Here is a 144,179-nt window from a genome sequence, read left to right as displayed (position 1 = left end):
GCGTGCTCCACTCTTGCCACCTGTTATGCGTGTTATGCACTGAGATGATAAAAGTCATGCGATAGCGATCTGGACGAATACAGCTCGCAGTAGTGTTACGTACACACAGTAGAAGAGGGCACTGCATTAGTGGAGCTGACATTTGTACTCAGGCGGTTAATGTGAAAAGGTTTGCGACGTATTTGTGGTCGCACGAAGGGAGTTAATAGATTTTGAACGCGGAATGGTAGCTAGAGCTAGACGCTTGGGACAATCCATTTCGAAATCGTTGGTGAATACAATAACAGTGTCAAGAGCGTGCGGAGAATACAAAATTTAAGGCATTACCTCTCACCATGGACAACGCAGTGGCCGATGGCCTTCACTTAACGACCGAGAGCAGCGGGTTTGCGTAGAGTTGTCAGTGCTGACAGACAAGCAACATTATGTGAAACAATCGCAGAAATCAATGCTGGATTCACTACGAACGTATCCGGTACGACAGTGCGGCGAAATGGGCGTTAATGGGCTATAGCAGCTGACAATGACGCGATTGCCTTATACCAGCAGCACGCAATCAACTGCAGAGCCTCTTCTGGGTTTGTGACCATATCGGTTGGACCCTAAACGACTGTGGCCGTGCGGAGCTAGGCACTTCAGTCAGGAATTGCGTGACCGATACGGTCGCAGATTCGAATCCTGCCTCGGGCATGAATGTGTGTGATGTCCTTAGGTTAGTAAGGTTTAATTAGTTCTAAGTTCTAGGCGACTGATGACCTCAGAATTTAAGTCGCATAGTGCTCAGAGCCATTAGAGCCTAAACGACTGTAAACTGCGGGCTGCTCAAATAAATCCAGATTTCAGCCGGTAACAGCTGACGGTAGGATTGGATTGTGGAGCAGACCCCACGAAGCCATGGATCCAAGTTATCAACAAGGCACTGTGCTAGATTGTTTTAGCTCCATAATAGTGTGACCTGTGTTTACGTTGTCCAACTAAACCGATCATTGACTGTGAATAATTATGTTCGATTACTTGGCGACCATTTGTAGCCATTCAAGGACTTCATGTTCAAAAACAATGACGCAATTTTTATGGATGACACTGCGCCATGCCACCGGTCACAAATCGCGTTTAGTTTGAAGAACACTTTGGACAATTCGAGTCAATGATTTGGCCGTTAATAGAATATTTACGGGGGATTATCGAGAGGTCAATTAGTGCACAAAACCCAGCACTTGCAACACTTTCGCAGTTATGGATGACTGTAGATGATAATTATGAAGATGTTTGGTTTGTGGGGCGCTCAACTGCGGGGTCGTCAGCGCCCGTACTAAGTCCAAATTTTTACACAGTCCAATTTTTTACACAATCCAGTCTAGCCACTGTCACGTATGATGACGACGATAACGCAAACACCGAGTCCCTGGGCAGAGAAAATCCCCAACCCGGTCGGAAATCGAAAGCGGGACCACGTGATCCAGAGGCTAGCTACGAGCTACGGACGATGGTTGTAGAGGCACTACGTCTCAATATTTCTGCAGTGGACCTCCAACGGCGTTTGAGTCCGTGTCACGTCGAGTTGCTGCAGTACGCAGGGCAATAGAAGAACCGACACGATATTAGGTGGTCCCAATTAATTCTGACAACTCATTGTTTGAGACAGCTTATCAATATTTCTACTTTGGTGTCTATTGTGCCCAGAAAAATCAGACATGATAATCAGTTCAATATTCATTTTGTTGGTATTGTGGAGAAGTGTATTTGTATTTATGACTAAAGCATTGGTTTATACAGAAACAGAAACGATTACCAACGAAATGAACATTCTACAGATCCTCTTCTCGTAGATAATCTCTAATTAAAAATACTCTTTTCATTAGTTTATTGTCTATGACGATATGGCCTCACTGTGTACTCTGTGAGAGGAATAGCTTCATCGGCAGCGAAACATTAATGTAATTTGCTGCCTCCTTTCGGAAAATTTGTAGGTCCCCTAAGTGAGAGCTCACTTCCATACAATGATTTACCGAAAGGACTTCATGTTAATACTCTCATATCCATGATGCGGCCATATACACAATCAAAAATAGTTCAAATGGCTCTGAGCACTATGGGACCTAACTTCTGAAGTCATCAGTCCCCTAGAACTTAGAACTACTTAAACCTGACTAACCTAAGGACATGACACACATCCATGCTCGAGGCAGGATTCTAACCTGCGACCGTAGCGGTCGCGAGGTTCCAGACTGACCGCTCGGCCACCCCGGCCGGCCACACACAATCGTCAGCTGATAAAAGTAATTCACTTGCATCTGAAACAGCTAACAAAACTATGTAACAAAACCTTTGTAATTATAAAATTTAGACTCAGATTTAGCAGGAGCTTCAACTTAAATGTGCTTTCCGTCTATGTTACCAATGCAGTTCGGTAGAATGACGTAGTTCTCTGATAACTATCTGCAGCTTTCCTCCAGGTTTCTTGAGGTGATATTGGTAAACGTTCTGGCTGAAGATATTCTGGTATTGCCTTTGACACTTCAACCAGAATCATTCTAATTGTACCATATCCTCGGGGGAAAAAGAAAGAGGAAAGCACCTCGAACGAGCATGAAGTTGGGAAATATCTCACATAAGTCGTAAAGTGCCATTAATAGCAGGATCGGTAACTGTAAATTTCGTTTTTTTCTATTTTTCTATTTTTTGTAATGCAATATTGTCTAAACCGGTGGAAGAGTGCAGCTACAGTAGAAATTTGGGGAGCGACACTGGTTATCTGAGCTCAACATCCGGCCCATCTCGCTCTGCAGTTAGAGTCAGAAAACCGTATTTTTTAAAAGCTTGTAACCTCCCCACAAAATTCATTCACATTTAGTGTAACCTCAAAACAGAAAAATATATAATTCAAGTGTAACCTCCCCACAAAATTCTTTCTCATTTAATGTAAGCTCAAAACAGAAAAATTCCTGAACCTCTCAACAGTACAAAATACAACTATGTCGTTCACATTCAGTGAAACGTCCCAACCAAATAATTTCCGTAACCTGGAAATAATATAATGTAACTAACCTCTCAATTAAATTATCGCTCACTTATAACTTTTCAATATTTCAATGTGAATTACCCTGGTTAATTCTGGACGTCAGCAGTGCTGCGTCATGGCCTTGAAAGATCATTCTGAATAAAAAAGAGAAAAATTCTTACATCAATGAAGTCGCCGGATAACGCATATATATCTGCTCTTCTAATAAATTTTTCTGGCACTGCCCTGTGTCAACACCACATTCTTGTAGAATCCATACTCTTTCACCAACGTAGAATTAGTGCAAAATCCAAATATAGTGCTCCATGATCATGAGGATGGACATGACAAACGGATATGCTAGTCTTATGCTAGTCATCATTGAGAATTACACTAGTCTACCAACCAATTTGAGTAATTGTTGGCACTCATTGACTAGTTACTAAACATTTGTGTATTATGTATGGAGTATTACAGAACATTATTCATAAGTCATCTGATTACAGTAAATATTGGCACTCATTGGCCAGTTACAAACCATTTTTTATGCATTATTCAGAAGTGATCATTCAAAGCAAGAGTTAATTAATGGCATAGCATTTACATAATTCATCTAATTATAGTAATCACTGGCATTCGTTGGCCTGTTACTAAACATTTAGCAAGTATTGAATATTACAAAACACTATTCATAACTCATCTGATTGCGGTAATTATTGGCACTCATTGGCCAGTTACAAAGTATTCATATCGTTCTATAAAACATAATTCAGTATTATTCAGAAGTCATCATTCAAAATGAGAGTTAATTATTGGCATAGCATTTATAGAGTATAACAAAAATATTATTTACAGAAATTATTGGCATAGCATTTATGCATTATTACAAAACATCATTCAGTATTACTCAGAACTCATCATTCAAGTGGCATAGGAGATATTTAAAAATGTAACACACTGCAACTATTACTCAATAATCATGGATTCAATACATCTGAGAAATTTGCACTATATTTAGAACTAGAAATATCTCTTAAACTGGTAGCATTATTTGGGACTGGTAATAGATTTTTTGTGCTAGCAATGCATTGCGTTGAGTTCGATAATTAATTGCTGGGGCATGAAAATATTTGCTTTTGACTTATTGCTGGAAATAAGGATTAATAACGTCATTCGTCATGGGTGAGCTGTAGCAAGGTTATGAACAAGTAGAGTATATGTGGTCACATTCATGAATGACACACACAAATCGGTAAAAAAAATGCAAGTACTTGAACAGGTTTAATGATTAACTGCTTATAGCACATTAATTTCATGAATAGCTTCTCCTGGAAAAAATACAAAATGGATTATTGAGCTGAAAGAAGAAACGCATATTATGCTGAAAAGTAGTGAACTTGGAATTAACAGGTAATGAAACGTGTACTCAATATTTATGTACTCTAGCTGACCTCTCCAAAACACTCAGTCATTATACCATGCGACTTCAGACATACTGTCAAAACGAACTGCAACAAATACTCAAATAACTACATAGCATTTCTTAACTAACAGTAAATATATAAACTTCATCATTATTTTCTTCTGCAAAGAATAACTTCATTATTCATATTACCATAACTTCATTACTGTCATCACCTGCAAAGAAAAACTTCATTGTTCATATCAGCATATTTTTCATATAACTATTCATCATCATTCATTATCATCTGCAAAAAAGACACTTCATTATTCATTATTCATATTACCATTTACTTCATACAACTATTCGTAGTATAGAATTTCTTATTTCTAGCATATTTCATCACTAAAACTAAGATGTGTAGTTCTGTCTAACAGCCTGCATCAATCGCCTCGTATTCTGAAAGAAAAATAATTAGTTAAGACTGCTCTAATACGATGTGTATAGTATATTCTTGTTAATGCTTGTTAATTTTGATCCATTTACTATTCATGACAAGATATTGCATTTTCTTTCGTTCATTCCGAAGGTGAAATTCCCATTTCATAGTATTCCACTCTGGTTTGCTTAAGTTATTTCTTTTACACGTTATTGCTTTCTGAAAATTATGAATAAGGATTAATATCTCGCATTTAAATCATATACTCAATACATAAAAACTTGTTTGTAGTGATATAATTAGGCATACAGCATAGCATGACAGAAAACGTATTACGTCAAAAACATAGACAGTTTTCAAGTGCAAAAAAGATGTACACAGAGTATCATAATGTAGTAGCAAAAAAAAAAAAAAAAAATATCTTAAAGAATTTGTAGTGCATACAAACAAAACAGGAAAACAATCATACATACACGAAAAATGAAAAATGTGCACGGTCTGAAATATAACGACAAGAAAAGCGACCTCCTAACCTTACCTTGCCGGACACTTGCCAAAAAAAAAAAAAAATGGTAATCATCAGTAAGTAATCACATAGATAGAATTGCATAATTGGTCCTAAAATATGTAAGTTAATCTGGAAAAATGTGCACGGTCTGATGTGTAACGACAAGAAAAGCGACCCGCTAACCTTACCTTGCGGGGCACTTGCCAAGAAAAATTATGATAATCATCAGTAAGTGTTCATACAAATATAATTGCGTAAGTGGTCATATAAAAATCAGGACCTGGAATTACAGAGTGATAAATCATAAAGTATGTTCATTCAATAAAGGGTTTAATATTGGAGACATGGTGATTGCCCTTGCTTTCTCTGGTTCTCAAAGTTTCGACGGATAGTAGATTCATTTGGTATCGAGTTAATTACATCCTGTAATGACAGCATGTGTGTATCCCAATCAATATGTCTTTTGTGGCAGTATATTCTACACAGTTTACCAATTTCTTTCATTAGTCGTTCACAAGGGTTCGAAGAAGCGTGATACTTGGATATATATAAATCGGAGAAATGTTTCTTGCTCGTAACATTCGTGTCCATATCGCAGATCGAAACTGTGGTCCATTGTCGGAAATTACTTTCAGTACATGCCCTACATGAAATAGAAAATGTTTTACAAATGCTTTCGACACAATTTTAGCAGTAGCTTTGCGTAACGGAGTGAAGGTAACAAATTTCGAAGTGAGTTCAACAGCGACAAAGATGTAACAAAAACCTCTATTAGATCTGGGAATCGGACCAAAAATGTCTACAGCTGCCATGTGTCTCAATTTAACAGGTACAATGGGATGTAATGGAGGAATATATGAAGTCGTGTCTGACTTAGCTTTCTGGCAGATTTTACATGACGCTAAAACTCGTCGTATACGTTTCTCCATGTTGGCAAAATAACAGTTCTGTCTCAGTATAAGAAAACATTTTCTGGCTCCGTAATGTGCGTAACTTAAATGAGTATACCAAATTAATTTGTTAAGAAGTTCGTCAGGAATGCATAGTAACCTGTTGTTGCTGTCAGGGTGAAAGCGGTGAAACAGAATGTTACTGCGTACAGTGTAATGGTTTCTGATGGTAACATTATTCCTATCTTGCCAAAGGTGTTTAATTTCTTAGCATACGTTGTCTTTACTCTGCTCTTGTGCTATATCTCGTAATGACGCCCAAATAAAATTTTCGAGTGCAACATGTTGAATATACATGTCGCTAGGATTTACTTGGCAGAAATTGATTGCGATGTCTTGCTGATTGTTGCTGAGAGAACGGGATAGTGCGTCTACTACAATATTTTGTGTACCGGGAATATGAACAATTGTAAAATTAAATTCCTGAAAATAAAGTTTCCATCTGCTTAACCTGTCATGTGTAAATTTTGCTGAAAGTAAAAACTGGATAGCTCTATGATCTGTGTAAACGGTCGCATGTCTTCCATAAAGAAAATGCTGAAATCTTGTAAAAGCCCATACAACACATAATGTTTCAAGTTCTGTAACAGAATAATTGCGTTCAGCAGATGACAGAATGCGACTCGCAAACGTGATGTTTTTAATTACTGTAGAACCATCTTCTTCAATTTCCTGAAAAATGTGTACACCTAAAGCCGTGTTAGAACTGTCGGTGGCAATTGAAAAATTTCTAGTTAGATCTGGGTGTGATAAAAGTGGTGCGTTCAACAAAGCTTGTTTCAGATTGACAAATTCAGACTTCGCTTGGCTATCCCAGGACCAAATAGTGATTTCACCTGTCAATTGACATAATATAGGGGTGTCTAAAGCAGAGTAATGCATAAATTTACGAAAAAAGTTAATTAAACCCAAAAAGCTGCGTAGTTGTTTCTTCGTCGTAGGTACAGTATTGTCACATAAAGTTTGAAGTTTTTACGGGTCAGGCGCAATGCCTTCTGCTGAAATTACATGTCCAAGAAATTTTGCGGAAGTTTTATCAAAGTGCGATATGCTAAGATTAACTGTGAGTCCTTGTGCACGAAAAGTTTGTAACAGTTGTTCAAGAATCAGATTGTGTTCAGACCAGTTAGCTTATGCGATAACGATGTTGTCTACATACGTTGTGATTCTGTCTTTCATGCAAAAATGTGTATCGGATGTCGTCAAAACTAATAACATATTCGTGAAAAAGATTCTGTGTGTCAAAAGTATTGCTTGCGTTGCTGGAAGATGCAACCTGTACTGTATCTAGTCAAATTCTATCTGACGTGCTATTATTTGCGGTAGGATGCTGTGGCATTTCAACCATTTGTACTGTTCTGTCATTTCGTCCTGACGTATTGCGTTCGGGATGATATCTACTGTCTGGGTCTTTCATGATAATCTGTTGTTGCGGATGATTCTGTTGTTGGTAAGACCGACGGTTACGCTGAAAATTGTACTCATTACTTTTACATCTGTCATAATAATCATTGCTATACGGCGCATTGCGATAGGAGTTGAAATGATGTGTTTTCTGTACGTACTGATTTCCTTGTTGCTATGCGTTACTATTTGGCGGAGCCGATGCTATACGTGTAGGCGGCAAAACATTAAAGGTTGGTTGACCTTGCACATTACATTGTTGGTTAGGTATGCTAACCGGCTGGTTTTGTTGCTGTTGTGGTGAAAACCCTCTATTGTTGCCAAAACATGTTTGCTGTTGCCGATAATTTTGACGATACAGATAATTAAAATTTTATCTCATATTAAAGTTATGCTGGTAGTTCTTGCCATTTCAGGAGTGTAATAAGAACTGTCACTTTCGGTAAAACTTGTCATATCAGGCTTTTATTATTCATTCCTAATTCTAGATAGATCGATAGTTGAAGAGCTGTTTTGATAGATATAACGGATAGTAAAAGAGAAGGCAGCAGTGCAGAAAACTAAAGATGAAATAGCACTACTACGGCTCGGGGCCCTGTGCACGCTACGGCACATATTCATTGAAGTGCAATGAATCCCCAGAGGTCTATTACGCACTGCAAATAAATTTTGTGTTCTGTCTTACAGGCAATGCCGGTGAAAATTCAAAAGCAAATTGTTGTATCCAATCCAATTCTAGTTTCTGCATTACAGGCCAAGCTGGAGAAAATACAAAAGCAAATTGTCGTATCCAGTCCAAAGGGTGAATCTGTGTTCTGTCATTATTAAATACCTTAAATTTTCTCATGGATAGGAAGTGCTTGTAATCAAAATTATCGTCTCTGAATGTGTGAACAGGTTCAGGATTGGATGAAAATCTATTTGTCTGTGTCTGTTCGGATTCTAAGTCACGTAGTCTCTGTAACTTACCTAAGTTACACTGGCTGTGTGAGTGTGACAAATGTTCGGAATGTGGCGTATGCTGTGACGTGTTAGTGACTGAAACATTTATCATTTCTGTCACTTCAAAACGTTCGTCAATTTGGCTGTTCTGTTGTTCAAATCTCTTATCGACTTCCGCATCCAGCGTGTGTTAAAGTTCTGCTGATATTAATTTAAACTCGTCGTGTAACTGTGTTGCTTTTTCAGAACATTGTTCGGTGACTCCATTAATTTCATCTCTAAGTAATTTCGTTGTGGCTACATGTGTATTACTTAATTCTTGTGCAACAGATCTAATTTCTTCACTACTGTTCCTAGCACAAGCCTTACTTTCCTCACGTAATTGTTCTTTAGTATCATGACGTTGCACGGCAACGGCTGTAGTCTGTTCACCAAGTTGTTTGTTCTGTTCATTAAATTGTGTATAACTGTTGTCTTGTTTTTCATTAAGTTGTTTGAAACTGTTGTTTAGTTTTTCATTCCATTGTGTGAGATTTTCATTACGTTGTTTGTACAATTCATTAAATTTGTCGTATTTTTCATTCAATTGTTTAGGATTTTGATTAAGTTGTTTGAAGTTGTTGTATTGTCTTTCATTCTGTTATAGCAATACTGCCATAACTTGATCCAAGCCAAAATTAGCGACTCTATCTTCTATGCTGTGTAATGGTGTATGTGCATTTGTCACGTTTTGTGTAATCATTAGGTCATTTTCTGATTCTTGAAAAGCTTCGCCAATTGGATGTGCACTGTTAGTCAGTACCTCGGAATCAAATAAATCTGACGCAATTTAAGTACATTGTTCATCTTTCTTAGAAACAATTATCTGTTCGCTACGTAAATTTTGCAAATTAGGCGTGTCAAACTGGACAGCGTCCATTATAACGGAACGTGCCACGTCAGCAATTATTACATTTACTCTGGACATAATTGGACTTGTTTGCTCATCATTAGGATCAAAATCAATACTAGTGACCGGCACGCATTGATGATCTGTAATTAGGGTATTATCGCTATCACACTGAGTGTCGCTAGTATTATCTGTCAAATTATTCGAGTCGGCTATTTCACTCATTGCACATCGCCATGTACTATTAACAGTATTTCGCGGCATTTTTCACGAATCAAAATTAAGCACAAAATGAAATAAAGACGAAGCAAAAGTGGAACAAATACAATTACAACAAAGGGCAATAAATTGCCGATGACCTGTGAAAGAAAGAGTGACAAGTTAGTAAATGCGTTGCACCAGATGCAAACTACATTTAAGTAAATAAGTAAATAAGAGCAGATATATTACTAAATACTTCTCAGAAATTCACAAAAATACGATCCTGGCCGGTTGTCGCCAAGTGTAACCTCCCCACAAAATTTATTTCACATTAACCTGCACACAAAATTCATTCATATTTAGTGTAACCTCAAAACAGAAAATATTAACATTAATAATATTCAGGTTTGGTGTAACCTCAACGGAGAAAAATATATAATTCAAGTGAAACCTCCCTACAAAATTCTTTCTCATTTAATGTAAGCTCAAAACAGAAAAATTCCTGAACCTCTCAACAGTAAAAAATACAATTATGTCGTTCACATTCAGTGTAACGTCCCAACCAAATAATTTCCGTAACCTGGTAATGATACAATGTAACTAACCTCTCAATTAAATTGTCGCTCGCTTATAACTTTTCAATTATTCACTGTAAATTTAACCTGGCAAATTTTGGACGTCAGCAGTGCTGCGTCATGGCCCTGAAAGATCATTCTGAATAAAAAAGAGAAAAATTCTTACATCAATGAAGTCGCCGGATAACGCATATATATCTGCTCTCACAATAAATTTTTCTGGCACAGCCGTGTGCAATGCTGGCCGATATATTTGTCATTTATGAAAGGGAAACAACTGATTTTTCTTTTGCAATAATCGGGATGATCATGGATTGAAGAAATTAGTAAATTCTTTAAATTGAAATGAATGGTTGTTAAAAGTTACTTTTTATGAGAAAGATTATAATTACGAGATTTTTAAAACATTTACATGGGACTTGAGATAACATTACTACATATGCGCGAGGCTGCTTTTTACCTTATACAATAATACTCAGGCTCCGGCATCGCTGCACCGCGACCGGCCAGCCAACACGATACACCAGACCAGACCAGAGCAGACAGCACACTAGCAACAACTTACTGCTACAGCTACACAGTTCCTACTGCAGTCAACACTGCTCTCTGGTCACAGATTCTCATATACCTTGCATATCGCAGGCAGCGCATGAGCAATACATCGAAATTACAACTGCTCGGACCTCTTACAAGCTCTTCGAAGTCTTGTGTAATGAAGGGTGGAGGGGCTTTTTTTATTTATTTATTAAGCGTGGGGAGCATTTCGCCAGAGCATACACAATTCGAATACGTTGTGCACGAGAACGTCGAAAGTTGTGGTGAACGTGGCATTATGAGCGAGTACGATCACGACGTTCGGTTGAAAAATACGTCACTGTCATGACGGCTATGATTTATCTACATTCCGAACAAAACATTTACAGGAAAACCAGCAAAGCAGATACAGTAACACATGCAGATGTCAGTGTTCGATTATTTTCAGTCGAAGAACTAATCTGTGAGGACTGCACATACTGAGGGCTAGGAAACTGATGATACCGAATGGGATTTTTCTCTAATTGTCCTTTTTCATGCGAAAGAAATAACTGGAGATCAAAAAAGCGTTTCAATACTTTGCTCGTCACCACCCACCACAGGCTCCGGCGTTGCATTCTATTAGAATTTCAAGTTCACTGCGTGTGTTTGGATACGCAAAAATTTAAAGTCAACGTAAGGCAGCTCCACCCATACGGAATAACGGAAGGCCATGTGAAATATTGACTTTACAAACCGAAATTAGGACCATCTTACAATTTGCACACGATAATGGACTGATTAAATATCGTGTATCTCCACAAATAGTTTGTAATGTTCGAGAAAGACTCATTACTGTAACTCTATAAGGGCTCATAAATTTGCGTTTCTTCGATGTTATCAGTTCTTAGGTATACTTAAAAGGAGTGCTAATTATTACATTATATAGCGTATTTTAAAATAGAAATGATGTCGGGAATTGTATTTTGATAACCTTATGTGTTCTTGTACTTGAGATTCTGCTCAAATAGTGTAACACCAAACTAACATTAATACAGATGAACGGGAGAATGCCGGTAGTCAATAAAAATAATAAACAGTTCACTGGAGACTAAGGAATCTGGTATTTAAACTGAACGAGAAGTATCAATCACTTCAGCATTCCTAGAGGCCATAAGATTAGGCACCTTGTGAGATTCTGCAAATGCAGTGGATGCGAGTGAATTACAATGCACGGATTGACATTGCGAACGTCCGTTAAATTCCAATCACATTGTTCTCTTACTGTTACTACCACTAGGATATGGAACGTAGTACACAACCACATACGTAGTGTCTGTTCGAAAATTACGTAATGAAATTACACTACTGGCCATTAAAATAGCTACAACACGAAGATGACGTGCTACAGACGCGAAATTTAACCGACAGGAAGAAGATGTTGTGATATGCAAATGATTAGCTTTACAGAGCATTCACACAAGTTTGGCGCCGGTGGCGACACCTACAACGTGCTGACATGAGGAAAGTTTCCAACCGATTTCTCGTACACAAACAGCAATTGCATGGCGTTGTCTAGTGAAACATTGTTGTGATGCCTCTTGAAAGGAGGAGAAATGCGTACCATCACGTTTCCGACTTTGATAAAGGTCGGATTGTAGGCTATCGCGATTGCTGTTTATCATATCGCGACATTGCTGCTCGCGATGGTCGCGAGCCATTAACTGTTAGCAGAATATGGAATCGGTGGGTTCAGGAGGGCAATACGGAACACCGTGCTGGATCCCAACGGCGTCGTATCACTAGCAGTCGAGATGACAGGTATCTTATCCACATGGCTGTAACGGATCGTGCAGCCACGTCTCGATCCCTGAGATGCGGAAGTTTGCAAGACACCAACCATCTGCACGAGAGGTTCGACGACGTTTGCAGCACCATGGACTATCAGCTCGGAGAACATGGCTGCGGTTACCCTTGACGCTGCAGCACTGACAGGAGCGCCTGCGATTATGTACTCAACGACGAACCTGGGTTCACGAATGGCAAAACTTCATTTTTTCGGATGAATCCAGGTTCTGTTTAATGGATCATGGTCTTCGCATCCGTGTTTGGCAACATCGCGGTGAATGCACATTGGAAGCATGTATTCGTCATCGCCATACTGGCGTATCACCCGGCGTGATGGTATAGGGTGCCATTGGTTACACGTCTCGGTCACCTCTTGTTCGCATTGACGGTACTCTGAACAGTGGACGTTACATTTCAGATGTGTTACGACCTGTGGCTCTACCCTTCATTCGATCCCTACGAAACCCTACATTTCCGCAGGATTATGCACGACCGCATGTTGCAGGTCCAGTACGGCCTTTCTGGATACTGAAAATGGTCGACTGCTGCCCTGGCCAGCACATTCTCCAGATCTCTCACCAATTGAAAACGTCTGGTCAATGGTGGCCGAGCAACTGGCTCGTCACAATCCGCCAGTCGCTACTCTATATGAACTGTGGTATCGTGTAGAAGCTGCATGGGCGTCTGGACCTGTACACGCCATCCAAGCTCTGTTTGACTCAATGCCCAGGCGTATCAAGGCCGTTATTACGGTCAGAGGTGGTTGTTCTGGGTACTGATTTCTCAGGATCTACGCAACCATATTGCGTGAAAATGTAATCACGTAAGTTCCAGTATAATATATTTGTCCAATGAATACCCATTTATCATATGCATTTCTTATTGGTGTAGCAATTTTAAAGGCCAGTAGTGTATGAAATGGTTGAAATGGCTCTGAGCACTATGGGACGTAACTTCTGCGGTTATCAGCCCCCTAGAACTTAGAACTACTTAAACTTAACTAACCCAAGGACATCACACATATCCTTGCCGAGGCAGAATTCTAACCTGCGACCGTAGTGGTCGCGTGGTTCCACACTGTAGCGCCTAGAACCGCTCGGCCACTCCGGCCCACAGTAGTGAATATTTCATTGTTAAAGTGAACATTGATGTCAAAATTAAGATAAGTACTGGAGTGACTACGACGTTACTACCACTTATGAACTAAATATTGCATAATTATCTGGGAGAAGAATGCATTTTACTCAACAAAAATTTTAATTTTAACTGACGCCTAATGTAGCCTTGAAAAGTTTCGTTAAATCTTGCTTACCTTCAAGTTATTAACAGCTGCTTCTCTGTATTCACTGAGACTATGAAATTCGTATCTCGTTTAGAAACTGATGGTCTCATCATTCTACACAACAAATCAATCGTCTCCCTACTCACTCTGTAAAATGACTGCAATCTATGTGCATAGATATACAACTGTTAATTCCTTAAGTGACCACATTATTGCACATTATGATTCTCGTAAGGATACACGAACCCATGGCTTGAGTATTCAGTTGATTAACACAAATGAAATTGACTAAATCCAGAATATGACCTTCATCCGGAGAAGACACGATGCGACATAACTAACGCGGAATCACCTCTGTTAACGTTTCGTGAGCATATGGCTATAATTGCACTGAATCCTGCGCATCACAAAAAATAAACCACATGCTCACCTTGGAACATTAAGTTATTAAAGAGAGTGATACGTACATCAACATAAAACGAATCAATTTCAGTAAGCACCATTCTAAAACGTATTGCTGGATTGCGTGGCGAAGAGCCTGCAGTAGCACACTAGTTTGCTGTGTTATATTTCAGAAGAGTTTACAGGTAAAGCTACAGAAACTAAAAATCGTAGCAGAACAATGAAACTAAGAAAAATATACTTGTGAAGAGAAATGCACATAACTGGTTGTATTTTGCCTTATGTAACGCCTCACACTTTTCGGTCTTGTTAAGGTGATGTACTACTCTCTCGTACGAAATAATTAGTCTTTGCATCTCTGCTTCTTACTGATGACACACTTCATCTTCTTTCATCCACGTTTGTGGCAGACTCTGATCATTCCATTGTAAATGTATCTTGTAGTAAGTGAATATCTCTCTCATGTACATAATTCTGTAGAAGACAGTATGCTTTAATTATATCATTAGCAAAACTACTTTCAGAATCATTACTCACATAAACACAAGCCATTTGGTCGACAATATGTCAAAAAGACGGATAATGAATGTTTTCTGAGTGACACTGTTAGTATATAAGAAAAATTATTCATGCAGTATATAGTTGAACCTGCCACTGATCTAACATTAAAATGAAAATGACTAATAATGCACTGTTAACTTTTTGCGTGACTGTAACTGACTTCGTAAAATAATCTGAAAGACCATACACCATGCATTCATACAACTGATCTGCCTAGACGGACAAAGGATCCAACTTCTTCAGCCCGGATTGCACGCGGCGCGGGGTGGCCGCGCTGTCTGCAGCGCCTTGCCACAGTTCGCGCGGCTCCCCGCATCGGAGGTTCGAGGCCCCCATCGGATGTTCGAGTCCTCCCTCGGTCATGGTCTTGTGCGTCGTCCTTAGCGTAAGTTAGTTTAAGTTGGATTAAGTAGTGCGTAAGACTAGGGATCGATGACCTCAGCAGTTTGGTCCCTTAGGAGCTTGCCATAAATTTCCAGTGCAGGTGCACAGATACGTCCGACCTCCGGTGGGAATCTCGGAGTAGCGAGCATGGAGGGAATGGACAGGGATTGCGGACAAGTGGCGGTCAGTGTGAGTGTGAGTCGGCCGTGAGGTGTGCTGAGATAAGTCTGCGAAGCTGCAGTGAGCACTGTGTCCAAGATGGCGCAGTGGTTAAGGGGGATAGGAAGTCAAACGGACCGACTTGGAGCAGGAGAGGCACCACAGGACATTGTAACTTCCACTGTCTATACTTTTACAAATAAATAAATAAATTCATAAAACTTTGTCAGCATGACCTGGAAGGATTCAGAATTCACACTCATAGCAGTGGAAGTTCGAAGACATAACGAAGTAATTTTCTTACGTGTGAAATTTCATAATTTTCTTCACTTACTAATGGCAGCATTTGTTGCTATAGGTACACTTTTCTTCATAAGTAAGAGAGATGGTTCGATGAATTTTGCACAGCATACAAACCACACTTAAAGGTGTATGAAACTCTAGAATTTTCCAAATCTATTAAAAATTGTGGTAAAAATTGAGTTAATTAAGTACAAAATTTGTGTTTTTTTCTAAACATGAAGTTTAAAATACAACAGATCATTCGTTTTTTCATAAATTAAATAAATTCTAGAGTTTCATACACCTGTAAGTATGGTATGTATGCTGTGCAAAATTCATCAAAGAATCTCTCTAACTTATGAAGAAAAGTGTACCTATAGCAACGAATGCAGCCATTAGTAAGTGAAAAAAATGATGAAAGTGCACACGTAAAAAGAAATTATTTTGTTATGTTTTCGAACTTCGACTGCAATGAGTGCGAATTCTTAATCCTTCCTGGTGATGCTGACAAAGTTTTATGAATTTATTTGTAAGAGTATAGACACTGGAAATTAAAATGTCCTGTGATGTCTCTCCTGCTCCAAGTCGGCCTCTTTGACACCCTACGCCCCTTAACCCACATGCCTTGTGAGTAAAAGATCCCGGCTCGGCACAAATTTTCACTTGTCGCCGCTGATTCCGAGTAATGCCCTGATACTGCTGAAATCAATCATCCATTTCCTTAACCCGTTCCCCCTTCAATTTACGTACAATTTTATCAAATAGTTTCCTCAAATTGGAATGAGAAAGAATGCTTAGTGGAGAATGCATGCAATCGTAAAGTAAAATTTCTTAACTTTTTATCTGAAATGTAGTAATTTTAACGAGAAACTAACTATGGAGATGAATGTAGCTAAAATTAGAACACTTTCATCATGTGAAGAACACATTCTGCCGCGTCACTCAGCGAATCGCCTCTATTGGTGACAAGTATATTTGTCATGCAACGTCTCATGAGACATATCATACCAGGGTGCTGGGCACACTGCCTAAGGCATCAGAAACCGATAGTTCTGCAGGAAAACGTTACCGACACTGTGTTCATACCTTCTCCAACGTCAGTTTTTGAAACAGGGATCAAGCTGTTATTTCTACAGATAGATTTTCACCTTTCCTCTTTCATCTGAGTGTATGACATTCCAGACCTGACACCAAGCTCTAATACTCTCCAGTACTGAGAAACAATCTGAGAAGGTCTCTTTGGCAGATCCGCTGTATATTCTGCCACTATTTTACTTTTAGGAACTTAATCCACAGGAATGACACTCAGAAAAACTTCTGAGGGTAATTAACTATACATAGTGTCGCTCAAATACATCGTTGCTGAGACTTCCAAAATATAAACGTTTCTTGGTGCCACGTCTTGTTGAAGGATCCTTTCTCCCTGTATTATTTTATTACAAACTAACGACCTGCTCGGGCTTTGGACTGGCAACACTACGTTTCTACACCTAGACGACTTGTATACGACCTGTAATGATATACACACACCTTCCATAGATGTGAGTCTGTCTCTTAATGAAAACTGTATCAAATCCCTACAGCAGTTCCTGTGGTTAGATTTTACTTATGCACAGAATTTATAATAAGCACAGATTCTAGTGAAGCTTCGCTGCTCTCTGGAGTTACTTCGACTGTTTAGTTTACTGCTTTAGCGCCCGATGTCGCCTCCCATGTAGCTGACCAGCTCGTAGCTCCCATCATTGACACCAGATGTCACTGCAAACGCCAAGACAGCAATACATATATCAGATATATCGTTGCTGTAAACGATAAATTATACATCCAAACCTTCTTCGTGAATCAGTCCACCTTTTAGTGAAAATTATAAAACATTCCCTGCGATTGTTCCTGACATTAATATATTAATATTAAAAAGGAAGACGCAAGACAGCAAAAAGCATTTTCCAAGTAATGTTAGGTCCGCAGCTCGTGGTCGTGCGGTAGCATGCTCGCTTCCCGCGCCCGAGTTCCCGGGTTCGATTCCCGGCGGGGTCAGGGATTTTCTCTGCCTCGTGATGACTGTGTGTTGTGTGCTGGCCTTAGGCTAGTTAGGTTTAAGTAGTTCGGTGTTCTAGGGGACTGATGACCATAGATGTTAAGTCCCATAGTGCTCAGAGCCATTTGGACCAAGTAATGTTATAATATGCTCTGTCAAGCACCGACAGAAAATTCAACCTATTAATGTGGCATATAACATATACTAGTTGACAAACCCGGCATTGCCTGGATATTCAATTGCCAGTTCTCTATTGAGAACGGAAACAAAAAATGAACTGCTGTTTTCGCCTATAGCCGCTTTCGCTTCGCAGTTGAAAGCTGTCAAAAGAACTCGCAGGTGTCTCAGATTTCCTTAAGTTTACTGGAATGTAAGAACTGTATTAGTAGAAATATATAAATATATTAAAAGTACTTGTATGACGCAGGTTTTTTTCACGGATCTCAGACTTTATAACGTCACATCTCCTGAACCATGTGTCATATAATGATAATTTTGTTGACGCATTCAGTTGCATGTGTGTATACCGTCCACAAAATATGTCGCAAACATAGTTAGTAGAAAAGAAGTAATAAATTTAAACGTCATGTACAAAACGGCAGCTTTTCACGCATCTTTTTTTTATGGTGTCACATCTACTGAACTAAGATAGGTACGTGGTACTTAACTCGGCAGCGATTGTTACCTGATAGTAAAGGATATTTGTCTCAATTCTATTGAAATCGGTCCTGTCGTTTAGGAGGAGATGTAGAACAAACCCACACACACACACACACACACACACACACACACGTTCATCCATACATTTGTATAATATGTATGGTTTGGCAACACATAGTTTGATGATTAATTACAAAAAGCAGATGCAATATACTTGGAGATACTTGGAGGCTAGAGCGGTGTATTCTGAGACTCCTATAAGAGAATGATTGTGAAACAGAAAGGTGATAAAATGGACTAGTCTGTTAGCGTGGGCTTCTTATTTTGGTAGATGACATAAGATTCACAAACCTTTTCTAATCACATAGTATAGTAATAACACTTTCAGCCAATCGAAATCTTCTATATCTTTTGTTTACGATCTGATTATTATCTGAATATGAAAGTATTGTATTATATTGAACTGGGGTCCTGGAAACGACGGAGAATCTTCGTCCCATCCGTAGCCCTCAGTGGTTCAGAACCCCACAACAGGCCACGGCAGCGCACCCACCCCACCACCTCCAAACACCTAACACATGGCACATGGTTATTGTGCGGTTCGGGCTCCAGTACCCCCCCCCCTGCCCCCCCTCCCCCCCCCCCCCCCCCCGAGAACGTCCACACCAGACGGGTATAACCCCAATATTTGCGTGTCAGAGTACTTATGGTGTACGCGTACGTGGAGAAAGTGTTTGCGCAGCAATCGCCAACATAGTGTAACTGAGGCGGCATAAGGGGAACCAGCCCGCATTCGCCAAGGCAGGTGTAAAACCGCCTTAAATACCATCCACAGACTGACCGGCTCACCGAACCTTGACACTATTCCGCCGGGCGGATTCGTGCCGGGGACAGTCACACCTTCCCGCCCGGAAAGCAGTGCGTTAGACCACAAGGCTAACCGGACGGGCTTGAATTTGAAAGTACTTGTAAATAAAACATTTATTTATGTACGACTGTTTATACAGGAGCTGTTGGTGTTCCAGGATGTGATTTCTAAATTAACTGAGAGCTCTACAGCACGACCTGCCAAAGATATTTCTAATCATACAGGTGGTCGAGCTTCGATATCTAAACGGGCAGCAAATAATGTAATGAATTTCATTTTTTACAACCAAATGGTACATTTACGGACGTGAGTTCCTTGTCGAAAATTCGCTTACTAGCCGCTGCACAACCCCTAGAGGCCACTAATGAGGAAGAAGAAGAAGAAGAAGAAGAAGAAAATAGTGGGGACACTGCACAACTTCTACCCTAGGCAACTCTATGTACATGGTTACCTAAAAAATATCGGTGTCTAGGCAGGCAAATTTAAGATTCTTGTTACCTATTTACCGTTAAGCTTCTGCAGATACTTCTGACTAGTCATCTGGGGATGACCTTAGTGTTGTAACACATAGTAACAAATAACCGCAATTTAAATCCATATTAGCTCTTGTTCGACCATGACTGTTAAAACGAATGACCAGGTCTTTTAGCCATTACTACCTGTGACAAGATTGCATTAACTTCATTAAATGATTTTAATAATGCAACGTGTTTCGAGGTGCGACCTCCTCGCCATACTAATATGACAAAACAACAACATTTAATACCAATAAACACAGATCTAATCGTCATAGTTTTCTGTTTTGTCGTGTGTTGTCGATTACTCTGTTTATCAATGTATACAGTCCTGTTGATAGTAATAAATAGCGTGTTGTAAGCGTACATCACGAGTTTACAATCATTACACAAGAAACATCCAGAGAGAGCGATGATGGAAGAAAAACAAGCGAGAAGAGGAATGCCATTTATGGTGAACACAACAGTCCACAATGCGTGGCAAGACTGAAAACTGTTACATTAAGAGCAGCATATATTCGTGTCAAATATATTGTTTTGCCATTTCTGACTACTGATGAGGTCAATAGCACATCGCAGTATCAGTATACGGTAAGAGAGTTACAAAAACTTCTGTGACTTGTATTGGTGACTAATTAACTCGATAATAAAAGGACACTTACTGAGATACTGCTGTGCGTTGTGTGTGTGTAACGATAATTAGTACAATTATTTTTATGTTAGTTTCGCAATTTTTTGTTCCATAATCCTCTGAATATTGTAAACGCTACAACGAGTGTAGATATTACAAGTAAGCAAGGGCAGCTGGCAATTTATACATATGAGAGGAGTTGAATGACTCATGCACAGTCCCAGAAAAGAAGAAAAGGTCGGTGGATAATGAATACAGAGGGAGGATTTGAAATATAGATAAAGAGTTCCTTAAAACAGCTGCTTCAGTGCCGGCAAACCACGAACACAGAGAGCGGTTGCGAAACTGCAGAGGGGCGCCCTAAAATGTTACTCGCTGGGGTGGTCCCTCGCCGACTGTGTAACCTTGTACAGCTGCGGTAATGAAATTTACCCTCTCCCCGGCTCCCTCGGTGCTGGACCGACTACGCCTCGTTGAGCAAACCAGACGGACAAGGCACGCTCAGCAGTATATTTGTTTAAAGCGGCACCCTTCCTTCCTTCCTTTCTTTCGACAAAGAAGGGGATACAGGGCCCAGGAAGGATAAGTATGTATAGAGCGGTCTACCGCGAGGTCATCAGCGCCCACACTCAATTGACGGGTAACGAATGTGGTTTCGTTTTGTCAAAAGTGTACAACCGATCTTAAAATGTAATCCTTAGCGACCCTGGAACAGACAGACCCTCAATCACATGCACGCTTGCACACAGAACACCAAGGCAGTTCGTGATTAAAGCACACCGAATAGAACTACACAGCGTCTAAAATAGTGAAACAGATAACTGAGTCCAGTTAACCAATTGGAAAACAAAAGACAGTGAAACTCACTTGAAAACACATTAGAATCTCATACCTAAGATACCTCGAAGAGGACCAGACATCACACAGAATCTTGAAACACGCATTATTCATCCAATTACCTGTCTATAGTATAGGTTGCCAAAGTTTTCATAAAGTAAGCAGAACTAGGCTAGCGCTGCTGTTACGCAGCTCCATCTGAGTAACACTTTTACTAAACCATCGTCACTTACTGTTTCTGTAACAATTACCGTGTCTAAATCGCGGATATTTTCGATACTGTCAATACTGCCAATGGTTTCTCACGGATACACATACCTCAGCAAGATCAAAGACTAGATTATTCTAACTTATTTGAATTTATTCAGTAGATTTTATTGGATTAAACAGTTTCACGCTGACTTATAGTCATCACCGACTTCGGTGTTGCCGTGATAGGACCTGATGACAGCCGTGAAAGTTCAGGACCAATGTCAAGGTTCGGTGTTTAGCCCTATCGTCGTTGATAGGGAACATATGTCGCACATGAGCAATACGTAGTTTTGAGTGTTAGGATATCTACGTTCCATATCTGTCTAGCGCTACTCTCTAGGGTGAAGCTATCGGATGTCGACGATAAATACAATGGACCACAAACAGAGGACTGTTAGGTATCAAGTGGAAGACATCTCTTCCACGATAATCGAATCAAGTCACCGTCTTCTCCGTTCCAGCAGAGTCTGAAGTGAATAATCATGCATCTGAATATATCACAGACACTATTAGAATCATTACTACACTACTCAGTAATTCTATTGTTTTGTAAAAATTTTTAGTTTTTAGTTAAGATACATCAAAAGCTTCATGAAATTAATTGTTGAAAAGTGTTATGTGAAATTTCATGTTTTTCGTTGTCATGCAAAAAAACGTCTTTTAGTGTTGATAGAATCTTTCTTGTCATGTGTAATCCTGACTTGTCATCCCGAAAAATTCTTCTACAGACACAAATTTAATTTTCGAAATACTAGGGTGAAATGGAAACCTGCATCAGCATTTTCCCGATTTTCCAAATCAGTCAACTCATAAATATTTTATACATAAAAACCTTGTCATTACCGATTACATTTTTTAAGTAAAATCAGTTTCAGCAACGAAAGGGTGAAAGTTTCCTACAATTTACAATAAGTTATTACAAATCTTAGTACGGTGACTTATAAACATTACATAGAAGAAACTGCGTAGAATGTTACCAAATTCATACATTCACTATATTTCGCTCAACTACATAATGTTATTGAATCATTACACAAAGCATCTGATTCATTGAGAGATGCTTCGGTAATGTTGAATTTATTTTTGAATAGTTCCAGTAGCTCTCCTAGAAAACTAATTTTATTAGACAATGTAACCAAACGGAATTTGCTCTATTATTATGAAAACTGATAAAAAGTCAGCAAATAACTAACAGAACATTTTAAACCATTTAGATTAAAGAAGTGGTTCAAATGGCTCTGAGCACTATGGGACTTAACATCTGAGGTCATCAGTCCCCTAGAACTTAGAACTACTTAAACCTAACTTACCTAAGGACACCACACACATCCATGCCCGAGGCAGGATTCGAACCTGCGACCATAGCAGTAGCGCAGTTCCGGACTAAAGTGCCTAGATCCGCTCGGCCACCGCGGACGGCAATTTGGATTACCGCCCTTGCCAATATCATTGAAGTTTTGGTTTCTCTGTATGTATGAACTAAGAGAAATGAGTTCAAAGAACAACAAAGAAACAGAAATAGCCTCTATTTTGGAGCTGTATGGCAGTATCCACAATAATTCGTTGATAATGGTACAACATGCATACTAAGTCATAGCTGCAAAGAAAAAATGTTGAACCAACTAACATCATCCAAACAGGCCTTGAAGGCCCGATGATACCGATTAGCTTAGGTGTCATCCTCAGCCCGTATGCATCACCGGATGCGGATACAGAGGGGAATGTGGTCAGCACACCGCTCTCCCGGCTGTTGTCATTTTTTGTGACCAGTGAAGTTACTTCGCTGTCAAGTAGCTCCGTAACTAGACTCAGAATGGCTGAGTGCACCCATCTTACCAAGAGCACTCGGCAGGCCCGGGCGGTGACCCATCTGAACGCTAGCCAAGCGCGACAGCACCTAACTTCGGTGATCTGATGAGATCCAGTGTCACCAATGAGTCAACGCCCGTTGGCAGAAAATAAAAGTAGAGAATACTAACTAAAATTACACTTTCATATTCTGTCGACAACGTTGTCGTTAGAGACGGGATATGTACACATACGTCACACTCCGCAAGCCACCTGACGATGCATGGTGGAGGGTACTTTTGGTACCACTAACAGATAATTCCTTCCCAGTTTCATTTGCAGATGTCATGTGGGAGAAATAACTGTCGATAATCCCTGTTCGAATGGGGAAAGGATGAGGAAGGAACCATTCATAGGAACCATTCCAGCATTTTCCATATGCAATTTAAGGAAATGATCGAAAACTTAAAATGTGAATGGCTGGGTGGAGATTTGAACGACGGAACCTCTGAATACCGGTCCACTGTCTTTCTACTCCTCACTCGGCAGCAATTAAAGTGACAGAAATCGCTCATCTGAGATCACGGACAGGACTGGTACGAAAATCAGTACTTTGTAAGGAAAGGCAAATTATAGGCATGAAACTGGGAGGTAACATTTCGCAGGAAATAATTTGACTAAAGGCGCAGCTACGAATACATTATCTGATCAAACTTATCCACGTTCCCATTTCTTGTGGTATTCAGTCCGAAGACTGTTTTGATGCCCCTCCCCATGATATTCTACGATGCACAAGTCTCTTCATCCACAAATAACTACAGCAACCTATCCCGTTTGAATATGCTTACTGTATTCACTTCTTGGTCTTCCTCTACTGTTTGTAACCCCCCCCCCCCTCCCCACCCCCTCACACACACATCCCTCCATTACTAAACTGGTGACGCCTCGATCTCTCATAATCCATCGTATCAACCGATCCCTTCTTTTCATCAAGCTTTACCGCAAATTTACTATCTCCCAAATACTATTCAGTACCTCCTTATTAATTGCGCGATCTACCCATCTTAACCTTCAGCATTCTTCCGTAACACCACATTTCAAAAGCTTCTGTTATCTTGTCTAAACTGCTTATCGTCCACGCTTCACTTCCACACATGGCTACATTACAGACAAATACGTTCGGAAAATACTTTCTAACACTTAAAAGGATATTCGATATTAACTAATTTATCTTGTTCAGATACGATTTTCTTGCCATAGCCAGCCTACATTTTATGCCCTCCCAACTTCCTTCATCAGCTATTTTGCTGCTCAATTACCAAAAATCGTCTCCAGCTTTTAATGTCTGTATTTGCGCTCTAATTCGTGCACCATCATCCAATCTGATTAGGACAGGATTCATTAACAACGTCAAATTTTATTGGTACATGTGACTTGGCAGCTCCACAATTTCAGTTTCTAACAGTATTGTTCCGCCTCTAAGATGGATAGTGTCTTGGTAAGAGGTTATAAGATGAATGTCAATAGAACTCAATCTAGTTCCGGGGGATACGTCCTATCTTCCCGGGTAATAAGCTGATCATCATCATCATCATCATCATTTAAGACTGATTATGCCTTTCAGCGTTCAGTCTGGAGCATAGCCCCCCTTATACAGTTCCCCCATGATCTCCTATTCAGTGCTAACATTGGTGCCTCTTCTGATGTTAAACCTATTACTTCAAAATCATTCTTAACCGAATCCAGGTACCTTCTCCTCGGTCTGCCCCGACTCCTCTTACCCTCTACTGTTGAATCCATGAGTCTCTTGGGTAACCTTGCTTCTCCCATGCGTGTAACGAGACCCCACCAACTAAGCCCGTTCGCCCTGACTGCTACATCTATAGAGTTCATTCCCAGTTTTTCTTTGATTTCCTCATTGTGGACACCCTCCTGCCATTGTTCCCATCTACTAGTACCTGCAATCATCCTAGCTACTTTCATATCCGTAATCTCAACCTTGTTGATAAGGTAACCTGAATCCACCCAGCTTTCGCTCCCATACAACAAAGTTGGTCGAAAGATTGAACGGTGCACAGATAACTTAGTCTTGGTACTGACTTCCTTCTTGCAGAAGAGAGTAGATCGTAGCTGAGCGCTCACTGCATTAGCTTTGCTACACCTCGCTTCCGGTTCCTTCACTATGTTGCCATCCTGTGAGAATATGCATCCTAAGTACTTGAAACCGTCCACCTGTTCTAACTTTGTTCCTCCTATTTGGCACTCAATTCGTTTATATTTCTTTCCCACTGACATTACTTTCGTTTTGGAGATGCTAATCTTCATACCATAGTCCTTACATTTCTGATCTAGCTCTGAAATATTACTTTGCAAACTTTCAATCGAATCTGCCATCACAACTAAGTCATGCGCATAGGCAAGACTGCTTATTTTGTGTTCACATATCTTAATCTCACCCAGCCAGTCTATTGTTTTCAACATATGATCCATAAATAATATGAACAACAGTGGAGACAGGTTGCAGCCTTGTCTTACCCCTGAAACTACTCTGAACCATGAACTCAATTTACCATCAACTCTAACTGCTGCCTGACTATCCATGTAAAGGCCTTTAATTGCTTGCAAAAGTTTGCCTCCTATTCCATAATCTTGTAGAACAGACAATAACTTCCTCCTAGGAACCCGGTCATATGCCTTTTCTAGATCTATAAAGCATAGATATAATTCCCTGTTCCACTCATAACACTTCTCCATTATTTGCCGTAAGCTAAAGATCTGGTCCTGACAGCCTCTAAGAGGCCTAAACCCAAACTGATTTTCATCCAATTGGTCCTCAACTAATACTCGCACTTTCCTTTCAACAATACCTGAGAAGATTTTACCCACAACGCTGATTAAAGAAGTACCTCTGTAGTTGTTACAATCTTTTCTGTTTCCATGTTTAAAGATTGGTGTGATTACTGCTTTTGTCCAGTCTGATGGAACCTGTCCCGACTCCCAGGCCATTTCAATTATCCTGTGTAGCCATTTAAGGCCTGACATTCCACTGTATTTGATGAGTTCCGACTTAATTTCATCCACCCCAGCCGCTTTATCGCACTGCAATCTATTGACCATTTTTTCCACTTCCTCAAATCCGATCCTATTTCCATCATCATTCCTATCCCATTCTACCTCGAAATCTGAAACATTACTGATCCCATTTTCACCTACATTGAGCAACTCTTCAAAATATTCCCTCCATCTGCCCAAGGCATCCACAGGATTCACCAGCAGTTTTCTTGACCTGTTCAAAATACTTGTCATTTCCTTCTTACCTCCCTTTCGAAGACTGCTAATTACACTCCAGAATGGTTTTCCAGCAGCTTGACCCATAGTCTCCAACCTGTTTCCAAAGTCTTCCCACGATTTCTTCTTGGATGCTCCAATTATCTGTTTGGCTTTGTCTCTTTCTTCAACATAACTTTCTCTGTCTACCTGGATTCTGGTATGTAGCCATTTTTGATGCGCCATCTTTTTCCGTTTACAGGCTGCCTTGACTGTATCATTCCACCAAGGTGTTTGCTTCATCCTACTTTTACACACTACTGTTCCAAGACATTCTTTAACCACTTCTAGTACTGCGTCCCTGTACCTTGTCCATTCCTTTTCCAATGACTGTAATTGACTACACTCAACTAACTGGTACCTTTCTGAGATCGCTGTTATTTACTTGTGCCTGATTTCCTTATCCTGAAGTTTCTCCACTCTTATCCTCCTACATATGGACCTGACCTCCTGCACTTTCGGCCTCACAATCCCAATTTCACTGCAGATTAAATAATGATCAGTCTCCTCAAAGAATCCCCTGAATACACGTGTGTCCCTCGCAGCCTTCCTGAATTCCTGATCTGTTATTATATAGTCAATGACAGATCTGGTTCCCCTGCCTTCCCAAGTATACCGGTGAATGTTCTTATGTTTAAAAAAGGAGTTTGTGATCACTAAGCCCATACTGGCACAGAAATCCAAGAGTTGTTTCCCGTTCCTGTTGGCCTCCATATCCTCACCAAATTTACCCGTAACCTTTTCATACCCTTCTGTTCGATTTCCAATCCTGGCGTTAAAATCACCCATGAGCAGAACACTGTCCTTGTCCTTTACTCTAACAACTACATCACTGAGTGCCTCACAAAAACTATCCATCTTATCTTGATCTGTCCCTTCACAATGCGAATATACTGACACAATCCTAATTTTCTTGCTAGACACGGTCAAATCTATCCACATCAGTCGTTCGTATACATACCTTATTGCAACTACGCTGGGTTCCATTTCTTTCCTGATGTAAAGCCCTACACCGCATTGTGCTATTCCTGCTTTGACTCCTGACAGGTAGACCTTGTATCCTCCCACTACCTCTTCTTTCTCACCCCTTACCCGAATGTCACTAACACCTAAAACGTCCAGCCCCATCTTACTTGCAGTCTCTGCCAGCTCTACCTTCTTCCCAGAGTAGCCCCCATTGATATTAATAGCTCCCCATCTCATTACCATTTGTTTGCCAAGTCGTATCTTAGGAGTCCCTGGTTTGTCAGTTAGAGGTGGGACTCCGTCACCTCCAAACGTCCGAGGCATTTTGCTCTGATTGTTGCCAGCATCATATTTAAAGTACCAGGGAAGCAGGTTGCTAGCCTTACTTGCCCCGAGTCCCATTGGATTTTACCCCTAACGGCTGAGGGACTAACCGGTGGATTTGGTAGTCTTTGCCATATGAGCACAAAGGTGACCACGACTCAGAATATGTCCGAGATGCCCAGCCTTATTCCAAAGTAACTGGTATCCCGACTATCGGGACCACTGACTTGGCCACTCATACGTTGCCCGTGGTTCATGAACTAGGACATGACTACAGGAACCCACACCATGAACCACAAGCTGATATACGACATAAATGCAGGGCATGTTCTTTCACAGTACTGGAATGCTGTACATGTAGTACACAGTGCTTTGCAGTATCTAACTCTCAGCATAACCATATTGCTCAGAGAGTGCATTCACATTTTCTAACTAACTGATAAGATTCTCTGTGACAGAGAGCTTCCGTGTTCGGTGAAGTAGGGCCCCAAATAAACAGGTTCTGTTTGCTGGATCGTGATACCAGTGAGCGCTCTGGAACAAGTGTGTGCGTGCATTTTTTCTGTAACCGCTATGGCCTTATGTAACGTCCGGCTCCAGGACCACCAGAAAATGGTAACTGATCGTATAGTTCGATTTCGTAACGTCAGTTTGAAGCTTGGTTGATTGTAGTTAAAGTGTGTAAGGAACCCGTTAAACTCATCTTTTACTTGAGGCACTACTATGAAGTTTTCGTAGACGTACCGAAAAATAGCCGAGTTTTAGGAAGATTCAGGTGCTTCATCTTCAGTACGCTCCACGTACCAGCTGGCCGCCGACAGTGAGAGTGTACTGCCGATCACGGCCTCCTCCGTCCACACAAAGTATGATCCCCCTAAGAAGAAATATATCGAGCTTAGAATATGCCTGAAAACGGTGATGAAGTCCACGTCAAACTTCTGATCAAGCAATTCATGACAGTCCAAAATGAAATCCTAGTGACGACAGAGACGTCATCAGAGCTTCCGATGGTATGCGAGGACTTTCAATAAGCTTGCTGATCATGGTGTCGTAATAGGGGGGATTTCGTTTTGTCCGCTACAGAAAGGCAGAGTATGTGCCGGACCCAGGGATTGATCTGAAAGTCTTGTTCCTAGTTACAAAATAACCCCAGTTTTCCGGTCACTTCGTGCAGATTCCTATGATCGATTCCTATGAGTGTTACAAAGTATGTTACGAAAGGTATGAAAATATATTTTCTTAGCAAGAGAAATGAAACGAAATGACCGTATGACATTGTTGGCTGGGACGCCTCGTACGGGGAAGTTTGGCAGCCTGCTGCAAGTATTATTTAGGGTGATCCAAATTGGGCGACTTGCGCGTGGGTGATGATTAGATGATGGTGATGACAACACGAGACTCAGTCCACGGACGGAGAAAATCTCCATCCCGGCCGGGAATTGAAGCCGCACCGACTGCATGGTAGGCAAGCACTTTACCACTCTGCTAAGCAGGCGGACTTAGCAAGAGACATATGGTCGACACTACAGAGTTTCCAAGTACACATTACCAAATACGCCCTGAGGACCAATGTGAGGATCAGAAGTGGATACAATTCAAACCACTGCACAATACTCCTTGACCTAGGTTTCGAGGCATGAGAAACACCCATCGCGTTTCAATTGCCGCGTTAGACGGGTGATACGAAAGTAATGCGAGAGCTACATCACTGATTTAAGCTAAGTCAAAGCCTAGCTGACAAGCAAAAGCTGAAAGAAGAGAAAATTTACGTAGAGAGAGCAATGCGAAAAGTATTGAATGAATCGAAAATTAAAATTCTGCCAAACGATCTGTTTAAGAGCCTCAACAAGTTTTGGTGGCACAGAAAGTCAGTAAGCAGGTTGAAATGATATATTCAGTCACTCAGAGGTCATAGTGGCACCGAAAAGGACGATCATAGGGGGAAGGCTGAAGTACTGAATTCAGTCTTCCAAAACTATTTCATCGTCGAAGTTCGTAATACGGTTCCCCCTTTCAGTGTATCACTGGCACAGACAGGTTAAAATACACAACTGGTAAACCTCCTCATGAGAAAGTTGACAAGAAAGTCTTAAACAGTTGCCCTCTAATTTCCAAAGTACTGGATAAAGTAATGTAGTCAAGAGTACTCTCACTTTTAAGCAAAAACAATTTGCTTAGTTACCACAGTTTGGATTCCAGAAGAGCCACTCGACTTATAATGCTATTTATGCATTTACTCATCTCATAGCACAAGCCATAAGTTTTCGCCCGTTATTATTTTTATTATCATTCCTAAGCGTCTGATTGTGTTTAATTTAGAATTTTTTTTTTTTTTTTTTTTTTTTTTTTTTTTTTTTTTTTTTTTTTGTACTTGATGGCTTTACATCATTCAGATGGTTTGAATCATACTTAACAAACAGAATGTATGTAGTTGTGCTGAGTAACTCAAACAATGTTGGAAGAGAGGAAACCGGAAAGGTTCCACAGGGAATATTTTGGGGTCCTCATATACAGGGTGTTCATTTTAACTGAAGACACTGAAATATCTCGGAAACTATACATCGAATCAAAAAAAAAAAAAAATTATAGTTCCAATTCGTTTGTCTCGAAGGAGGGAGGGGTGGGGGGAGGGAGAGGACACATCCAATGACACGATAGTCGATCCTCCAAACCACCCCGTGCGTGGGTGGCTGGGACAAATTTGAGATCTTCAATGGGAACCCCAGTTTATATCGGAAATCACGATTCTACTGCAAAAACTACATAAACTTTGTTTGAAGCATTTGCTTCGTTTCACCACAGATGGCGCTTTAATGGAGGAATAAAAATGCGTACATAGTCGCAATTTACAACACGCTACTCAATGGCCCTTGAGTATCCAATAGCACGTGGGACCCCTCCTTCACGCTGCGAGGGTAGGACATTTCAGTATTTCATAACTTGTACTTGGAAACCCCATTCGCAACGTTGTTTTCCTCCGACGTATCAAACAGGGGACTAGTCACCAGCGGCCGTAGTTGTCTAGCGAACTACGACGTATCATAAAAGATACACTGTGACTGGAGCTCACTTATCGTGCAGTCGTAGAACAGATAACGGCTGTAAACATTACAATACTTGTGAAGTGTTCATTGCCTGTACACCTCCCTATCATTTGGAGAACAGACGCGCAGTGAACAATGAGTGTTGCAACCACAGGAGAAAAAATTGAAATGATTCTGATTTACGAAAAATGTTTGAGGCATGTTGTACGCCGAGGGTTTTCCAGAGAAACCTGGCTCTCGTTCGTTCTTTTAAAATGTTGTGAACAAATTTCTTGGCACCATACAGACCGGCAAAAGGAAACGAAACAAACGTGCTACAGGAGAAGCTAATGAAATTGTTCCACTAGCGACAGTGCACCACAACCCACGGATAAGCTACCGGCAATTACAACGCGATTCGCGTTTGTCCGTAGGTAATAATGTCGCAATGGCGCATCGTCTTAAGTATCATACATACCATGTGTCACTGCATTAAGAACTTCAAGGCGCCGATTTCCTTAAACAGGTGGTGTTTACTGAGTGGTCACCTCAACCAAAGCAGACGATCCCCACGTTCTTTGCCGAGGTACTAGTTTCCGATGAGTCTACATTCACAAACCATGGGAGCGTTAACCGGCTTAAGAGGCATTATTGGAATGTAGACAATCCTCACTGGTTACGGCATGTAACCATCAATGACCACGGTCGGTTAACGTATGATGTGGCATGATGGTGAACAAATTCATTCGTCCGTATTTTATCGACAGCACGTTGAATGGACGCAAATATTAAACGTTTCTGGAACAGGAACTAACGGTACTACTGTAGCGTGTTGGCCTGGACGTTCTTCAGCGTAAGTAGTTTCAATATGATGTTTCCCCAGCGCATTACGAAACTGAAGCCCGGGGGTATTAGACCGTGGATCGGCAGAGGTGGCGCTATTAATTAGCCCGCTAGGTCACCGGATTTGGAGTCGCCGTATTTCTTTCTGCCGGTATATTTAAAAAAGAAGGTGTACCAGCAAGTGGCAACAGGCCATGAAGACATGGTCGACGGTATGAAATACGCCTGTGTGCTAACATTCCTGCAGATATGCTTCTGTCCTTTGGACGGTCATTTGAAAAGCGGATCGCTAAGTCTATTGAACTTAGCGGAACTACGTTTCAACATATACTCTAATTAGAGAACCAAAGTAGCGTTGGCCTCGAGCCATTTGCTAAGAAAAAGCTGGGATTTTCATGGAATATTTCGAATTTCCTCGCCCCTTCCCCCCCCCCCCCCCCACAAGAGATTCTAAACTAAATTAAGTTATCCAAAAAATTATTAAATGTCTCTGAGAAACTGAAGTCTCCCTAAATTATGAAAAAAAGACCTCACTTTACATTATTCTGTACAACAAATAAAGTCATACGGACAATGATGTGATGTAACACTTGAGCAGGAGTTAGTAACTAGCGTGGAATGCTCCCAAGTTTTGGGTAGCACATACTGATGAAAACTTGATTTGGAAGAAGCGTATTACCGGGATTCTCAAATAATTAAACTCAGCTGCTTTTGGTCTTCGTATAATTGCTAATCTTGAAAACAACGAATTGAGCACCTAATACATTAGCATGTTCCCACTCACAGATGTGTTGTGGAATGATTTTCTATTGTAACTCACCACTTAGAAAGAAAGTATTGATTGCACAAAAGCGAGGAATAAGAATAATATCTGGTGTTCACCGACGGGTATCATGCAGGAATCCCTTCAAGATGCTAGGCATTTTAACTCTGTCCTCACAATACATATATTTAGTAATGAAATTAACCATAAATAATCTACACAATTTGAAAAGAACAACACAACAGGAACCATTACTGTTATTGTAAGTGGCTCAGGAAGGAGTAGAAAATATAGCAACAAAAACCTTTGAAATAAAGGTTGTTTTTAAGTGTAGCTGCATGAGTAGGACTAAAATATAATGTATTCATTAATGTTACCAGTAATCTTGTGTACATATCCTATAAACTGAGTCGTTCTACGTCACTTCGATAGAAGAATCATTAAAATGATGGAGGCAACCTGTAACTAACTAACTAGTTAAATAACAGACGGTCAAATCGTACGATATGGACAGCAGCATTCTTACTTTTTACAGTACCTTTCATGCAATAGTATTGTGGTGCCATTTTTCAACAGGACATTGCTTGCCCTCACACACGGTACATGTCTCTATGAACTGCCTGCGTGATCTTGAAGTTCTCCCATGGCCAGGAACACCCCCAGATCTGTCCCCAATACGCCATGTGTGGGACCAACTCGGGTATTAACCCTGTCCCATCGCCAGTATCCAAGACACAGTGTACCAGTTACAACAGTTGTGGACCATCTTGACTCAAGGGAGGATACAACGGCCTTATGGCACTCTTCCCAACCAAATCAGTGTAGGCACCAGGCCAGTAGGATCCAACGTCATACTGATAAGCGGGCTTATACTGCCAGTTTCTCTGTAAAATTGACTCGAGTTTGTAACCACTAAGCCGGTCGCGGTGGCCGAGCGGTTCTAGGTGCTCCAGTCTGGAACCGCTAGTCCGCTACGGTCGCAGTTTCGAATCCTGCTTCGGGCATGGATGTGTGTGATGTCCTTAGGTTAGTTAGGTTTAAGTAGTTCTAAGTTCTAGGGGATTGATGACCTTAGAAGTTAAGTCCCATAGTGCTCAGAGCCATTTGAACCAATAAACTTCCTTCATATTCCCATCACAAAGAAAAATGACCAAAAGTAATTCTGCATTTACAGGGAAAACACCACAACAGACACAATATTACATCAGTCATCAAACCACCGAAAGGCCCAAAAAGAATCTACCCTCAGTTGTATGATCCTATACCAAACACACTATAATTTGACAAATATAACCATAATAAGGAGCTAAGCATAATTGTTCAGAGAGCGAAAACTAATGGATACCGAGAATCCCTAGTAAGAAAATTCACATTACGTGAAAAAAAAAAAAAAAAAACACCGCAGAAACCCAGAGACCGACAACTCGCACCACATACACACACATACACACCAACATCACTAACACTGTACAGCAAGGGAACAACACAGAAGCTCAATAGACCAGCTGGTACACACACACACACACACACACACACACACACACACACACACACCCCAACTGCAAAACATAACACTCACAGAGCGATAACAGACTCTCCCACCACTAGCAAAACGAAGAGAGGACGAACGTACCCATGGTGAGATGACATTGGTTTCTCACCACAGAAACGTGGATATATTCACTGCAGTGAAAGTACTGTGTGTTGAAAATCCCAACGTATACACGTGGAAGAACAGAAAGAATGAAGTAAACAACGAGAAATCGTTACCATAACAGTTAATAATGTCTATAGTAGTAAGTGAAGCATGTGAACTATTAATGATCGTAGCAAACAAAATTTTAAGAGAAAAAAAACCATTTTTATAGGTATCACTGAAGATGCTGTATTATAAAGCGATACTTGTGTGATCTAACAGCTGCAAAAGACGCTAATTAATCTATCCACAACTTTTATTGGTGTAATTGGTGGAGGAAGAGGAGACTTAGTACTTTTAGAGTAAGTAGTCTTATGTAAATTGTAGTTGTGGAAGAAAGACCTTTCCATCCAAACACTGTAGAGCTGCAAGAATTGCACCATCTTACTTCAAGAATGCTCTCAAACGGTAACCAATACGGGGTGTTTGGTGTATCTATAGCGGTGTATCTATACCGCATGAGACGTGAAGATAGTGTGGAAGTAATTTGCAGCATGTTCTCTGCTGCATATCATCTGACAAGGCAAGCTAATGAAGATTTATTTCGAAAATATCAATATAACAGGAATGTCAGACTGTGGTAAATGTACTTTCGGATTAAGACTGTAATAGCAATTGTCAAATGCGTTAACTTCTTATATCAAGTACCTTACGTTTACTCTGCGTAAATCCTATTTAAGACTGTTAACTGCTCCGTGAAAAAGTAATTTCACTTAATGCTGTGTTTGTGTGGTTCTTTTACAAAAGAAATTGGAAACACGCAGCTTTTGTGAGTCGCAGTGTAACAGTATTTGATTAAGTCTGTTTCCTTAGTATCTCAAGATTAAAGTGAAGTTTATCGGGAAAGAGTAACTAACTTATCTTTTATCCGAAAAGTTTCTTTAGCTGATTGTTTAAAAAATAGTCATTAAAGTTGTTGAGACTTTCATTAGGGTATTAATAACTAAAAGTACATTTACTCAAAGATAAAATCATTAACTGATAAAATTTTCTCGGGTTTCCACCCGCGTGACTGCGTTCAAATTTCGTGACATTTCGATGAGTATCATTATCATCATGCTCTGGCCAGAAGATAATGTGTATGACACTCATCGAAATGTCACGAAATTGCCCAGATCATGATGAGGATGACACTCATCGAAACGTCGCGAAACTGGAACGCAGCCACATAGGTGGAAACCCGAGAAGATTTCCTCGACAGTAGAATCCGGGAATATTTACATTCAGATATAAATGATTGACTGTTTCAAATTTAATAAACATAGTTATTTTCAAAATTCGTCCAATCTGGACTGCCGCCAGGTATTACGGCAGAAGGTAGGATTGTTTACATTCAGAAGAGAAAAAAAAAATGGTTCGAATGGCTCTGAGCACTATGGGACTTGTCTTCTGAGGTCATCAGTCCCCTGGAACTTAGAACTACTTCAACCTAACTAACCTAAGGACATCACACACATCCATGCCCGAGGCAGGATTCGAACCTGCGACCGTAGCGGTCGCGTGGTTCCAGACTGTGCGGCGGCGCGGTTGTCTCCGTCCCTTTACGACGGACCTGCACCTGCCTGTGAACATTGTCTCAGCAGATAATCAGTAGGAAAGTCGAGTGAAACCTGCTGTACTTCGACGTGAACCAGGCTGCGATTTAAGTCACTAATCTACGTTTCGCGAGGAAGTTTTCACACAAATAAAAGGCTGGAAATTTTGTCCTCAATTAATATATTCTGAAACTTAGGTGAACAAGAATTACTGCCCAACCCGTGGTAGTCACTCACAATCCCTTTCACTCACGTTAGCAAGTTTATGGTGTTGGATTTCCGGAAACGTTATAGCTACAAAAATACTGATTGTTTTTGATTGATAATGCTCGCCAAATATTAAGTCTGTCGGTACCAAATGCAGTCACAGTTTTTAGCCACCGACCTGCTCAATACGCCTCGCGGAATGTATGTCTTTTCTCGTCACAAAATTCACTTAAAAATTTGTACACGCCCATCGGAATAATTATGCCGTCACTTTACCACACTTTTGATGTATGAAACACTGCTAGATCCGGCAACTTATCGTTTCCGTCGGAAGTACTACTACACACGTCAGATCTGTTTCATGGCTAGGCTCCCACACTTCTCTAGAATACTCTAAGTCTTCTCTACCAGCAGAGAAAGGCGCGCGAATAATATAGCTTTATCATTGGCCAGTTTACTCAACAGCCAATAGCAAAACAACATTCTTCCGCGTCAATCCGCGCGTTTCATCAATAACCAATCGCAAAAGAGTAAACCTAACGACTGCACTTTTTACCGACGTAATTTTCTAATATGCTGAAGTTTTGCTTATAGATAAAGTTATTTAGTATTGTTATTTATACCTGAATTAACTTTCCCTTTACCATAAAATTACTTTACAAAACTATTCTACAAAAATCCCCTTTGTACATATCCATACCTCTTCGAAATGTTTCCACACTAAATCCTACTACATAACTGGTTAAACAATTATCTGCATATTAACCTGCATATTAACTCACGCATCATTCATACTGCTAATACACATTTATAACATTTTACATACACAAAATGACATAACAACACTTTTTGAAAATACTAGAACAGTATATGAAAAACGTTCTATTACTTTAGTGCACTCTAGTGGGCACAATCGAAACTAAAATCACAGTCCACCTATCCAATATTGTCCTCTATCGGCTGATACATAAACTACGTGCGCGTCCAGTCTCGCGTCACCATCTGTCACTATCCAGCTTTGAGACACATCTCCCACTTAACCGCGTCCAAGGCAGGATAGTTTTACGGCGCTACGCCTCAATTGTAGTGCCTAGAGCCGCTCGGCCACCCCGGCCGGCCTAGAAGAGAAACTGTGAAGGTAATTTGGTAGAGGACGCCTGGGTCAGTGATAAATACTGGCACTGTATTTTGGTGGGAAACATTAGTTACAAAATGGCAATTAAAAGTAATCAGCGAAGTGAAATGTCAAATTTGTTTCTGGTAGAACGGCGCCCTAGTTTTTCACTAAATGCTCTGGAATAAGTGCTATGGACTGACACTTGCTTTATACGGGATTAACAACTGTAAGACCCTTCAGTTTCAGTATAGACAGCTCTTTCGTTTTCTTCTTTCTTTTGCTACTGCCTTTATCCCGCAACGAGCGCAGGGTCGGCAGGTTTAAGTACGGAACTGACATGGTTAATTTTAAGGGGTGGCCGGATGCCCTTCCTGCGCCACCCCATACCCCCCGGGACGGAATTAGTGTACCCCAGCTGGCTGCGTCTCGTGTAAATCGTGAAATAGTGGAAATGTGTGTCAAATGTCTGCCAGTCGTGTAACAGAGGCGGGACGTGGGGACCCGCCCGGTATTCACATAGCAGAATGTAGAAAACCGCCTAAAAGCCACATCCAGGCTGGCCAGCACACCGGTGTCTTTCAATATAGACAGTTCTCAAATCTAAATTTTTATCGCTCTTTGCGAGTCTACAATCAGGCGCTAAGAAAGCCCTAAACGTTGTAGAAGGCTCTCGCTGTTTCGAGACGCTACAGTCCACTCCTAATAAAATGAAAGTACTATACAGGGAGAACGTTAGTAAACGGTAAACTGCAGGACTGGTTTACTGACTGGAAACTGAAGGGAAAAGGTCCTATGTAAAAACATCGTTGCCACGATAGAGGGCGCTGACGAATGAGAGTTCATCTGGCCACGTGCTGCGGGTTCCGTGTGCTGCAGGCTGTATGGTCTGGTATTAATGTTTGGAAGAAGCATAGATGGTGTTCGTGTACGGCCAAGCATATGGAAACGGTCCACTGGCAGCACGGCTAAACCAAAACAAGTTTTCTCACAGATATCAATCACAAGACACAACGTTTCAGGCCGTTTTTGGACGTTTGTGTGATCATGGGTTCTTTCAGACAGACGAACGTGCAGAGAGGAGGCGTATTGTGCGTGCAGCAGAGTTGGAGAACTGGGTTCTGCAGGATATTGAAACAAACCCTAATAAAAACTTCAGGCAAGTAGCTCGCCAAGGTGTAAACCAAAATACGATTATGTGTATCCTGCACGACAACCGCTATTATCCCTACACTCACAACGAGTGCACAGATTATCAGCAGCGGATTTCACTCTACGGGAAGGATTTTGAGTACGGTTTTTACATCAGACCATCAGAATTATGAGATATCTGTGATCAGTCCTCCTTACCAAAGAACCGTTATGCAGCTTACAGTAAGCTGCGTCACTCACACAGCCGGCAACAAACAAGGAACACACGGCACGTGGCCAGAGGAATTTTCATTCGTCAGTACCATCTACTGCGGCTACGATGCCTTTTCCGGACACGTGTTCATAGGACCTTTCTTCCTCCATTTCCAGTCAGGAACCCTTAACTGCAGTTTGTTGATTTTATAAATGTCCAACTTGTGAATTTGAAGATAGAGTAGAGGCTTGTAGGATCGTTGCAAACTGGCTTACAAAAGATTGATTTCACCGATTCATTAGCGCTGTTCGTGAGTTTGCGGACCATTTTCCAAGTCGGATTAAATGAAGAGACATATGGCAGAAGGCGGCATGATATAGGGGCACATGTAGGACGTCTGGTTACAGGACCGTGACGCATGATGTCTGGTTTCCATTTTGAGTGATTAAAATTTTCACTTGTTTTCCTGAATAAATGAGTCAGCATTCCATCGTAATATGTTAGATGTTTAACTCAGAAAACGGACAGGACATATGAACAATCCATTGGAAAGTGTTGGCATAACGTGTTTAAGACTAATAAAAATATTTGAAAAACATTACATTTAGAAAGTATGTTGTGAACTGGCAGAGGTGTTTTGTTATTAATTATTTCTTCTGTATTATTCACCAATCTCCTGCTCTGTTATCTAAGTAACCCATCAAGTAGTAGTAGTAGTAGTAGAGGGGTTTTTAGGCGCACGACTGCAAGGTCTTCAGCGCCCGTTCAGTAACAGGGAGACGGGTGTGAAGAAAAATCCCAGAACAGGAATATAAAACGGAACATAAAACACGGGTAACAATCGTTGAAAAATATGTGCTCATCCACACCGAAGCGTGGGATGAAGCAGGTTGTCAACGGTAAAACATGGACAAGACAGGAAGAAAATGGTAGAGGGAGCTAAAACAATGTAGCAGATGTAAGTGGCTGGCTGACCACAAGGAAAAAGGGGAGGAGTCAGCCACCCTGCAATACACTAAAACCTCCAGCCTAAAAGTTTAGGCCAGAGTCCAGACACGTCACAAAACTTAAAAACCCTAGACACACACGTCTCATCATCAGCTAAAACAGAAGGCAGATCCCCATCAACTTGTGCTTCTGCCCGTGCATCACGGTATAAAATGCAGCCTGTTAAAATGTGCCGGACAGAGATGTGCACACTACAAGCATCACAAAACGGAGGATCCTCCCGCCGTAATAAAAAGCTATGTGTGAGAGGACAGTGCCCGATCCGAAGACGTGTGAGGGCTACCTCTTCCCGCCTGAGCAACCGGCAGGAGGAACGCCACGGCCGAGTGGTTGACTTTACCAACCGCAGTTTATTGGCCGTCACCGCCAGCCATTCGTCCTCCCACAACTCCATGCACTTCCTGTGGAGTGCAGCAATGACCGACTGCAAGGGGATAGGACACTGGACGACATCCTGTTCCCTGCAGGCCTCCTTGGCAGCCCGATCGGCCTGTTCATTGCCCCATATGCCGACATGACCAGGCACCCAGCAGAAGGATACCTCTTTACCCCGCCGTTGGAGCAAGTACAGTGGGTCATATATCAGCTGGACCATCTCCTTAGGCGGGTATAGGTTCTGCAGTGATTGTAAGGCACTAAGAGAATCGGAGCAGAGAAGAAAGCGATCGCCCCGAACACGATGCATCAGCTCCAGCGCCTTCAGGGTCGCGTGGAGCTCTGCTGCGAAAACGGTATATTCAGCAGGGAGGCGACTCCGGGTAACATGATCAGGGAACACCACAGAACAGCCAAGGAAATTCTCCTGTTTGGAGCCATCAGTGTAAACGACAGTGAAACCGTGATGCACATCTAAAATGTTAAAAAAGAGTGACTGGAATGTAAAATCTGGCGTGCCATCCTTCTTAAAACGAGTCAAATCTAAAATACAAGTTTGGGTCTCCGGAGGAGCCTAGGTGGAGATCTGCTCCAACCGCGACGTAAAACACGAAGACCAGCCATAGACATCGCAGCGAGGCAATCCTGTGCGCGAATCCCATAGGGCTGCGTCGCACGTTGCCGGTTATGAAATAACCGTGCCAGAGGAGGCTGAGCAACGGTATGGTATGCAGTTGTGTATGGTGTGGGCAAGGTTTTATACGTCTGGCGTACCGTAAGTAGCCGTCGCCGCATATGAAGTGGCGGTTCACCTGCCTCTGCACAGAGGCTTGGTATGGGGCTAGTTCGGAATGCCCCAGTGGCCAAACGAAGCCCTTCATGGTCGACAACGTCCAAAATCTTTAAGTAAGAAGGCCTCGCAGACCCATACACCGTGCCCCCATAATCGAGCCGAGATCGCACAAACGCCCTGTAAAACTGGAGCAGACAAGTCCTGTCAGCTCCCCATGTACTGTGGCTAAGACAGTTTAAAATACTTAAAGCCTGAAGCGACCGCCGCTTCAGGTCTTTGAGATGAGGTAACCACGTGAGCCTCGAGTCAAAAATGAGCCCCAGAAATCTCACCGTGTCTTTAAAAGTAAGAATAGTGTCCCTCAACCGCAACTCAGGAAACGTTAAAATCGAACGAGAACGGTTGAAAAGGACACATACAGACTCCTCGGTGAAAAACTTAAAACCACTCTTCTGCGCCCAGTCATCCAAACGCTTAATCGTAAGTTGCAACTGACGAGTTGTCGTTGCAAGGCTCGAAGAAGAGCAGAACAAAGAGAAATCATCCACAAACAAATAACACTGGACAGGACTTTTCACTATGGACGTAATGCTATTAATAGCGATGGCAAAGAGAGTCACACTTAAAACGCTACCCTGAGGGACACCATTCTCCTGCTCAAAGCGATCAGACAGGACGTCATCAATTCGGTATCTAAAATATCGTGGCGAAAGGAAAGACTGAATAAAAAGAGGAAGACAACCACGAAATCCCCATTCGTGAAGCTGCCCCAGGATGAGACGCCTCCTAGTGGTATCGTAGGCCTTCTCGATGTCGAAAAATACACCTAGAAGGTGATGACGGCGGAGGAAAGCTTGTTGTATAGCCGCCTCCAGGAGGGCAAGGTTATCCAAGGTGGAACGAAACCTCCTGAACCCACACTGAAAGCGACTAAGGAGTTGCCGGGATTCTAACATCCAGACAAGGCGGCGGTTGACCATCCGCTCCAAGGTCTTCCCTATGCAACTAGTGAGGGCAATACTACGGTAGCTACTTGGGCTCGTGCGGTCTTTCCCAGGTTTTAAAAAAGGGATTAAAGCTGCCTCACGCCACGCGTCAAGAAAGTGACCCGAGGCCCAAATGTCATTAAAAAGTGCGAGGAGGAGTTCTCTGTTGCGCATTGTGAGGTGCCATAGCATACTGTAATGGATCCTGTCGTGACAAGGGATGTGTCACGAGCTCCAGACAATGCAGAATCCAGCTCCCACATAGAAAATGGGCAGTTGTAAATTTCATGAGAGGTGGTCTGGAAGTTCACACTACATCTCTCAGCAACCGCTCTATGGCGCTGGAAACCTGGATCCTGACTGGTTGTTGCAGTAACTGTGGCAAAATACGCTGCCATAGTCTGGGCAATGTCTCGCGGATCCCTGTGGAGAGTGCCGTTAGTCATTACAGCAGTTATGGGGCACTTCCCTCCTCTGCCAGAAATTCTCCTGATGGTCTCCCACACAATGAAACTTTTGGTGGAACGATTAATGGTGTTCAGGAACGTTTGCCACGACCTCTTCTTGCTCTCACGAATAATGCGGCGACATCTTGCCCTCGCCACCCGAAAGGCTGCAAGATTCTCAGCAGTCGGCCGACACTTGAACCGACGCAGAGCCGCACGCCTGGCCCTGATTGCAGAGCGGCATTCGGCACTCCACCAAGGCACAGGTGGCCTCTTCCGGTGGCCTGTGGACTGTGGAATGGATGCTGCAGCGGCGTGGTTGACCGTTTTGGTAATATGATCCACCCACTCCTCAACATTCGCACAGTGTTCGAATTGGGCCAACTGGCTGTAAAGTGTCCAGTCAGCTCCACTGAGCACCCATCGTTGTGGTCTCCTTTCGGGCCCCACGCCATCTGGCAGGTGAATCCAGATTGGGAAGTGATCACTGCCGTGCAAGTCAGCAACCACTTCCCAGTGAGCACTGGCGGCAAGAGCTGGAGAGCAAAGCGAGAGATCAATGGCAGAGAACGACCCAGTCGCCGTGCAGAAATGAGTACTCTGTCCTCCATTGAGCAAGTAGGCACAGGATGACAGGAGAAGCCCCGCAATCGCTCTACCACTGGGGCAGGTAATTGCAGAGCCCCAAAGCACATTGTGGGCATTAAAATCACCACAAATAATGAATGGCTGGGGGAGCTGTGTAAGAAGGTCGGTGACGGCCGCTTCATCAAGAGCATCATGTGGGGGCAAGTAAAGTGAACATACAGTCAATGGATGACGCACGTGCACGGACACAGCGACGGCCTGTAAAGTCGTCGTAAGTGAGAGAGGTGAGGAGTGGTAGTCCGTCCTGACGAAAATACCTACGCCTCCTCTAGCTCTCTCTCCACACAGGTCGTCCTTTTTGTGGAGTGTATAGCCTCGTATCTCAGGGGAGTGTGATGGATGGAAATACCTCTCCTGGAGACAGAGACACAGTGGTCTACCCTGAGAGAGTAGACGAAGTTCCTCTACATGCGTCCTAAACCCTTGCAAGTTCCACTGGAGTATCGGAGCCATCTATGTTGGGGGTAGCACCTTCATCCTGTCTCTCCGACGGGGCGGGGAGACCGCAGCAGGTGGAGGGGCAGGCGTGGGACGAGATGATTGCCCCACACATACATCGTACTCCATCAACTCTTGGGTAGAGTCAGATGAAGCCTCACGTAAAACAACATCTGCATGGTCAGATGGTTTTCCACGGGATTTGACCCGCTGTTGCTGCTGTACAGTAGCTTTCTGTGGTTTGGTGGACTTTGGGGGAGCTGATGTGGGAGTGGTAATTGGCGCACTGGGCTTGGGAACAACGTCAGCTGTTGGAGGCGCGAGGGGCTGGACCAAGTTCGCCACTGTGCCTTTGTCTGCCGTTCGAGTAGGGGCTACTGGCTCTGAAACACAGGTTGCGTTGCAAGAGCACTGACAGCGGCAGGTGTTAGTGCCAACACTCACCACCTCAGTCTGCGTTGAGGCATCGACTTTTGGAGTAGGCTTCTGAACCAGGGATGCAAAAGATGTAGCAAATGTGGGAGGTTGCATCGACTTATAAATCTTCTTGGCCTCACCATAGGGGATACCTTGGTTGATTTTATTTCCTGGATCTTGATTTCCTCTAAAAATATGCGGCAGTCCCTACTCCAAACAGGGTGCTTCCCAGAGCAATTAATACATTCAGCCGGAGACGTGCAACCAACTCCGTCATGAGCAGCCCGACCACAGTTTCCACAAGTCGTTTCGCCTTTACAGCCTAAGGTGGTATGCCCAAGACGCTGGCATTTAAAACAGCGCATTGGGGTCGGGAAATAAGGCCTCACACTAAGGCGAAGGAAGCCAGCTTTAACATGTTCATGAAGTTTTGTGCTACTGAAGGTCAGAATAAAGGAGTCGGATTTGACAAGAGTGCCGTCAACCCTCTTCATGATGTGTTGGACATCAACGATACCTTCTGGAGCCCACTCACGTTGCAGTTCTTCCTTGGGAATATCAACTAGATCTAGGCATGTCACAACACCTTTGCTGTAGTTCAAGGTGCTGTGCAGTTCAGTGTCTATGGCATACTCTCCAAGGCATTTAGCAGATCGGAGGTTAGTTGCTTGCTGGGAAGTGGAAGTTTCCACTAGCAAGGTCCCATTACGTAAGCGCTACACCGATTTTAAGGAGCCACAGATTCCCTCCAATCCCTTTTGTATATAGAAGGGCGAAACCTTCTCAAAACTACCCTCCTTTCGTTTCACAATGAGAAACACATTCGGATTACCAGAATCCATTCTGTTACCTAAGACTGGACTTTTCAAAGAAGCGCCGGAATCAGGGGGACTGACTGCACGGGCCCTCTTAAGAGACTGGGTGTTAGAACCTTCCAGCGGCCCACCCTTTCCGCTGGGAGGAAGAAAAGAGGATTTCGAAGGATCCATCGCGGTCCCACGAGCAGCTAGGGAACTAGAAGTCCACCTAGACAGAGCCCCGCGTGCCTAGGTAAGCCTTATACAACTGAGGTGCGGCAGGTTCCCCAGAGGTTGCCCGCTATCGACTGTTCCACCTCAACAGCCATGCATCTCATCAGCGCGCAGCACACCTTGAGATTGAGGTTTTTTTTATAGAGGTTTATTCCATCCTCGCGATCCGGGCGATCAAGCCAAGATCCCCATTCCCTGGGACACACAACGTTCCATCGCCGCGCCGCACGGTGGTCGCTGAAGTATGCTCTGAGGTTATGGTGACAGGGGACTGGCGAAGCTTACCAGTCCCCAGGTCAGGAACCCGGGGGTCGCCAAGCCAGTACCCAGCAAATGAATGCTGAGCCCCTGGGGGCTAAAGCTTTCAAGGTACAGAATGAACTGCTTAGCACCTATTCTGTAACAACCTTTTGAAATATGTTTGTTTCAGTAATCTCATTATCAATTGTGAGAAATTTATTTTACAGTATTGTTCCTTGGCAGGAAAACGCTGTTTTTCGCTTTATGTTTATTCTTTCATGGCAGATATTTGTTCCATCCAGAAACTGTTCCATTCATTATGGACACAATATTTTTGAGGTTACTTTACATATTCGTCAGATGCCGACTGTATGTAATCACACAAACTAATTGAAAAGTTTTGAGCAGATCCATATCATGAGGTCCATTTTTCTTCATTATTGCTCTTATGATCCTTCTTAACAATTTTAAATCTGCATTAATATTTTTTTGCAAAGAATTCCACATGTAACAACTGATTGAACATATAAATATAACGTAACGATAAGACATTCGCTATTACACATGATACACTCCTGGAAATGGAAAAAAGAACACATTGACACCGGTGTGTCAGACCCATCATACTTGCTCCGGACACTGCGAGAGGGCTGTACAAGCAATAATCACACGCACGGCACAGCGGACACACCAGGAACCGCGGTGTTGGCCGTCCAATGGCGCTAGCTGCGCAGCATTTGTGCACCGCCGCCGTCAGTGTCAGCCAGTTTGCCGTGGCATACGGAGCTCCATCGCAGTCTTTAACACTGGTAGCATGCCGCGACAGCGTGGACGTGAACCGTATGTGCAGTTGACGGACTTTGAGCGAGGGCGTATAGTGGGCATGCGGGAGGCCGGGTGGACGTACCGCCGAATTGCTCAACACGTGGGGCGTGAGGTCTCCACAGTACATCGATGTTGTCGCCAGTGGTCGGCGGAAGGTGCACGTGCCCGTCGACCTGGGACCGGACCGCAGCGACGCACGGATGCACGCCAAGACCGTAGGATCCTACGCAGTGCCGTAGAGGACCGCACCGCCACTTCCCAGCAAATTAGGGACACTGTTGCTCCTGGGGTATCGGCGAGGACCATTCGCAACCGTCTCCATGAAGCTGGGCTACGGTCCCGCACACCGTTAGGCCGTCTTCCGCTCACGCCCCAACATCGTGCAGCCCGCCTCCAGTGGTGTCGCGACAGGCGTGAATGGAAGGACGAATGGAGACGTGTCGTCTTCAGCGATGAGAGTCGCTTCTGCCTTGGTGCCAATGATGGTCGTATGCGTGTTTGGCGCCGTGCAGGTGAGCGCCACAATCAGGACTGCATACGACCGAGGCACACAGGGCCAACACCCGGCAGCATGGTGTGGGGAGCGATCTCCTACACAGGCCGTACACAACTGGTGATCGTCGAGGGGACACTGAATAGTGCACGGTACATCCAAACCGTCATCGAACCCATCGTTCTACCATTCCTAGACCGGCAAGGGAACTTGCTGTTCCAACAGGACAATGCACGTCCGCATGTATCCCGCGCCACCCAACGTGCTCTAGAAGGTGTACGTCAACTACCCTGGCCAGCAAGATCTCCGGATCTGTCCCCCATTGAGCATGTTTGGGACTGGATGAAGCGTCGTTTCACGCGGTCTGCACGTCCAGCACGAACGCTGGTCCAACTGAGGCGCCAGGTGGAAATGGCATGGCAAGCCGTTCCACAGGACTACATCCAGCATCTCTACGATCGTCTCCATGGGAGAATAGCAGCCTGCATTGCTGCGAAATGTGGATATACACTGTACTAGTGCCGACATTGTGCATGCTCTGTTGCCTGTGTCTATGTGCCTGTGGTTCTGTCAGTGTGATCATGTGATGTATCTGACCCCAGGAATGTGTCAATAAAGTTTCCCCTTCCTGGGACAATGAATTCACGGTGTTCTTATTTCAATTTCCAGAAGTGTAATAGGACGCAACAGTCTAATTACAAGTTGCTTTCTGTATTTACATCACTTCCACTCAGGAGAAATACATATTTAGCATAAATTTTGTGTGTGATGTCTAATTTAAATTAGAGAATTACGATGCATTGTACTGTATGAAATTTCGGAAGGTCAGGATTTCCTATCGTCTGCTTCAATCTGATGTAACAGTGTAAGGAAAATGGTGAAAACCATCCATTTTATGACTGACAGTCCTGGAACGAAATTTCTCTGTCATACATGGGGGAGGGAATATCGATCAATTTTCCCGATGAAAGGCTGTGGGAGAAAAGGGAGCAATATCTGTGCGGCAGACAGGGAGACTTTATATTATAGATCCCGCGAGTGGCAACGTCACTGTGGCGAATCGAGGTGAAACTTTAAGGAAGGAAGATCGCTAAGGTTGCAGGGTCGCCGCTGCCCTGACGTAGGGCTCTGACAGAGGCGAATTGATGCAGTGCGAAATGGTCTCACAGTGCCACACTCTTGCACCTGTTCACTTCAGATACTGACTTCGCATTTTCTATCTTTCATTTGGTTTTGTCCTGGAATAACTCTTCAAGTCTATGTATGTGTGACATCTTAAGTCAGCAACAACTAATTTTTTATTTGCGTTTCAGGTTTCAAAGTTCCATGAGAGTCAGGCGTACTTTGTTGAGAAATGAATTTTTACTTCACTCACAGACTACAGAAACCAAAATATACAGTATTAGAAATGCTACAATACATCGTGATGAACTTTAGTGCTAATGCTGACAGCTATTCCGAAGTTTGTGCAATAAATTTTAGTTTCGTAGCACCAACCTTTGCCCAACACAGTTTTCTGGATGTATTATCCCGACATTTTTCCATACCCACCAGTCGTTTACAGTGGCTCTCCCTATATAAGAGTGTAAAGAGATGATAGTTACCCTCATGTTCCTATGTAATTATGAAAATTCAGAACTTGTAAAATTAGCGTAAACTTTGGGTGTGATTGCTAGTCATTAAGGGCACTATTTAACATTCCGATTTAACAAGAAGTATATCATTGGCGTAACAAATCTTCTATTGAAAATGCCAACCCTGCCATTCTCTTTCCTCTTCTGGAGAATTGTTGTGGGAATGGGTTCCTTTCCGGAGAGGGCTGATAGAGATCATCGAAAGAGCTCAAAATAAGGCAGCTCGTTTTGTATTAATGTCAAATGGGGGAGACAGTGCCATGGAAATGGAAAATGAGTTGCAGTGAAAACATTAAAAGAAATACGATAATGCAGCACCTGTGTTATTGTGATTATGATACATTCATGTTCAAAGGAACAGGCACTGCGGCGACTACAGCCGCTATGAAATACGTAAAACTAATTCGTAATTGCGAATAAGGACAACCATCAGCTGTAGAATGGAATGGCATCAACGAAAATGCATGCACGTCCAATGTAACTTTTCATCGTAATCAGAACAATACAGGCGATGCAATTTCGTATTTATCTGTTGATACCGGGAAAGGGACTTTCAAGTACAACGTCTGACCTGTACGGGAATATACATAATGGATGTACGAGTACAGGTCGTAGACGCATGGTTGACGACTTATGGAAGTTTGAGTCTGGCCGTGAGTCGCGTACCGATAGCCAAATGGTAAGGCGACCGCACGCCATAAGCGGGAAATCCTAATTCGACTCCCGGTCCAGCACAAATTTTCACTGACGTCTTTCCATTCAACAGGTGATGGTTTTCCTTATTCGCAATTATGATTTCATGTATTATATAGGAAGGCGTTTATCGTTGCGGCGAAATGATTTACCATAATTTGAGCCACCAACTTTCTCCTCCAGATGGTAGAACATTTTGTTGACTTCCACCCACACAAGGAGAAATGTTCGTTGTAATTAAATAAGGGAAATCGAACTTTGCATGGGCAGGCTAAGGCGTTAATTTTTCAACATGTTGTTGGAGAGTGTGAGGGATGAGAAATGGTATGTGAAGTATCCGCCAAACACTTGAGTGTGAACTGCTGAGTGATCATTTAGATGCAGATGTAGATGAACATATTATGGTCTGATATCCGTAAAGTAACGTGAAATAGTTTATTTTCTTAATAACCATTATGTTTTAAAATATTTTTCTTTGGTTGTAACAGCAGCATTTTGAAAATAAATAAACTAAGAAAGAAATAAAGGCAGGAATGTGACCTTGGAAAGGTGGGTGGGAGAGTGACGCAAGGAACTGACCAATTTCTGTGTTCAGAGTGGTGTCTACCTGGGCCGTAAGAACAAATGACTGATAGTAGATGGCCTGGCTTTTGCAGATGACATGGCACTGGCTGCTGATTCCGTTGAAATGGCAACAATGCAGATAAACTGCCTCACAAAACAGGCAGCCAAAGTGGGTCTTCAATTGTCGCTGGAGGAAACACAGTTCTTCACCAACATCAAAGAAGCTAACAGAGAAATGTTACTAGACCAGGAAAACATCAAAAGAACTGAGAAGTTTCAGTATCTCGGCGAATGGATTGAATCCAACTCATCAGAAGAAACATCATTATACATGAAAGTCAATAAGTTGGAACTAGCCTATCGACTGACTATGAACACCTACGACAAAAAATACCTGTCACTCAACCCGAAATTTGAGTACTACACTTCAGTCTTAAACGACCAGGCCATGGAATGTCTTTCCATGAACCGGAGAAGTGTGATAGAGAAATTGGAACTCAGAGAGAGGAGAATCCTCAGGAAAAACCTAGGCCTGGTAGTAGAAGTTGGGAATTCTCAAAGCGACTTAACTCGGATCTCTACGAACATATCGAGACCATACATTGCAAGATTGTCTCCAAACAGATTGTCCAATCGTCTGCTCCACTTTCTGGCAAAAGAAGAAGATCCGCACCACTTGGCTGAGTGCAACTGAGGAGGATATTCAAGGAGTGGGAATAACTGATCTCCGAACAGACAGTTTGTGAGACATACCCTGAAAGAATCCCGAGGATTTCGGGAAAAGCCCCGAAGGATAGGTACCTCCTGGACATAAGAAAGGAAGGTGTTACATCGGCAGTGGATGCGACACTACTGGGCAAAGATCAGAACCCAACAGCTGAAAAAGCGTGGTCCAAAGTAGGCCCATGCGAAACAAGAGTAAGAAGAATAAAGTAAGAACTTCAGATCAACTGTAAATAGTACATCTGCTCCGGCTAACGAAAAAGATGAGATACACTTGATGTGTCAGTGAATGTAACGTAATAAAAACTATATTTACATACGAACTAGTAACGCTTCACAGAGGAAGCCTGTAAATCTCTCCGAGGAACTTGTCTACTAAATAAAAGGGGTACCTCCACAGCTAAAATTACACACTGAATTTGCTGATCTTCTATTATCATTTAAAAATAAGCAACTGGTCATAAATTTAACCATCCCTAGAGAAATCGTCACAGTCGTCATTTAATACCGTTTAATGCCGCACCTTGACCTGATAATCACCTGGATCCGGTTAGCAAGACTGTTCAGATACCTCACATCCAGTTGAAGCCACTGCTGGGTTTCTGATCACGCACTTTCAAATTTTGGGGACACTGATGTCGGCGTTTTGTCTGCTACTCCAACATGTCCCTCAGATTTTCTATCAGGTTCAAGTCAGGTGGTTGTGGAGACCAATCGATTTGTAATAGAGTGGACGAGTGTTCAGAAAACCTATGACATATTCTTTCAGCCTGATGAACTTTGTTTTGTCTTCTTTATGTGGTTGCGAGAGTAGTGCGTGGCACCTGCAAGGTTTGGTCGGTGGCTAGGCAATAGAGGAATTCCGAGAGGTTTCTCAACCGACGTTCTCATAAACAGCGGTCTCATGGATAAGCTACTTTGAGTGTCCCTTAAGCCAAAGTGCTACAAAAGCGGCTGTGAAACCCGATCCTGAGGGATCGAAGCAAAGCCCGTAGGTGGTTTGGAAGATGGAACAGGAAAGCAGGGCCTCTGCTATGTTCCCGTTGACAGCATGGGAAGCGAGCTGTCTGTATGCACGCAGATATATTTCCGCCAAGCATAAGGCTAAGGTCGCTATTCTGCCAACTTCAGCGTGTTAACAGAGAATACAAGAGATGCCGGATGATAAAATTCTACAGAAGAGAGAGGGAGAATTTCAGTTGTCACTGCGACAAACCGTGCACTTTCCTCCCCTCCTATAGCAATTTTGAGAGGTGTGATGGACAGTCTAGTCGGGGTCGCATGGAGTGTGTAGGCATCGATTTCTGGGCGATTACATGATGGCTGCTCGTGTCTCGTTAGTTGGAGAGTAGACAACTGCAGCTTAGTGCTCGTTTAGAAGGTTTCGATTAAATGTCCCGTTTGGGATTTGGGTTTGTCTTTTCATTGAATAATTCAAAATTAGCGAGTTGGTTTTGCAACGTATGATCGCATACTATCGTCATTCCTTTCTCATACTGGGATCTAGGTTTGATGCTATCCAGTGCATGCACGTTTTGTGAGTTACCTAGACTTTGGAAAGCGATTTGCACACCAGTCTACAGTTTTCCAGAGAGCACTCAGGAGCCTTCTCCACAGATACAGTTTCCAATAATTTGAATATAATCACGTGGGTGATACAGAGAATCTGGAAATTGTAAGCATATTGCTATTTACGTTTCTGGTGAGAGTAACTGTGAATCAATACATCATCCATTTAAATCATCCCGATGAGGCCGTATTAATTAGTATATTTTATTTGGAAACAACTTCTATCACTCCATCGTTCGCTCCCGCAACCTTCAGGTGACCCGACTGTTACAAAAAAAAAAAAAAAAAGAAAAATAATAATAAAAAGAATAAAAAAAAATCATCAATAGAGTCTTGCTCACTGAATGGCAGTCCCACAGTGATAGTGTTTCTAATATTATCCCGTTGCTATAACTAGAAACGTACTGTTTCCTTTTAATTCTGAAAGTAGCCTGGGTCATCTGTAGTTATATGAGTTGAATTAAATGATTATATCGTTGGTAATGAAATGTCAGCTGCGTCAGTCTATAGCTGTGTGAATAGTTATCAACTTGACGGTTGTTCACTATATATATATATATATATATATATATATATATATATATATATATATATATATATATATATATGATCTGGTAGAAAGCGTAGGATGCTCTTGAAGGCTATTCGCAGTTGATGCAGTTGTTCATACCAAAGATGAAACGCCAGAAGACAGTAAGAATTTGCAGAACGACCTGCAGAGAATTGATGAATGGTGCAAACTCTCGTAGTTGATCCCGAACGTAAATAAATATAACATATTGCGCATACATAGGAAAAGAAATCCATTTCTATACAGCTATACTATTGATGACAAGCAGCTGGAGACAGAGTGTGCCGTAAAATATCTAGGCCACACTAGCCAGAGCGACCTTACGTGTAATGACCATACAAAACAGATAGTAGGAAAATCAGACACAAAACTCAGATTAATCGGAAGAATCTGAAGGAAATGTAACTCATCCACAAAAGAACTGGGTTATAAGGCACCTGTTCGCTCGATTCTTAAGTATTGTTAATTTATTTGGGATCCCCATCAGATAGGACTGATAGAGGAGATAGAGAAGATCCAACGAAGAGCGGTGCGTTTCGTCACTGGATCGTTTAGCTGGCGAGAGAGCGTTGCGGAGATGCTAAACAAACTCCACTGGCAGTCGTTAGAAGAGAGACGTTGTGCTTCACGGAGAGATTCAGTATTGAAATTTCGGGACAGCACTTTTCAGTAATCAGACAACATATTACTTCCCCCCACATACACCAACAGGAAAAATTTCAAGAAATTAGAGCCAATACAGAGACTTACCGACAATAATTCTTCCCACGCACTATTCGCGAGTGGAACAGGGTTGGAGGGATCAGATACTGGTACCGAAAGTTCCCTTCGCCACACACCATTTGGTGGCTTGCGGAGTATGATGTAGATGTACAAGAGTGTTGGATTCTATATGAACATAGAACCAGCTGTTTGGTCTTTTTTGTGTTCAGTTATCCAGAATTGCAGGCAGCTTGCACTAACGACTACTGAGCCTCAGTTTTCTCGTACACATACGTACAACAGCAGAGATAGCTGCAGCCTATCAACATCAAAGCTGATGACCACGAAAAACAATCTGCTACCTTAGAAGAAAATTAACACATGATGGATGAACCAAAAATTAAATACAAAGTAGAGTTGCACAGTCTAATTGGGCAATCTTTGGGAAAAGCAGTGTACCAGTATTAAACGTACCCCTTAATTCGAGGAAGAAATTTCTGTACCTTTTGTAGCAAAAAATTATATTGTAGTGAATCGTGGACAGCGGGGTAACTGAAAATTAAAATAAAAGTGTTGTAGATTTGGTGCTGTTGAAGAATGTTGAAAATTAACTGGACTGATAAACTAAGAAATGAAGATGTTCCCTGTCGACGAAGGAAGAACACCAACATGAAGCAGGGACGAGATGATAGGATTTACGTTACGACATCTGTGAATAGCTTCCATGCTACTAGAGAGAGCTACAGGGAGCTGTAAGGGCGGAGAGAGATTGACATACATCCAACAAATTACTGAGGACGTTTGGTGTAAGTGCAATTCTGACTTGAAGAGGTCGATTGGCACAAGAGAGCGCTGCTTCAAACCTGTCAGAAGACTGATGACACTGAAGGAAATAATCCTCTAATTACGTCGTAAATTCACGCCAAGCATACGTCGGGAGACGTCGAATCTCCTATCTCGCTTCACCGACCACGACACCTGATATGTGTGGGGTGTCCGTATTCTGTTTGCAGTCGGGAGGACACTGTTGTTTTGAAGGGTTACTAGACTCTCAGGTTGGTCAGTGTTCTGGACTCTCTGTGTCCCACTCCTTGCAAGAATCCTCCAGTCGTACTAGACCTCCTGAAATATCTCAGTCTAGCCATAGAGTCCGTAGATGATGGTATAAGAGGCGTACCATGTAACTGATCACTCGTTCCCACCCGAGTTTTGCGCAAACTACTCCAGTCCGTCCTTGAACTGACTTAGTGAGACGCCGCATAGGAAGTCTTCCTACCTGTTATGTGGAAATGACGTCGCAGTTTTACGTCCCCTTGCAGAGCCATAACAGCTCCGTCTGATTCTGAAAGTGCAATACTACAGCCTATGTTCTGCATAATGAACCAGGAAGAATTTTTTTGTGCAAATAATTTTTGCACTGGATGCTGTTATGGTGCGTTTATTTAGGAAACACCATAAAATGAACTTGTTCTCAGTGATTATAAGTCAACTATTGTAAGTAGGCTGTTTAGGTTTTTTTAATGGTAACGCCTTGTAGCGCTCTGTATGAAAATCACTGGCTGTGCTGTGTGCAGTCTGTGGCTGGGTGGCATTGTTGGAATTTGCCATTGTAGTGTTGGGTAGTTGGCTGTTAACAGCGTGTAGCGTTGCGCAGTTGGAGGCGAGCCGCCAGAAGTGGTGGATGTGGGGAAGTGAGATGGCGGATTTTTGAGAATGGACAATCTGGAGGTGTGTCCATCAGAAACAGTACATTTGTACGAATGGATGTCATGAACTGCTATAGATATTATGACTATTAACGTAAATACATTGTTTGTCCTCTATTAAAATCTTTCATTTGCTAACTATGCCTATCAGTAGTTAGTGCCTTCAGTAGTTTGAATCTTTTATTTAGCTGGCAGTAGTGGCCCTCGCTGTATTGCAGTAGTTCGAGTAACGAAGATTTTTGTGAGGTAAGTGATTTGTGAAACGTATAGGTTAATGTTAGTCGGGGCCATTCTTTTGTAGGGATTTTTGAAAGTCAGACTGTGTTGCGCCAAAAAATATTGTGTGTCACTTTAAGCACAGTCTTGTATAATTTTTCTAAGGGGGCGTTTCATATGGCGACCCTTAGCCGAGGATGCCTCAGTGGAATCTTCTGATTTTTTCTTGTAGTTTGTGTAATTAGTGCAGCTTTTGTTTATTGCTAGCGCGTAATTGTAGAGAGAATCTCCTTTGTAGTTGCAGTCTTTCATCGTTGTATATTAAACAATAGTGGCATACATGTAGATTTGCACCAAGCATTTCGCAGCTGCGCTTGCAATTAACGAGATATTATTTTCAGTGCTATGTTAATGTGTTCTCTTATTTTTGCTGTTCAAATTGTGCTTTTCTGTGTTATCGTGTGAAATATTGTGACAATATGGCGTGTGAAAAACGTAATACTAGGCTCCAAAGTAAACTGAGAAATGACAGTGAAGACGAAAGCAGTGTGTTAGCGCCGCCGAGTAATGAATTAACTAATGTTCAAAGTAGTAATTTGGTAATTGTGCATAGGGAAATGGTGCGGGCTGCAAATAATGGAGTAGACAGCGAAACAAATAGTGAACAGGGAAGCATTATCGATCGATCGGTCGGCAACAGATCGCCTCAGGAATCCGAAATGACAGGGCACAATCTTGCAAATACTGTAGATTCAGGTTTTGCGTCCTCACCGTTTTCTCATTTAAGTCAAGACACATTTTCTGCTTTTCAAAATGCGAATATTGCCGGTTCAAATGCCCTACCGAATAGCACTGAGGAACATGTTTCAGACACCAGTGCATTGTTATTACAGTTAATGCAACAAATGGGACAAAGGCTACACAATGGAAAAATATCTTCAAAAGTTACACACGATGGAACAAAATCAGAGACAAACACAGCAAAATCTTCAAAAGTTAGACGCAATGGAACAAAATCTTCAAAAGTTAGATACAATGGAACAACACCAGAGACAAACACAGCAAAAGTTTGACATGATGGTACAAAATCTTCGGAAGTTAGACACCACGCTTGAACAAACACGTGATGATTTAACTACTGAGTTACATAAAATTGAATCGAAATGTCAAAAAGTCTGTAATGTCGTAAAAACACAAATTTGTGAGCATTTTCAACCTATTTTTTCGCGGCATGAAAACGCATTACAGAATCACGAAGCATCCATAAAAGAACTGAAAACTATTGTTTATGAAAATCATGAGACCTTGCAAGCTAAAATGGACTCAGTTGCATCTACCGATTCGGTTACGCAACTTGCAAAAACTCAGGAAAACTTAAAGGACACAGTAGATACGATTTCAACACAAATGGACACTCTGAAACTTGGTTCAGAAAAACACACAGAGGAAATAATTTCACTATCGGATAAAGTAGCTGAACTTTCAGATCAGTTCACTAACTTATCTACAAAGATATATGATGATGTGAATGACACAAGACCTGTAGCCTTCACTACACTGATGAGTGTGAACAGATTGGAAAATTCAAACAAAATCAAAATCAAATCAATACACAGTACAAAAGAGAAATCCGGGAAGTACAAGATCAGTTGGCACAAGTAATACAAGAATTACATATTTCAGAGGACACTCACGATCCAGTACGGGAAAAGGGACATAGAAATACGGAACAACCACAAAATAATAACACAGGACACTTTGGAAATTATGAAAGAAATTGGCAAGGTGCACCGAATTTTGAAATGGAACCGCCGAAACGACGTAACAATGACCGACATGCGACTCGCCGACACGATGATTTTGACTATAAGCTGTTCATTACTACACGCTAATTCCAAACATTTAAGAAATCTGGCAACGACATTCATCCACAAGCGTGGCTTCATCAATTCTCTCATTGTTTTCCTCCCAACTGGTCATTGCAGCACAGATTAGAATTTATGTGTGGCTATTTAGAGAATGAACCAGCTGTAAGAATGCGATCGGTCATTCACGATTGTTACAGTGAAGGAGAATTTTATCATGCCTTCCTCTCAGCATACTGGTCTCAAGCTACACAAGACAGAGTAAAACATAGCATCATAATGATGGAACATTTCGAACAATCTGAATTCTCCAGTCTTGTGAAATATTTTGAAGACATGTTGTACAAGAATCAGTACCTGTCAAACCCATACAGCCCCTCAGAACTCATCCGCATTTGCTTAATCAAATTACCTGAACATTTACGACATATTATTTTGGCAGGACGTTGCAAAGAAGACATTGAAGTTTTTCAGGGACTCTTACAAGAATTATAAATTGACACTGACAATCGTGGAACGCGAAAACAGGGACACAACAATTACAGGTCACATTCGTCGCAATTCCGCGATGAAAGAAATAATAACTGGACACGACAAGGCTATTCTCACAACACAAATCGTGACCAAAACAGACACCACCCGTATAACAACCGTTGGCAGAATAGTAATTGTTACAGAGAAAGATAGCACTTCCATAGTAATGAATATGACAGAGATAACCATAGAAACAGACAATATGGGAACCAAAATAATTATTATTAAGGGAGACAGAATAACTTCAGACGCAACGGTCCAGCGCGCAGTTACGATTCAGGGAGAAATTCTCCACCACGAGACCGACAAGAAAGAAACTGTGGAATCTACCGACATGACGACAGGCGATGTGATCGTAACGACAGACCTGAATTGCATCAGAACTGGCGGGATTCAAACAGGGCAGGGCCCTCTTGACAAGGTGAATTTGTAGATGTTAGGTCTCCAAATCCCAATAACGATGTGCGCCAACAAAGACACAATAGGCAATGACTCATACCGATGGCAGCCACAAAACGTACTTATGAAACTGACGACGCAGCTGCCATACCTAGTAATTACGTAAAAATGGAAGACATTAGGGACATCTTACTCCAGGAACACGACGTAAAACATAACAACATTGCATATCCTGTGATTCACATTACAGTAAATGACGTAAAATTTACGGCGGTACTTGACTCTGGCAGTCCCATTTCAGTAATTAGTGAAACAGCCTTTAGCAAATGCAACAAATCGAACGATTGCCCTACACTTCCGTTACGTAAGATTAAATTACAAGGTGCAATCTTTGGAAAAAGTGTAGATGTATGCCAACAAACCAACTTAGAATTCTCTTGGCAAAGCCACAGCTTCGCTATGAACTTTCTTATTGTTCCATTATTGTCGACTAAAATTATATTGGGAGTAGACTTTTTGAATGAATACAAAGCAATCTTAAACTTTCACGATGCTGAAATAAGTTTAGAGAAGGAAGGTAAGTCAATAGATTTGAAATTTGAAGATTGGCTCTCAAACCATGACGAAGGAATTAATCGGCTTTACCTCCTGTTAGACAACAGTTCGGAATTTTCGACGGAACATGACACTAACAATCACTCTGCAAGTACTGACAGGCATGATATCGACGGTGCATTTGATACTAATGACTTAATTCAGAATAAAATTCAAACAATTGGGAATTGTAATGACACCGATAGGCAGGACCTTTTTGAGATTTTACAAGCAAATTCCACAGCTTTTACTCACAAAACAGGAACAATCAAGGGATTTCAATACCAATTTCGTGTTCGTGAGCATGCTAAATTTTGTGTTAGACCATACGTAATTCCGGCACATTATAGGGACCGTGTTAGAACAGAAATACAATTTATGCTTGACGAGGGCATTATTGAGCCTGCAGTAAGCTCATACAGCAATCCATTACATGTTGTTGAGAAGAAAACTGGATCGATCAGGCTTGTCTTAGATTCGAGACAAATCAATACTATCATCATTCCCGAAACAGACAGGCCGCAAATGTTGGAAGAACTTCTTCAAAATTTTAATGCTGTAAAAGTCTTGTCTTCTATTGATCTCAGATCCAGCTTTTATCAGATCGAACTCCATCCAGAATGTACAAAATACACAGTTTTCCTTTGTTTCGGCGTTTGTTATTAATTTCGGAAACTTCCTTTTGGTTTGAACATTTCTTCGGCAGCGTTCATCCGCGGGCTAAATTCCATATTACCTGATTTCTTAAAACGTCACATCACCTTATATGTGGATGATATTCTAATAGTAGAAGCCGCGTGGGAACAACATAATCGCATCCTCGACAGTTTGTTACGTATTTTTGCAGAATCTGGAATTACAGTTAACTTGGAAAAGTCTGAATTCGGTAGGACAAAGGTGAAGTTTTTGGGACATATTATTTCTTCTGAAGGCATTCAGCCGGATCCTGAAAGGTTAGAAGCAATCAGAGCCATTCCAGTTCCATCCACAAAAAAACAAGTCCGCAGTTTTCTAGGTCTCGTAAATTTTTACCGTCGTTTTCTGAATATGCAAATTCTAGTTACACCAAAACTTTGTTCTCTCACTGGAAAAAATACTTTTTGGAAAAGGGACGAACAAGCACAGTTGGAATTCAATTCTTTGAAAGAAGCGTTACTTAACGCGCCAATACTGGCTCATCCAGATCTGTCACAAGATTTCTGCCTTAGCACGGATTCATCTAAGGTCGATCTTGGTGCCCATGTGTTTCGAGAAGCCATAGAAAATGACACTACTGTTCAGCAAACCATGTCTTTTGCTAGCCGAGTGCTAACAAAAGCTGAAAAAAATTATTCCGTTACTGAATTAGAAGCTTTAGCTAGCGTTTGGGCATTTAACAAATTCCGTTTCTTCCTTTCTGGTAAGCACGTAAAAGTATACAGCGATCATCGTGCATTACAATTTCTTATGTCTTCAAAATTAAATCATGACAGGTTAAAACGTTGGGCATTGTTTCTGCAAGAATTCCACTTCACATTCCTGGCAAAGAGAACATTGTTGCGGACGCACTGTCACGCGCACCGGCTGGGCTTGAGAAAGGGAACACAGAAGGCAACCTCGAGAAAAATTTCAGTATTCTTTACATTCAGAAAGTCGCCTTTGAAAACTTCATCACCACATCTTTAAAGGACATTGCTCATGAACAAGATAAAGATCCGATTTGGAAAGACATCAAAAGTAAATGGCATGAAAAGACACACACACAGATTCGGCATTATTATCTGGTTAGAAACAACATACTGTTCAAACGCTGCACTGTTGAAGACAAGCTATGGATACTTTGCATTCCAGACGATTTTGTTAATAAGCTCATTTCGTACATTCATTTCAGCTACGCACATTTTGGTCCACGAAAATGTTATCATATTCTTCGAACGACTTGTTATTTTAACAATATGGAAAAGAGAATTCGATGAGTCTTGTCTATTTGTAAACTTTGTCAAAAAGCTAAACCATCTACTATCTCACATCGTGCTCCGTTGTTTCCTATCATTCCTTCGAATTAAAAGAATTTGCTGCTGTTGATCTCTTGGGACCCCTTGTCAGAACATCGAATGGATTTTCGTACGTTGTAGTCGCTGTTGAACTTACATCAAAATTTGTTTCTTTCAGTCCGTTACGTAAAGTCACTGAACGGTCTGTATCAAACGCCTTTGTTAAAAATTTCTTACGTGAAGCCGGATACGTTAGTAAAGTCATTTCAGATAACGGACTGCAATTCAGATCTGCTGTTTGGTCACACATGCTTCGGAACCATAAAATCAAACCTGTTTTTATTTCATTGTACTCACCACATTGTAACCCGTCTGAACGGATTATGAAAGAAATCAATAAGCTTTGCAGACTTTATCGTCACAGAAAGCATCAGCATTGGGACAGATATTTACACTTATTTCAAAACGTGCTGAATGAAATGCCTCATGATTCCACTGCTTTACCACCTATTCTTGTACTAAAGAATGAAGAACCACCAAAAAGAATCAGAGAGCTTGTACCTTTTCCGAATACACGTAAACTTCGACACAAAGACATAATTTAGTTAGCTATTAAAAATATAGAATCTGCTGCAGACAAAAGGAGAAAACTACAGGATAAAGCAAATGCAAAGAAATTGTATATTGATCAGGAAGTTCTCATTAAAGCTCAATCATTGTCATATAAGAAGAAACACTTGAGTCACAAATTCTTTCTAGTTTACAATGGACCTTACAGAATCCGACGTATACCACATGGTAATTGCGTTGAAGTTGAAACTCTGCGTACTAGGAGGAGTAAAGGATTGCACCACATTTCACATGTAAAACCGTTTATTGAAAGATAATCTGCTTTATAAGTTAGTCTTTGCCATAAAATTTTTCACTTCACGTTACTAGTATGCTTTGTCAGACTTAGAAACTGTTAACATGCAACAAAGTTTTGAAGTTCACTATCCAATCTAGAACCTAGGTATCATATTTAGACAGTACTTACGAGTGCATTGTTATAGTGAACAGACGACATAGTGCTATTGTGTGTGCACATTCTTGCTTGTTAGTAGCACGATTACGTTACGACTATAAGGCTGACATACTTAGAACATGTACCGGTACTGCTAATGAGATTTTAATGCAACATTTGGGGTTACTTGAAAATACATTCTAGATTTAAAGTACTTTCTGAGAGATACCAGATGACACAGTGGTTAGTTTATTTGACAGCTACACGATTATATCACGACGCTACTAATATGTGACACAATTTTCATTGTTGCTTTTGTGGTGTATCTGTTTTATATCTGCACAGTTTTTCTGTATTATTCTGGAAAGTAAAACATGTTTTAGTAGTAACTTTTGTGGTATAGCTACAATATGATAGCCTTTTTTGTAGCACATCAATACGTTACAGTATAGTACTTTCTTGATCACGGTAAGGTACATAATAACTACGATATCTATACCCAAAGCATTTCACTTTCGTTTCTGATGAGGTAAGTACATTTACTTCATCAGAACTTTGCTTACAGAGGACGATGACTACGACACTTTCACAGAATTATCTTACAGCAAGACGCACATTTAGCGCTACAGGACAAGCATTTGAGTGATTAATTTTGTACTTAAACCATTTATTTTCCAAGATTTTTCAATTACAAAGAAAGATTTCCGTGAAACATTTCATTCCATTGCTGTAATCTGTAACACCTGAGGGTATAATTACACTAATCCTCAGGGGGGTACACACTTACTTTGTGTACCATGTGTGTGGCAAGCACAAGGAGCCCTAGCTAATATGGTATTAGCTTATACAACTTTACACATCAGTACCATATTTCTCTAACACAGAATTACACAGCTATCTGATCATTTAACTGAGAGAGACAAATATTTGTTTTACTACATCAACGACAGATGTTCACGTAATTACACAGTTGGATGACTTCACACTTTTGAAATTGTATTTTGTCTGTACTTTGTAAAATGTTCATATTTTTTCGGAGCCATTGTGATACTATGAGAGCTTTGAATGATGTATTTGGTATGGGATCATGATTTTTAAAGTACATTTGAGGTACACGAAACTTTTGACATGAGCAGAGAATTTTTTTTAGGATTTGAAATTATTGGAGGAAGCTATGACTATCTTGAGATTTGGCTGAGGTTTTATGATGTTATGATGACGATGTGTATTACGCTGTTGCGGTCTCCTTATGATCAATAAGCTGATGCTATATGAGGAATTTGATTATGCTACATATTTATTATGATGAAATATTGAAGAAGTGTCTACGAATATGTATATGTGTAATAAAACAAGGAATAATGAGGAGTGGTTAGGGACTTTGGTTTGTGAAAAAGGATGTTGGAAACCGAGAATCGTACTTTGAGAGTTCTGAAATGTGTGTATATGCGTGAATGTATCATTATGCTGGCGAAAATTTTTTGGACACTGTTATATTTACAGGAATTTGTTTCTACAGATTTGGAACTCAAATTCTTGACCTGTGAAATTTTTATATAAGACTGTCACTGTAGTGCAAACTGGTGCCGTAAATATTTCGGTAAGAAAGTTAAGTGACCACCTGCACATAATGCGTCGTGGGCACCCAGCTACGCGACAGTCACCTGGAAAAAAACATTAGTGTGTGCCTTTCAGGGCACAGGTGGAGAAAAAAAAAGAGACCATTATTCTCGCTATTGACATTCCTTTGTAGAAAGCATCGCAAATACGACACGCTCATACTTGAAACATATGATTATACTGTGGAGCTCTTAATTTATGATATTTACTAAAATGCCTAATGAAATGATGAGAAATATTTTACATCAATTGTCTTTCTAGTTGAGAGATTGCTCATTTTGTTTTATCTAGTTTCTAGCTGCACTGCAGCATTGGTTAAAATAAAATTTAATAGATGTACTAATATAGATATTTTGTGCCTACAGATCCAGTAAACAGTAAATTTATGATCTACTTCCAAAAAAACGAGGGAGCACAAAAAGACATTTCCCTTCACAGCAATTGCATACATAATTTTTGTCAATGACTGGCAACTTTTTAGTAGTGTAAGTTAAGGTGACGCATCACTCTAGTATTAAGTTGTGACATAGGTATTAAAAATGGCCATTTTTACTGTAATATTTTTTTGCTTGAGCTTTGTTATGTTTAGGTATAAGTTATTGCATTTGCTGCTGCTGTATGCCAGGCATAGTGCTACTGAATTTCACTTTGAATTACTCTGTTAAGCCAGTTTTACTACTGATTTATTTTTATTGTTTGCTGCACATTGCCTTATATTAGTTGTAATATTGCAATTGCTCTGCTAATTTATTTTACTGCTGCTTGCTTTGCCCATTTGAATTTTTTGTCATTGCTGTTTGTGTTATTTTGTTATGTGCTGCTGCATTGCCTCGTCCCTTGGTATATATATCTGAGCTCAGTAGCTTAAGATGGAGTAGACTATATAAGAAACTAACTATGATGAATTGGAAGAAATGCATTGAGAAGCTATAAGAAAATGGTTTGGCAAAAAAAGTAGTGCACAGTGGAGAAAAACTATTTTTGAAAGAGGATGTGAACAGAATACAGAAACCATATTTGGATAGGATTTTTTGGAAATAATGAAGAATGAAGGGATATCTCCAAGAAGTAAAGAAAGTTTTGTCTGCAAAATACTGCAGTAAAACAAACCCTGTCCTTTCCTTGTGTTATCCTCCTATGTGTTGGTGCACTCTTGTACATTTGTGTTTTCCCTGTCTTTATGTGTTTAGCTAATAAGATTGATGATGTAGAATTTTTCTAATACTCAGCTATATTCACTATGATGAGGAATACTGTTATCCTCAAATATAATTTACATTAATAATATATTATTTACTTCATAAAGATGTTTAGACATTATTTATTCTGTTTTGTTTTAATAATTCCTGTAACACTGATGTATATGTATATTTCTATTCTTTAGTAAAGCCTGTAATATTACAAATGTTATCTGTATTGTTAAGTTCTTTAATGATGTATTTTGTACCTTTGTTATTGAATTCTCCTGTTATAATATTGTAATTGACACCAATTCATCAAATTAAGTAACTTGTAAGCATTCATTTCACTGTACACATTTCTGTCGGTCATAGTATATGCACAATATGTGAAAAAAATTAGGACTGTTAGTGTTTGGACGTGTGTTGATAATTCAGCAAGGGACTGAATAACAGCATTGCTGGATCTAAGGACATTTCAAAAAAATTTCTTTGTGGGTGCACACGTGGTGGTTCATGGACTTGCTATATTCTCCGCAAGACTTTTCAATGGTGATTGTGCACCTGCACAGTCACAGCAGAAGGCTGATAGCCATCTCTACAAGGACTACAGTGGGTCTACACCTTTGATGACTCACCAATACCATAATTTCTACAAGGACTGCAGTGGGTCTGCACCTCTGGTGGCCCACCAATAGCGTAATCTCTACCAGGACTGCAGTGGGTCTGCTCTGTGACGACCTACCTACCAATATTCTTCAACTTGACTTACTCTGCTGTGGGTTTGCTCTGTTGTAGCCCATTACCTGTCCGGATGTTAAGAGTCAGCACTGTCTTTGCATTGCAAGGACAATACTACACTCCTGGAAATGGAAAAAAGAACACATTGACACCGGTGTGTCAGACCCACCATACTTGCTCCGGACACTGCGAGAGGGCTGTACAAGCAATGATCACACGCACGGCACAGCGGACACACCAGGAACCGCGGTGTTGGCCGTCGAATGGCGCTAGCTGCGCAGCATTTGTGCACCGCCGCCGTCAGTGACAGCCAGTTTGCCGTGGCATACGGAGCTCCATCGCAGTCATTAACACTGGTAGCATGCCGCAACAGCGTGGACGTGAACCGTATGTGCAGTTGACGGACTTTGAGCGAGGGCATATAGTGGGCATGCGAGAGGCCGGGTGGACGTACCGCCGAATTGCTCAACACGTGGGGCGTGAGGTCGTTAGGCCGTCTTCCGCTCACGCCCCAACATCGTGCAGCCCGCCTCCAGTGGTGTCGCGACAGGCGTGAATGGAGGGACGAATGGAGACGTGTCGTCTTCAGCGATGAGAGTCGCTTCTGCCCTGGTGCCAATGATGGTCGTATGCGTGTTTGGCGCCGTGCAGGTGAGCGCCACAATCAGGACTGCATACGACCGAGGCACACAGGGCCAACACCCGGCAGCATGGTGTGGGGAGCGATCTCCTACACTGGCCGTACACCACTGGTGATCGTCGAGGGGACACTGAATAGTGCACGGTACATCCAAACCGTCATCGAACCCATCGTTCTACCATTCCTAGACCGGCAAGGGAACTTGCTGTTACAACAGGACAATGCACGTCGCCATGTATACCGTGCCACCCAACGTGCTCTAGAAGGTGTAAGTCAACTACCCTGGCCAGCAAGATCTCCGGATCTGTCCCCCATTGAGCATGTTTGGGACTGGATGAAGCGTCGTCTCACGCGGTCTGCACGTCCAGCACGAACGCTGGTCCAACTGAGGTGCCAGGTGGAAATGGCATGGCAAGCCGTTCCACAGGACTACATCCAGCATCTCTACGATCGTCTCCATGGGAGAATAGCAGCCTGCATTGCTGCGAAAGGTGGATATACACTGTACTAGTGCCGACATTGTGCATGCCCTGTTGCCTGTGTCTATGTGCCTGTGGTTCTGTCAGTGTGATCATGTGATGTATCTGACCCCAGGAATGTGTCAATAAAGTTTCCCCTTCCTGGGACAATGAATTCACGGTGTTCTTATTTCAATTTCCAGGAGTGTACTTCTTCAAGACTGCATGGAAATCCACTACTTCCATCTGCATTCTCTTTTGCTGCTCAGACTTTGAGAAAAACACTGCAATTTTACTGTGATGAACGATCAGGACTGTCTTTAGGGACTGTGAGAAAATTTTAGCTTTTGAGCAACATTATATCGATAAGTGTGTGCATTTGATTTCTTTGTTATTGTAAATATGAAAATTTTTTTCAAATCTGTATTCGCCACTGCCCAAAACAATTTGAGAAATTTTTTATGGGGAGCATGGGGGCTATGTAAGTAGGCTGTTTGGATTTTTTAAATGGTAACGCCACTTAGCGCTCTGTATGAAAATCACTGGCTGTGCTGTTAACAGTCTGAGGCTGGGTGGCATTGTTGGAATTTGCCATTGTTGTGTTGGGCAGTTGGCTGTTAACAGCGCGTAGTATTGGGAAGTTGGAGGCGAGCCGCCAGAAGTGGTGGATGTGGGAAGTGAGATGGCGGATTTTTGTGAATTGATAATCTGGAGGTGTGTCCATCAGAAACAGTACATTTGAACGAATGGATGTCATGAACTGCTATATGTATTATTACTATTAACGTAAATACATTGTTTGTTCTCAATTAAAATCTTTCATTTGCTAACTATGCCTACCAGTAGTTAGTGCCTTCCGTAGTTCGACTCTTTCATTTAGCTGGCAGTAGTGGCCCCCGCTGTATTGCAGTAGTTCGAGTAACGAAGTTTTTTGTGAGGTAAGTGATTTGTGAAACGTATAGGTCAATGTTAGTCAGGGCCATTCTTTTGTAGGGATTTTTGGAAGCCGGATTGCGTTGCGCCAAAAATATTGTGTGTCAGTTTAATCGCAGTCTTGTATAATTTTTCTGAGGGGACGTTTCACTATTAACAGTACGAGAGTTTCGTATACGCACGACTAGATCGATAGACGTTCTTTCGACGACCCCTTACAATGGCACATAGTATGTAACTTGAGCGTACAATCGGCCAAGTTCGTATAAGATTGCACATCTTCGGTGGTACCAAAGGCATTCAGTTATTAATATCGACGTTTCCTGGCACTGTAAAATTACTGAAAGATAGTGTTTATGACCTGTAGACTCTTCCTAATTTCTGAGTGGTAAAATGCAACTTTTGTTAGCAAATATTTATCAACAACAATTACTTGATTCGCTCCAGAATAAATGTACTTTCCCGGCGTCTCTCTTTCCCGACGTCACGAGATATGTCTGCACTGGCACGTGATCCAACTGGCTCTGAATGCGCCAAATGGCCAACCACCACTGCTAACCAGCATGTGAACCTACCGCTCGCTCCTTACTCCGTACGTGCTGCAGGGCTGATACATTTACTTCACTTACGTGAAACAGCAAGAATGGAAATACAGTAATGTGCATTCTTATCTGCAAACAAGGGCTATCTTACATCCTTAACCTCTCCTTTACTGTTGCTGTCATGCTGAAATCATCATTAATGGCGTGTCTGCTTGGATTCTCTTAGACAGTGAAGGGAACATCGTTGATGACTCAAAAATTCACTTTCAATCCGTAAATTTATTCAGTTAAAGAGAATAGAATTTTTTGAAATTCATCCTGCCTTCCTGGTGTGTTGATTGCATAGTATTCCCAAAGCCCATTATGTGAATATGGGAATGTCTGTTCATAAATCTTAAAATTAATTGCAAATATTGAAGCTGTACAAAATTAATTTAATTCTTATATCTAATGACCATTATTATCCTTATTTCCATTACTGGTTATGTGGTTGCTGTTTTAAGCAGCGTTATGAGGAGGTATTGAATAGAACTGGGGAGAAGAGGACTTTGTGGCACAACTTGACTAGATGAAGGGAGCGGTTGGTAGGACATGTTCTGAGGCATCAAGGGATGACCAATTTAGTATTGGAGGGCAACGTGGAGGGTAAAAATTGTAAAGGGAGACCAAGAGGTGAATACGCTAAGCAGATTCAGAAGGATGTAGGTTGCAGTAGGTACTGGGAGGTGAAGAAGCTTGCACAGGATAGAGTAGCATGCAGAGCTGCATCAAACTAGTCTCCGAACTGAAGACCACAACAACAACATGATTTCTTCCCTTCTTTTGTTCTTGCTTTTTGATAAGTTCATATAAACTCTGTCTATATTATGAGATAATATATTACATATATCATTGAAACAAAAAAGAAATTGAACAAAAAATGTAAAAAATTTGAGAAAATAATGTACCATGATACTGGTCACGACCATAGAGAATCAAGAAAGCGAAGTAATAATAACCTAATTAAATGGCTTGCTATAATCAGTTACGGATAATAAACAGGTTTAGTGACCAAAGAGTGGGCCATACTTTGGATTATTCTTCGCAATCCCGATGCTGTTTCTTAAGAAGAATACCAATTATTCAATTATGGTATAGTTTCTGTTGGTGTCCTAAGCAGATAAAAGATTCCAAAAGCATGGAAACCTTCTGCAACCCAAACCCAGCTAAACTCATAGTGTGTGTAGTTGACAAACCCAGTGGACTGTTCATGCACATAGAGTTTCTAGTTCAGCCAAACTCAGTCTGCTGCTATCTAATCTTCCTAGTACATTATTTATGACAATGATGGACCAACATTATTTTGTAGCTTCCACCTGAATAGTTCATAGTGTAGGGTATATAATTTTAGTGCGAACTGTGCTCGCATCTGTTGCTTTAGCTGTACGTTCGGTTTGTTTGTCTGTGTGCTCGTATTTGTGCCGTCAACACATGTTACTGTGATACTTTTTGAGGCAAAACGAATTTCTAAGTTTTCGTTGCGTTCAGTGAGACCACAGCTGGTACGATAAGAAAGTTATAGATGTTCCCTATTATGGAATATATCTGAAGAAGGTTGTACACAATTTCAGTCATTCGGCTGCTAAATGGAAGAGAAGTTCTATATTTATTGTTCAATCATGCCTAGTCGTCAAATGTGGGCGAGTCTAGTAAACTGGCTTCTCGGCTCGCTAGACTACATTCAAACAAATCGTGTCAATCAATTTTGTTACATAGGAAATGATTACAATACTGAACTTTGTATTTACGCAGATGTGTCGCTAGCAAATAGCGACAGTCAAAACAAGTAAGTTTCTTCAGTATAGACAATGCTACAAAGTAGAAGCGAAATGACTCGTCTTGAGCCTGGCGTAGGACTGGGCCGCGCGTATGTTCTCTTCGCACAGAGGCAGCTGCTGTGGCGTTGCCGTCCAGGAGAAGGGTCGGTCATTGTGTCATTGGCTGAAGTATTATATGCAGCCTGTCTGCTTATCGTTCCCGACTGGCGTTCCGTCACTTTACTTTACGCCGCGACATTTATAAAAATATGTTCAAATCTGTGTGAAATCTTATGGGACTTAATTGTGTGTGAAATCTTATGGGACTTAACTGCTAACGTTCTCAGTCTCTAAGCTTACACACTACTTAACCTAAATTATCCTAGAGACAAACACACACGCCCATGCCCGAGGGAGGACTCGAACCTCTGCTGGGACCAGCCGCACAGTCCATTACTGCAGCGCCTTAGACTGCTCGGCTAATCCCCCGCGGCGACATTTATACCTCCAAATGTAGTTTAGTTTTGTATTTCGTGTATCATATCGGCAACAAAACAGAATCTGAAAATTTGACCCAATTGCATACGTTTTATCTATTAATAAATTCATCTATGGAATAGAATGATCTGTTGAATAGAAATGATTACAACTTATCTTTAAGACTTTCATAATTGGCCAGCACGTTTAATTCTGAAGCAGGTGGTTAAATATTTTTCTGGCTACATACTTAGCTCCTTTCCGTCGAAGAGTATGTCTAAATTTTGAATGAGGTAGGCAATTTTTGTTACTAGTCTTATATATACGAATAGTGTGTATGAAGTTATCTGTTGCCCTCCAGTTTCCTAACGAACAGTCTCACAGACTGCACAAAACTGAAATACACGTTATCAGGAGAAAATCTTCATGAATTTGTCTGTTCCTTTCTGCACTCTTAAAACAAAGTAACTCTTACGTCAAATCTCAGTCAATTATTGAAAATTTAATTTCATCAATTCCATACATTCTTCAGAAAACTCTGTAACTGATAAATAGATAACCCTGCAACTTCTGTCCACAATATTCACTCATCATTCTGATTCAGGAAGTTTCTTTAATCTTTTACGGTTCATACGGTCTACAGTAATCAGGCTAAGACAAAGCCCACTCACTGTAGGCGTCTTTCGCCATTAGCCACAGCATTTCTGGAGTTTGCGTGGTTGTTTCAGGTTTTATTATAGCAAGGCATCTATGATGAATGCCATAAATACTTCGTCCTCCAAAATTCCTTTCTTGTTTCCAGCCAGATCCCATGACTTTTTACAGGAAACGATAGCTAAAAAATTTGTCACGCTCTTCGTCCCCTGTAATTGTTGTCTTAGTGTAACCGGAAGCCCACACCACCGCTCCATCGGTTATTTATCCTCAGTGGTATTGTGGGGCTTGCTTGAAACGATGCAGAAGATAGCCAGCGTTCTCACCATGGTAAGATATTTGTTACCTGAGAACTGATGGATACAGAAGTTTATTTTAAATTCTCAGATGAAATAAAGCAAGCTCTAAAACAGACTCGCTGATATAATGCGAGGAAGTAAGAAGTTGGAATAAGCAACAATAGGTCCCTACACTGGAAGAATAACATAAATATTACTCCTGACTATTGTATGGAAAGCGGTGATAATTGCGGTCCCAGTAGATAAAAAGCGGAGAAACCAAGCAACCAAGCGATCAAAAAGGAGCTGCTAACAAAAGAAGTTACGTTATTTACCTGTCTGATAACACTTGCAATATAATTTCATTCAGTTCTCAGCGCTTTTCATATAGCTGAGGACGTCTGAGACCAATCCTTCAGTTCTGAATCGATTGCTTCAGGTGGAAACTGCGTTCTTCGTCAGACCCTAAATTCTACATGATAAAGATTGGTTCTGATATATCATAAATGACACTGTAGGCCACTACATAAAAATAGTTGAAATTAGCTGTTGCTTTTCATATTTATCCATTTATTTACAGTTATTTTGTCAGCTTGTAACACCGAAAATGCAGATAAAATACCTACTGCACTACCCAAAATTTTCATCGTTTAACACCCGCTGATGACTTGCACTGTACTTTTGAGTCTGAAGCTGTAAGCTGTGTTACAGAAACTATATTTAATACGTAATCGATGTACTAGAGTATTTATTTTTGACTGTATATAATTGATTGTAATTGTAATGAAAATATGGTGAATTGCTGGGTAATGGCCAAGGGAAATTTATTTAAATGTATCGACAGCAACGACAAAATGGCAGTAGCTGTGCCGTTGCTTATCCCTGTGTATGGAGAGTCTCTGTCGCGTTGCGAACAGAGAGGAAGCAGAGCAGCTTCAGTCATGAAAGAGTGCGCAAGTGTTTGTTGGGCGCTCCCGCCGACGCGGTGTGCAGCTGTGCCCGTGCCTGGTTCGTTAATCCACGAGTATTGAGAGTACGGTAGGAGTGGACAGGCGTAGGAAGCTGCAATTCCAACTATTGCCGCTCCCATAATTATCTGCGGCTCTGGGGACGACTCGGGGTTCTCAACGAACAGTAGCAGCTACAACGGCGGCAGCTCAGTACTGTCGTTGGCTACATTCTTCGTCGTCCGCACAGCTACAACATCGTAAGACTGTCAAGTGATAGGTATAATAATGTAGAGGGCAGTTGACTTCTTTCACAAATTTTGAATAACTTGAATAATTCCAGAATGAGATTTTCACTCTGCAGCGGAGTGTGCGCTGATATGAAACTTCCTGGCAGATTAAAACTGTGTGCCCGACCGAGACTCGAACTCGGGACCTTTGCCTTTCGCGGGCAAGTGCTCTACCATCTGAGCTACCGAAGCACGACTCACGCCCGGTACTCACAGCTTTACTTCTGCCAGTACCTCGTCTCCTACCTACCAAGGTAGGAGACGAGGTACTGGCAGAAGTAAAGCTGTGAGTACCGGGCGTGAGTCGTGCTTCGGTAGCTCAGATGGTAGAGCACTTGCCCGCGAAAGGCAAAGGTCCCGAGTTCGAGTCTCGGTCGGGCACACAGTTTTAATCTGCCAGGAAGTTTCAACTTGAATAATAATTTGCAATAGTTAAAACCTGTAGGGCACCTGTGTTGTCGTTGACCTCAGACATTATTACCAAGCGGGGTCCCTTTCCCTTTTCATGCAATCGCCGAGTGTCGTAAAAATATTATAATTGATTAAATATTTACTGCCACTTATGTGTGTTTGCTGATGACAAGTTTCAGTCTAAATTTTCTGCCTCACCAACTGTTCATTCTTGTATAGCATAACAGAGGCTACTTAAGGTAAAGTAAAATTTCACTGGCAAAACTAATAACTAAAGATGCAGCACAAATTAGGAGTGCATAATTTCATTTATTCTGTATTTAGCTTAGCGAGTGGCATCTGCTGGCTTGTTATGTATTTTATTGCTGTTATTTTAAAAGTGAAGCCAATTGCTCATTTGCTTAAAGTACGTTAAGTTCTATATTTCTATAATCAAAATTGAGTTGCTTGCCTTTTCCTAAATATTGATATCCGTTATTTTTATATTACTGAAAGTATTTTCCTTTTACATAACAAAGTTTACGTTCAACCAGTCATTTATTTAACCAGTAATTTCTCTTAACGTTACTCTCAAAATTTATTATTTCACATTAAATAACTGCGAACTCAGTGCTCTCTTATTCATTCATTTTCTTGTGAGCTGTTGTACAGTGCAGAAGCGTGAAAACCTTCTGTTGACACGCCAGTGATTACTTGTTTAAAATTCTTTGCCCTAGATCCTGGTGATTCATTGCCCTGGTGGGCTTTCGACCGTTTAATTATCCCAACTTCTTTGCTAATCAGTTGTTTCTCTGTGTTATCAGGGATTTTGGTAGTAAATATTACGTGGTACCCTTTTTCCCCGCCGGGCGGAGTGGCCGAGCGGTTCTAGGCGCTACAGTCAGGAACCGCGCTCCTGCTACGGTCGCAGGTTCGAATCCTGCCTCGGGCATGGTTGCGTGTGATGTCCTTAGTTTAGTTACGTTTCAGTAGTTCTAAGTTCTATGGGCTGATGACCTCAAAAGTTAAGTCCCATAGTGCTCAGAGACATTTGAACCATTTTTTTTAACCTTTTTCCCCCAGCGCGGTTTGTGAGCGACTGCACGATATTCCACCCAGTTCAAAATTATCATCAACATTTAGTTTAAATTTAGAACAGATTCCTCCTTCAGAAGAGTCTGTTGTACGCTTTCCTCCAACTAACCGGCGTTATTCTCCTTCAGGAACGATAGCCTCACACACAGTAAAATTTCATCAGGCATATGTTTCACGGTGAGTTATATTGCAATCCAGTAGGCCGATTAGGGAGGGAGAGGTTGCAAGCGTCCTTCGTTCGGTTCCAGTTTTCACATTTTCTTTCTTTTGAAAAATTACCCATCTTTATTAGCATTCTGAAAGGTATAATAGATCTCACCGACTAATCTTACAACACCAGAGATGAGAACACTGCTCATCTAAAATATGACACCTTTTTAGAGAAGCCTTTTTAACCAATTGATGTAGTTCAGTCGCAGCAGGAATTCAAAACATCTCATGCTCGACAACTAGTGTCACATAGAAGGCTACATTTCATTATTGTAAATTAATTGAAAGATTTATGAAAACACATCAATGACTTTCATAGTACCGTAGAGGTAGAGGTGTGCTACCTCTACGCCTGCAGGTGAAGGTGGCAGTGGCAAGTCAGAATGCATTGCAGTTCACCTCCATGTCCGTGGCCACAGCGGTATGGTGGTAGGTGTCTGGTAGTCACCGTCCATGAAAACTATACTCCTTGTAGCGGTCTAACGCACGGCATTCCGGGCGGGAAGGAGCGCCTGGTCCCCGGCACGAATCCGGTGAACCGGCCAGTCTGTGGATGATTTTTAGGCGGTTTTCCATCTGCCTCGGCGAATGCGGGCTGGTTCCTCTTATCCGCCTCAGCTACACTATGTCGGCGATTGGAAAGCAAACAAGTTCTACACGTACGCGTACACCACGATTACTCTACTACGCAAACATAGGGGCTACTCTCGTCTGGTGTGAGACGTTCCCTGTGGGGTCCACCGGGGGCCGATCCGCACAATAACCCTGGGTTCGGTGTGGGGCGGCGGAGGGGTGAAGTGGACTGCTATAATCGTCGTGGGGTTGTGGACGACTGCGGCTGCGGCGGGGACGGAGCTTCTCCGTTGTTTCTAGGTCCCCGGTTAACATACAATGCAATACAGTACAATACTCCTTGTATATGTCCTTTATTCCAGAACATTTAAGGCAAGTGAGATGGTGATGGAAAGATGGACAGTGGCCTCTCTGAGACAGGCAAGCCGTGGCCGGACATTGCCAGTAGCATGTCAGTAAGACGGCGCATGGTGTCTGCAACTGGGTGATGATGGGTGCCAACAAGTTGCTGACGCCGGCACGGCAGCAGTAGGCGCTGACTCAGAGACAGTGCCGGGTGGCGTCCAGTGTGGAAGGAGAGCTGTCAAAGCCATTTTCAGTTTCTCTCAAATAAGATTGCTTAGTAACCTCGTTTATATTCTGCACAGAAAGCTTGAAACGTCCCCTTAGAACAATTAGTGAATTACTGTGCTGATAAACCTCTTACATTATTTGATTTTCAAACAGCTGAGCAGAACTGAACGTACTCAGACATTTCGCTCTTTACCTATTCTGAACAACACTAAACTGACACATAATATTTTTGAAAGTCAGGTTGCGTTGCGCTAAAAATATTGAGTGTCAGTTTAGTGTAGTTCAAAATAGGTAAAGAGCGAAATGTCTGAGTGCGTTTAGTTCTGCTCAGCTGTTTGAAAATCAAATAATCTAAGAGGTTCATCAGCACAGTAATTAATTAATTTTTCTAAGGGGACGTTTGAAGCTTATCTATGGTTTGTAGTCCCTTAGAAAGGAGAATATGCGGTGTGTGACTACATCTATTTTCTGCAATAACCAGCCTCCTCTCATCATCCAATCCATATCCAAGAATAGCTTCCGCAAGTATGAATGTGTGAGTGTGCGTATTCAGATCTTCGGCAGAAGGAATCAAAGACTCTTTTGTGCTCTCTCGAAGTGCAGTGCCAATCTTGATAACCTTCGCCACAGAGGTCTACATGATGGTCGGCCGGTCTTTCTGTTCCCTTGGTACTTATGCACATCTGACACGTCATGTTGCCAATAGTGCGAAGCAGCTATATTGATGCCGCTATAGTCTGGAACCGAGCGACCGCTACGGTCGCAGGTTCGAATCCTGCCTCAGGCATGGATGTGTGTGATGTCATTAGGTTAGTTAGGTTTAAGTAGTTCTAAATTCTAGGCGACTGATGACCTCAGTAGTTAAGTCGCATAGTGCTCAGAGCCATTTGAACCATTTTTTGAGCTATCTTGATGGTGTGGCCACGACACTTGCTACATCGTTGGGTATTTGTATTTGGTTCGTTGTTCCCTTATCCATTTTAAATACACAATATTCGATTGGAATAAACACACAAGTATACCCATTTGTGTTAAAATTTGTCGATGTCATTTATGATGGAATCTTGTTATCACCAATTAACTGGCCAATTTTCTAAGTACTTTCGAATATATGTTGTTAATAGCATGTAAATTGTAACTGCATCATTGTTTGATGTTCATTGATTACGTGGTCAATGTGCCAAGTGTGAACTTTTATTGTTTCTATAGCTCACTGTTTATCTGTTGGCCAGTGTGCCCAGTAAAGATTTATTTATATTATAGCTGTATGTTGTAGATGTATATCATTCTTGCGTCCTTTATGTCACTCTCCATGTAGAGGAAAATTTTGTTTTTCTGGTAATTTTATCAGGAGTTAGAGCCCCCTCCTGTGGAACTTACGCTATCAAAATTTCTTGTCACTGTTTCATAAATATTAAAAACAGACGACACCTACTAAATTCTCGCCCCGAGCGGCAATGTGACGAGCGGCAATGCGGATGTCTAAGCCCACTTTAATTTTTTCTCACGTGTCATTGCTTGGTATCCTCACAGGAAGCTTTTCTGTGGAAAATTCGCATAGAGTGGCAATATTTATTTTGTACGATATCCAGCATCCTCTATTTGTCGAATCCATATCCAACAATAATTTCGTATCTGCTGGTAAGGGGATCAGAGACTTTCTACCTCTACCTCGAAGTGTAATGGCAGCCTCAATAACCTGCTCCAGCGAGATCTGGTGAAATTGCTTCTTTGCGAATCAGAGCGTTTCCCTCTACTACTGTCTATGAGATCCCACCACTTCCTTAAATAAAGGCTGTTGACTGCAACCACCACTTGCTGTCTATTTTGAACGGCAATCAAGGTTCCATCAACAAACTGGTAGTCTGGTAGTCATGAATGTTCCTTTGATCATGCCTCGGTACAATTTACATTCCAGTTAGTGATCACAGATACTTGTACACGGTCCAGTCACATTAATGTGACAACCGCCTATGTTCTACGTCAATGTGGAATAACGACAGGCTACCAGCAGTGGAGGGTATAAAGTCATGTTGAGGTGACGCGAAAAACAGTGTAGTCGTCGTCTTAATGCGTAAATGGAGCAATTTATCTGGCGTCCAAAATGCCTGATCAAAGACTTTTCGATTAATAGTGGCTACATTTCCGAAACTGCTCGTGTGCCCTCATGGTTAAAGTATACCATGCATAAAAAATTTTACCTATCCAAAACTGTACCGAGATAACTGTGGTACACCAGTGGTTGTAGATGTCAGGGGTGAATGATGGCTCTGGAGATTTATGGGCGAATATATGTGCAACTGTTGAGCAGCTGACCGCCCAGACGAACCAATGGGCTTCGAACAGTGTCTCCTCAATGACTGTTAAACGAACGTTGCCATGTACGGGCCTCCACAGGAGGTGCCTATTGGATGCGCTCATGCTGGCTGCTGTTTATCGTCGACGACGGCTGGAATTTGAACGCCAATACGGCAACTGCATGTCATGTGAGTGGCGGCAGGTCACCTTTTCGGATAGATCACGTTTTATGCTCCATCCGACGAACAGCTGTTGTCGTGTATGGCGTATACGTCTGGAAGTAAACAGCATGCAACAATCGTCAGAGCATTATGGTCCGGGATACGTTTCCGTTGCCTTCCCTGGGTGGTGTCGTCATTCTGGAAGGAACAGTGGATCAACACAATTATTAATCTATCCTCGGGGACTATATCCGCCCTGAAATGCAGTTTGATAATCCTATCCTATCCTAAGATAATGCATAAACTGTTCTTTTAACAATATTTATCGAAGGTGTTCCTGTATCAGGAAAGATTGTCAGTTCGTCCGTTACCTTTCGAAACACACTTAAAATGGCTGAACAGTAAATGAAATACTACTTGTTGTTAGAGGAGGCAGTTACTTTCTCCTTTTACATAGTCTGACATAAAGCACGCATGTGCTGTCACTGCCCACCATTGTCCAGTGCGGGCAATGACACTGGCATCTTCTTTGCTGAAGGTCACTGTTTCATCCCGCCTCCCCGGCACAAGCCGAACTGAGCACTGAGGCGAGGTCAGGTCACGTGATGTCTATCCACCTGCAAGCATATTACTACTTGCGTCTAGATTCTGTCTCAAATTTTAACGGTAATTAATCCTTGAAGACCACCTATTATTATTCTTGAGTAGTTACACTCGCTGGCATATAGATATAGACCTTGATACTACATAGAGTAACAAACGGAGAAAGCAAGCAATTTACGTAAATTTTGCCGATCAGTCGGGAGATTTACAAATGCTACAAAACGTTGATATTTTATTGCACAATGATTAAGTAACTGTTATATGATTGGACTACGTGGACACGTGATGAACATCACATAAATGCCCATTCTACATGGAATTTGATTAAATTTTATTTTGACTAAAAGAGGAATTGATTTCTTCACGTTTTGGGGTAACAACTATAGGACGCAGGAGTAATTGGGGAAACGGGTCGAATATTGGAAAATTAACTCGGATTAAAATTGGTGATTTATTATAAAGACCAACAAACCACACGAGCCATACGATGTGATATAAAATCAGTATTAAAGCTATGCAGTTCCTTATTCGCGCGACCGCTATCGTTAAGTAAAATTAAGCAGAAGAAATAGCATGTCGGACTTTGAAGCAACGACATCAGAATGGGAGACTACTTAAAGAAGTGGATAATCCTACTATGAAGTATTAAGTTGAATGATGACGGTATATGCGAACTAAATTCATTCTGCGTAGAATCACTTACTGTACTCAGTGGGAGTTACTGTGCTTACAGTATACTTACTTTGTTCACACATGGAGGTCAGGCAACACAAAGTTTTTTTTGGCAGAAACACAGGAACAATTGCAAATCCTGCTATCAAATTTACACATACACACATTTAGACGACGAGCTGATCACTGCAGTCTATATTTTTGACCAAGCAGTTGCAAATTTTACCTTCATGAAATCATCAATCTGGTCATGGTGGAAGAAACTGATTCATTTCTGTATCATTACACTTGCAAATCGAAGAAAATAAATGACTAACTATTCTCAGTTAACGAAACATTGGTGTTTGTCATTATTGATATGAACAAAAGAAGAACCGATGTTCAGACATTACTCACGAAAATGAATGAAAAACTCCATGATTCGAAATAAGAAGCACTCCCAAGCATGTAATGAAATTAGTGGAATTATTTCCTAACAAAATACTCTGTCCAGTTACATTAACGTGACCTCCTCTTAAAAGCCTGGATAATCACGTTTTGTGGCATGGAACACTGCCGTAATTGCAGAAGGAGTGTTATTGACGTTCTGGAGGGTACGAACAGGGATTTGGAGCCATGCTAACTCTAGTGCCGTATCCAACTGCGGTAGGTTTCTTGGTTAAGGATCACTGTTGCAAACGGCCTGATTGAAGTGGTCCCACAGATTCACGGTAGGGCTTAAATCCACGGTGTTTGGTGGTTATAGGAAGTACGGTAAACCAATTCTGGTGCTCGTCGAACCACACGTACACAGTGAGCTGTGTGACACGTTGTGTGCCCTGCTGGTAGACGCCACTGTGCATCGACATTTCTATTTCGAGATGTGCCAAGACATAGAAATCTAGCAGGATGCAAATCAATCAGGGAGAGGGCGGCGAAGTAAGTTGAGCAGATTATGAGAAAAGACCCACACTGCAATTTGATGCAGCACTACCAAGTGCGTAACAACGTCCTGTTCCGCAGACAGAAAAATGGCTCGTACCCATGGAGCGCGTGTAGCCGGTCACCCGATCAGGATCACCTTATATGGTATGCACTTTTAACATGAGACCACTTTTGGTGTAGAAAAATGTAAACAAGCACTGGTTCAGTATTGCTATAAACCAAATCTACGTTGACCTGTGCACCACCTGCAGTGAACTTGTACCATCTCTCAGAAGACCAGGCATTCAAAGAGGCAGCGAAATGTTAATTCTAAACACAATTACAATTTTAACAATGTAAGAAACAACCCATACTTTGAGTGAAGGCCTTTTGAAACTTTCACATTCCGGAGAAAAGGTAAAATCTGTAATAATGTATGAGGAGAACGTTGCCGTTTACTCTGTGTAAGCCTCTAAAGAAAATATTTTGCTATCATGTGATATTGCAGAAAAGATAAAAGTACTTTTATTCAGCTGTCAAAGCTTGCCTGCTCTCTATCACTCTCTTCTGATATATTTTGTACGCACCATGTACGTTCTATTCTGAATGCGAAATTAGCTGAGTAATCACTGTTAATGTCTGATATAATGCAGTGCCATATATTTCCATCACCATACGAACACTTCTCATGCAAGTACACTACTGGACATTAAAATTGCTACACCACGAAGATCACGTGCTGCAGACGCAAAATTTAACCGACAGGAAGAAGATGCTGCGATATGCAAATTATTGGCTTTTCAGAGCATTCACACAAGGTTGACGCCGGTGGCGACGCCTACAACGTGCTGACATGAGGAAAGTTTCCAACCGATTTCTCTTACACAAACAGCAGTTGACTGGCGTTGCCTGGTGAAACGTTGTTGTGACGCTTCGTGTAAGGAGGAGAAATGCGTACCATCACGTTTCCGACTTTGATAAAGGTCGGATTGTAGCCTATCACGATTGCGGTTTATCGTATCGTAACATTGCTGTTCGCGTTGGTCGAGACCCAATGACTGTTAGCAGAATATGGAATCGGTGGGTTCAGAAAGGTAATACGGAACCCGTGCTGGATCCCAACGGCGTCGTATCACTAGCAGTCGAGATGACAGGCATCTTACCCGCATGGCTGTAATGGATCGTGCAGCCACGCCTCGATCCCTGAGTCAACAGATGGGGACCTTTGCAAGACAACAACCATCTGCACGAACATTTCGAGGACGTTTGCGGCAGCATGGACTATCAGCTCGAAGGCCATGGCTGCGGTTACCCTTGACGCTGCATCACAGACAGGAGAGCCTGCGATGGTGTACTCAACGACGAACCTGGTGGACGAAAAGCAAAACGTCATTTTTTCGGATGAATCGAGGTTCTGTTTAGAGCGTCATGACGGTCGCATCCGTGTTTGGCGACATCGCAGTGAACGCTCATTGGATGCTTGTATTCGTCATCGCCATACTGGCGTATCATCCGGCGTGATGGTGGGTTGGGTTGCCATTTGTTACACGTCTCGGTCACCTCTTGTTCGCATTGACGGCACTCTGAACAGTGGACGTTACATTTCAGATGTGTTACGACCCGTGGCCCTACCCTTTATTCTATCCTTGCGAAACCCTACTTTTCAGCAATATAATGCACGACCGAATGTTGCAAGTCCTGTACGGGCCTTTCTGGATAAAGAAAATGTTCCACTGCTGCCCTGGCCATCACATTCTCCAGATCTCTCACCAATTGAAAACGTCTGGTCAATGGTGGCCGAGCAATTGGCTCGTCACAATACGCCAGTCACTACTCTTGATGAACTGTGGTATCGTGTTGAAGCTGAATGGACAGCTGTACCTGTACACGCCATCCTAGCTCTGTTTGGCTCAATGCCAAGGCGTATCAAGGCCGTTATTACGGCGAAAGGTGGTTGTTCTGGGTACAGATTTCTCAGGATCCATGCACCCAAATTGCGTGAAAATGTAATCACATGTCAGTTCTAGTTTAATGTATTTGTCCAATGAATACCCGTTTATCATATGCATTTCTTCTTGGTGTAGCAATTTTAATGGCCAGTAGTGTATTATTCATTGCGCTCTCAGATTTTTCTTTCAAGTTTCATACAAGAGAGGTTCGTGACGAATAGTTGGAAGGTGATCGACTGAGCGCCAATCGCGTTTCCTCGTTCCTTATCTCATTAAATGAAACCAGGGTGTCCGTGCAGTGATCAGTCCTCAACAGCTCACGCATAGTTTTTCGTACGAATTGTTGTAGGACGATCAGTCACCAGGCGTCAGACAAAGACTTCGACCAAAATTATTCGCTGGTGTGGTACACAAGTAAAGAAGCCGAGCCTTCGAAGCAAAAATTATTAAATGAATGTAATTCACCTCATTCGTGCTACACAGTTAGATGAACTAATCAATTTTCTGGCCACCATCTTCAATGACTGCGTCTTTTGTTTTGCAACGATGATAAAGTGAAATATAAAGCGACACTGTGTGTGCTTGCTGACAGCGTAATAAAACAATGATGATTCATAATGTTTGAGCTTAGAATATGGTCTGACAAGGAGCCCCTTGAGGGCACCGTCACAAAATGTCAATAATGTATATGGCGTTCGACGCCCAACGTATTGTCTACCATGCAACCCAATATTGGCAGCCAAAGACAACAGGGGCGGGAGTGGAGGTTTCTAATGCTGAATACAGCATGAAGCTATACTTGAAATGCTTATTCAACGAGTAACTCGCAAACATTGCATTATATCTACAACAACAGTCACAAAAGTTGACATTTCGTCAGGAAAATAACCAAGAAATTTCGCAGAGCGAGATAGAAGGGGCAAAAAAAATAATAGTATTGGTGCAACATGTTTGTTGAAATGTGTGTTGTCGTATACGCTCGACTGTGCAGACAGTGTACCTGAGGAGTACAATGATAGCGATACGTACTTAACAAGTGAATGTGATATTGAAACAGGTGTCGAACCATGCAGTTCATCATCCTTGTTGGACAGGAAGCCACAAATTTCGTCTCCAGTTAAACGTAGCTCGCGACAAAGAGCGGGTATTAAAATTAATGACGTACATGGAAGGTCACCCGTAACATGGTAAAGAAACAATTGGGGACAGATTTCGAATAAACCCGCAACAATATGACCATGCACTACATAAAAAACTACTGATATTAAATGGCGGACAAGGCGCACTTGTTACAAAAACTGGAGTTTGTGCATTTTAAGGAGGCTCGATATAATTTATAGGGTGTGCATGACAGCGACCTACTACGTTTTGCGCATAAGACTGTGCGCGACATAGGTTATATTGATTTCAAGGGAATCCGTTGGTGGTTTCATAACTTCAAACAGTGCTATAGAATTGGAAGGCGTAAACTAACGAAATTTAAAACAAATCATCAATTTCACGATGCACCACAAACTGAGCAATCTGCTCGAAAATGTATAGATAAACGAATTTATCTCATCGTTCAGTAAGGAATTTGTTTCCAACTCCGACCAGTCATGATTTGAAGAGGTAATACATATGAAAGATGCCCTGAAAATTACAAGTACCAAGAGAGTTGTATCATGATAAACTGACATCAGTGCCTTAACGAATTAGTGTAGGACTATGCAGACTGCTAATCTGGGTGGTAAATTGGCTAGAGAGTTATTTATCGTGTTGCGAGAAGTTGGAAGTCTTCTGTCCCCTACGATTGTTTCTAGTGTGGCTGATCTTGCAAGGGCAGTAGAGAATATTTACGTCACAGCAAGCAAGACTGGGAAAATGAATCTAAGAGAACTTAGACTATGGTATGAGCACAGCTTTTGGCTAATAGCTGATCAAAATTACTTGCTCTTGTTGATGCCAGGTCTGTGTATAAAAATCATACTCCTTTAGAGCAAACTGACCTATTCATATCGCCTTGAACCACAGGACAAATTTAGCCTCTGGATCATTGATCTTTCTGTGCCATTAAAAATGTTACCGCACTATCGGCAGCTACGCCTTAAAGGGTAATCAGTTTCACGGTTAACTCCACGACAGATTGTTTAGCATTCCATTGCATCTTACCACATTCCATCAGTTCTCGTCACCCCGTTATACCAATATGATTCTATACGCATTCTTTAAGAGTGGATACCTAGTTGAACGTGCTGCACTGTCTGTAAGTCCCAAGGAGTTCACCTTCGATCTACGAGTAATTGCTGATGTTTGATATTAACATGAAAAGGATTCCGTAGACAGGGAAAGAACCCTTTCCTGGGAAACTACTTCCATAGTGACCAAATTGGCATCAAATGATCTTCAAGTACAGTGTTCCAGCAGCGGTATGATGAAAATGATAGTAATAATGACAGTAATAAACGAATTATGTGGTAACTTCACACTTCCCAGTGGATTTTCTTGAACTAAGAAATTCTCTGAATTTGTGAAAATTTCAAAATGACTTTACATCGAGCCTATGATGCCTGGAAGAGTCTTTACATCCTGCTGACATGAGAATAGCATAAGCTATGCTTCGGAAGCTTGCTTCTACTTAACCATTTAATAGACTCGGGTTTTTTCCACCGTGACTAATTTTGTAAGCTAAGCACATCATCTGTTACAGCACACTCCTGGGGCTGGGAAATGTGGCCACAATGGTATGGCGGAACGAACTATCACAGGTGCAATGCGTGGGTTCAGGCATCTACTTTTAAGAGGCACAAACAGATTTACTTTACCCCTGGTTATATCAAGAGAAAGACGTTATAGTGCAGAATCCGCATTAAACACCACGTTCCTTCATTACCAACTGGGGAGAGCTGGTTTACGTTGGGAAATGACATAGGCAGCAGTTATGGTAAACAGAAATACTGTCGCCAGCGTAAACTTACTTACATCAGAAAATTTTATTTTATTTGATGAACCGATAGCCATTTAAAGGAACAGGGCTATTACTTTACTTGTACTTGATTGAACACCGGCCTGTTAGTGAAAATTAACGTACATTTTTAATGTCTGTTCATGTGTTGCCAACAATCGCAATAGGTGTCGTTATTTCTGGTCAAACACGCACACATCTTACTATTGGTGAGTAAGCAACTGATACTTAAGCTATATTCGTGGATGCGCGGTAGGCGTGCAGTTCGATTGTCGCTTAGGCACAAAAGTTTGTATCCTTATTTTAGATTCAAACACCTTGCAGCTGGTAAGAAAAACCGATACGAAACATTTGATTTTACGTAGTTAACAATCCAATAACATGTTGCGTTCGTATCTCCGTCGCAGAACTTCACATCATGCACTTCATCTTTAAATGCATGCACACTTCGTTACTTCAGAAAAGAGGAATAACAGACATCTTTCGTGGTTAGTTAACAGGGACGAAAGGGTCTTGATAGAAGTCCCAGTTTATTACAAAAACTGTCGTCTTTTATTTTCAAGATTAGATTTGGTTACTGGTATTAGCAAAAATTTCGGTAATTCATGACTCTTCATGGCTATTCGTCAATATGATATGATAAGATTAGATTACATTAGATTAATTCTTGTTTCATAGATCATGAATACGATATTTCATAATGATGTGGAACGTGTCATGTTAATGAATGATTTCTTTACATACCATGATTAAATTTCTTTACAATTTCTTACTCTCTCTCTCTCTCTCTCATTCATTTTGATTTTTATCTCTCTCTCTCTCTCTGTCACACTCACACACACACACACACACACACACACACACACACACACACACACACACACAAACACACACACGCATTCTTTTTTTATTATTATTTGTTTGTTGTGCTCGACTATCGGCGAGGCAGGGAAACGTCTGTGAATGAGTTTCTTAGTTTTGAGTACACTTACGAAAGAAATATAAAAACAACTACAGGAGTTACTGATTTATGATGCTTAGTTTGCAGTCAGTTCTGAGTATTATTGGTAACTACGCTCCAGTCCCTAAACCTAGTTACAGAAATGCGAATCAGACACATTACGCATTCCAGGCCGAAGCAGCCGTGACTTGGAGACACCAGCTATGGTCACTTCCCAGCCCGCTGTAAGCTCACATCGAGTCGGCTTCTTCCTGCTGGTAATGTAACTGAGATTTGGCAACAAGGCAATGTATGTTTGGCAACTCTGTGATCGACGAGTTACTTTCTGGTGTGCACGGAATTAAGCCTCAAAGATCACTTGATTTTTCCTGTCATTTCCATTGAATAATCTGAGTTATTATCGCTTGAGGTGTGACAACAGATTTTAATTTACGGTTTTCAGCCCAGGAAAGTCGTTGCACGTGGAAATCGCAACTAATCTCGTCTTTTAAGTAGCGGTTTACGAGTTCTAGCCACTATTGCTCTAATATGAGGAAGCTAAGACACACACTTATTTTCTGGCTTTGTGGTAACGTCCTGACGTGTGAAAAAGCGTCTGTTATGGTTCGCAGTTCCAGTCGCACTGAGTGTAGAGTTTTCATCCCTTCTGTGAAAGAGCTAGAAACAGTCAGATCAAACATCGATAAGGAAATCGCAAGAAAATACTTTCGGCTCATAGTGCAATGGTGAAAAACTTACAATGCTGCACAACAGGTAACGCCTCTTTCCGCTGCTGACAAGCAAATTTTGGGTTCCTACGAGTACATAACTTTATTTATGAAATGCCACATCTGCATACGTCTTGAGTATGACACAGCATACCAATTAAACACAGACCCAATCAAAATCTAAGTGAGTTGTATTTTACCAATTCGTGTCGATAGAGGCACGCTTGTGTACAGATACTCAGTTTTATTAAAACAGACTTTCGTCGTAGTGTTATTGTGGGTAGTTTTATTACATTTCTTATAATACAGCTCACAATTTTCGTAAGGTTTCCTTTAGTTTTGTTAAAAAAATAGTAAACATGAGAGAGAACAACGATATATGCGAATTCTCTGATGTTATCTATAACAATCTGAAAATGCACATGCGGTTTATTGATTACATGCATGTAGAAAACTAGTTCTGAGTTAAAGCTGTCAAACAAAGTTCGAAGAAGAATGGAATGCCACTACCAGACGACAGCTAATGTAGAAAATACTTTTCCGACGTATTTTGGCACGATGCGCTCTACCCGTACATAATACAAAAGTTTCGAGATGCGTCTGCTGCCTGGTTGTCTATCAAACCTGAAAAGAATAAAATGCCGCAGAAGTTAGCCCTTTGGCCACATGCAACTACACTCCTGGAAATTGAAATAAGAACACCGTGAATTCATTGTCCCAGGAAGGGGAAATTTATCGACACATTCCTGGGGTCAGATACATCACATGATCACACTGACAGAACCACAGGCACATAGACACAGGCAACAGAGCATGCACAATGTCGGCACTAGTACAGTGTATATCCACCTTTCGCAGCAATGCAGGCTGCTATTCTCCCATGGAGACGATCGTAGAGATGCTGGATGTAGTCCTGTGGAACGGCTTGCCATGTCATTTCCACCTGGCGCCTCAGTTGGACCAGCGTTTGTGCTGGACGTGCAGACCGCGTGAGACGACGCTTCATCCAGTCCCAAACATGCTCAATGGGGGACAGATCCGGAGATCTTGTTGGCCAGGGTAGTTGACTTACACCTTCTAGAGCACGTTGGGTGGCACGGGATACATGCGGACGTGCATTGTCCTGTTGGAACAGCAAGTTCCCTTGCCGGTCTAGGAATGGTAGAACGATGGGTTCGATGACGGTTTGGATGTACCGTGCACTATTCAGTGTCCCCTCGACGATCACCAGTGGTGTACGGCCAGTGTAGGAGATCGCTCCCCACACCATGATGCCGGGTGTTGGCCCTGTGTGCCTCGGTCGTATGCAGTCCTGATTGTGGCGTTCACCTGCACGGCGCCAAACACGCATACGACCATCATTGGCACCAAGGCAGAAGCGACTCTCATCGCTGAAGACGACACGTCTCCATTCGTCCCTCCATTCACGCCTGTCGCGACACCACTGGAGGCGGGCTGCACGATATTGGGGCGTGAGCGGAAGACGGCCTAACGGTGTGCGGGACCGTAGCCCAGCTTCATGGAGACGGTTGCGAATGGTCCTCGCCGATACCCCAGTAGCAACAGTGTCCCTAATTTGCTGGGAAGTGGCGGTGCGGTCCCCTACGGCACTACGTAGGATCCTACGGTCTTGGCGTGCATCCGTGCGTCGCTGCGGTCCGGTCCCAGGTCGACGGGCACGTGCACCTTCCGCCGACCACTGGCGACAACATCGATGTACTGTGGAGACCTCACGCCCCACGTGTTGAGCAATTCGGCGGTACGTCCACCCAGCCTCCCGCATGCCCACTATACGCCCTCGCTCAAAGTCCGTCAACTGCACATACGGTTCACGTCCACGCTGTCGCGGCATGCTACCAGTGTTAAAGACTGCGATGGAGCTCCGTATGCCACGGCAAACTGGCTGACACTGACGGCGGCGGTGCACAAATGCTGCGCAGCTAGCGCCATTCGACGGCCAACACCGCGGTTCCTGGTGTGTCCGCTGTGCCGTGCGTGTGATCATTGCTTGTACAGCCCTCTCGCAGTGTCCGGAGCAAGTATGGTGGGTCTGACACACCGGTGTCAATGTGTTCTTCTTTCCATTTCCAGGAGTGTATTTTGGGTTGAGAAGTGAAGAGATTTATGTTGCAAGTTCCATTACGTTGATAACTTAAGCAGACAGTAGAACTGCGTTTTAAAAAATGTAGCAATGAATGTACTCGAAATCGCGACATCTTTTCTACAGGTCACTTAGCACTACGCTACAAGCTGACACATAGGTACAACACCTCCTGAACTCAAAAACGATTCGTCCAGCACTTCTGCATTCCACAGCGCTGTGAGATAATGCATATAGCCAGGTCAATACTTATGAGAGACAAACAGTTATACCTTTTCTTTTCCACTGCATGACGTTTTCAACAACCAGATAGCGCAACTGTGTAGCTCAAGTGGAAAGGAACACTTCCTATTTCAATTTCTGCATCCTGCATTGTTGACAGTTCTGTGTAGGAGGAAGTTATGTGATTTTATTTCGGTGATTACAAAAGAAGTGAATGTATGCACTGGGTAGCCAAGGCAGCTAGTTCATGGTGATTCGGTAAACCAAGTAAATGAATTTACTGAACATGCTGCAAATTGATATAGGGAACCTGTGTGTCAGAATTCTCAGCCAGTGTGGTACAACGGTGCTATGATAGAAAAAGAGCCACTGAGAAGAGTGGTCTGTTGGGCTGATAGGTTTATATATCTATGGTCTGGGTTCGATTCCAACTTCGGTCAGTGATTTTAGATCGGGAGAGACAGATTCCATACTTTTCTGGCTACACCAAGTGAAGAAGATATAATGGCATTGTGGTCTGAAATTCACAGTAAAAATGATATTCCTTCTCCACCAAGTGGAATTTAGGTAGAGCCACAATAAAGTCAGGAGTGGCGACATGTAGAAACTCTATCACCAGTAACCTTTCTTATACTAGTTATTTATTTCTCGTGACGAAACAAACGCTATGTAGGATTACAGGACATTTATTCCATCTTTTATCAGAGTTTCTGTATGTCGATAGAATTGGTTCTGAACTGGGAATGCAACTCAGACCGCCCTTAACGCGGTATTTGTTCCCTTCGTGACAATACAGCTTGGCTACAATTTGTTGTTTGTTCAAGACTGCAGATTCCTCAACATTTCCACATACTGCGCGTGAATGGGTTCTAATCCTAGCCCGGCACTAAAGATTTCATTATGTATTATCAATATCTAGCATGAGAACACCTATCTGCTGGTGGATAATAATTTCGATTTTTAATGTGTTTTCATTCGTTGTCAATACTAACGATATTTGACGTTTTTTAGTCCCAGTGAGACACAGAACTATTTGCGAGATCACTGTAAGTTCAAGATGTTATTCCGAGCTGCTGGTGGAGAAAAATTTGGTAGCTGATGTGTCTTTCTGTGTAGTCAACAACGATATGTGTGGGGCTCTATTCCGAGTCAGCATTGAACTCTTCGTCATATTACTTCTAGTTCAAACATGCTCACGTGTCGCTGCTGGTCCAACCAACCCATATTTAACGTTCGTTTTCTCTAGAATAAAACAGCGATAGGTTCCGGGTTGGGGTCCTGGGAAGGAAAAAAATTCATGTTTCGTCTCGTCATTTTAGTTAAAACACCTATCTACTGCCGAGAAAATGCGATATGTCATAGTTGATTGTGCTTCGATATCTATCTTAATAAGTTCTGGGTTCGAATCCCTGTCCAACACTAAACTTTACCTCACGGCATTTCAAATAAGTTACTTGTTAAGCAGCAATATTTAACATCTCTCGCAGTTCGTTACCGGGACAATAGGTGATGGGTAGGAATGCGCGTCCGTTAAAAATTTTTGCGTTTTGTAATTTATAGTTGGTATTTGCTAATTGATACTGTCTAAAATCGAGGTATATCACTCTCTGTATGCCTAATTAGGAATGACTGTTAGTTTCCGTCAGTCACGATATCTTTTCTTAGTCTGCATGACCTGGGTTTGAATCCATATGCAGAACGAAACGATGCGTCGTGTCATTTGAAGTTCATACATATTTTCAACAAGCTGCTCGTGAATAACTTAAATTTTTAATGTCATTTTGTGTTAAATAATAAGTACGGTATGTTACTTTGAAGAGGAAATCATGAATACGAAGAACTTACTACATCCATTACCTATCTGACTAAGTGGTAAAATTTCAGGTATGCCATTTATTGTAATAAATGTGAGCTTACAAGCCTTAAGGACAGTCTTACCTGTGGTGAGGTGTTCCCTGATATTTGTAGTATCGTAGTTTTACTTTACATCTTGAGTTATTGCGACACAGAGCAGTGTTTTCTTGTGTTGACTTGTTAGAATCATTTTCAATAGTCAAACGACTCTACCAAGGAGCGACTAGAGGACCTGCTAGACAGCTGCGTTATGTGGGTTGCATGCGAATCAGGCGAAATGCAATTCAGGTCATTCGGATACTTTTGAGCACGACTGTACATATTCTGAAGTGTAGTACATACATGTTGTTGTTGTTGTTGTTGTGGTCTTCAGTCCTGAGACTGGTTTGATGCAGCTCTCCATGCCACTCTATCCTGTGCAAGCTTCTTCATCTCCCAGTACCTACTGCAACTACATCCTTCTGAATCTGCTTAGTGTATTGATCTCTTGGTCTCCCTCTACGATTACTACCCTCCACGCTGCCCTCCAATGCTAAATTTGTGATCCCTTGATGCCTCAGAACATGTCCTACCAACCGATCCCTTCTTCTAGTCAAGTTGTGCCACAAACTTCTCTTCTCCCCAATCCTATTCAATACCTCCTCATTAGTTACGTGATCTACCCACCTTAACTTCAGCATTCTTCTGTAGCACCACATTTCGAAAGCTTCTATTCTCTTCTTGTCCAAACTGGTTATCGTCCATGTTTCACTTCCATGCATGGCTACACTCCATACAAATACTTTCAGAAACGACTTCCTGACACTTAAATCTATACTCGATGTTAACAAATTTCTCTTCTTCAGAAACGATTTCCTTGCCATTGCCAGTCTACATTTTATATCCTCTCTACTTCGACCATCATCAGTTATTTTACTCCCTAAATAGCAAAACTCCTTTACTACTTTAAGTGTCTCATTTCCTAATCTAATCCCCTCAGCATTACCCGATTTAATTTGACTACATTCCATTATACTCGTTTTGCTTTTGTTGATGTTCATATTACATCCTCCTTTCAAGACACTGTCCATTCCGTTGAACTGCTCTTCCAAGTCCTTTGCTGTCTCTGACAGAATTACAATGTCATCGGCGAACCTCAAAGTTTTTACTTCTTCTCCATGAATTATAATACCTACTCCGAATTTTTCTTTTGTTTCCTTTACTGCTTGCTCAATATACAGATTGAATAACATCGGGGAGAGGCTACAACCCTGTCTCACTCCTTTCCCAACCACTGCTTCCCTTTCATGCCCCTCGACTCTTATAACTGCCATCTGGTTTCTGTACAAATTGTAAATAGCCTTTCGCCCCCTGTATTTTACCCCTGCCACATTCAGAATTTGAAAGAGAGTATTCCAGTTAACGTTGTCAAAAGCTTTCTCTAAGTCTACAAATGCTAGAAACGTAGGTTTGCCTTTTCTGAATCTTACTTCTAAGATAAGTCGAAAGGTTAGTATCCAACATTTCTACGGAATCTAAACTGATCTTCCCCGAGGTCCGCTTCTACCAGTTTTTCCATTCGTCTGTAAAGAATTCGCGTTAGTATTTTGCAGCTGTGACTTATTAAACTGATAGTTCGGTAATTTTCACATCTGTCAACACCTGCTTTCCTTGGGATTGAAATTATTATAATCTTCTCGAAGTCTGATGGTATTTCGCCTGTCTCATACATCTTGCTCACCAGATGGTAGAGTTTTGTCATGACTGGCTCTCCCAAGGCCATCAGTAGTTCTAATGGAATGTTGTCTACTCCCAGGGCCTTGTTTCGACTCAGGTCTTTCAGTGCTCTTTCAAACTCTTCACGCAGTATCTAATCTCCCATTTCATCTTCATCTACATCCTCTTCCATTTCCATAATATTGTCCTCAAGTACATCGTCCTTGTATAGACCCTCTATATACTCCTTCCACCTTTCTGCCTTCCCTTCTTTGCTTAGAACTGGGTTGCCATCTGAGCTCTTGATATTCATACAAGTGGTTCTCTTCTCTCCAAAGGTCTCTTTAATTTTCCTGTAGGCAGTATCTACCTTACCCCTAGTGAGACAAGCCTCTACATCCTTACATTTGTCCTCTAGCCATCGCTGCTTAGCCATTTTGCACTTCCTGTCGATCTCATTTTTGAGACGTTCGTATTCCTTTTTGCCTGCTTCATTTACTGCATTTTTATATTTTCTCCTTTCATCAATTAAATTCAATATTTCTTCTGTTACCCAAGGATTTCTATAAGCCCTCGTCTTTTTACCTACTTGATCCTCTGCTGCCTTCACTACTTCATCCCTCAGAGCTACCCATTCTTCTTCTACTGTATTTCTTTCCCCCATTCCTGTCAATTGTTCCCTTATGCTCTCCATGAAACTCTGTACAACCTCTGGTTCTTTCAGTTTATCCAGGTCCCATCTCCTTAAAATCCCGCCTTTTTGCAGTTTCTTCAGTTTCAATCTGCAGTTCATAACCAATAGATTGTGGTCAGAATCCACATCTGCCCCTGGAAATGTCTTACAATTTAAAACCTGGTTCCTAAATCTCTGTCTTCCCATTATATAATCTATCAGAGACCTTTTAGTATCTCCAGGATTCTTCCAGGTATACAACCTTCTTTCATGATTCTTGAACCAAGTGTTAGCTATGATTAAGTTATGCTCTGTGCAAAATTCTACAAGGCGGCTTCCTCTTTCATTTCTTCCCCCCAATCCATATTCACCTACTATGTTTCCTTCTCTCCCTTTTCCATACATACATACATACATACCATAATGGTTGATCTCTTGACCTCTCTGCCACTCGTTTTCTCTCTCTCTCTCTCTCTCTCTCTCTCTCTCTCTCTCTCTCTCTGTGTGTGTGTGTGTGTTTGTGTGTGTAAATAGACCTTATATGTATGTATGAATGTATTAAATCGGAGACCTAGAAACTACGGAGAAGCTTAGTCACGCCGTTGCCCTCAGTGGTTCACAACTCCACAACAGGCCTCAGCAGTCCACCCATCACACCGCCGCTCAACACCTAACACAGGGTTATTGCGCGGTTCGGTCCCCAATAGATCCCCCACCCCCGGGAACGTCGCATACCAGACAAGTGTAACCATAAATGTTTGCGTGGTCGAATAATGATGGTGTACGCGTACGTGGAAACGGTGTTTGTGCAGCAATCACCGACACAGTGGAACAGAGGTGTAATAAGGGGAACCAGTCAGTATTCGCCGAGGTAGATACAAAGCAGCCTTAAAAACCATCCAATGGCTGTCCAGCACACCGAACCTCGACACTAATCCGCCGGGTGGATCGGTCCCGGGAACGGGACGTCTTCCCGCTCGAGAAGCAGACCGTTAGACCACACGGCTAGCCAGGCGAGTTCATTTAGAGCTTAGATCGCTCAACGCTGAGGTTATCAGCGCCCACTCATTTTCTGTCACCCTCCTAATACATATGGTGAGTCAATAGCACAAACTTCGATTCGATATAAATCCCTAAAGAGTGCTCTTGAAGATCTATCAAAATACTACATAATAAACCAGGTTAAACCAAACCCATCATTGATACAAGTGTGTGCTCTCCATCTGAGAAACAGGGAATCCACGAGAAAGTTAAAGACAGAATGCTCAGGGATCAAAATGGAACACTGTGGCACTCCATAACACCTAGGAATAACACTTGACAGATCTCAACGTTCAAGAAACACTGCAATAATCTCAAATCAACGGTATCGATCAGGAACAATTACTGAAAAAACTGGCCGGATCAGGCAGGGGCAGTCAAGCTGAAACCATCCGAACTTCTGCAATGACATTACGCTAACCCGCTGCAGAATATGCCTGTCCTGTTTGGTAGAAGCCAATACAAGCCATACAGGTGGATATTGCCCTAGACGACACATGCAAAATTATAACAGGCTGGTTGAAGTCAACTTCAGTCGAATGGCTCTACCACCTTGCAGGGATTGCACCACCTCCCGTTCGATGAAAAATAGCAGGAAACAGGAAAAAGACGAAACTGGAGCAGGAAAATGTGTATCCCATGCACAGGGAACAACAGTGCCCACAGCCACTGAAGTCAGGTGAAAGGTTTCCTCAGAATATCGTAAAAACTAACTACCACTGATGAAGAAGCCAGGCTGTAACTATGGAGGGGCGAAACAACCCACCCTCTGGTGGGAAAAGATTTTCAGAATTCTAACCCCCTAGTCATTATCAGAATTGGCCAGTCTGGAAGTCCTTGAATAGGTTTAGTTCAGGAGTAGGTAAATCATGGGTTAACCTGGCAAATTGGGGATACACTGAAGAAAACAAAACCTAATGTGACTGACTCTGTCCAGCGTATGCTTCAATGTCGACTGTGTCGAGCCACCGGCACAGAAGAGACCTTTGTCAGACTATGGGAAATTTTGGTCAAAAATTATACACTTAGGAGTCAAAGAAACTGATACATTGCCTAATATCATTTAGGACCACCGCGAGCGAGCAGAAGTGCCGCAACGACGTGGCATGGACTCGACTGATGTCTGAAGTAGTGCTAGAGGGAATTGACAGCATGAATCCGGCTGGGCTATCCATAGATCCGTAAGAGTACGAGGGGGTGGAAATCTCTTCTGAACAGGACGTTGCAAGGCATCCCAGATACGCTCGCTAACGTTCAGGTCTGGGGCGTTTGGTGGCCAGCAGAAGAGTGTTCGTGGAGCCACTCTGTAGCAGTCCTGGACGTGTGCGGTCTCGCACTGTCCTGCTGGAATTGCCCAAGTCCACCCGAATACACAATGGACATGCATGGATGCAGGTGGTCAGATAGGATGGTTACGTACGTGTCACCTGTCAGAATCGTATCAGACGTATCAGGGATCCCATTTCGCTCCAACTGCACACGCCACGCACCATTACAAAGTCGCCACCAGCTTGAACAGTCGCCTATTGACATGTAGTGTCGATGGATTCATGAGGATGTCTCCATGCAAGTATTCGTCCATCCGTCCGTACAATCTGAAACGAGACTAGATCGACCAGGCAGCATGTTTACAGACACCAACAGTCCAATGTCGATATTGCCGGGCCCTGGCGAGGCGTAAAGCTTTGTATTGTGCAGTCATCATTGTTCACGAGTGGGTCTTCGGCTCCAAAAGCCTGAATCGATGATGTTTCGTTGAATGGCTCGCACGCTAACAGTTCTGATAACCCAGCTTTGAAATCTGCAGAAATTTGCGGAAGGGTTGCACTTCTGTCTCGTTGAACGATGCTGTTGAGTCGCCGTTGGTTCCGTTCTTGCAGGATCATTTTCCGGCTTCAGCGATGTCGAAGATCTGATGTTTTAGAGGTTTCTGATATTCCCGGTACACCGTGAAATGGTAGTACGGGAAAATCCCAAATTCGTTGCCTCCTCGGAGATGCTGTGTCCCATCGCTCGTGCGCCGAATACAACACCACGTTGAAACTCACTCACATCTTGACAACCTGCCTGTTTACATATATCTCTATTTGGATACGCAGTCCTATACCAGTTTTTTTTCCCGCGCCCGGGTTCCCGGGTTCGATTCTCGGCGGGGTCAGGGTTTTTCTCTACCTCGTGATAACTGGGTGTTGTGTGATGTCCTTAGGTTAGTTAGGTTTAAGTAGTTCTAAGTTCTAGTGGACTGATGACCATAGATGTTAAGTCTCATAGTGCTGAGAGCCATTTTCAACCAGTTTCTTTAGCGCTTCAGTGTGTAAACTGTGTAGATGTGTCAACAGTTGTATAAACAGTAGTTTATGTACTGGGTGATCAAAATGTCAGTATAAATTTGAAAAGTGAATAAATCACGGAATAATGTAGATAGAGAGGTACAAATTGACACTCATGCTTGGAGTGACATGGGGTTTTATGAGAACCAAAAAAATACAAACGTTCAAAAAATGTCCGACAGATGGTGCTTCATCTGATCAGTATAGCAATTATTAGCGTAGCAAAGTAAGACAAAGCAAAGATGATGTTATATACAGGAAATGCTCAATATGTCCACCATCATTTCTCAACAATAGCTGTAGTCGAGAAATAATGTTGTGAACAGCACTGTAAAGCATGTCCGGAGTTATGGTGAGGCATTGGAGTCGGATGTTGTCTTTCAGCATCCCTACAGTTGTCGGTCGATTACGATACACTTGCGACTTCAGGTAACCCCAAAGTCAATAATCGCACGGACTGAGGTCTGGGGACCTGGGAGGCCAAGCATGACGAAAGTGGCGGCTGAGCACACGATCATCACCAAACGACGCGCGCATGAGATCTTTCACGTGTCCAGCAATACTTTTTTCTGTTCTAATAAAACCCCATGTCATTCCACGCATGTGTGTCAATTTTCAGGTCTCTATCTACATTATTCCATGGTTTATTAAGTTTTCAAATTTATACTGACTTTTTGATCACCCGGTATATTTCTGACAAGAGATTAATAAAGCAGCTACTATTTTTCCTGGTGTTTATATTGTTAACACGGGATTTATTAAATGGTGAACTTGCGTTCTTGCCCTGAAGGGGCTCATTGTAAGATCCCGCAACAGATGGAGGTCAGCGATAATGGTCCGTTCTTGTGTGCATACACTCCTTTCACCCTTTTTTAGTAAACAGGAACTTAAGCTATGAAAATTCCATTACCCCGGCGCCGACACAAGCAGCGGAGTAGACGCCTCGGCGACTCGGGTCAACTTTTTGGGCTTTCACGGCGCATACCGCCGCCGGGAGGTGGGAGGACTGCGCCTCGCCGGACGTGTTCCGAAACTCGGATTAAAGGGCCGGGACCGTGCGCCTGTGCAGTTCGCTACCACTGCCGAGTTCGCAGTGCGGGGTCCGAGGAAGGCCGGGAATTTTAATCTCGCCGCCCGGTGGGAACACACGGCGCGAGGCGCGCCTAATTAGTGAGGGACGGTGTGCCATAATCTCCAGGGCGCATGCGCCGCTGCCGCGCTGCTCCTGGGTGGTTGCCCGGTCTCCGTGTCTCCGGGGTGAGGGACCGATCTAGAGGGCTGCAGGCTGACAACCACAGGTCAGCAGAGACGAGTACTCGCAGTCTCACTTGGACCATTTTCAGTGTTCACGTTTAGAACGTCTCACAAGCACATTAGTGCAGTGGAACTACTGTTACAGCATCAAGCTCCGCAGGGTGAACATGGGCTCCATCTACAAAACAATTTCTGAGTGTTCTGACGCAAGGTACCTGTAGTATTCCATGTGCTGTTCCACAATACCTGCATTTCGTTTGATTCCTTGCCCCACGAATCTTTATATCACCACTGTTCGGAAAATATCGGCCAAATAGTACAAACTGGCTGCGAAAATCAGTGTTGCCCAGGTATTTACTTATACATTTATATACCGGGTGATCAAAAAGTCAGTATAAATTTGAAAACTTAAAAAACCATGGAATAATGTAGATAGAGAGCTAAAAATTGACACACATGCTTGGAATGACATGGGGTTTTATTACAACAAAAAAAATATTGCTAGGCGCCTGAAAGATCTCTTTCTCGCATCATTTGGTGATGATCGTGTGCTCAGCTGCCACTTTCGTCATGCTAGGCCTCCCAGGTCCCCAGACCCCAGTCCGTGCGATTATTGGCTTTGGGGTTACCTGAAGTCGCAAGTGTATCGTGATCGATCGACATCTCTATGGATGCTGAAAGCCAACATCCGACGCCAATGCCTCACCATAATTCCGGACATGCTTCACAGTGCTGTTCACAACATTATTCCTCGACCACAGCTATTGTTGAGGAATGATGGTGGACATATTGAGCAATTCCTGTAAAGAACTTCATCTTTGCTTAGTCTTACTTTGTTATGCTAATTATTGCCATTCTGATAAGATGAAGCACCATCTGTCGGACATTTATTGAACGTTTGTGTTTTTTTGTTTCTAATAAAACCCCATGTCATTCCAAGCATGTGTGTCAATTTCTACCTTTCTATCTATATTATTCCGTAATTTATCCAGTTTTCTAATTTATACGGATTTTTTGATCACTCGGTATTAATAGGCGTGCCAGTAATTTAGTAGGCGTGGAATGTGGTTTTGCTTTATAAAATTGCTTTGAGGTGGTACGATTGGGGAGATGAATGAGTATCTTGTCTACTTCACTAACGTTGGAGAGAGCCATGTAGAACTGGCCATGCGAAAAGCTACTGACAGTATGCTGTATGCCCACAACATGAACCATCTGGTTTCGACCTTTGTTTATGGTCTTGGCATAACATAAACTCACTGGGAATTGCACAGGTTTAAAGCGAAAGTGTAATACAAGGCCTGTTCAGAAAATTCCTGAACGTTCGTATTTTGGCGCCATTGGTGTCTTGAAACGAAATGCCGTTGGCATCCCTGCACACGCTTGTGTTTGATGTGTAACTGCCGGAAGTTTCATTATTTTATGTCTGTTTGTTATTGTTCAGTGCTGTACTGAGTCGCCAGCCGGAGTGGCCGAGCGGTTCTAGGCGCTACAGTCTGGAACCGCGCGACCGCTATGATCGCAGGTTCGAATCCTGCCTAGGGCATGGATGTGTGTAATGTCCTTAGGTTAGTTAGGTTTACGTAGTTCTAAGTTCTAGGGGACTGATGACCTAACCAGTTAAGTCCCATAGTGCTCAGAGCCGTTTGAACCATTTTTTTTTTTTGTACTGAGTCGAACGCTGTGACGCACAGCTTGCGAATTTCGAGATAGCAGTCAGAGGAGCAAAGCGTCTGCATTAATTTTTGCGTGGAACTCTAGAACACCTTTACAGAGTCACACCAAATGATGCAGAAAACTTACGGTGATGAATGTTTAAGCAGCACTTGGTGTTACAAGTGGTTCACACGGGTTCAAATTGGCAGGTCGGAAGTTAAAGATGATCCTCCTTCAAGACGTCAACGAAATTGTATGTGCCAAACGAAGACTGACTTTCCGAGAAATTAGAGAAGAATGTAACATCTCAGTTGGATCATGTCATGAAATCCTGACACAGCATCTTGGAATGCATCGTTTTGCGCCAAGTTTGTCCCACGGCTCATGAGTTGGTGCGTGACTATTGCACAAAAAACGAAATCACTGTGCTGCCGCTGTTCTCTCTAGACCTGGGCCCTACCGACCTTTTTTTTATTTCCAAATCTGGAAACTCCGTTGAAACGACGAAGATTTGCAGCGGTAGACGAGATAAAAGAAAAGTCGCAGTCTGCGCTTCGCACCATCCAGGAAAAGCCTTACTAAGACTGCTTCCGGAAGTGGAAACTGCATTGGGAGCGGTGTATCAGTTGTGGTGGAGTGTCTTTTGGAGGAGACCAAGCACATTAAGTAAAAGGTAAGCTCAGAAAAAATTTGTAAACTAAGTTCCGGAATTTTTAGAACAGGTCTCTTGCGATGCTCTGAAAGACCAATCTCACATAACCTCTCCCTGTGATAGCCGACGTTCAAAACAAACGGAATACTTCAGGGAGACCCACTGAGTCCTCTGCTATTTATCCTCGCAGAGGAAGAAATTGTAAGAATACCCAAAATGGAGCGCGTAATCTCATACGCATATGCAGACGATATTGTAATAGGCTCAAAGCTACAAGAAACCATAAACGATATGGAATATTGGTGTGTCGAAAACGGCTTTGAAATAAATGTGAAAAAAAGAGAAATGGTGGTGCTCAGAAATAAAGAGCACCTACATCCGCTAAGTTCCGTACTAGATTTCAAATACCTAAGGGCCACGATACAAGCAAGCGCAAAATGTTCCACAAAGCATGTAAGAGAGAATTCAATGCAAGCAATAACGGCTAACCACGAAATAGAAAATATTAGATCCCTCAGACTAGAGACAGCAGTGGCATTACATCTACATCTACATCTACATCTATACTCCGCGAGCCACCTTGCGGTGTGTGGCGGAGGGTACTTATTGTACCACTATCTGATCCCCCCTTCCCTGTTCCATTCACGAATTGTGCGTGGGAAGAACGACTGCTTGTAAGTCTCGGTATTTGCTCTAATTTCTCGGATCTTTTCGTTGTGATCATTACGCGAGATATATGTGGGCGGTAGTAATATGTTGCCCATCTCTTCCCGGAATGTGCTCTCTCGTAATTTCGATAATAAACCTCTCCGTATTGCGTAACGCCTTTCTTGAAGTGTCCGCCACTGGAGCTTGTTCAGCATCACCGTAACGCTCTCGCGCTGACTAAATGTCCCCATGACGAATCGCGCTGCTTTTCGCTGGATCATGTCTATCTCTTCTATTAATCCAACCTGGTAAGGGTCCCATACTGATGAGCAATACTCAAGAATCGGACGAACAAGCGTTTTGTAAGCTACTTCTTTCGTCGATGAGTCACATTTTCTTAGAATTCTTCCTATGAATCTCAACCTGGCGCCTGCTTTTCCCACTATTTGTTTTATGTGATCATTCCACTTCAGATCGCTCCGGATAGTAACTCCTAAGTATTTTACGGTCGTTACCGCTTCAAATGATTTACCACCTATGGCATAATCGTACTGGAATGGATTTCTGCCCCTATGTATGCGCATTATATTACATAGGAGCTGAAATCACGCCAATACTGACGTATAGCATAGAAATCATCGGACCACATCCCACAGTGAGAAACCTAACGGCACTACAAAGTAAAAAGGTGAGCTATAAGAAAAAAGCGATCAGAGTGTCCAAAACAACACGATCCAGACCCGTATACCTGCTGGTGAGGAATCCTTTCTCATTGAAGGCCTACTGACGAAACTGATGCTACCCAGCGCCAGCATTTTAGGAAGTCTACTAAAAACACTGAACGAAAAAAGGGAATACACAGCTCCAGAATCTTAGACCCCTGGCACCATGACTGACGAAACATGGGTAAAGTAAAATTTCAAGATACAGCACATGATCCCCAGAATGGCAGTCCACACTTTCGATCACCTTACTTTCAACACCATGTCATATCACGAACCAAACGCAGTGTGTGAGTGTGAACTGTGTCATCGAATATGCAAACGTTTCCACATAGAACTCTGTACCAAAGGACACAATCAGTACATGACTACGCAAATCACAATATCTAAACTCTCTAATTTCGGGTGTTATTATAACTTTACTTTCATCTTATATGGCAATTTGGCTGCAATAAAGGTACTATTAATAAAGCGATATAGTAAATTGTTAGGGACATGTGGGATTCTGTGTATAAAAACACCCTTGTCAGCCCGACGTGCCGTCAGAACATCCGCTTTTCTGGTATTACATGGGAGAGAAGTGACTTGAAGCCGCTTAGAGTGAAGGTTTCTGGGGAGTGAGATAGTGCACGACGCTCTGAGCAGAGTTACATTGCACCCCGCCTTTGGGTTCTGCAGCAGATGTTCCGTATATGCATATAATCATCAGCATTCTTCAACAACACTACGATTCGAAAGTTACTATGTCCATTGTTTGTATATTGGGCATCATCCACATTTCACATCCATGTACGGTAAACTGTATCAGAACTTACTTGTTAGCACTTTAATTCAAGTTGAATGATAACGTTACTTTCGCTTTCAGAAAAGCCGTTGTTATTCTGCATTTTGCATCCAATTTACTTCTGGCATTAGTTATTTTGTTGCGCAAGTAGCAAAACTCATCAACTTGTAGTATCTCACCTACTAATGGTGATCAGATGCCGACTAATATCGTCAAGAGTATACTAAGTAAACTACAAAGTATGTACTGCGTCTTACATTCGACACCGTTTCGCCTGACGTCAGAGTAAGGGTGGCATTCCGCCACTCTCCCCCTCCCCCCTCCCTCCGCCCTGCCAAACCGAGATCTTTGTATCTGTACCATTAAACTTGGGGTTCTATTTACAGTAACGTTTAGAATCAAACTTTACTTCTACCTTTCATACACGTTCTCTGTGCGCTCCTTCGACGTACGACATACACTCCTGGAAATGGAATAAAGAACACATTGACACCGGTGTGTCAGACCCACAATACTTGCTCCGGACACTGCGAGAGGGCTGTACAAGCAATGATCACACGCACGGCACAGCGGACACACCAGGAACCGCGGTGTTGGCCGTCGAATGGCGCTAGCTGAGCAGCATTTGTGCACCGCCGCCGTCAGCGTCAGCCAGTTTGCCGTGGCATACGGAGCTCCATCGCAGTCTTGAACACTGGTAGCATGCCGCGACAGCGTGGACGTGAACCGTATGTGCAGTTGACGGACTTTGAGCGAGGGCGTATAGTGGGCATGCGGGAGGCCGGGTGGACGTACCGCCGAATTGCTCAACACGTGGGGCGTGAGGTCTCCACAGTACATCGATGTTGTCGCCAGTGGTCGGCGGAAGGAGCACGTGCCCGTCGACCTGGGACCGGACCGCAGCGACGCACGGATGCACGCCAAGACCGTAGGATCCTACGCAGTGCCGTAGGGGACCGCACCGCCACTTCCCAGCAAATTAGGGACACTGTTGCTCTTGGGGTATCGGCGAGGACCATTCGCAACCGTCTCCATGAAGCTGGGCTACGGTCCCGCAAACCGTTAGGCCGTCTTCCGCTCACGCCCCAACATCGAGCAGCCCGCCTCCAGTGGTGTCGCGACAGGCGTGAATGGAGGGACGAATGGAGACGTGTCGTCTTCAGCGCTGAGAGTCGCTTCTGCCTTGGTGCCAATGATGGTCGTATGCGTGTTTGGCGCCGTGCAGGTGAGCGCCACAATCAGGACTGCATACGACCGAGGCACACAAGGCCAACACCCGGCATCATGGTGTGGGGAGCGATCTCCTACACTGGCCGTACACCACTGGTGATCGTCGAGGGGACACTGAATAGTGCACGGTACATCCAAACCGTCATCGAACCCATCGTTCTACCATTACTAGACCGGCAAGGGAACTTGCTGTTCCAACAGGACAATGCACGTCCGCATGTATCCCGTGCCACCCAACGTGCTCTAGAAGCTGTAAGTCAACTACCCTGGCCAGCAAGATCTCCGGATCTGTCCCCCATTGAGCATGTTTGGGACTGGATGAAGCGTCGTCTCACGCGGTCTGCACGTCCAGCACGAACGCTGGTCCAACTGAGGCGCCAGGTGGAAATGGCATGGCAAGCCGTTCCACAGGACTACATCCAGCATCTCTACGATCGTCTCCATGGGAGAATAGCAGCCTGCATTGCTGCGAAATGTGGATATACACTGTCCTAGTGCCGACATTGTGCATGCTCTGTTGCCTGTGTCTATGTGCCTGTGGTTCTGTCATTGTGAACATGTGATGTATCTGACCCCAGGAATGTGTCAATAAAGTTTCCCCTTCCTGGGACAATGAATTCACGGTGTTCTTATTTTAATTTCCAGGAGTGTATGTCGAGACGTCAGGTGAAACAGTTCGTCCTTTTTGCGAGCATGTCTTTAGATACTGCATGTACTTGTAGTTGCTATGCGGCGTTACAGGTCACCAAAAGTGCAGAAAGGGATAAAAAACAGCAGAAATATCTCACAGACACCCAGAACAAAATCACTTACCTTAAGACCAAGTGACGTCGGAGGGCAATAGTGGAATTCAGGAGCAGTACACCGCCCTTCACGGCGACTGTAGGAGATATATCACTGTCGATGAAAGCTGCAACTGAACTGCACCTGTTGAAAACAGAGGTTGGTAAATAGCTTTTGTTTGTTTATTATTGTCATCTCCCCTCTATGGTCGTTTTTTAAGGAATGAGCGAGATACACTATGAGATCAAAAGTATCCGGACATTGGATGAAAATGACTTAAAAGTTGGTGTCGTACTCCATCGGTAATGCTTGAATTCAATATGGTGTAGGCCCACCCTTAGCCTTGATCATGTGCTGGAAGGTTTCTTGGGGAACGGCAGCCCATTCTTCACAGAGTGCTGCACTGAGGAGAGGTATCGACGTCGGTCGGTGAGGCCTAGTTCGAAGTCGACGTTTCAGAACATACCAAGGTCTTCTATAGGATTCAGGTCAGAACTCTATGCAGGCCAGTCCATTACAGGGATGTTGCTGTCGTATAACCACCCAACCACAGGCCGTGCATTATGAACAGGAGCTCGATCGTGTTGAAAGATGCAATCGCCATCCCCGAATTGCTGTTCAACAGTGGGAAGCAAGAAGGTTCTTAAGACATCAGTGTAGGCCTGTGCTATGATAGTGCCACGCAAAACTACAAGAGGTGCAAACCACCGCCATGAAAAACACGTCCATCCCATAACACCAACGCCTCCGAATTTTACTGTTGGCAATACACACACTTGCAAATGACGTTCACCGGGCATTCGCCATACCCAACCCTACCATCGGAACGCCACATTGTGTACAGTAACTCCACACAACATTTTTCCACTATTCAGTCGTCCAATGTTTACGCTCCTTATGCCAAGCGAGGCGTCGTTTGGCATTTACCGACGTGATGTCTGGCTTATGAACAGCTGCTCGAACATGAGGTCCAAGTTCTCTCAACTCCCGTCTGACTGTCATAGTACTTGCAGTGGATCCTGTGGCAATTTGGAGTTACTTTGTGATGGTCTGGATAGATGTTCGCCTATTACACCTTACGACGCTCTTCAACTGTCGGCGGTCTCTGTCAGTCAACAGACGAGATCAGCCTGTACGCTTTTGCGCTGTACGTGTCGCTTCACGTTACCACTTCACTACCACATCGATAATAGTTGGCCTAGGGATGTTTAAGAGTGTGGAAAACTCGCGTACAGAAGTGTCACACAAGCGACATCCAATCACCTGACCGCGTTCGAAGTCCGTGAGTTCCGCGGAGCCCTCTCACGATGTCTAATAATTACTGAGGTTGCTTATAGGGAGTACTTAGTAGTAGGTGGCAGCACGATGCACGTTATAGGAAAAAGGTATCTTTTTGGGGGGTGTCCGGAAACTTTTGATCACATAGTGTACGAGGTAGTGAGCTATTTACCCTGGAGAACCCTACCGCCTAAAAAATGAACGAGCAACATGTAACTGGCGCCAAAGTAAACTTTTAATTTCTATCCGTAAGTTAAAAATGAACTCAAGTGTCTATTTTGATACCTGTAGAAGACATAGACTCCTGACATCTTCATTCCTCTGACAGATGTTTCGACATCGCGAATTATATTGTACTTCGTTGTCACAGACCATATCTATTCAAAACGATTATTTTGCTAGTATTTGGGGTTTTTACGATTCCACAGTTCATCTTTGTTTATGCTGCATGTATTACTACGATTAAGGTTTTTTACCTGTTCCCATTGTATGTAAACGGGTCATCTAAGCCCTTTACGTAGATTGCAAAGTAACCACTATAATAAAAGCTGTATGGCTACTTACTTATGGGGGGGGGCGGGGGGGATGCAGTGTTGTTCGTTCTGTTCACAGCGATTGCTGTTGTTGCTGTATGTCCTCAAAACCATCGGTTTTAGATCGATGAAGCTAGTAGACTCATTGGCCGATAGGAGTGTGCTTTCTTCTATTGGTTTCGGAATTTTCCCTCACTGCTAACACACAATTTGTTTGTTATAGTATTTTATAGTGGATATATGAAGAATATGAAAGTGTTAACCGAGTACTCGGGCATTGATGCGTGTGATGTCCTTAGGTTAGTTAGGTTTAAGTAGTTCTAAGTTCTAGGGGACTGATGACCTCAGATGTTAAGTCCAATAGTACTCAGAGCCGTTTGAACCATTTTTTAAGCGAGTACTCCTTTTTGAACCGATTATACATTGATAAAACATTCTTTTTATACATGAAGAATTGTCAGTATTCATGGGCATGACAGGAACGATCATTTGAAACAAAAATGTCTAGCAAATATTGCATCTAAAATGCATTCCTTAGGAGCTACTTGCATTTCTCCAGTAGAAGAGACGTGTTTCACAGTATCGGGGATGAACAAGTTATTATAACTCCTTAGAGCACATGTTCACTGAATATTTCGTCTGGTTTTTTCCGTTCTACCACCTCTCAGAATATAGAAAGGAAAGAGCTAGCAGTAGAAAAGATTCGTTCACAGTATAGATGACGCAGAATATTAGAACCAAGATTCCTATACTGTTGTGTATCGTATGCTCGTTCCTTTCATAACCCTGAATATTAACCACTCCTCTTCGGATCCACTGTACGTACACAGGCCCCCTTATCGTTGTCTATATTAAACAGGATGTACTAGCATAACTGAAATTACAGGGATCTAATAATGTCACAAGTGTTGAAGGCGTAGCACATGCCCTCTAACATAATAGTACTTTAGTACTTTACCTAATTTGTCGAGCAGATGCGAATCATCATTTTCTTCCCACTGGAGTTGCCGTTGTTAGTTTGTGACTGGCGTCTCTTTGCTGCTGGATGACAAGACTTCGCAGATGGCACCCATCATTTGCATTCGGGAAGTGTAACGCGCTGTAAATATCACTGTACACACGAGGTCGTGCTATCTGACTTAAGGTTGCAAGAGTCCGACGATTCTACGCTTTCATCTTATGTATTGCCCTCCAACACGAAGGGCACTTGAACACACTACTACGTCTGAGCATCGCGAGAGTCTGTCTCTTTAACAGAAAACATTGGACAAGCGGACCGTAAACGACGCACACTGGAAAATACGTAGAGCGATCCGAGCAGCGAAACAGCAGAGAAACGTGTGTGATACGGCCGTTGCTAGGCAACTGACTAGTGCATAGTCAGGTTCAGATACCCTAAACTAATTCTTATTACGTTTGCCAATGTAATCATTTCCAGATGTCATTTTTTTAATCCAATCTTTGATCACAATATAAATTCCTTTGACTATGACCGGTTTCAGTCAGTGACGACCATCTTCAGATCTACAACATAAAAATTACGTACACCTATTGGGCAGTCTATCTTTCGACACAATACAGCAATTCATATCACAATATACTGCCACACAAACTGGGATATGTACAGATAAAATAAGGTAAAGCTTACTTTTCTACACCGTGTCCTAATGTGATAGAGCCGTAATGTCATTGTCAAAACATATAAACACACTCAGCATAGCATCGTCATAAAGATCTAAAATATGGTGTAAAATAGGCCACAACATCCACACAGTCATTTTGCAACTGTCCCTATTGTGCAAAACCTACTAAATGCACTAGCTACCAGAAATCTGTTTGCCTACATCCTTCATAGATGTCGCTACTGTGGGCTTAGATGTATTCTTCATTTACGCAAGAACAATAATCTGATAAAACCACATTAGGTAAAATACATATAGCAGACTTTTAAATTTTGATAACTGTTAGAGAAACGAATTGTGATAAAATAAAAGACGAATACAGTTACCCGTTATTTTATCATAATTGGTTTCTATAACAGTTATCAAAATTTAAAAAATGCTACGTGTATTTTACCTAATGTAGTTGGTTTCTGGGGGTTGAATGGACCAGGTTATAAAGGCCATCGGTGCTAACTTGGTTTTATCACATTACGGTTCTTACGTAAATGAATAATACATCTAAGCCCACAGTAGCGATATCTATGAAGGATGTAGGCAAACAGATTTCTGGTAGATACTGCTCATAGTAGGTTTTGTTCAATAAGGCCAGTTGCAAAATGACTGTGTGGATGTTGTGGCCTATTTTACACCATATTTTAGATCTATATGACGATGCTATGCTGAGTGTATTTATGTGTTTTGACGATGCCATTACGGCTCTATCACGTTAGGACATGGTGTAGAAAAGGTACGCTTTACCTTATTTTATCTGTACATATCACAGTTTGTGTTGTAGTATATTGTGATATGAATTGCAGCATTGTGTTGAAAGATAGACTGCCCACTAGGTGTATATAATTTTTATATTGTAGATCCGAAGATGATCATTACTGACTGAAACCGGTCATCGTCAAAGGAATTTATATTGTGATCAAAGACTGGAATAAAAAAAACTTTTGATAATATTGGATCACTGCTTATATTCGCGATCATGTCGCAGCTGGTGATGATCATTTCCATTACGACAAATAGTGTTCAAGTTAACAGCCATTCTCAATTCGTAACAGTTTCACTATCGGTGCCGTGCGAAAAAGTAAAACGCCCCTCTAATGGTTTATACTGATATTAGATTTATCTTGCATACTCTTATTCTACAATTCATGTACAAAACCCATTTATCAAATAATATAGGTGCTACTACACGATGTAAAATAAAACGGTTGGCCAATGCAGTGAGTACTTATCTGTCGTCAACCGATACGCACTCCACACTGTGCACCAGTAAATGAATCGCCTTCGCCTTTTACGGGTACCTCACTCATAAAATGCCCGTAACGAGACGGCTGGCGTCTGTTTCAAGTCTCCACTTACAAGGAACGCCTTGAGTGCGAGGTGGCAGAAGGCCAATTCTGTTTACGGCATTCCACGCACCACATATTGTCTGCTATGCAGCTACAATATTGGCTGCTAATGACAATAGGAGGCGGTGCTGGAGATATCCAGTGCTGATCACAGCATGAGGCCACGGACCGCAGTTGAAGTGCTTAATAGGCGAGTTATTCACAACACTTCTAGTGTTGATACAAAGCAAGCACTGCCGACGCCAACAAATGAAACATTTTACACTCATCTTCCGAAACCCAGAATACCTTGAACGACTAGAGGTACGACGTTGATATTCATCGTACATGTACATTAGTATGTCCCTGCAGAAATGATTAGCACTTGAACTGTGTCGTCCCGTTAGTTCAAAGTAAACATCGATATTGCGGCGCAACACGACCTACAGGTAAAATGTGCCTGCGGCTCTCGTTGACACTATAAACCGAAGGTAATGGATCAGTCTGACTTAAGCAAACGTTCAGGATGCCTCACAAACGTATGCGCGAATTGTACAGTCAAATCATTGAGTTCGAAAGAGGACGCATTATTGGCACGAGAGAATGTGATCCACCCATCCGCGAAACTGCAACTCATTCTGGATGAAGTGTTTGGCAGTGCAACTGGTGTGTGCAATATGGTTCACGAAAAGTCGTAGAACATGACGAGCCTGGTCATGTCGCATCACCCAAACCATCCCCTGAGAAGATCGATACTTCATCCGAATGGCATTGCAGGACAGATCTGCGATTTCCTCGGCTCTGGCGCTACAGTGGAACAATGGAACACATGGTACATTTGTTTGTGGTGTTGATACAGCAGCCAGCGACCAATTTATTTTACGTTCCTTTGTTCAAAAGGTACTGCTACCGGTTTCGAATCATTACCATTCATCGTCAGACGGATTTCATGCTTTCATTAGAACATGTGGTGCATTTTTTACTGATTAGTTGTCCAAACCTAAATATGCTGCTTTCCCATACATACTTCTAGCGCCGTCTCATAACAGCGTCCTGACATTACAGCTCAGTTTGATACCATGCTACCTCGAGTTGCTGACGTTTCACTGACTGTCGCCATGTTTTTGTTTTGTTGTATTAGTGTTTGTTATACTATATTTAATCATGTCTACGTCATCACAGGATATGTCTCTAACCGAAGGAGCACAGTTCCAAGCGCAGCAAGTTGAACGCCTGCTGTTCATGTCAGTCAACCGACGTCATAACTACAAAAGCTAGCACCACCACTGCCTGCAGCTTCTCGAAAATTTCTCCAATCCATATAACACTATGCGTATGCAGGCGAGCTACTCGGCCGGCCCAGTACTAGTACGAGGCAAGATGAACTTGTTGTGCAGTGGAGCGCTAGCTGGCCCAAGGGCACCACGCAGGGGGCCCGGGTTCGATTCCCGGCAGGGGACTGGATGTTGTGTGTCCTTCATCATTATTTTGCAGGCACGGTAGCTCAGCGTGTTCGGTCAGAGGGTTTAGCTATCCTCTGGAATAAAATAAAAAAAACTGAGTAAATGGATCAACGAACAACCTGAACGAGTGTCACTGGACGTCCGCCACGAAGAAATTCAACGAACAATATAGAACAAAATGAGATTAAAGAAAAAAAGGGCTCAAGGCCGGCTGTGGCAGCTTCCGGCTACACGAAAGCTCCAGGCGAGCTAGCTGTAAGGGCGTCAGCAAAGCACCAAAGGATCGGCGGTGGGTAAATCCCGGTATGGGGAATTTGGACGACGCATCGATCGCTTAAGAGGGCCGGCTATGCTCCCGGCAACGGTGAGCTCTGAGACAAGCTGAAAGAGCTCTAAAGGCATCTTACAGCTTTTTGAGACTCTACAATAATTTCCTGTCAGATACTGAATTTAACGATGAGCCCATAAAAATGAGTCACATCCATTGACACAATGATATCTCAACATCTTTAAAACTACAGAAGTTAATAGGTCACGACGAATAAACGTTTTCATAATTACAACTTATCATCACTTCTTGCGATTTCAACAACCGATATCTCATATTATAGCATTGCGCTATAGCTATCATCCCTGAAAGCTTCGTATCAGTTTATATTTTATTTATTGATTTAGATCTCTCTTTAATCTTTTTCATTATGCAAGTGTTTGTCAGATCACCGTATTCTCCACGTTTGCACAGCAAATAAAAGCATCATCAATACCACTTATTTTTAACATATTTGTGTTTTTATTTAATGAATAATTAACTTTTGTGCCAGTAAATTTATTTAACTGTTGGTTGCAAGTGCTATTAAGAAACTATGCTAATTTAAAAGTGGTCAGTTGCATGCATTAGTGGACACCACAATTGAAAAGAGAATCAAAAGTTGCTTCTGCCAAGAAGGCATAAATAATTGGTTAAAACACATTCAATGACAATCTTTAAGCACACTTGCGCAGTAATACTGGCGTATTTACTTATGGACAAACATTTATTTATAGTTATTGTAACTAGCTGAGTGTGACAGGATGCTTATAACACTTCTTTATTTAACTGTTGTAATATGTTACTTTAGTCTAGGAAGTGGTCAACTTGAATCACATCATGTCTGCAGAGCTTCAGAACGATGTAATTTTGATGGAGATAGCCTTCAACAAATGTGAGTTGGACAGCGCTGGAACACTGCTAGAGTCACATGGAGAGTGGGACTTCCCGAGGGAACAGCTCAACGGAGCGATTCTGGACACTTTGTGGCGAATTCTGGAAGAAGGCAGACCAATCTAGAGTAATGTGCGTGATTCAGTTGTAAAGGTGATGGATTTTGGGCGGTGAACGGCAGCTACCATACTTTAATTTCTCATTGGGGGTTATATTTCGAGAGTTCTGAATGTGCTACAATGTACGACTTAAATTCATTCCGCTTGATTTACGAAAATGAAAGTAGAGTATGAGTTACTATTCGTCGTATCAAGTGTGATAATTTGTGAATCATCATGCTGAACTTTGAGCTGTTGAATCTTTCGTGTCATGTGATCACGAAATGGACTTATTTTTCACCTATCTTTGAAGACTGTTTAATTTGGGGATTTTTCTACTATTCTCGTATCGCTCCCAACGTAACTTTACTGCATTACAAAAGCGTATCTTCTCTCTGTATTTTAAACGAATATCACAGGACCATCTCCAGTTCATCTGAGATGTCGTTTCGTGAGTAAAAAATTATTGAACGTAATTCTCTGTCGTCTACATCGATGACATACGTTAGAAATGGAACCCTTTTTATTAAATTATTCGTCTGTCTTTTACTTTATATTCCTGTGTATTTTTTTTTACCTGGCAGCTCTAGCCAATGCATGAATTAGCTGCACGGCATGAAAGCAGATGTGTGCAGTTCGACAATATATCGTCACTGTGAATGAACGGTAAGTTCGGCAATAGTCGCTGATAAAAACTTTGAGAATGGATTAACAGTACGAAACCCATCACGAATAAAAACACAATTTGCAACTACGGCAGAATGCTTAATTAATAAATTACAAACTCTTAGATAAGTTAAAGTAGAACAAAAGACAGTTGAGCTACAGTTAGACACTTGGCCTTCCGTTTCCCTGATAAATAGACAGATTTGCTACAGTGTTGGTAAACATCCGCTAAAGCAGCCTACTTTTATTTTGCCTGCCTACAATGGACATGAAATTCCAGTTCTTGGCGAGCGCAGTTCGCCAGAAATCTTTCAGGGAGTGACAAAATGTCTTTCATGTCATAGACTCAATTATAAAAACAGTGCAAGCATTTTTGGGTTATTTCAATTTGAGCATTCAATACAGTATGTTACAAGTCAGTGTTTCTATGCCTCAAACTAACGTTTCTGTCGTGTGCAGTAAGTACAAGGAACTATTTGAATCAGGTGTGGAAGGGCTAACGACTTAGTAGCACACACAACTATGAAGGACGGACAACGCACAGCCGCGAGTTTTCCATGTATGACCTGTCCTTCATGCCCAACGTATGTTGCTCACGAATTACAAAGATGGCAAGACAATGGGGCTATGAAACCCGCATCTTGAAGCCTTCACTTAATTTACGTCTGATTACGGATTATACAGGAACAATAAATCCTCGAACTGTGGTGAAGTCTTGTCCTCTTCCCGGTCATGAGGAATTGACGTACAGACTGGAACAAGGCAGATACTTTTCAAAGAGGCATACTCACAGTTACTGCATGAGTAACAATCAAATCAATACCTTGTGATGAACACTCACATAGGTTTGTTCCAGTTTCAAAGTCTACCATTGGGAAGTGCTTCAGAATCGACAATTTTTCAACTGTTCATGGCACTGTTAACAGTGAAAACTCCTTCTTGAACTAGTAATTTAAAGGATATAGTGGTCACAGGTCGTTCACATGTGGAAAATTATGCGAATTTAGACTGTCTGCTTCGCGTTCTTTCAGATGCTGGCTTAAAGTGGAACACAGAGAAGTGCTGCTTCTTCCAGGATGAACTGATCTGTTTACGTCACGTAGTAAATGCACAGTTTATACAACCAACTACACTGCGCTTGGGTGCGATTAGAGATTGGCCGGCTCCCTATACCATTAAGGAACTCCAATGGGTCGTGGGGTAGCTTACCGATCATATCAAATTAATTCCTAATGCGGTGCAAATAGCTGCTCCGCTTAAAAGGCTGTGTTGGTTAAATGTTCCTTTTCTGTGGTCCAAAGCGTGCCAGAACGCGCATCAGCAACTGAAGGTAGCATTGTTAAGTTGTAGATGTTTGATTCGTTTTGACCTAACTAAGCCTGTTGTGCCAGCTGTGGATACATTTCATTATGGAACTGGAAACTGTTGTTGTTGTGGTCTTCAGTCCTGAGACTGGTTTGATGCAGCTCTCCATGCTACTCTATCCTGTGCAAGCTTCTTCATCTCCCAGTAGCTACTGCAACCTGCATCCTTCTGAATCTGCTTAGTGTATTGATCTCTTGGTCTCCCTCTACGATTTTTACCCTCCACGCTGCCCTCCAATGCTAAATTTGTGATCCCTTGATGCCTCAAAACATGTCCTACCAACCGATCCCTTCTTCTAGTCAAGTTGTGCCACAAACTTCTCTTCTCCCCAATCCTATTCAATACCTCCTCATTAGTTACGTGATCTACCCACCTTACCTTCAGCATTCTTCTGTAGCACCACATTTCGAAAGCTTCTTTTCTCTTTTTGTCCAAACTGGTTATCGTCCATGTTTCACTTCTATACATGGCTACACTCCATACAAATACTTTCAGAAACGACTTCCTGACACTTAAATATATACTCGATGTTAATAAATTTCTCTTCTTCAGAAACGATTTCCTTGCCATTGCCAGTCTACATTTTATATCCTCTCGACTTCGACCATCATCAGTTATTTTACTCCCTAAATAGCAAATCTCCTTTACTACTTTAAGTGTCTCATTTCCTAATCTAATCCCCTCAGCATCACCCGATTGAATTTGACTACATTCTATTATCCTCGTTTTGCTATTGTTGATGTTCATCTTATATCCTCCTTTCAAGACACTGTCCATTCCGTTCAACTGCTCTTCCAAGTCCTTTGCTGTCTCTGACAGAATTACAATGTCATCGGCGAACCTCAAAGTTTTTATTTCTTCTCCATGGATTTTAATACCTACTCCGAATTTTTCTTTTGTTTCTTTTACTGCTTGCTCAATATACAGATTGAATAACATCGGGGAGAGGCTACAACCCTGTCTCACTCCTTTCCCAACCACTGCTTCCCTTTCATGCCCCTCGACTCTTATAACTGCCATCTGGTTTCTGTACAAATTGTAAATAGCCTTTCGCTCCCTGTATTTTACCCCTGCCACCTTCAGAATTTGAAAGAGAGTATTCCAGTTAACGTTGTCAAAAGCTTTCTCTAAGTCTACAAATGCTAGAAACGTAGGTTTGCCTTTTCTTAATCTTTCTTCTAAGATAAGTCGTAAGGTTAGTATTGCCTCACGTGTTCCAACATTTCTATGGAATCCAAACTGATCTTCCCCGAGGTCCGCTTCTACCAGTTTTTCCATTCGTCTGTAAAGAATTCGCGTTAGTATTTTGCAGCTGTGACTTATTAAACTGATAGTTCGGTAATTTTCACATCTGTCAACACCTGCTTTCTTTGGGATTGGAATTATTATATTCTTCTTGAAGTATGTGGGTATTTCGCCTGTCTCATACATCTTGCTCACCAGATAGTATAGTTTTGTCATGACTGACTCTCCCAAGGCCATCAGTAATTCCAATGGAATGTTGAATACTCCTGGGGCCTTGTTTCGACTCAGGTCTTTCAGTGCTCTGTCAAACTCTTCACGCAGTATCTTATCTCCCATTTCATTTTCATCTACATCCTCTTCCATTTCCATAATATTGTCCTCAAGTACATTGCCCTTGTATAAACCCTCTATATACTCCTTCCACCTTTTTGCCTTCCCTTCTTTGCATAGAACTGGGTTGCCATCTGAGCTCTTGATATTCAAACAAGTGGTTCTCTTCTCTCCAAAGGTCTCTTTAATTTTCCTGTAGGCAGTATCTATCTCACCCCTAGTGAGACAAGCCTCTACATCCTTACAATTGTCCTCTAGCTATCCCTGCTTAGCCATTTTGCACTTCCTGTCGATCTCATTTTTGAGACGTTTGTATTCCTTTTTGCCTGCTTCGTTTACTGCATTTTTATATTTTCTCCTTTCATCAATTAAATTCAATATTTCTTCTGTTACCCAAGGATTTCTATTAGCCCTCGTCTTTTTACCTACTTGATCCTCTGCTGCCTTCACTACTTCATCCCTCAGAGCTACCCATTCTTCTTCTACTGTATTTCTTTCCCCCATTCCTGTCAATTGTTGCCTTATGCTCCCCCTGAAACTCTGTACAACCTCTGGTTCTTTCAGTTTATCCAGGTCCCATCTCCTTAAGTTCCCGCCTATTTGCAGTTTCTTCAGTTTCAATCTGCAGTTCATAACCAATAGATTGTGGTCAGAATCCACATCTGCCCCTGGAAATGTCTTACAATTTAAAACCTGGTTCCTAAATCTCTGTCTTACCATTATGTAATCTATCTGATACCTTTTAGTATCTCCAGGATTCGTCCAGGTATACAACCTTCTTTGATGATTCTTGAACCAAGTGTTAGCTATGATTAAGTTATGCTCTGTGCAAAATTCTACAAGGCGGCTTCCTCTTTCATTTCTTCCCCCCAATCCATACTCACCTACTATGTTTCCTTCTCTCCCTTTTCCTACTGGCGAATTCCAGTCACCCATGACTATTAAATTTTCCTCTCCCTTCACTACCTGAATAATTTCTTTTATCTCGTCATACATTTCATCAATTTCTTCATCATCTGCAGAGCTAGTTTGCATATAAACTTGTACTACTGTAGTAGGCATGGGCTTTGTGTCTATCTTGGCTACAATAATGCGTTCACTATGCTGTTTGTAGTAGCTAACACGCACTCCTATATTTTTATTCATTATTAAACCTACTCCTGCATTACCCCTATTTGATTTTGTATTTATAACCCTGTAATCACCCGACCAAATGTCTTGTTCCTCCTGCCACCGAACTTCACTAATTTCCACTATATCTAACTTTAACCTATCCATTTCCCTTTTTAAATTTTCTAACCTACCTGTCCGATTAAGGGATCTGACATTCCACGCTCCGATCCGTAGAATGCCAGTTTTCTTTCTCCTGATAACGACGTCCTCTTGAGTAGTCCCCGCCCGGAGATCCGAATGGGGGACTATTTTACCTCCGGGATATTTTACCCAAGAGGACGCCATCATCATTTGATCATACAGTAAAGCTGCATGTCCTCGGGAAAAATTACGGCTGTAGTTTCCCCTTGCTTTCAGCCGTTCGCAGTACCAGCACAGCAAGGCCGTTTTGGTTAATGTTACAAGGCCAGATTAGTCCATAATCCAGACTGTTGCCCCTGCAACTACTGAAAAGGCTGCTGCCCCTCTTCAGGAACCACATGTTTGTCTGGCCTCTCAACAGATACCCCTCCGTTGTGGTTGCACCTACGGTACGGCTATCTGTATCGTTGAGGCACGCAAGCCTCCCCACCAACGGCAAGGTCCATGGTTCATGGGGGGACGTTTAAAATACATTGAGTAAATGTACGTGTACTGCAACCTTTCAGACACAGTAACACACATGGGGGGGGGGGGGGGGGGGGGGGAAACTGTGCTTTTCCATAATATCGGTTCTTCTGGCAGATCTATTGCTTTCGCCTCGAAAACTCTTATCAGAGCGTATTGCACTGCAATCAGTTTCAAAAAGAGACTCTCGCCACTATATATGGTGTTTCGAAAATCCGCCAGTATTTATACGATTGAAATTCTATTTTACGACTGATCATCGCCATCGATGGCCTTGTTCAATCCTTCCGATCCTATCCCACCTCGGATAGCAGTGTTGGTCTCTGCTAATATCCGATTATCAGAGTGTGTCGTTGTACAGGCCAACTACCCAACATTCGAATACTTATATGTTGTCTTGGTTGCCATTCGGTACCAACATAGCATTTAATTCGTCTGAGGCACCATGTTTCCAACTCGATTCTCAGGATTTTGAAACTTGGGGCGCGTGCCCCCGGACTCCAACCGCGTGCTGGTGTAGTCGACGCCGTAGAGCTGCTACTGCCACAGCTCTCGCGGCAGAGTAGAGACACGATGCGATATAACGTCAGTCCCCGTAGATTAACGGGAGAAAAAACCTGAAAAACTTGCGAAAAGGCGTTCCTCGAGTAGTCGTGGTATCTCAATTACAAGTCCGCAGCGTTTCCACTCACGTGAACTCGTATAATTGATGCTTTTTATTATTAATATTGTATTGTTAATTGCCCGGATTTGCAGTAGTTATTAACTCTTCTCTCGTTCGCATAGCACACACCACTGATTGCGAGGAAATATTTTAGTTAACAGTTTTTTCTACGCTGTTGTCTCGTTGCTATCGAATTGTTGTGCTGGCATGCAGTGACATCAAGAGATACTCTTTGATTCAGTCTTCTAAACTAATAATGTGAATATTTGCACTTCAATGAAATAGTCTTTCATGAGTAGGCGTTGATTTAGTCATTTATCAAACTATTTAATGATGTAGTCCACACCGGGTATTTAACTGGTAACGAACAGTTTATTGTTATTTTGTCACTAAATACTTATAACTCCCACACCACACACACACGAAATAGTTTAGTTAAGTCAGTCCAATTGAGTTACAGTTTCTTGGCAATTACAACTCAACACATTAGCGTAATTGTTTTATCTTCATGATGTCGTGTACTTGGGTCCTACTCAAGACTAATTGCGTGTATTCTTTCATAGAATGTTCACTTCTCCTTAAGGTCCAACTAATTCAAAGTCAAGTCCAATGTTCCATAATTCCGTTATTATATTTCAGTTAACTCGTAGTGCACGGTTAAATGAGTCTATCTGTTCCTGTCTCAGTTCATAAAATCAGTTTCTTAAGCCGTGAATCCCGTCACGCAACAAACACTTCTAAACTTGAAAAAAATCTCGTCACGATTCCCAATCTCAATTATTCAGATCAGAGCTGCTCTCGTACGTCTGCACTGGATGAGTTCCAGCAAGCGACGTCTTCTGTGGAAGAGCATTGTAGGCGCATTGAATTTCTTCGTTGCGCTTACAACTCTCTTCCACATAAAAGTTATCTCTGATGACATTACTTTGGACTTAACTTTTGAGATATTAATTTCACATTTGTCACATGGATATTTGTCCATTGCTGAAAACGATGTTTCTTCTTTCTCTTTCGCTAACAAATATGCTCAGTGGTGTACAACGTAGTTGTTGACAAAACTCTTTCGTGTTAGCTCATCGGCAAAGATGTCGTAACTGCCAAGATAATTTTCCCTACTTCATGTTCTTTCTTAATTGACTTTAAGGTGGTCGTTGGGGCGTTATAAACTCTTCAAAATTTTCCTCATGTTTTTCAACATATGTGCCTCGGGTGGCCACGCAGTTTGAAAGATATTCCCTATCCAGTGTGTAATGGGACGTCCTCGTCTAACATAATCTGCTTTTTGTATGTAAATAACCGATACCATTTATACTATCGATTATTGTATAGGTGAACATCATCTCAGCTGTTTAACTGAAAGAATTTCATATGATTTTGTATACGATATATTATATTTCAGACTAAAATTTATAAAAAGAAATTAATTTGTTACACTATGTTCGTACAGTTCAAATTGTTCTTCTTTTAGAAATATTTGAAATTACGATATTTCTGGCACACTTAAAATTCATATTATTAATTGCACAGTCTAATGCGAATTATTAAATTTACTTCTGGATTCATTTATAAAATAATGATGTAACTGGAAGATTCTTCTTTTGTTAAGAAAGTTTGTTAACTTTTTCATTTTGTAAACTCTCTGGAGTATTGTGAGTACGGCAGAATGTTAGTAGTAGTGGGCATGACTCTGTTGGAAGCGCACGTGTTGTTTTAATTTTGTCTACAGCAATGTAATTGATAGTTCTATGAAAATGAAGATTGTGAAATCAGACTAATATACAAGTGTGAGATAAAATAAAAGAAAATCATACAATAGCAACAAATAGTACGTCATCAGTTATTTAGTCATCTGGAACCCTGTAAGTAAAAATTTCATGGCCCCTAGACGCAAGAACTGTAGCAACAACAACAACAACAACAAGAGAATGTGAAGACATTAAGAATAATTTTATAGTGATGTGTGGGAGGGTAAGATTACAAGTGGCACACCGGTATTTTTCGCATCGTCACATGCTTTCCGCGCTGTCAGCTGTTCTGGCGTTGCTCACAGGAACAATGATAAGCTTGTTGTGATACCTCAGTCGATACCCCGGGAGGCCTTATCTTTATTGCACGAAGGCCACTGGGCTGTAGTTCGGACAAATTAACTCGCCACCCGTGATTGTACTTAGCAGTCACTGAACGCCCAGATTGAACAGTGGTAGTGCATTCATAATGATTTCCTGGGACCATTCTCGACTACGTAATGTCTATTAGTGGCAGATGCTTACAGTGAATTCCTTTTCGTTGTCCTCATGACAGCCACTAGTTTGCCAGTATGGCTCTACCTTCCATGCCATACAGAGGGCAGTGTCTCTGACAATGGACCATAATGCTGAACTGTTTCTTCGAATGTTCAAGAGGCACATGTTGGAACTCTGTTCCCCCCCCCCCCCCCACACACACACACACACATGAGAGCAAGTGTTGAAAATTGGTCCATCCACCTATCGCTTCTTGCCACGTGACAGCAAGTCGGTGGCAGAATTCTTAAACAGTGGAACGCGTCGCCGTACCCTTCTGATCTTCTGCAGCAACCAATTCGTTCCGCGAGGTCGGAGAAAGTTTCAGCAGCAGGATGAAGTCTTTTACAAAGTCTTTGGAAAGAAACAGCCTTGTAAGCGTGAATTTATCACCAAAGCAATTCATCGCTCATCTTACGTCGTCCACAGTATGAAGAGCTACTGCAGCGAAACCAAAACCAGGTGCACCACGAGTGCGAGTATGTTAGTCTTTCTGCCACAGAATGTTTATCCATAGAGTCAGTACGTCTCCACCCATAGTCACAGACGTCTCTCCGCCAGTCGCTGCTGGCACCTTCGACTGGGTTCCCATGGAAAATGACGACGGACACCGTCGTCGCTGAAGCTGCCGCCGCCATCCCCGCTGCCGCCACTAATGTCAATCATCCCAGCAACCACCCAGCTGCCCAAGACAGTGTCTGTGGACGAGCCGCCCTGGCAAAGTCATCACACCGCACCAGAAGATCCTCTTGCCATTCAGCCGATCACAGCGTCTCCTTATCTGGATGTGGGCATGCATCCTACAACTGGTATTTCAGCCAGTGCTGCAGCCCGCCCACGCAGTGGATACTGGAGTGCAGGTAGGCGGGTTCCATCGACTGCAGGTACCCTCCCTGTCTCCCCATCAGCGCCCACATTCAGTCCTTGCCCCACCATAGTCATATGCATCCGCCCTACACAACGACGGTGTATAGGTTTGTAGGGATGCGTGGGGGGAGGGAGCGCAGAGGAACGTGATATCGTCTGAAGATCACTGCACATAGCAAAATCACCAGTGCACACTGATACCACAATCATTAGCGACGTCTCGTTGCAATCGGCAACAGTGAAAGGGAGAGGCCAAGGAAGTCATACCGTGTCCCTCAACACAGCCACACCCTCACATGGAGGTCAATATAGAGCCGAATATCGGAGCGCCCTGTCTCTGTTCATGACCTCAACTGAAGCAGTCAGTGTCGTCTGAGAGGACTGAAGAGTTCCTCAACTCTCACATGGAAATGTACGTTTTGTAAGTGTTTTACATCGACTTCAAGAGAAGCAACTGTTGATTAATGCATCAAGTGATCCTTTAATATTCAATGACAGTTATAAATTAAGTAGCACTCTTGTGGCAAAGGATTGTATCAAGTTATGAACATCTTTTTTTCATTCATGTTAATAAAGTTTACTAATATTTCATATGTCGTGGATGCGATGAGCCATCTCGCAGAGGAATTAAAGAACCCACTTTTATGTCCTGTCTGCTCGTAACAACAAAGATATTGCAATCTTTACTAACTTTACACATTAATGGCAGTTGCCAAAAACCAACGATTAATAAAAATTCGTAACCCGAATACGAATAAAATTGTGTTCATCCTATTTCACACTAGCATATTTCCACGAAAAACACGAAAACGGTTAATGGTGACATCATCATGATGGAAGAGACATACCCATCTCCTGAAATTACAATGGAATCCAGACCATTAGCTGCTTACATACGCTGATAAATATCAACGGGGACAGTTGAAAATGTGTGCGTCGATCAGGACTACGAACCCGGGATCTCCTGCTTAGATGGCAGACGCTCTATCCGACTTAGCCACCGAAGACACAGAGGATAATGCAACTGCAGGGACTTATCTTTGGCACGCTCACCGTGAGACCCACATTTTCAACTTACTGTCCACACACTACATTTGTAGTGCCCCTGCCCAATTAAGAATTCGGGCAATGTGAGTGCATCCGCAAGTCGAAAATGTGGGTCTTACGGGGAGCGTCCCAGAGATAAGTCCCTGCAGTCGCACTATCCTATGTGTCGTCGGTTGCTCAATCCGATGGAGCGTCTGCCATGTAAGCAGGAGATCGCGGGTTCGACTCCCAGTCATGGCACACATTTTCAATTGTCCCCGTTAATGGTCTGGATTTCATTGTAATTTCATTCTTCGAGAGCTGCAAGATCACCAATTTTATGTGTTCTTTGGCAAATGTCATGTCATGTCCGAAAGAACGGATACCATCTTCATATTCACATACTCATCTCAGGTTCATCATCATGATACAGCTGAAACAGAGAACCTTGTCGTAAAGCTTCCGAAACCATGACTTTGGGCTTAGGCAACACACTTTAAATACGAGAAAACTGGAATTCAGTACTCATGAATGGGCGCTCTAAGAAGCAGATGCTTTTATTAATACGATAGTCAGATTGTAACAAAATAATGTTGTGTCACAGCGAAGGGTTAAAATAACAGTATCATGGCTATACACAATTTAAAAAATATTATTCTACGTATATACCATGCTGTCGGATGAAGAATTGTAAGGCACCCGTAAATAGGTCAAGCGTGCACTACACACGGCAGACAGCTGTGGAATACATTTCTGATTTCATAGTTTTTTTTTTTTTAGGGTTTTAGGGCAGAGGGGCAGAGGAACTTCCCCCCCCACTGCTCTTGCATACAGTGATGAATTGCCTGCAGAAATCGATCAGCCATTTAATCTCAGTGTAAGTTCATTCTCGCAGATCAGAAACGAAAAGGTTAATATGATATCTGTAAACTGCAGCAGCTCCCATGATAAGGTCCCAGAATTACTATCGCTTATTAAAGGTGATGATGACCAGATAGTGTCAGCAACCGGAAGGTAGCCGAAATCAGAAGTAAACAGCAAAGAAAAAATAGTGATTAGACTGTACATCTGAAGGGTATGTTAGACGTCAGTGATGACGGCGTATTTATTGCAGCAAAGAATTTGGTGATGTGTAGTTGGAAAATTACTGAATCCGTATGTGAGATAATCTGTGTGAAAGGTGTGTAAAACATGGTAAATGAATGATTTTATATATCGCTTGAGTCAGGGATCTTACTGGCAGAGCACTTCAGTGAGAACTTGTCAAATTTCTGGAACATCTTCTTCTATAAACTGCAAACCACAGTGAAGTTGCAGAGGAAACGTCCCATTGTACCAGTTACTCCTTCCCATTCCATTCACATATGGAGAGCGGGAACAATGAGTTATTAAATGTCTCTACCGTAATACTGTATATTCCTAGATTCATCACTTAAAGTTGGCTCTTGAAGCTTAATAAGTAGATTGTCGCGGGATAGTGTGCTTCTGTCTTCAAGCGCCTGTGAGTTCAGTTTTTTCAGCATCATTGTGGCTATCTGCTATGGATCAAAGAAACACGTGAACATCCATGCTGTCATCTATGTATCCGTTCGATATCCGCTGTTAATGATACTTAATGTGGATTCCACATATTTGAGCAATATTTCAGGATGGGTAGCAAAAGTGTTTTACATGTAGACTCCATTGCAGTCTGATTTCACTTCCCTGGTATTCTATCTATGAACTCCACTCTGCCTCCAACTTTACCTAAGACTGAGCGTACGTGATCATTTGTGATGATGCAGTAAAATACCTAAATATTGTCATTTATTTAAACAGTATCGAGTCAAGATCTACCGAGTGAAATGATCGATAATTTACTCAGGGTTAGAGTTACGAAAATCTTTACAAATTATAACACTAGCGAATTTCACTAAGCTAAGTTACCCTCTGAGAGGATTTCGAAGTTTGACCGCACGTCTGTTTAATGAGCAAAGGAATCCGATTATTATTTCGAATTTGGTGAAATTAACAGAAAATCCTAACGGACTTTCACCATGGGAGTTAATGAAAGTTGTAATATCATACATGAATGAAAAAACTGAACGGTCGACAGCCCTATTAGACACATTAATTTAGAAACATGTATTTGAGGAAACTGAATATTGGTTATTGAAACTAATTTTTTGGGATTTCCGATTTGAATAGCAAACAGGATACAAACTGACACAGTGCATTCTGTACTGTGTATTGCAGCAGTTACCAATGGCACACACACACCAGTAAATTATGGGAAGTAGATCTGCACCAAGCTCATACAAATGACAGCCACAACGAAGAGCACTCCTTAATCAACTACTAAAATGTCACTGCATGAAGGCCAGAACTAAATTTGGACATGAGTGGCCTCCATCTTGACTGCCGTGAAAAACACAAATAAAGATGAATAACATCATAAATACGCTGTTTAAGCTCCTCTACGAATATCAGATTTCCTTAGGAGCAGTAATAGTTCAGTTTTTTCCTAATACGTGGAGAATATGATGGGGGCTCATAAACTAGTATAGTTTCATTAGTCGACGCCCTTTGATTATTACAGTAGTAAAGATTAATTAAAAGAAGCTAATCATTCACATCACTTGGAGTAGTTCGTAAATTACTTTGCAAGAGAGTAAAATACAGCAGTCGGCTTAATTAACTTCAGAAAAGGAACCATTCATGATAGAAACCAAAACCACAGTATTTTTGAAAATGAGCATAGCTTCACATCTAACATTACTATTGTAAATCTGTTCATTAAAGATTTGTATGTATTTACCTTTTAATCACCTGTGATGCAGGTATCCTAGACATTAATATTTACACAATATTTCACTTTAATCATACAAAACTATATTTTATAATAAACTAAGTATACTTTAGCCAAAGCCTATACAACTCGACTTTTGTCGTTTTAGCTTTAACTTTTACTACTCCTTTTGCTTTAGACAAAAAATCACTTTTAAACACTTGAATGCAAGATTTATTCATTTACTTGAGGCTACTCGGTTTTAGTAGCACTTTGGTGAGGACTCTGCATAGGATCGTGATCAGGATTGAAAATATGATTCCAGACACGAAATCGGGTTTTATGTGGTTATTATTGAAACAATACACAAATTATCTGGTCCATGTCCATGTGATTTACTTAACTTAATGTAAGAAAATTGGAAAGCAGTGGCGAAGATTGGTGGCAGGCGACATGGCGGCTATCTGTACTCACGGCTTTTGATGTACGAATGCTCTATAAAATCTCTTCGCGTCAGGTTTTCAGCGTATTAGAGACATTCCATTATGCCGTGAATACCAAATAATAGCCAGATCCACATCCGAGGAAAATCCTTTATAATGCAGCTTCCAATTGCGTCTCTTAGCACGGTCGAAGTGTACCGTGCTTAGTCTAGCCACATACTGCGTGCCGTTCACACAAAGGAGCCGCTCAGTTTGTCCGCCAAACCCACCTTATACATCGCGCCACGCCACTTCCGTTGCGAAGGGACTTCCCTGTAGCGTTTACATGTTACAAATACAAGTGCCCTAAGCATGAACCAGCTTTTAACAAACATTTTGTTTTTATGAACATATTCGTATTATAATAATTTACCATTTCAATATCTCCTTTTGCTTTTTTCATACATACATTGCAAAAGTCTAATTTTCTTGCCGTTTATCAAGGAGTTTAAACAACACAGAACATAGTCTTCACAAATGGCAGATATACAGTTACATAATATGGACCTACTCCTAATAGATATAGGTGTTACAAACTACGTTAAAATCTAAAAGGGTCTGCTATAAATCTTCGTTGGAAGGACAGAATATATTGCGAAAATTAATAATTCTATGAAAAATTAAATATATAATTGACTGTAACTTATGAATGTATTTACTGTAACATTCTAAAGGTATTAAAACATTTAATCCATATAAAAAAAATGAAATCACAAAGGCAGGGGATCCACTATGTGTTTTCGACAGCCAGTCACTTGAATAACCTTGGTGCGATCACCGCAACGGGGGAATGAACGGAAAACCAGAGCAACTATTGTCTAGCCCTTTCAGTGTACATATCACGACGTGCCATATCCGGCAACGTGATATTTAAGCAAAAACAATTCGGAGTGAGGGTGCTCAGTACTTGGTGTGGCAGTGGTTTATAGTTCCTGAAGTCGTTTCCATGTTGTTTTGAATCGGAAAGCAAAAATACTCAACTGTTTTTATGTGATAGAATATGGAGCCGGTGATATAGCAAGTTAACATGGCTACCGTAAGTGGGTAGTAATTATTAATTAATTCCATCAATGGAGACGTGAAGAGCCTATTAAAATTTTCATACAGCAAGCACCCGCCTTGGCACTCTTACGACTACAACGAACCAGACAAGACATTTTCGTACTAACAGTCTTTAGCAGCGTATCAGAATTTTACAATCAACACCCATGGTTCGGACAATGGAAATTTGTGGAAAGTTCTATGAGATCAAAAGGGCTGAGGCCATCGGTCAATGAGCATACACACTACTTAATTAACTTACACTAATGACAACACACACACCCATGCCTGAGGGAGGACTCGAACCTCCGACGGGGGGAGCCGCGTGACTATGACAAGGCGCCTTAGACCGCTCGACTACACAACGCGGCACCCACCCATGGTTTGCCAGAGTTCTAATATACTTCTGTTAAAAGAATTTGTTCGAATCATCGTCCAAAATATCATACACTCCTGGAAATGGAAAAAAGAACACATTGACACCGGTGTGTCAGACCCACCATACTTGCTCCGGACACTGCGAGAGGGCTGTACAAGCAATGATCACACGCACGGCACAGCGGACACACCAGGAACCGCGGTGTTGGCCGTCGAATGGCGCTAGCTGCGCAGCATTTCTGCACCGCCGCCGTCAGTGTCAGCCAGTTTGCCGTGGCATACGGAGCTCCATAGCAGTCTTTAACACTGGTAGCATGCCGCGACAGCGTGGACGTGAACCGTATGTGCAGTTGACGGACTTTGAGCGAGGGCGTATAGTGGGCATGCGGGAGGCCGGGTGGACGTACCGCCGAATTGCTCAACACGTGGGGCGTGAGGTCTCCACAGTACATCGATGTTGTCGCCAGTGGTCGGCGGAAGGTGCACGTGCCCGTCGACCTGGGACCGGACCGCAGCGACGCACGGGTGCACGCCAAGACCGTAGGATCCTACGCAGTGCCGTAGGGGACCGCACCGCCACTTTCCAGCAAATTAGGGACACTGTTGCTTCTGGGGTATAGGCGAGGACCATTCGCAACCGTCTCCATGAAGCTGGGCTACGGTCCCGCACACCGTTAGGCCGTCTTCCGCTCACGCCCCAACATCTTGCAGCCCGCCTCCAGTGGTGTCGCGACAGGCGTGAATGGAGGGACGAATGGAGACGTGTCGTCTTCAGCGATGAGAGTCGCTTCTGCCTTGGTGCCAATGATGGTCGTACGCGTGTTTGGCGCCGTGCAGGTGAGCGCCACAATCAGGACTGCGTACGACCGAGGCACACAGGGCCAACACCCGGCATCATGGTGTGGGGAGCCGTACTGGCCGTACACCACTGGTGATCGTCGAGGGGACACTGAATAGTGCACGGTGCATCCAAACCGTCATCGAACCCATCGTTCTACCATTCCTAGACATGCAAGGGAACTTGCTGTTCCAACAGGACAATGCACGTCCGCATGTATCCCGTGCCACCCAACGTGCTCTAGAAGGTGTAAGTCAACTACCCTGGCCAGCAAGATCTCCGGATCTGTCCCCCATTGAGCATGTTTGGGACTGGATGAAGCGTCGTCTCACGCGGTCTGCACGTCCAGCACGAACGCTCGTCCAACTGAGGCGCCAGGTGGAAATGGCATGGCAAGCCGTTCCACAGGACTACATCCATTATCTCTACGATCGTCTCCATGGGAGAATAGCAGCCTGCATTGCTGCGAAAGGTGGATATACACTGTACTAGTGCCGACATTGTGCATGCTCTGTTGCCTGTGTCTATGTGCCTGTGGTTCTGTCAGTGTGATCATGTGATGTATCTGACGCCAGGAATGTGTCAATAAAGTTTCCCCTTCCTGGGACAATGAATTCACGGTGTTCTTATTTCAATTTCCAGGGGTGTATAACGATCTGAAGGTTCCTGTCCATTTTATTCAATGTAAATTTTTCTGACATTCCATACGGTCAAAATGCCATAGTGATTGGTGTTAAGACATTCTTGCAGTGTCACATAAAAGTAACTTCAAATAATAAATGTACAGTTTCAAGTCCAAGAGAAAAGAAATGTGGTTGATTTGATATCTCATTGTAAAGTTCAATTTAATAAGGTTTCTTACCTTTAAATTTCCTTTGGCAGAATACTAACTTTACGCAATTATTCAAGGCAAAGATGGCAGCCAGTAATCCATGTTAGAATACCTCAGTCTGCCTCCATCTTCTTTAAAAGTAAAACTGTTGCCTCCAAAGTCATTGAAATAAATTTACTTCTGGCACATTAAAAGAATATAAACTGAAATAAAGTACTAAACTGCTCTTTCTGATTTGACAACCAAACCAGTCTTCGCAGATATAATTTTCTTTCCGTGGATGTTTTGTAAGGTAAAACTACATAGCTTCAAGCATTGTGCTACAGGGGTGCAGATAAAACCAAATCTATGTTGGCCATATAAAGTGTTGTGTGCGTAATAGCTAGTGTGGCCCGCCGATCCTGAAAACTGAAATCCATTATCCACACTTCGCTTTGGGGAGAAGTTTAAAACTTAAATAGGGGGTTTACTAATAACAGTATTTTGTTAGGTAACACGTGTGAGAATTTGTGTTAGCGATGGTCGTTAATTAGAAAAAACAGTGTAATGTAGTGCACTGTTAATGAAAATGCTCTACTGGGCGAACAAAAGCTGTATTTTTCTGAGGAGAGATACGTAGTCAGCGTGGGAGGGACTAATGTTCTTCTTTTTTTGCAAGGCAGTCCTGGTAGGTAGCGATGCACTTGCGGAGCGCCATAAAGCCGACCGTTAAACGGATTCCCTTTCCGTAGCGCGGCTAACGTAATGGAACGATACAGAAAATATTCTGCACGTCATTACTTCCATAATAAGCAGTATTAGCGAATCATCCGGCTAAATATTGCCACGTTCGCAGTTAAAAAGCGTTCCTTTCCTTGCTACGTAATGTTACAAGCGGTTCGATTACAAGCGATTCGGACGTTTAAAAGAGAATGGGCATCGGTCACACGTGGCATCAATGGGTTATATATTACACTTCACGTCCCTACAAAGCGTTCCTCCGAAGTGTCGTATGAATTGAACGATTCCAACTCTATCTCACTGATGTCATAGTCATATTTCTTTTCGTTTTGTGAAATGCGCAGTTTTACATTTCTCAACATTTGAAGCGAGTTGCAGTCTTGGCACCACTGTGAAGTCTTATTAAGCATATGTATGCTTGTTTTTCCAGAGAGTATTTCACTACAATGAAAGCATCTTAAGTGAAATGTCAGAGGTTACTATTAATATTATCCGCAACTCCATTAATATACAACAGGAAAAGCAAGAGACAGAAGACACTTCCCTTGGGCAAGGGCGAAGATACGTTACATCCGTCTGAGACACTCCGTCCAAGATAACTTGGTGTGTCCTTTCTACTGAAAGTCCTGAATCCAGTCACAAATTTCGCCTGATGTCCCATAAATCGTACATTTGCCAACTGTACGTCTGCTACTGAGTCAAATGTTTTTTTTCTGAAATCGAGGGAGACTGTATGTAACTGACTGCCTCCATCCACAACAGCCAGTCTGTCATGTGAGAAAACTGCTGGTTGATAAGGAGGAGATCGTTCTGTTACAGATAACTTACTATGTTTGAGCTAAGAATACGTTCTAAGATTCTGCAACAAATGGATATCGAGGATACCGGACTGCAATTTGTGAATCACCGCTGTTACTCTTCTTGTAGACATATGTGGCGTTTGCTTTCTTCCAACTACTGGCCACGGATTAAAGCCAAAGCAGGGCAAACTCAGCCACAAAATCCGTATAGAATCTCGTAGGGATACCACAGGATCTTGGAGTTTTGTTTGGTTTTAAGGATTTCAGCTGTTTCTCACCGCCGCTGACGCTAACTTGTCTTCTCCGGCTGGGCAATAATTCTGGGTTTCCCTTTCCATTTTTGCTTTTGATTAGCTACCCTAAATTCCAGTTTCTGCCCCGTCCGTTGGGGGATGGGCACTAATTTTGGTGCCACAGAGAGCCTTTATATACCACCTGAAGCCGGTCGGTGTGGCAAGGAGCTCTAGGCGCTTCGGTCTAGAACCGCACGATCACTACGGTCGCAGGTTCGAATCCCACCTCGGGCATGGATGTGTGTGATGTCCTTAAGTTAGTTAGGTTTAAGTAGTCCTAAGTGCTAAGGGACTGATGACCCCTGATGTTAAGTCCCATAGTACTCAGAGCCATTATACGACAAGAATTTCTTTGTGTTCTGTGAAATATCCTCGGACAATATTCTGCTACGAGAGTCACTTGTGGCCTTCCCGTTCCTAATTGGTCTTTTGGAGTTGGGTTTGGTTGTTTCGAGGGAGGAGACCGGTCCAGTAGGATTAGAGAAGGACGGGGAAGGAATTCGACCTTGCGCTTTCAAAGGAAGCGTCGCGGCATTTGCCTGGAGCGGTTTAGGGAAAACATGGAAGATCTAAATAAGGATGGCCGGACGCGGGATTGAACCGTCGTCCTTCCGAATGCGAGTCCAGTGTGCTAACCACTGCACAACCTCACTCGGCCGGCCTTTCGCATTGCGATATAAATGACCGTGATCACATATGCCTAATGAAAATTTATAATGACTAAGGCTATCGTTACCGAAGAAAAATAATACCGGCTAGTAGGATGAAAGTGTACACCAGACCCTTTTGAAGAACGAATCTATTCTGAACCTAATCTAAATACAGATGATTTCGAAACGCGCAGAAAACTTTAAGGAAGATAATGGCAAAGAAAAATAAGCTATTAATCAGTGCGGTGGCTACAGAATGTTGTCACATTTTTCCACAAGACAAAAGTTCACAAGAAAATAAAAGCATCACAAAATACTGAGTATACGCAGTTACTTATTCTGATATACAAAATTTTGAAATTAAATGAAATTGTTGGTTAAATAAATTACTGACTGTAACTGAAACTTTATTACGTAAAAAATGATTTTCAGTAAACTCAGCGTAACTTAATTCAAAATTTGCAATAAAAGCAAGCAATTTACTTTTAATTATTGAAAGACTGAACGTAATTTGTTTTAAACAAATGAGCATCGGATTTACTTTTAATAGAAAGGCAATAAAATACATTCGAAGCGGAAGTCACTTTCTAAGCTAACTACAGAATAAATGAGACTTTGCACTCTTATTTTTGTGCGGTTATCTTTAGTCATTAGTTTTTCCAATGAAATTATACCTTACCTTGAGCGAATGAAGTTAATAATCAAAACTGCAATGTAGTTAAGCCTCTGTTATGCAATACAGAACGAACAGTTATTGAGGCAGCAAAATTTAGACTGAAACTGGTCATTAGGAAACAAACAAAATTGGCACTAAATAATTAATCAGTTTTCGTATTTTTACGACACTCGATGATAGCATGGAAGGGAAAGGGACCCTGCTTGGCAATATGGTCTAAGGACAATGACAACACAGGTGCCCTACATGTTTTAGCTATTTCAGGTTATTATTCAAGAAAGTTAGTCATTAAGGTTTGTGAAAGAAATGCGACTGGTTATGCCTGTACAGTATTAGTTATATTTTGTCAGTTAAATGTCTTACGATGCAGTAGCTGTGCGGGGGACGAAGGTAGCTGACGACAATGCTGAGCTGCTGGTTGCGAACCATGAGTTGTCTCCAGTGCATGGATAAGTATGAGGTAGGTAAGATTTAGAAATACAGATTCCTCCACCTGTCATCTCCGACCATGCCCTCAATAAAATAGGTGCGCCTACATGTGCACGACCATAACTGCCCACTGCGTCTGCGGGAGCACTCAACGAACACCGGATATTAAACGGCAAAAAATTTTGAATGCTACAGAAGGCATTTTATCCGCATTTCAGCTGTTACACACTCAAGACTTCACACATTGATTTCTTGACAGACAAAAGTGTTTCATCCAGCATCTCCCTATCTATAGCTAATGTAATCGACTTCAGTTTGTCAACTACAGAATGGGAGATCCGTGTGATCAAAACACGTGCCATAGACAGAAAGACATGTGACATGATTATGAATGTCCTGCCGAAAATTTCTCAGATCTTCTAGCGACAACCAGAACTGAACCTTTCGAATCAGATAACACGCACAATGCTATCAGTAGTCATTAAAACATGACAGAATCAATAGCTATGACTGTGAAAGTGCTGTTAAGAAAGTTAAGGAAATACTTTTGCTCAGCAACAATGACACGTTACAAGGCCGGCCACTGTGGCCGAAGAGTTTTAGGCGCTCCAGTCTGAACCGCGCGACCGCTACGGTCGCAGGTTCGAATCCTGCCTCGGGCATGGATGTGTGTGATGTCCTTAGGTTAGTTAGGTTTAAGTAGTTCCATGTTCTAGGGGACTGATGACCACAGATGTTAAGTCCCATAGTGCTCAGAGCCATTTGAACCATATTTGAACACATTACAAATTGCAGAGTATCTGAGTAGTCAACACCAAATATTCACTGCTGAGGACGGAGATGTGGAGCACAAATCCATGAAATTCAAAAGCATCGTCAGTACGCATTAGACAAGTATTATGCGAGGAATATTTAATGGGATGGGAAAGACCAACTGTGGTTTAATAACAGTGAAAGAAAGCTTAATTACCGATTTAAGGGGCGTCAAAATCTAGATCTATCAAAATCTGAATGAAACGAATATGATTCTAAGGGGAGCTATTAGAGAAGCGTTCAATGACTTTGTAAGTAAAATGTTGCCAACTAATCTCAACAAAAGCCCTACTAAGTTTTGGTCTTCCGTAGAATCAGTAAGAGGATAGAAATCATACTAACACAGAAACAGAAGATGACAGGGAGAAGGACGAAATTTTGAATTTGGTCTTACGAAAATGTTTCTCTTCTGACGAACCTAAGAGAATCCAGTCAAACATCACACGAAGGACAAAATGGCAGTTATTGAGATAACTTATCGCGGAACAGAAAAGAAAGTACTATCGCTTAGTAGCGAGAGGCTTCTCGGCCAAATGAGAAACGTTTAAGTTTCTGGAGAGAATTCTAGCAGCAGTTTATCGTTGGTCGCTGGAGCAACTAAGGGTGCCCAGCGACTAGGAAAAAGCACAGGATTTTCCCGTTTTCAAGGAGAATTGGAGAAAAAGTGTTACTGTGGCTGACGTCAGTTCTGTTGCAGAATTAGGAAACATGGTTTATGCTCACATATAATGGAGTTTTTGGTGAACGAAGATCTCACCTCTTAAAGTCAACATGGATTCCGCAAACTCCGCTCCCTCTGTTGGCGCAAGAGATCGAAAGTGCCATAGAGTTCGGCGCTCTTGCTGACGCCACGCTCCTTGACGTCAGGAAGGCGTATAATGCACTTCCGCAGTGTCGTTTAGTGAAAGAAATTGAGCTTACAGTGTGTTGGACGTGACTGGAGACTGGATTCGAGACTTCCTTGCAAATAGAGCTCAACAGGTCGATATCAACGGAACAAAATCCAGAGATGTAATGTGAATTCAGTGGTACTCCAAGGATGTATGATAGTAGCTTTACTATTTAAAAACATATACAGCATGACAAAAAAGTGAGGCACCCGACAAACATAGTCGGATTTTAATGTAACTTAGTGCACGTACATATCATTGATGGGTATGTTAATGAGCACAGTCGCAGTTACTTGTGACATGCAGTACGATCGCGAGAGTGCATTAGTGTCTTTCATGTTTTTGCTGTTGCTGCCAGGCCTTGTGCGGAATATGAGGGATGCCAACAACGTCTGATGTTGAGTGATCACTGTCAAGGAAACGGAGATTCCGCGTACTTGTTTGAGACAGAGTTATCAGTTCCTCACAGAATTCAAAGGGGCCGCATTCTGAGAGTCCATTTGGCCGGATGGTCTAATCGGGCAACATGCTGATTTGTGGGGCATTTCAGATGTAACAGTGGCCAGATGTTGGACTGCACCGGAAGATGAGGGCAGCCATATTCGTCGTCAAGGTTCTGGTCGACTGCGTCTGACCGCCACAATGGATGATCACTATATTGTTCAGTAAACACGTTTTATCCCACTGGCATCTGAAACTGCCATCCGAGATTGAGTAATGGCCTCTCTGCAACATTATGTGTAGTGCTGCATCATTTTGGGAGACTGGCGGCAGTTGAACGAGGGAATTACTGTCCAATTCCTAGGCTGCCGCTAACGTCACACCACAAGTGGGTGCGTTTGGAATGTACGCCGGGACGGGGAAGCATGGACTGCTAATTAATGTTCAGCGAAGAATCACGGTTCTGCACTATCCCAGAAGATCTTCGTCGGCGAGTGTGGGGGGCCACTTGGAGAGAGGTCCCATTCCTACAAAGTTTTGGAGAGGCACAGCGGTGTTACTTCTGACATCACAGAGTAGGCAGCCATGGGGTACGCCCTCAATTTACGGCTGATAGTGGCTGTGGTAGCTCTAGCGGCACAGCGGTACGTCATGGACATCTTGCATCATCATGTGTTACTTTTGATGTTGCAGTATTGTGTTGCCATTTTCCGGCACGGTACTGCTCCTGCAGACACGGTACGCGTTTCTGTGTACTGTAGGCGCGATGCTGAGGTACTCCAGTGACTAGTGTGATCCCAAAATCTGTGCATTATAAAACATGTGTTAGACCATCTCAGGCGTCAATTCCATCCCAGTGCCAGTATGAACGACATCAAGGGCCACTTACAACAGCTGTGGGTCTGCTTACCTCAAGAGAGGATAAACGGATGTGTGAGACCCTTCCGAACTGCATCACTGCATGCGTAAAAGCCAGATAGAGTGCAACGTCATACTGATAACGGGTCATGCTGCCAAGTTCCTTTCATCTATGATTAGATTTTATAATCACTATGACAGCATCACGCACAATCTCAACCCGTGAAGTTTCATTTCGTTTCCTCCTAACCTACCGGATGCGTCACATTTTTTGTCTATCAGAGTATATAAATTATGTACTGGATAACGTTGCAATTTCCATGATGATGTTTGCAGATAATGCGAAAGTATGTAACAACGTGGCAACATCATTACTAACTACCTTTAATTACCTACTAGTAAACGTCTCGAATGACCTTACGTGGAATAAACACATACAAGATGTTGGAAAAAAATATGCCAGAATTAAGGTAGTAGGAAGAACCTTAAGAACATGTAATTCATCCACGAAATAAATGACTCTACAAAACACTTCTGTTACCGTTTCTTGAGTATTGAACCGAAGTTTGGAAGACTTGACGAGTTCGATTGACAGAAAAGATGACGATATCCAACGAAGAGTACTGAGTTTCGTCACGGGGCCGTTTAGTCGCCGCGAGAGCGTTACATTCTCTCCACACACCATTCACGGATGGAACAAAGAAGAGAGGAATCAGACTGTGGTGAAAGATGTTCGGTCCCACTATACACCGTCAGGTGGTTTGCAGACTGTTGGTGCTGATGTAGACATACGGACTGAATATTCAGTAGTTGGTTTCACCACCAAGCAACCAAGATATAAATTTATTTCAGTACTAACTGCATTCGAAATATAATAGGTAAGTCATTCTTACTTTTCCACAGAAGAAATATGTCTTTTGTAAATCCCAGTACAGTTCTGAAACTCCCCCCTGCCGTGCTTTTCTCTTCACAAGCTTCCTTTTATTTCCTTCATTGCCGGATTCAAATTCCAAATGTTCTTTCTTGGTCAACACTTCCTGTGGATATATCCTGGTTCTACGTATTTTTTAACAAATACAAAGTAAAATTAGCCTTTTTAGTATCTTTATTTTGTCTGAAGGAAAAGTGCTCATCTGTAGCTTTTGTTTCTGTTGTTTTGTCTAACACAAGTCACCAAGTGTTGGGGCCACTCCTGTTCCTTATTTATATAAATGATATGTCCTCTAGTATTACGGGTAACTCTCAAATATTTCTGTTTGCTGATGACACTAGCTTGGTAGTAAAGGGTGTTGTGTGCAACATTGGCCTGGTTTCAAATAGTGCAGTTCATGACCTAAGTTCATGGCTTGTAGAAAATAAACCAACGCTAAATCACAGTAAGACACAGATTATACAGTTTCTAACACATAATTCAACAAAACCTTACGTTTTAACTTCACACAATGGGCATATGATTAATGAAATAACAGTTCAAATTTCTAGGCGTTCAGATAGATAGTATACTGTCGTGAAAATCCCACGTTCAGGATCTTGTTCAAAGACTTAATGCTACCATTTTTACTGTTCGTTCGACACGAAAATTAGTCTACTCTGTTACTTTCATTCGCTTATGTTGTATGCTATTATATTTTGGGGTAACCCTTTTCATTCTAAAAGGATATTTTTGCCTCAGAAACGGGTGGTTCGAGCAATAAGTGGTGTAAGTTCACGAACCTCTTGTCGACCCCTGTTCACGAGTCTGGGTATTTAGAAGTTGGCCTCTCAATATATATATATTCCTTACTGCCATCTCTTGTTAACAATATTAGCTTATTCCCAATAACTAGCAGTTCACTCAGTTAATACTCGCCAGAAATCAAACCTGCATTTGTATCGGACTTCCTTAACTCTTGTGCAGAAAGGTGTGCAGTATACTGGTGCATCCATTTTCAATAAGCTACCACTCGAATTCAAAAATCTTAGCAGTAATCCAAGCGCTTTCAAATCGAAAGTAAAGAGTTTCCACATGGGTCACTCCTTTTTATTCTGTCGAGGAGCTCCTTGAAAAATTAAGTTGATTATTGTTGCAGGGTTGATTGCGCTTACTTAAACTTATGGACTGACTTTTTTCGGGTTCATAAACATTTTATTTTATTTGTTATTACTTTTATGTTGTAATTTCATGTACTAACACGTACCATGACCTTCGAGATTTGCTCCTCAATTTTATCCTACGGAACTTGACGTGTAAATAATAAAAATTATAAAAAAAAACAGTGTGCTAGGGCGCGATGTCAAACCTAACAGCGTATTTATCAGCACGTATTCTGGTAACTTAACCCTGCGTTTGTCATGTCACACATTTGTAATACTCAAATTAAGTGTCACAAGTACTATTAAATTTCGCTGTGGTAATTGTAAGTTCCTTCCATTTACGTCTCAGCTGTTTGATGATTTTAACCTAAATCTGTGACGAGATATCACACTTATGCTACTGGTTTGCTCTTCTAAGAAGCTTGACGCAGTTATGTAATATAAGTTTAAGTAGACTCTAATGACATGTGTCTTACACCGGAAACGTTTGCTGTATAATGTTACCGTTATCGCCAGTAGAATTAATGTCGTCTTCTGTGGCTCCTCAGATTTGGGTGTTTCGTACAGTGCCGGCTGCAGCTGGTGTTACATATTTGGTTTCGCTGTGTTCGGGAACCTAATGCCATTACTCTACACAAGAGCGCATTTGCCCTTATCTCGCTAATGTGTTTTCTGCAACCTCCTTACGTCAGCTCCCTTGCTTCATGTAGTTGTGTGAAGCTTTGTGTGGCCCGTGTTCTTATAAGCTGGATGGCATCGTAATTCAGAACCGTTGAAACATGCAGCTGTTATATCTTGTTAACATTAACGAAGTGGGTATGAGGAATGGAGCTGCAGAAACTACTGCTGTAGTTCTAGCTCGTGGTAGAGACCAATTTATTTTCTCGCGAAGGACATTCCCAAGACAACTGAGTATCTTCGAATCACATTAATAAATGGTACACGAATAAAACATGAGATCCTCTAGTAAAATCGTTTTGGTGCACTTAATTGGTCGATATTTGTTAGAGCAACGGATAAATTTCAGTCACAATAAACACACTTGAAGTCGAACCTTTGGCCGTACGTTGGTTCACTTTTCTTTTGATCAAATCATAATCATTTGTTCCCTTTATTTGAGAAAAGGGGAAGTTAACTTTCATTTCTAATACTGGTCCTCATTTTCTACGTTTTCTGTAATTTATTAGCATAAAATGCGTCGTTTGAGTGTTAAATTGTACATGAAACGTGAATACTAACCACTTCACCTCTGAAATGATGACAAAACACTTCGCACTCTCTAATATAAATTGAGTCGGCGTTGGAACACGAATAGAATTACATCTCATCGATGTTTATCGAGCTAATACAGACGCAGCCACCACGTTCGTAGCTGTTCATGTATTCTGACAGTGGAAGTTACAGGATGTAAGTTACAGGAGAATGGATTCTGGTAGTAAGGCTACCATGACCACCGGCCCTTTTAACAAGTGCAACCCAAGGTAATAGACTGCATTCTGTGTAATCTTTGACTTTCTCACAGGCGTGAATGAAGCAGTCACTTTCTACACTGTTTGCTTACGATGAATCGTATTAGTATGGAACCACAGGGATTGTCGCACCACAGTCGTAACATCGGGCAGTGCCAAAATTTGTCACGTGAATCGAAATATATTGCACCAAAGTCTAATGTATACTTACTCACAACTGATCAACAGATATCATGAAATGAGATCAAGGGAAAAAGGAGCACTAGTACTGATCGCTGAGATCCATAATTTACCAAAGGCATCAGTAGAAAGAACGTTAAGAAATATAATATCATCCGCTATTTGGAACCCATTTCACGTTAAGCGAATGAGAGGAACAAGGCAAAGAAATGAAACTACCTGGCAGATTAAAACTGTGTGCCGGACCGAGACTCGAACTCGGCACCTTTGCCTTTCACGGGCAAGTGCTCTACCGATTGAGCTGCCCAAGCACGACTCACGCCCCGTCGTCACAGCCTTAATTCCGCCAGTACTTCATGTCCTACCTTCCAAACTCTACAGAAGCTCTCCTGCGAACCTTGCAGAACTAGCACTCCTGAAAGAAAGGATATTGCGGAGACATGGCTCAGCCACACCCTGGGGGTTGTTTCTAGAATGAAATTTTCACTCTACAGCGGAGTGTGCGCTGTTATGAAACTTCCTGGCAGATTAAAACTGTGTGCTGGACCGACACTCGAACTCGGGACCTTTGCCTTTCGCGGGGAAGTGCTCAACCGACTGAGCTACCCAAGCACGACTCACGCCCCGTCGTCACAGCCTTAATTCCGCCACTACCTCGTCTCCTACCTTCCAAACTTTACAGAAGCTCTCCAGCGAACCTCGCAGAACTAGCACTCCTGAAAGAAAGGATATTGCGGAGACATGGCTTAGCCACACTCTGCGGGTTGTTTCTAGAATGAAATTTTCACTCTACAGCGGAGTGTGCGCCGATATGAAACTTCCTGGAAGATTGGAACTGTGTGCCCGACCGAGATTCGAACTCGGGATGTTTGCCTTTCGCGGGGAAGTGCTCTACCGACTTTTTTTTTTTTTTTTTACATGCAGCAGCAAAAGTAATACGAGTCGCAACGTCCCACCCACGGCGCACGACGCCCATCGTTACGCTACTTCTTTTTTTATCAATGCAAGCAGCTGCTCCAATTTGTAATGAGAATAGAATGAACAAAGTGTATATCATTTCTAGGCTGCCGTTGCGCATTATAAGAAATGGAAGGTCCTCTTGAGTCTTTTTTTGTTTTTTTTTTCTTTTTTTGCGCCAAGTAGTAAATAGAAATATTTATGTTGCACAAAAGACTATCACTTCATAGTTGAAGGAAAGTTGCTCCGCCGCTCTGCGAGAGAAGGGAAATGTGAAAAAAAACGAAAATGGGAAAGAAAAATATGCCTTCTGCATTGGTGAGCATCTGAATAGTATCGTAAATTTCCGACAAGAACTAAAGTCCCAGGAGCAAATAGAATTCATACATACAGGTCACTGGCAAACTCTGCTATCCGAAATATTGTATTTGAAGCATTTAACCGTTAATTATGATTTTCAGCATATTTCCAAATATCCTCCTGTAGTCACAATGTTGTCTCATTTTAACGTGTTCAATTTCTCTGTAAGAATAATAGCCGAGGAAAGTAGCATGCCTATTCTGCATAATAAACGATGCTGTGTGGCCCATGATCCACGTTGCAGCGTTGTTTTTTTGCTCGTGGATATCTCAGTTTTTGTGCCTGAATGATCTCTAAAAGGTCTACACCACAGGGCGTCGTACGGTCTATCACCGTCAATCGTTGACGAAGAAATGTAGTAATTTCTTCTGCATGTCCGGACGTGAACCTATGAAGAAGCGTATCGACTCTTCCTCATGCGTCACAGTCGGGCGTTGGATGAAGGCCCATTTTATGTAGCTTTTCATTCGTTGCTACTTTATCGTTGACTGTTAGATACCAGTCGGCTATGACGCGTGACGGTAACACGTCGCTGTGCACATTCCGCCATACTATACTCCAATGTGTATGCGGATGTTTTTCTTCGAGACAATTCCTGTGGTTTGTTGTCATCGTCAGGCTTCCGTTATCGACGATGTTGTGCCGAATGTAGCTCATTTCCATGTATTACAGTCGCACATGTCGGTAAGGAAGTGGAATGCCGGCGATATTAACAGGTGGGTCAAGGCTATGAGGCTTCCACCGCTGAATGAGGTTTGTGATGATACTGGTCCTCCGGGTACGGAACTCCTTCCTGATGCGATTTAGGAGCAGGGTGACACATTTTTTGTGTACTTTAATGAGGTTAAGACCACCTTTGAACGAAGGTAAGGTTAAGGTATCGAATTGAACTTTGAAAATGTGCCCCCTAAAAAGAAACCAACATAACGCTTGTTGTATACTGTTGGCTAGATGGTCGGAAATTGGAAGAATTTGCGCCAAATAATTCATCTTGCTCATAATGGCGATCTCGATGGTCTTAACTTTCTGTAGTATGTTCAAGTCATGGTCGGAGTGAAGTATCAAAGCAGCACGCAATTTATTAAGCATGTCTGACCAGTTCTTCGTCAGGAATTTGTCTGGTTTGGCCTCAAAGGTAACACCGAGGGTTGTGTGATAATCCTTGACCTTGCACCAGATAACATGGGATATGTCTCCGATACCGCCACCGATCTGCAAAGCTGTGGTTTTAGTTCTATTTAGTATTGCTCCTGAAAGCAATGTGAATGTTTGTAAAAGAGTTTCCGTTGACAGAAGTTGTTGCGATGATGACACAGTTACGCATATATCGTCAGCATACGCAATGCAAGGGATAGTGACAGACTCGACGCTAATCCCGATCCCGCTATGCCCTAAGTTGTTCAGTAGCGGCTCTACTGCAATGGCGTACAAAATCATTGACAGAGGACATCCTTGGCGGATGGATTGCACAATGGAAACTTCTTTTGTAAAATGACCATTAATGAGAATCCATAAAGAGGCGTTTGTAGTAAGTTTGCGAATTAATTTTATGAGATGAGGTCCCAATCCTAGTTTCTTCATGCTTTTGAAGAGGAAGTCATGACGTACACGGTCATAAGCCTTCTCAAAATCTAGAAAGATCAGAGCGCCCTGTCCTTTGGTTTCAGCATATGAACAGATGATGTCCCTCAAATCGCAGGCAGCTGAGATTGCACTTCGGCCTTGCACTGCACTGTACTGGTAACTGCCCAAAACCTTGTACATAGCGGTTTGCATCCTTAGCTTAATCGATCTGGTGATGACTTTGAAATCGGCATTCAGGAGTGTGATGGGTCGCATGTTTTCGACTTTCCTGCTGTTCCCTTTTTGGTAAGGGCAGGATGATACCTTCCGTAAATGCCTTGGGTATAACTTACAGGTGCCAGAGTTCATTCGCTATCTCGAGGAGTGTCGGACGGAGGAGGTTCCAGTAACGCTGGTAAAACTCAGCGCTGAGACCGTCGGGTCCTGGTGACTTTCCTTTCTTTGCACTGTGGACCGCCAGTCGGATTTCGTCCGCTGTGGAAAGAGATGCAAGATTTGCATTATCCTGTTGTGACAAGCGACAGCTCAAGGTCCTAAGAAATTCGTCGCACGAGTGTTCATCAACGGATTGCTTCTTGTAAAGTTGACTATAATAGCCGTAGACGTGCGAGATGATGTCACGTTGCTTCGTGATGGCATTCTCAGCGTCATCAACGACGGCTTCAATCAACATGGCTTCACACCGTTTCGTCGTTCTCAGGATGTGGTACAGAGAGGCCCGTTCTTCGGTGGCAACGTCCTTGGGGTGTGCTCGCACGATGATGCCTTGCATTCGTTGGCGTTGTATCGCCGTGATTTTCGCTTTATATCGTTTCATCTTTACGTCGATATCGCGATAAGAATTGTTAGTGCGACTGTACAGTTCTCCCAAACAGCGATAATAAAACTCAATAGTCTGTTTCTGCCAATAGCTTTTTTGTCGGGCGTAGCTCATGAGGGTGATGCGTAATTTAGGCTTAGCACACTGAATCCACCACTGGAGAACGCTATCGTAACAACGTCATTGCCGCTGGAGCTGTTGCCACGTTATGTTCACCTCCTCTTCAAGTTGGGCATCCTGCAGAAGGCTGACATTCAATTTCCAGTAGCCTTTCCCGCGGTATATTTGCTGTCGTTGCAGGTTAAGGTAACACTGATACGCACAATGGTCGGAGATGTTGACACGAGCTATGTCACAGTTCACAGTGTGTCGCTGGAGGGCATCGGACACATAGATCCTATCTAGCCGACTGGCAGAGTGACTGGTTACGAAGGTCTACGCTACCCGTTCACCGTGCAGTTGTTGCCATGTATCGTGAAGACGCATGCCATGAATTAAATGTTCAAGTTCGATACATCTGTTCGTATTAGGAGTTTGGTCTCTGTCGTTAAGCACACAATTGAAGTCACCACAGAGGATGAGATGTGCACGATAAGCGCTAAGAAGAATGGGAACCTCGTTTTTATAAAATTTTGAACGATCTCTCTTATGAGTGTTACCTGAGGGGGCGTACACGTTAACAATCTGCACATCATTCACTCGAAGAGATATGCCGCGACCACTAGGCAGCCGCTGCACATCCTTAAATGTGATACCGTCGCGCAGAAGTATGGCAGTGCCAACAGCATCCTGGAAATTGATGTTATCAATGAGAACGTAACCGGGCACTTCTAAGACTGTGACTACCTCCTGTAGGAGGGCAATGTCAACGCTGGTACCATACAAGAAATCAGTTAGCGAACGGAGTTTCATCGCACTTTGAATTCTATTGACGTTAAGTGTGGTAACGTTGTAGGTTTGGCTATCGCACATGATGGTTTAAAAAAATGGCTCTGAGCACTATGGGACTCAACTGCTGAGGTCATTAGTCCCCTAGAACTTAGAACTAGTTAAACCTAACTAACCTAAGGACATCACAAACATCCATGCCCGAGGCAGGATTCGAACCTGCGACCGTAGCGGTCTTGCGGTTCCAGACTGCAGCGCCTTTAACCGCACGGCCACTTCGGCCGGCGATGGTTTAAAGGACAATGAGCTCTGAGTGTTGGATCGTCCTTCTCGACGGCTTTGAACAAAGACTCGTCGGGAACGTCTCGAGTACGAAACGAAATGTCAAAACCAATAACGGGTCAGGGAGTGGAAATGTCGCAGCGCGATGGTCATGTGCGAGAGCTGCTACTGCTGCATCTCCTCGTTCTGCTGCCATCACGGCTCAGTGCTGTCGGGGTGTTTCGCGGTGCGCGCGCCGCCCTGCCTGAGTCTGTGAACGTGGTCGCGTCCGCGTGGCCACCACGCGGGGCTGCGACTGACGTCATCGAGTTCCTGCGGGAGCGCTGCTGCAGCTGCTTGCTACTCTGTTCGCTCTTCCTCGTAGCCGTTACGGTGCTCTGTTCCCTCTCAGCGCTCAGTAGTGCCTTCAGGTGTTTCGTTTGTTCACGGATGCGTTCTTGCCTCGCGGTGTCATCGCAGCGCACGGAGCAAGAAGATTGAAGTTCAGTCTCGCTGCCACTTTCTGACATGTGTACGGGTCTCAAATCATCCGACTTTTCCTCTTTGCTACTATTCCCTTTGCTTCTCCTTCGGCAGCCTTTCTTCGTTTCTGCTGCTGTCTCTACCGATAGGGGTGGTTCAGGCAAACTGATGTGCACCCGCTCCTGTATCTCACACGGCTTAGTTTCAGAGGTGGCTGGCGCATCGTTACAATCCAGCGGTAACTGCCCCGGTGAGGATGACGGTGCCGAATCGACGTCCGTCCTACCGCGAATGTCTTTGGCACTGCATTCCACCTGAACTGGCATCTCCGCCTCGCTAACACGTTCCGGCTGCCGGAGTGGTGGTAGAGTCCCCGTGACTACCTCACTCAATAGCGGAACAAGCTTTTCACTACCGTCTGCAGGACGTTCCCGTGGAAGTTGAAATGGACGTCGACGTATACAGTTCATCCGGAGATGTTCTGTTGAACAGCAGATCGAACAGGTAGGGGGTTGTCCAATGTAAGTTACCTGTGCACGACAGCCGCCAATGGCAACATACGAAGGTATATGCTTTTTTAAGTCTACACGTACACTTCGCACCCCACTGTTAACTTGGTAGCGATATGCACTCGACCATTTTTCATTTGTAACTGACAAAACAGCGCCGTACAGTGACAGAGAACGTCCAATCAGGTCATTAGGGCACTCAGGTGGCACATTAAATACCCTGACGGTTCTCACTCCGTATACCGAAGGCACGATTTGGACATTACTAATACTGACATCGCCGGCCGGTGTGGCCGTGCGGTTAAAGGCGCTTCAGTCTGGAACCGCGTGACCGCTACGGTCGCAGGTTCGAATCCTGCCTCGGGCATGGATGTGTGTGATGTCCTTAGGTTAGTTATGTTTAAGTAGTTCTAAGTTCTAGGGGACTTATGACCACAGATGTTGAGTCACATACTGCTCAGAGCCATTTGAACCAATACTGCCATCATTATGACGGAACGGTCTCACACCAACATGCTCCTCAACGAATTTCTCATAAGTGTCACTCGAAATAAATTTGATAAATAACGAGTACTGCACTAAGTCCAACTGGAACGTGTCGACTATATCTTCAGGCAATTTCAGATCCTCAAAGATCCACTCATGAATTTCAAAAGCCGTCGGTCGCAAGTCAGCGTGATCGAAAACACACTGTACGCTGTTCGCTATGTTAATTGTCGACATCTTACTTA

The sequence above is a fragment of the Schistocerca americana genome, chromosome 3 (assembly GCF_021461395.2).
Source record: "Schistocerca americana isolate TAMUIC-IGC-003095 chromosome 3, iqSchAmer2.1, whole genome shotgun sequence".
NCBI lineage: Eukaryota > Metazoa > Arthropoda > Insecta > Orthoptera > Acrididae > Schistocerca > Schistocerca americana.
The sequence above is the reverse complement of the archived record's forward strand: the minus strand, read 5'-3'. Positions refer to the sequence as shown.